This window comes from Schistocerca gregaria, chromosome 5 (genome assembly GCF_023897955.1).
Source record: "Schistocerca gregaria isolate iqSchGreg1 chromosome 5, iqSchGreg1.2, whole genome shotgun sequence".
Taxonomy (NCBI): Eukaryota; Metazoa; Arthropoda; class Insecta; order Orthoptera; family Acrididae; genus Schistocerca; species Schistocerca gregaria.
In genome coordinates, this window is record NC_064924.1 from 445102128 (window position 1) to 445246306 (window position 144179).

General features: G+C 43.3%; 1 protein-coding gene across 1 annotated transcript; it reads left to right on the plus strand.

Moving 5' to 3' along the window:
- Positions 1 to 11554: 11554 nt before the first annotated feature.
- Positions 11555 to 106346, plus strand: LOC126273377 (sterile alpha motif domain-containing protein 1-like). Its single transcript, XM_049976929.1, has 3 exons — positions 11555 to 11794; positions 32976 to 33186; positions 106225 to 106346. The coding sequence occupies exons 1-3, from the start codon at positions 11555 to 11557 to the stop codon at positions 106344 to 106346; spliced, it is 573 nt and encodes a 190-aa protein (XP_049832886.1).
- Positions 106347 to 144179: the final 37833 nt, after the last annotated feature.

A 144179-nucleotide genomic window follows, 5' to 3' on the forward strand; every position in this document is an offset into this window, starting at 1 on the left:
TTTATAGGATTTTCAGAGGGTGAGAGCGGCCATGCAGACGACAGCACATTACAGCTAAAAGGTAAATGCTGCTGGCAGAAGCATAAACTTCTTAATTCACCACTGTGAGCTCGAGCAACCTTGAGTAATCTTTTGGATATTTTGTCACAAAAACTAACCATCCTCCGTAGACGTGATTGTCATCCTAAATAGTACCGAACTTAGAATCGGAATCAGATGATTTGTCGTAATATTGGCCAACTTCACAGTGTATAAGTAACAAAAATCTTGTAGAGAACCTTCTAAACCGGCCGGAGTGGCCGCGCGGTTCTAGGTGCTACAGTCTGGAACCACGCGACCGCAACGATCGCAGGTTCGAATCCTGCCTCGGGCACGGATGTTTGTGATGTCCTTAGGTTAGTTAGGTATAAGTAGTTCTAAGTTCTAGAGGACTGACGACCTCAGAAGTTAAGTCCCACAGTGCTCAGAGCCATTTGAACCAAGACTCTTCTACTTAAATTTGTTACTCTTGTGTTCAGTGTTATTTCTGCTAAACAGGACGTAATGCAATATCTTGACAACTGTCCTGACATTGTCATGTCACCATCTATGTAAATTCGTGTACTTCTTTGACAATAATTCTGAAATCAAATAAATTGTGTACAGCTAATCACTGACGTCCTATGACATAGAATAAGGATGCACTCATAACCCTAGTCATTTATTCTAGTGATGCTAACGCAGTCACAGGGTGTTTTTACTGATGTCTGACAAACGTGAAAATGGGTGGAGTATCAGAAATTTGCAATTTTACGCCTTTAACTTAGAGGATTTTACTTTCCATTTCAGGCTTTCCTAGGTCCATATTTGACGATTTCGGTTTTCACTTTAGTGCCATCATATCAAATGGCTGTTTAACATGACTAATACTATCTCCACTGTTCACGGAAGTGGATCACTTTACTTCTAACCTTTAGCTGAGCTGTCCTATCAAATAGCTCTGAGCACTATGAGACTTAACTTCTGTGGTCATCAGTCTCCTAGAACTTAGAACTACTTAAACCTAACTAACCTAAGGACATCACACACATCCATGCCCGAGGCAGGATTCGAACCTGCGACCGTAGCGGTCACGCTGTTCCAAACTGTAGCGCCTAGAACCGCTCGGCCACTCCGGCCGGCAGTTGTCCTATCGATCTGTGGTACTTAAGTTCACGAATAAAAGTGTTATGTAGCAAGAACATCGTCACTAATTACAGATAATCTGAAGATGAGCTAGCTGCAAGAAGCTTGGCAGTAATTTTTTTTTTTAAACTGAATGAATGTTGCTGCGTCAGGTCAAAATTGTGCTGAATAATGCGTAAAAAGGTTTTATTTATATTGTTACTGAGTTATTTAAGCATCTCAGACATTTGTCACAGGAAGATTTTAGTGTGGGTAATAACCTATGCACAAAAAATTCAGGTGACTGAACTTCATCAGGATATTATTATGAGGATTTTAAATTTTGAGGGTAAATAAGTTATTTTTATTTTTATAAACCGCCCATATTCTCTTCTTCTTACAAATGTAATTCAACCAAAAAACTATAAACAGTGGCTCTATAGCAGCTGATGTCTCATTCTGTGAGAGACACTATTTCAAATTGTATTCAGTTTATTTGTGTTTTGTTCTAGTCTTCGGATGAAAATAATATTATTAAAATGCCATTAGACAGATGACTGGCGACGTAGGTGTTGGTGTTTCCACACATTCGTTTGAGACAGGACAACTGGTGGTGAGCTGTCTTACGAAACCCACTTGTCTGTTGCTGCCACCTCCTTGATGTTGGAATTTTAGGTCAGTATCTTATTAACAGTGTTCAGTTGTAAACAGATGTTTGTTACTTTTCTTTATGAAATAAACCCTTAGTAAATGTTTCTTAGAATTAAGAACGTAAACATCAGCAATTTTCAGTTAATGGCTCAGTGGATTTTCAACTCTGGACTGTGCTGGTGAGCACATTTCCACACTTATGGCGTTTAGCAATGATTTTTAAGGAGATGTGTTTAACAACCTATCAGTGCAGATACAGAATATCGTAAACTGTAGTTCACGGACCAACGCCCGAGAGGTTGGAGGTCCACATACGGTGCCATTATGACAAAACTGCACTGACATAGATTTACGGAACATCCTCAAATAGTGCCATTTCGCAATACGACGAGCATAAAAGGAGATCAGAGGTACTGTTGATGATGCCCTGTAATAAGATTCGAACTAAAATAACCTTGAGTTTACCTGCCGAAGCAGCTGATAATCTTGTTTCTTGCTCAAGGTTGGCATGACTTTACTTGTGAATGTGATGTCGGTCTTAAAATGGTATGGACTAACATAGGTCTACTCGCGTAACAACTCGTGCTAAGGTCTTTCCGCCGGTGACTGTGTTTAAACTTCTAACAGCAACCCGTGTCGCGGCGACAGCCGTCATCCGATAGGACCGGCGGCAGACGCCTGTTGTGAAAACAAGCGCTTTACGGCCTCTCTCGGCACCAAGTTGTAAATAATGTCATTCGCGCGTGGGAAGCACTTAAACTGTACTTAGTCCGCACCTTGCTTTTTACGACTTAATGCCTCAAATGTGACCATCTTACCCAGGTTTCACTTTAGGTAATAACGACGTAAATTTCGCCGACATTCCATCAGAGGTGCTTGTCTGTTTTAAAAGGCCCGGTTGCGAGGTGAAAGCGACGCTGCAGGAGGAGTATGAGGTACGTTCATGTGACACATGCAATTTTTCACGTGTATGTGGCCATTTTATTGTCACTGTCATGGTTCCATTCTGACTGACATTTCAATTCGCTACTCGGATTTCACTTACACAGATTCGAAGTCATCATATAGTTTTATAGTCGTCGTGTTGGAGGTAAAATCTGTTTTTGTTTTCTTTTCTATATTACGGTTTTTCTGTCTTTACTCCAGAAATCATCATCATCATCATAATCATCCTTTACACGATTAGGGTCCTCGGCCTGTTCTGGCGTCAGTCCATATTAATCTCGGTCTTCCTGGGTCTGTATGACAGTACCACTTTTAGAATCCGTACCGTTCATTCTTTCTAAATGCTCTTCCAAATTACCTCTATATTCCATCTATTTTATCCCATATTGCAAATATTTGAAACTGATTACGTATGACTTGGTTTCTTATTTTATCAAAGTTTGTGTGTCCCAGTAATGCTCTAATAAATTTCATTGATGTGTGTTGCTTAAATATAGCTTGGTCTTTCTGTCTTAATGTCCACGTTTCACTGCCGTATGGAATAATTGGCATTGCAGTCATCTTGTATAGCTTCGGCTGTGTTTCTGTCCGTGTCGATTTCAGTTTTCTTCGAATAGTTCCGCACGTTGCACATCACCTCTGTCGTAACAATGCGTGACATCGCTGCCTAAATAATTAAACGTTGGACTTGTTCTAAAATTTTGCCATCCAAAATACACTTTGCTCTTATTGGGTGTTTGCCCTGGAATGCCATGGCTACTGATTTCCAGGTAGAAATTTTAAAATTATATTGTTTGCAAATGTTATGTAGTAAATATATAGTTCCGCCATAAAGCTGTAGCTAAATGCTGGAAGATATTCTGCTGTCTTTAAGGTTTCTTTCTAAATTACATTTCTTTCGGAACCTAAACCTGACGTTATGTTATTATTCCGCTCCAAAGTAACTTACACACCGTTCTTGATCTCGTATCGTTTGAATGTTTTGTTGTAACTGATCTTCATTTGTAAATTGATTTTCAAATCTCCTCCTGGCCATCCGGATTCAGGCTTTCCATGATTCCCCTAAATCTCTTAAGCCAAATGCCGGGATGGATCCTTTGGAAGGGCGTTGCCAATATCCTTCCCCAAGCTCCACTACTGTTTGCCTGTGTTCCGTCTCTAACGACTTCGATGTCGACGGGACGTTAAACTCTAATCTTCCTTCCTTCCTTCCTTTAGTTTAATAACACCCTGAGACTGGGTGGTTAGTTGAAGAGAGGGGATATAGGGAGGGGAGAGGAGAGTGGAGGAGAGAGGAAATGAGAGAGCACTTATCAGACGGTGATGATGATGGTGTTAAAGTGAAAGGGGGGGCGAGTCTTCGTGGCAAATACAAACAAAGAAGACGAGAACGTTCAACGTAAACACAGTGGACTGGATAGTAAGAGTAGATATGCAGTCTGTTGCAGTGTGGACAGTGAACGGTTGCTTCCCATATGTCGTTAAAACATGCCGTGAGTGGTTAACAAACTGTGTTGTGCTCTGTTGGAGTTTTTTGGATACATAAATGCTCCACACATTTTGTTTTGTAATTCGTCACGTACACGTGACACGGTCAAATAACATAATGAAACCAATACCTATATACCGATAAAGTATTAGAAGCGGTTTTGACAATGTTGACTGGAACTGCAGTTATAAAAATCGATGGAATGGAAGGGAGTTAGGAATTGAGAAAAGGATATTCAATGTGACAGCCTGTCTCAGATGTTATTCAGTCTGTACATGTAGCAAGCATTAAAGAAAACCTAGTATAAATAAAATTTGAGGAAGAAGAAACAGAAACTTTACTTACTTGCGGTGGCATTTCAGTTCTGTGAGTCGGCAAAGCACTTGTAAGAAAGGTTCAACAGAATGGACAGTACCTTGAAACAAGTTTATAAGATGAACAGTAACGAAAGTACAAGATTAATGGGGAGTATTAGAATTAAATGAGGTGGTGCTAAGAGAATTCGGTTAGTAAATGGTACATTAAAAGTAACAAACCAGTTCAGTTATGACTGTGAGAAGAAGTAAAGAAGCTGTAAGATGTAGACTGGCGATAGTAAGAAAATTTTTCCCGAAAATGAGAAATATGTTAACATCAAAAATAAATTTACGTGATAGAAAATAAATTCTGTGGGGATCTGTGTGGAGTGAAAGCTTATACGTAAAAGAAACGTAGATGATAAGACACGAAGAAACCAGAAGCTCTTCAAATATAGTATGATGGGGTAGAAAAGGGCTTTATGGGACAACATGAGTAAACGAAGTAGATAGGTTGATATCCTGAATGATTATCAAGGAATAATTAATTTGGTAATGGAGGGATATTTTTGTTTGTGAGTGGGGGGGGGGGGGGGGACCAAATCTAGAACACGGTAAGCTGTTTCGAATAGATTAAAGTGCTGTCGTTGGGAAGATATGAAAGGTCTGCCAGGAGGTAGATTAGCTTGGAGTGGTGCATCAAACCAACAACAGCAAAATACATGCACTTATGAGACAGAAGAGAATTACCGTTGTCAACCCCGAGATTAAATGCCGCTGGGTGAACCTTCGGGCATGTGGCACGGTAAATAATTTATATAGGCAGACCACAGACGAATGGAGAATCTAGCTATAAGATGAACTGCGGAAGGGGGACACCCACGGACGCAGCAAACATTGACCGCAGGCAGGTTTTATGTCCTGGCCCCTGGGAACGAGCACCTCGGAAACACTGAAAATGGTCGACGATTTACGTACTACTGTTGTATCAGTGAAAAGTGATCCGTGAAATCAAAAGAGCAGGTGACAAGACTTTGCAGGTCCACAGAGCGTGGATGTCGGAGGTTGCTCGCTCAGTACAGCAGGATAGGCATATCTGACGACAGAGTGCAATTCTGGTTCAGAGACGTTTCGGGGCTCACCGTTTAGTTTACACTGTTGAACATGGGCAGCACAGATGGTGACCCCTAGTTATTCTCGTGTGGGCCCACGACATCGTCAGTTGCGGTTGGAGTGGACACAGGATCATCAAAACTGGACTGTGGATCAATGGAAACGGGTCGCCTGATCGGATGGAACTTTTTCTTGGTAAATTAGGTCAACTGTCGTCTCCGGGTACCCTGTCGTTTTGACGAATGGCTGTTCGAAACAAGCACTGAGCTACCAATGCAAGACAGTGGGGAAATGTTATGCTATGGAGAACATTCACTAGGGACATGTGTTGGTAATGGAGAGCAGTGTGGAAAAGGCGGACCACCTGCGTCTTCCTGCGGGATAACTATTAATGTCCCAAGACCTTGATAGAGTGGGTCCAGGAGCATAATAGTTAGTTGACGTGTACGTCCTAGCCACTGATTAGCAAGGTCTGAACAGTATGGAACACATGTGGGACACTGGTGAGTGTCAGATCGGCGTCCACAAACCACAGGCTGTGCTTTGACATCTGCTGCCTTATACCTCCGGAAATCTACAAAGAACCTATCTCAATTAGTACTGAACTATCAGCATACCAGTAACGGGCCTACTTAAACCTTGTCAATTGAGAACGAAACACATTTTCATGTTTCCACCTACCCGGCATTGTCAAGTGATGTGGTCGCTCCTGCACAAAGGCAGCGCGTAAATCTTGTGTCAGCTGCTGTTGCTGTGAGACTTTAATGGAATTGCAGAGAAACAGACTAAGGCACTTTCTCACCGAAATAATGTGCTGCGTAGTTTATCGAGATAACAACTATTTTTTAATGCGAACCCTTTTTCGGATAGCAAACTGAGCAACAATGTTACGTAATCATGCTTACCCCTACAAGAGTCACTCGCAAACTACAAATTATTTTTGTTGTTTTCAATACATTTATATACCGATTTTCAACTACATAACAATGTTTTTAAGACATCACAACTCAGAGACACTTTTCTAAACTCTATAATAATTTAAACAGCTCTCAGATAATCGACCTTACAAAACACTCTTTTCCATCAGACTTCGCGCTCTGCACTGTTTCCTCTTGTACTTAGCACGGAATTGTCTGATGTGAAACACCTCGCTAGTCGGCTGCTTGAAACCGATGACACATGTGATTCACCTCCTTCTAGTACTTCTGTTGTCTACTTAAAGTTCATCACAGAATAATGATCGTCTTCATCATCCTCCTCATCATGATCATCAGCTTCACTTCATGAAGAACGCACAGCCATAACCGGAAACCAATCTCTCCTCGGACATCTGAGACTTTGCTTTCCAGTGGACTTGTTGCTCATTGCGTTTCTGGGAAAACGAACTTTCTACATTGTTTCTAAATAGTTACACCATTGATTTTGTTGAGTCTTGTACCATAAGGAAGCAAGGGAGGGGATATTATGGGTGGCCGGTATCCTCTTGCTACGACACAAATGCACACGTGGGTTAATACGCTTCCTTATTTACATTAACTGGCAATTTTGCTTAAATGGAAAAAGAGTCCATGTGCTGTGGTACAAGCTCATTCGTGATAGTCCTCTTGCAGACAATGTTGTTGGGCTTGCTATTACAAACTTTACTCTCGCTGCTAGTCTCGATCTGGTCGCTGTGCACTGTCGTAGCCTGAGTGAGTCAGTGACTCCCTCCAGTCAGCGGCTTCGCCCTATATATTTGTTGTCGAGAGGGCGTTGGCAGCGTGTTGCTTGTCGGTGTGTCTCTGACACCTCTCTTGATAGGAACGCTTGATCCAGAGCCTACTATCGATTTTCGCGCCACATCTTTGTCGACCGGTATGCTGGTGACAGCTTACACCAGCACAGATTTTATGTTTTCGTGAGACATATTTCCATACTGAAAAGACGAATTAAAATTTGTAACAGCGCCAGGATTCGGACCCAAGTCTCCTGCTCACTAAGCTGCAGCACTAACTACTACACTACTGATACTGCGGCTTTGCAGAACTGGATGGACTACCCCTACACACCTCCCTCCTCAATCCAAATTCCCATTCACGCCTCAGCCCACTCGGTATTCCCTCTAATACTGTGTCTTCGCTCGACTGAGATGTGGTATGCGGGAGTAAAGCTATGGCTTCGTGAGTCGGAAGTCTTTGTCATATGTGTTTGTGTACAAAGAACATGATGTTCGAGTTTCGATCTACTAACGACATTTGTATTTACTCTGTGTAAACATCTGTACGGCACAGGTTTCAGACCTATAAGTGAAGACTGAGGACTTAGAGACACTCGCACGGCCGTTCCCCATACGATTTACAAGGCGCCGCCACCGAGTGCCTGTCAACCAAGCTGCGTCGGCTTTCTCGCCTCGCAACAAACGTGCGCACCGACCACCTTTTCGTGGAAGAAACGCTCCCGAGAAACGGGCTCGTAAAGACCCAGTGTGTACGAGCTATTGTTTTCCCATCGAGTAAATTATTCTAATTCCGGAGAGCAGGGCCGTTACGGGGCTCGTTGGGCGAGCGGCGCCGGGCGGTTCAGACGGCCGTCCTCATATATATGTATACGTACGCATAAAACGTGGTCGGCAGAGGCGCCACTGGCCGTGGTTTGCGCTGCTGCTGTCCTAGGAGGTAGGCGTACAGAGTGCGCCGTGCAGATCACTGCCACCGTCAGCAAACGAAAAGCGTCCCACACGCTTCAGTAACCGCCGACCACCTACGTAAGACAGGCTACTGGTGGGTGTTTTTCCTAATTATAGCCGGCCGGAGTGGCCGTGCGGTTCTAGGTGCTACAGTCTGGAGTCGAGCGACCGCTATGGTCGCAGGGTCGAATCCTGCCTCGGGCATGGATGCGTGTGGTGCCCTTAGGTTAGTTACGTTTGAGTAGTTCTAAGTTCAAGGCGACTGATGACCTCTCGCATAATGCTGAGAGCCGTTTGAACCATTCTGAACCTAATTAGACGAAATGACAGACATTATCTGTAACTGCTAGTTTAACAATAATTTTGAGGTTCCGTGTCGGTAATGGCTCAGGAAGACAGTTACTCAGGTCGGCTCTGGGTAGTCATTCTGACGAGCTGAAAAATGGTTCAAATGGCTCTAAGCACTATGGGATGTAACTTCTGAGGTCATCAGTCCCCTAGGCTTAGAACTACTTAAACCTAACTAACCTGAGGACATCACAGACATCCATGCCCGAGGCAGCATTCGAACCTGCAACCATAGGAGCAGCACGGTTCCGGACTGAAGCCCGAGAACCGCTCCGCCACAACGGCCGGATCTGACGAGATGACTTTTATATTCAAGCGAATAGCGGTTCAGCAGTTGCAGTTCTAGCCTGATATGCTAGTGTATTGTATTCGCCAATTGCCGCCGTTATCTTCGTTCCCATAGCTGTAGACTTTCGTCACAACTTCCCTCTTAGAAACAAAAAGTAATGATAATACTGTTTCTGAATAAATCATGTTTTGCATCCATACAATGCTAATAGTTGGATCAATGTCCCATATTTTCAAAGTACGCAAGTACTTGATAAACTTTGTGTCTTGTACTTGAATGCTGCCGGTCTGTATGGCATCCAAACCAAGTCGGACTTACACGGATAACTGAGGATATAGCAAGGAGGACGGTCTGTTGGCAGGTTAGAGAGTGCAACTTAATTGTTGATAACGATATTCCGCGAGAACCACCATCTTTATGACTAGCAAATATTAATACCCTGCAGTTCTTTACTTATCGAACCGTTAGAAACTGTCCAAATAAAGTTTGGGGAACAGCAGCTTGCTCATAGCTCTACAGTCATTTATTAGTTCTAAGCTTTATTCGCGAATCAGAGGGGAGAAACCTTAATAAACTACACAGGTGCTTCGTAGTGTTTCACGGGGTACAGCAGAAGAATTACATGCAGCTTTGGCTAAATAAGCTCGATTCAAGCTACACTATTTCCTGTGAGTTGCGTGATACAACACTTGTGCAAATTTAAGATCTCAGACTTAGTTGCTACTACAGTATACTGGAGCTGTAGTAGCTCTGTTTAAGCAGTTGTTGAAAGCTATTGTTAAATAGTCTTGTAATAGAGATGTGAGAAGTGAAGAAACTGTAAATAAATGGAGATAACTATGGAATTTTGCTTGTGAGAAGCTTACGTACAAACACGGTATCCCTTTTCTGCCACTGTACCACATCTTCATGCTGAGTCGTCTTATTGCGCTGACGCCATACAAGCGACTGGCTGACACGCCCCACTGCCGTGACTTGTTCCAAAGTTGGACAGTCGTATGATCACCTGATACGTTTTAAGTTCCAAGCCGAACAGTGTACACTTTTTAAGGGTGAGACTAGTTTTTTTGCCCAGTGAGCTTATTTCTATAAAAAGAATTCATGAAACCAGCATGGAGAATACAACCTCAAGGGCTGTCACCGCGTTTAACCTGTCCAGAAAAATACACTACTGGCCATTAAAATTGCTACACCACGAAGATGACGTGCTACAGACACGAAATGTAGCCGACAGGAAGAAGAAGCTGTGATATGCATATGATTAGATTTCAGAGAATTCACACAATGTTTCCGCCGGTGGCGACGTCTACAACGTGCTGACATGAGGAAAGTTTCCTACGATTTCTCATACACAAACAGCAGTTGACCGGCGTTTACTGGTGAAACGTTGTTGTAATGTCTCGTGTGAAGAGGAGAAATGCGTACCATCACGTTTCCGACTTTGATAAAGGTCGGATTGTAGCCTATCTCGATTGAGGTTTATCTTATCGCGACATTGCTGCTCGCGTTGGTCGAGATCCAATGACTGTTAGCATAATATGGAATCGGTGGGTTCAGAAGGCTAATACGGAATGCCGTGCTGGATCCCATCAGCCTCGTATCACTAGCAATCGAGATGACAGGCATATTATCTACATGGCTGTAATGGATCGTGCAGCCACGTCTCGATCCATGAGTCAACAGATGGGGACGTTTGCAAGACAACAAGCATCTGCACGAACAGTTCGACGACGTTTGCAGCATCATGGACTATCAGCTCGGAGATCATGACTGCGGTTCCCTTGACGCTGCATCACAGACAGGAGCGCCGGCGATGGTGTAATCAACGACGAACCTGAGTGCCCGAATGGCAAAACGTCATTTTTTCGGATAAATCCAGGTTCTGTTTACTGCATCATGATGGTCGCATCCGTGTTTGGCGACATCGCGGCGAACGCACGTTGGAAGCGTGTATTCGTCATTGTCATACTGGTGTATCACCCGGCGTGATGGTATGGAGTGCCATTGGTTACACGTCTCGGTCACCTCTTGTTCGCAATGACGAAACTTTGAACAGTGGACGCTACATTTCAGATGTGTTACGACCCGTGGCTCTACCCTTCATTTGATCCCTGCGAAACCCTATATTTCAGCATGATAATGCACGACCACATGTTGCAGGTCCTGTGCAGGTCTTTCTGGATACAGAAAATGTTCGACTGCTGCACTGGCCAGCACATTCTCCAGATCTCTCACCATTTGAAAACGTCTGTTCAATGGTGGCCGAGCAACTGGCTCGTCACAATACGCCCATCACTACTGTTGATGAACTATGGTATCGTGCTGCATGGGCAGCTGTACCTGTACACGCCATCCAAGCTCTGTTTGACTCAATGCCCAGGCGCATCAAGGCCGTTATTACGGCTAGAGGTGATTGTACTGGGTACTGATTTCTCAGGATCTACGCACCCAAATTGCGTGAAAATGTATTTACATGTCAGTTTTAGTATAATATATTTGTCCAATGAATACCCGTTTATCATCTTCATATGTTCTTGGTGTAGCAATTTAAAACCCGGTATAGAAATGATACGTTTGGGTGTGGATTAGATGCAGTGGCTGAACTGGAGGGCAATATGATCTTTGGCATTGCAACGCAAGCAACAGGAGCGGCCGCACGCAGCGACGCGAAGCAACAGTGTGGCAGGTGCCGGCTCATCCCGGAGCAGTCTGACAAGTGCGTGGGCGGCGCGGGCGGCGTGCCAGATGGCGCCGGGCGCGGCCCACCTGCCTCCCGGCGGGCGAGGCAAAAAGCGCAGCGCACCGCGTCCAGCCGGCCAGGCGCTCCCGTTCTCGCCTGCCGCGCCGCGCAAACGGTGAAAGCATCACGACCGGACCAGCACTCCCCGGGGATTTCCAAAGCTTTCATCGTGTGCGGATCTTACACGTTCATCCTAAGAACGGCTCTAGTTTCTGACGTCAGGATACCTATGTCATGCTACGCTGACATTGAAAGCAAGACCTTTCGTCTTTTAATCTGGTTAAACAGGATGTTACGGATCTGCTAATCAGGATGTTAGTAAAAGTGTTTTCGATGGTGCTGAGCCACAACCATCTAATATTTTTTGAAAGAGTCAACCATTTTTTGACTGTGTATTACTATATTTATCTTCTGTGATAATTAGATTCCGGTTTTTTATGCAATTATCAAGACATTTGTTAGTCCCAGTTACCTGATATGGACTGTCTTGGCAGATATGACATGTCAGTGGTCTAAGAACTTCGAGCATTGTTCTCGATAATGGGATAAAAGCCAAAAATCTAGATAGCACAGTAGATAAATACAGTACTACACCGTCAAGTGGCGGTTTACGCTTCCAATTGTTAGATGATACCTTTACAATTAGATGCCCCGCGGGACAGGGTTAAACCTCTCACAATTTGTTCAAATGGTTCATATGGCTCTGGGCACTATGGGACGAAACTCCTGAGGTCATCAGTCCCCTAGAAATTAGTACTACTTAAAGCTAACTAACCTAAGGACATCACACACATCCACGCCCGAGGCAGGATTCGAACCTGCGACCATAGCGGTCACGCAGTTCCAAACTGAAGTGCCTAGAACCGCTCAGAAACATCGGCCGGCCTTCTCACAATTCCGAAGACAATAACTGAAAGTGTTTTAGGTATCTCATCAGTTTCAGAAATAAATGAAAAGCACAATACTGTAGATCTCGTACAGGATTAATTTATTTAGTTAACTGGCTTTCGGCCTAAATGGCTATAATCGGATTTTAACTGACTTCCGTCGTCAGAGAAGTTACAGTACTTCCAAACAACATCAGAAATGTTATTATTCATCTAGCTAAGGTACGAACACACGGTAAACGTCATCTTTGACAGTGCACTGGTAGAGCATTGAAAAGGTAAAAGGCTGAACATTAAATAAATATACAGGGAGCAAACCAGGAAAAACATTAACACAAAATGCGAAAAACTGTGTCTACGTAACAATTTACTCGCTTATTAAATTAACTTTTCCAATAACAATAAATTATTACTTGACAAGACTACTACAGAATAGCTGGAAGAGATATAACATTTGGCCTTGCGGTTCTATGCGCTACAGTCTGGAGCCCAGCGACCGCTACTGTCGCAGGTTCGAATCCTGCCTCGGGAATAGATGTGTGATGTCCTTACGTTAGTTAGGTTTAATTAGTTCTAAGTTCTAGGCGACTGATGACCTCAGAAGTTAACTCGCATAGTGCTCAGAGCCATTTGAACCATTTTTTAAGATATTACATTATACAGGACTTGGTTGTGGAAATAGAAAGTACAGCTAATTATCTGGCGACTGTGTCAATAAATTGGTCTATATCATTCAAGAGAATATTTTAAGGCAAGTTTCGGTATCTTTTACACCACCTGTCAAAAGGTTCTGATCACTTATCACAACAAGTGTGTTGTGGTTAAAAGTGGTACAGCAACTGAGTAAAAGATATAACTGACAGCTGTAACAACATAGTATATGGAGTACATAGGTAATCTCAATGAAATAGAAATATATAAAGACAGGAAAATGGAGGAACAGAAAACCACAGTGTGCGAGGTAATGGATAACTGAGAGGGTTTAGTGTGGAGCACTGGGCTGGAATGTGGTCATCGTCAACAGTTCAGTACACGGTCTCCAAGCGGTTACTAGCAAGTCCCGACTTTAATCATCGCAGCAACTACAGTTCCGTGTCAACAGGGCAAGAAACACATCTCTGAAAAAAGTGTACTGGCCTCTATTAAACCCCGCCGAGTGTATCTCGTTCACAAAAACGCTGCCAGCAAACTAGCTACATCTCGACAGTCTGCTGTAAGGATTGTACATACAATGAGTGCTGGTTCCTAGGCAACACACGCCTAGAGCGCGCGACGGTCTAACCTGAAATCGACGCCCCAGAACTGGGACGCACTTTCAGAATCTCTCAGTTCTCCATAAACCAACAAATAGCTCGATTGATTACTCTTTCCCGATTTATGAAATGCACTGCGAAAACATCACCCGCTATCTGGAGGACACACGGTTTCCACACCCCTCAGGGAGTGCCGGCCAACTTCTCCATTTCGAGAGCTCCCAACCTCTGCACGAAATTATAACATTTAGCACTTTAAGTCATTCAGAATGAGGAGTGAAATGTAGGCATTTTCATAGACCTTTACTGTTCCCACTTAAGGTGTTTGTGTAGGATGCAGTCTCCTGAGAGGACTTTAGGAATTTCTCCACAACAGCTGTTGCTAAACACTGGGGATAATGCGGAAATCATTTGACCTTGAGCCAGCCTTTTACACCCAGACCACTACCTATTTGGGATGATTGGAGGAAGACTGGTCCGTCTACTCCAGCGTGAAAGAAGTCTGATCCTTTCGTAAATAGCTACAAGAAGCGCACACACGTTCGTGCAGGAGATATGTTACAACAGAACCAATACTTCAATCAATAAATACTGGCTGATGTGTAAAAAAGAGCCTCACAAAAGAGAAAATCTTTTGCTTCAATGTTACAAAGCTGTATCATACACTCTGCACGTGCAAAGGAAGATAAAAACCACAACAATACCACATCCATCATACGTTCCATGTTGGCACCCGGTGGTTTCAGTCATTTCTCTAAATGAAAGAAGACCTTCGTGGTTATTATTACGCCTCCAATTAAGAAATGGAAGCAGTTGCAGGGGTAAGGATAACGTTAATATCGTTTCCAGTGAAGTGCCTAACACCAGGTGCTAGACGGCGAGCCTTAACTTCAAGAATTTTCTGCAGCCTACCACATTTTCCGGCGGCAGGGCGCTGTTGTGACGACTCTACAATACGAGTTAGTAGCTAGTTCGCGAGAGGAGACTCGATCTAATGAACATATAATGGAAGAGTCAGGAGCCAGAGGTATGTGACGAACTGTAAAACGTTTAACAGCACACCGAGAGAAAAATTTCACTCGAATAGGAATGTGGCATCGCCCGTAACTTTTCTGGAGTGGATTAACTTTAAGATTTGTCAGTATCATCAAAGCAATGAATGTGAAACAAAATGGTTCAAAATGGCTCTGAGCACTATGCGACTTAACTTCTGAGGTCGTATGAAACGCCCTTAGAACAATTATACACAATATTTTTATCGCAACGCAACCTCACTTTCAAAAATCCGTACAAAAGAATGGCCCTGACTAACATTAACCTATACGGTTCACAAATCACTTACCTCACAAAAATCTTGGTTACTCGAACTACTCCAATACAGCGAGCGCCACTACTGCCAGCTAAATAAAAGATTCAAACTAAGGAAGGCACTAAATACTGATAGGGATAGTTAGCAAATGAAAGATTTTAATAGAGAACAAACAATGTATTTACCTTAATATCATCAAAAGTCATAATATATATAGCAGTTCATGACATCCAGCCTTACAAATTTCAAAACTCCGCCATTTCTCTCCCCACATCCACCACTGCTGGCAGCTCACCTGCAACTGCGCAACGCTAAGCGCTGTTAACATCCATCTGCCCAACACTACAATGGCAGACAACAATGCAAACTAGCCACAGACTGCGCACAGCACAGCTAGTGATTTTTCATACAGAGCGCTATGTGGCGTTACCAATAAGAAAACCTAAACAGCCTACTTACACATCAGTCACCTAGAACTTAGAACTACTTATACCTAACCTAAGGACATCACACACATCCATGCCTGAGGCAAAATTCAAACCCGCGACCATAGTGGTCGTGTGATTCCAGACTGTAGCGCCTAGAACCGCTCTGCCACCCTGGGCGGCTGCTGAAGATCAATTGAAAATTTACAGATTTGTTGGACTGTAACATCTAAAAAAAAAAAAAAAAAAAAAAAAAAAAAAAATACTACAAAATATTACGTTCAGAATGCCAAGAGTCTGTTCAACTCTTCTGGATACAGTAGTCTCTAGACAGTTCGAGGCGATCAGAACTGGGACTATTTCAAACTATGAAAACTCGAATTATGGAAATTTATGTGGGAAAATGAATAAACCATACAAACAACGCCTCACTTGTTTTTTTTTTTTTAACTCTAACTTGTTAGCCGTTTAAGAGATTCTGCATAGCATTTGCTTCAAGAAAATGTTTCCATTTTGAATCTGTTTCTTCGTCAGTCACTAACAATTACATCGTCGACATCGTATTGGAGAGCAATTTTTTGTTCTTGTTTCTCCTTTCTCAAACCGTTTCAGTGCTTCTAGCTTAACATTGAAAAACAGAAATTTCCTTTAGTTTGTTATAGCACTCATTTTTGGGTGTACAAACAAAAACAGTCAACAAAGAAAACGAAACACAACACTGTTTTGTACTGCAGTGGACTGAGAATGACAGTTTCAACAAAAGGTTGACGCAACTAAGGGGAGTGAGTGGTTCAACAGGCCTTGTGCTATGGGTAGGTGAGGGAAACGGATCATGGAAGTCTTTTTTTATTTTTTTCGAGGCCCCAGTTTATGGGAAACTTGTAATTTCGATACTCGAAACATCGAGAATGCTGTACTTTGAAAAGGCCAAAACCTAAACCATATCGTATGGTGCTCAATGACACAGAGAGAAAATACCTATTTTGTTGATTTATTTAGTTTGTACAGATTTTTTTACATTAAAATAAAGTGTATAGTTTTTATCAGAGGACACCTGACCGGTACCGTATTTACTAGAATATTCTCAAGTCCTTGGATGGATCCATTGTCACTGAACCGTTGTACTTTTCTGTAGGTGAATTCGTATTAGCATCATTGTTTCCTTTCTCCCGAGAAGAGCACCACCTTTTTTTTCTTGTTGTATCCCTTGGCACCGCAGGCATCCCTTGTTTCAGAAGCGGCAAAATTAAAATCAGAAATTAAATCAATTTTCCGGGAAGAGCCGCAACAGGTAGCAGAGGGTAATTACAGGGTGTCTGGAGTCAGATCTTGGATGAACCGCAAGCGAGATGGGAGGCTCGCGATTCGTGGGGCGACTGGACGGAGATTTTTTTGCCGGCCTAACTGTAAACGAAGCGCCGCGTGCCACATGGCGGCCCGTCGTGGCACCTGTTGTGGGGGACGGACCCCGGCGCCGCGTCGGCACCTGTGGCTGCCGCGGCAGCTGGCAGAGTCCTTCCAGCGGCAGGTCTCGGTCCGATTCTGGTGGCCGCTTGTCTCACGCGCCGGGTGCGTGAGGTTTAAGGAACACAGGTCACGCCCAACCTGTGCGCCCGCACTTGTCTAGAGCCTTTTTATATATATATATATATATATATTTATAAGAAGTGGAGCCCCTCCACGTCCACCCCGGCATCATGGCCAACTCGATGGGTCTACTGCCATCTCTGCATAAAGCTTAGTATTCACTACAGTGAGGTGTCGCAGGATGTGGGTACTGGGATTTATGCGTACGTCTGATTAAGGTTAACCATTAATATGCGGTCATTTGGAGATAGATTGGGTCGAAGTCGAACGAAGGGTAACGGTTTGAAGGGCATAGGAAGAAAAGTGCCAAGGCAAGATCCAAGGGGAAAAAAAGCTCTGCGATAGTTAGGTCGGGTGGTAAGAGCAGTGGCGGATGTCTTGCTGCCTGCGATAGGTCTTGCAAGGGTAGGCTTTCTTAGTAGTGGCTATCATGCACGTCGATACCTTTGACGTTGTGCGGTTGTGTTGCTCGGAGACTGGCGCTGGGTGCTGGTGCAGATCTCTCGTTCAGCGTCAGCATCCTGCGACAGTTGGGTTTATTATCGTTTTTATGTCCGATAGGTCATATATCGGATGCACAGTGTGGGGTGATGGCGAATTGTTTGTGCGTGAGTGGGCGAGCTCGTCGGTATCCCTGCTGTGGCCGTTTTGTCGGCTCTAATAGCAGCTGGTAATTAGCAGTCAGTGTTGCTGACATGCAGGGGCTTGCCGACGTTTGTCGCTTGTTTGTGTATGTTAGTTTACCATAGGTGGCTATGCCCTAGCTACTAGTGTCTTTGGCCGCTTGTGCTTCCACCTATGGTTGAGAGTCTGCATTCACTGGCTTTAAATAGGCCAAATCGAAATTTTTCGGCCCGGTAGTGTCGTATGGCTGTTTGCTATCGACCTCAATCGTTTTATAATCCGTATGCAATGGCACTGTAACGGTTGTTTCACGAGACGTTCTGATCCCTTCAGGACAGAGATTGCGAACTGAAGGCAACATTTCGAGCAGGTAAGTCTTGAATACAACGGTTCGGAGCTGAACAGCTTCTCAGCACCTTAATACAATGTTTATTTAACAACTCTATTTATCTTACATGAATCCAACACAGTTCAATCAGATGCTCTCGAACACTGGGCTTAAACCCCAGTGGAATCTCACAAAATTGCAGCAAAACAATCACGAAAATGTGGGGTTACTGTATTAACACAGTCCTTAACAAACACTAATAATTAAATATTTAAACGAAAAGCCCTGACGATACTTTTATTGATCAAAACCTTTAAAAACATTTGGCAACATCATTACAACATAAAAAACAGCGCTATTAAATTTTTAAATTGGTCCTCGGAGTGAGTGTAGCTCCCTATAAATTTAACCTGGACCTCAGGCACTTCCCCTTCTTGTGAAATTATTATCACAGTTATATTCACATATGGACAAAAATGGTTCAAATGGCTCTGAGCACCATGGGACGTAACAGCTGAGGTCATCAGTCACGTAGAACTTAGAACTACTTAAACCTAACTAACCTAAGCACATCACACACATCCGTGCCCGAGGCAGGATTCGAACCTGCGACCATAGTGGTCTCGCGGTGCCAGATTGAAGCGCCTAGAACCACGCGGCCACAACGGCCGGCCACAGATGGACACAGAGAGGCAAGATTAATATTTGCAAAATAGCATTAACCTCGGGCACTGTCCTTTTGAGTATCTGTTTATACAGTAGACATACAAAACACAGAGAAATACACAGAATTAACCAACCTTGGCATTTATCTCTAAATCATAAAAACATATAACAATTAAAATTTTTAATCTCAAATATAATAAACAGTTAAGACGGCGTCGCCCTTTCTTTAAAATACGTGGTCCATATCAAGCTAGACATCGATTTACTACAAATAAACACAGCAGGTAGAAAGTACAAAATAGGTTAAGCTGCTATCGGTTAGGCTAAATAAGAAACTCATAGTCAAGTGAGCAATGAGGTTCAACGACGGTCGCCCATTGGAAACTCACCAGCTTCCAAACAAATGTAACAAACAGTGCGTTAAGCTCTATGATAAGCAATTCAGGGGTATCAGTACGTGTTGCAGAATAGATTTTACCAACCCGTCACTGAGAACATATATACAATAATTGATTGGAGCTGTTCTGGAGCTAGGCAAGGATTTGAAGCATGCTTAACGTAAATTTCCCTTGCGCCAACGGACTAAAAGCCCCCCTCCCCTAGCACGTAAGACCGCAGGACTTAAAACCTGCCCATTCTCTCACACCAATCAAATTTGAGCAGGCTTCTACAGGTACAGCAGACGAAAGACACCTTCTCTGCGTACAATTCAAACCGGCTGCCTTAGGTGTGCCAATAACTGCCGCTAATAATTTCACCATTCGCACACAGCACTCCCGCTCCTTTTAAAAACCACACAAGCGAGCGCATGCAATCTTGTAGAATCACAAGGACTCCCCCAACTGATATAGTCTTAACATTTTTTGATGTTTCTGAGCAACAGTCATAAATAATTTTTAAACGAACACACCGCCATTGGACTGTACTGTTGTTTATTTAATTACGAACCAGGTTTCGGGCTTTTTTGCCATTTTCAAGTGACTGAGTTTATTTCATTAACATATATTGCAGGAAGTCACGCTCAAAATTGACCATTACTCGGAGAGCGAATATTTTCCTTAATTTCTGGCCAATTTTGATGTCCTGCAATGCATGTTAATGACATAAACTTAATCACTTGAAAATGGCATATAAGGCCGAAACGTGGGTCAAAATTAAATAAACAACAATACAGTCAAATGGCGATGTGTTCATTAAAAAAATAGATATAGCCTGTCAGTCAGTAACTAAGTCAAGGAGACTCGGTCCAGATAGTCGAAACGAGTGGGCTCACCGACATCGGACAGATGTCCAGTGTCCATGTCCCTGGTAGCAGCTTGTCACTTTACTCTCGAGCAGACACATTGCAGGGACCTGCCCATCCACAAGCAACTCGATACACCGCGGGCCCACTCCAGAACTGCTGCCTGCTGGATAAGACCCAGCGATGCTCCTCACTGTCTCAGCGACACCAAAATGCTTGCTGAGAGCTTTGTATGAACGCCCCCTGTGTGCTGCGACCGGCGACCTCGCTCGCTCAATCCATGATGGCTTCAGAACTTGCCCCACCGCTGCCCGCTCATACCAAGCTGCAAGAGGCTAAAATATTTGCATCAAAAATGCGTTATCCCTGCTAGCAAGTTGCTCAAACCTTATTATTAGTTACATGGCTACGCTGACACTTAGTCACTTAACATAGTAAGCCTTGTCGTTTTGTTTGTTGATTCTATTGTTGACATTTCGGTCTTCAGCCCGAAGACAGGTATTGTTCACCGCTCGGCATTAGTCCATCCTTTGCAGGTGCTACGCCTCTACGTAACTTCTGCGACCTACATCGACCTGAACGTAATTACCACAGTGAAGTCTTCGTCTCTTTCCACTGTTATTATTCACCACATCTACATTTGTACTTTGCAAGCTACCTTATGGCGTGTTGCAGAGGCTTTCTTGTATACCACTCTCACTTTCCCCTTATCTCAGCTCGAATCTCTGTAATTTTTACCTTCATTCTCTTCTCGTCTGATATACACAGGAGGAAGCAAGGTATGGATTAACTCATCCAGGAATGTACACGCTCTAATTTCAACAGTAAATGAATCGTTATGTACAATACATTTTTGCCTCTGCATTTGGAGACCGTTTCGGTGGCTGTTTCACGCTTACTAAATGACTCACTTGAGAGATGCGCTGCTGTTCTTTGGACTGCCTCACTCAATCGATCCCATCTGTTACGGATACCAGACTGACCAGCAACATTCAGAGGAACACATGATCTGTGATCAAGTGGCTGTCAAGAGCAATTAGAGATGTGACTGTCTGCAATGTTAAAGAAGACGTGTGTGTCACTGAACTATTATCAAGGTTGTTAATCCTCAAAGTACGTCACTGCAAGACATAGTGTCAATGGAAGTGTGATAGCTAGAGGAATATTGGAAAATTCGGCAAAGAAGCACAATTACAAAAATTCTATAGCTATACCACATTAAGTGGAATTAACAGACGTTAAAAAACAGATGCTTGAAATATTGCAATATTGTCGGCGAGTATTTCCTTTTGCATTTGGACCTAATGCAAGATTTTGATGGGAGTTTTAATAAGCTGGAGACGTGTGACTGCCTAAAATCAAACTACCACTTATGCATGGAAGGACACTGCAGGGAACCAGCAGCGTCTGTGTACAAGATGAGACAGTTTCCATTGGACTGATTAATGTGAATGACCTCAAACTCGGAAGATATATAATAAATTTGAATGTCAGGTCACAAATTCAGGAGCTATCAGAGTTACCGGTAACCTCGTTATTGATTTTACGGTGTTCAGCTATGCAACTATAAGAAACTTGTACACCCTCGTAGTGTAAAGAACCCTTGTATTTACAAATACAAAATGGATCGCATGTCTGACCCTGTACAAGACTTAAAGTGTGGCCGGCCGTTGTAGCCGAGCGGATCTAGGCGCTTTAGTCCGGAACCGCGCTTCTGCTACTGTCGCAGGTTCGAATGTTGCCTCGGGCATGGATGTGTGTGATGTCCTTAGGTTAGTTAGGTTTAAGTAGTTCTAGGTTCTAGGGGACTGATGTGACTGGTGTACGAGTAAGTCTTCCAGACACTCAAGACTGAGAAAAGCTTATAAATTATGTTCTGTCTGCATACAGTGCTAACAATCTACCTGTAAACTACGTGCAGATGCTTAACACAGATTCCAACAAGGCTGATTTAAGTATTTCATAGAGATACTCCTCCCCCCATGAACCATGGACCTTGCCGTTGGTGGGGAGGCTTGCGTGCCTCAGCGATAAAGATGGCCGTACCGTAGGTGCAACCACAACGGAGGGGTATCTGTTGAGAGGCCAGACAAACGTGTGGTTCCTGAAGAGGGGCAGCAGCCTTTTCAGTAGTTGCAGGGGCAACAGTCTGGATGATTGACTGATCTGGCCTTGCAACATTAACCAAAACGGCCTTGCTGTGCTGGTACTGCGAACGGCTGAAAGCAAGGGGAAACTACAGCCGTAATTTTTCCCGAGGACATGCAGCTTTACTGTATGATTAAATGATGATGGCATCCTCTTGGGTAAAATATTCCGGAGGTAAAATAGTCCCCCATTCGGATCTCCGGGCGGGGACTACTCAGGAGGATGTCGTTATCAGGAGAAAGAAAACTGGCGTTCTACGGATCGGAGCGTGGAATGTCAGATCCCTTAATCGGGTAGGTAGGTTAGAAAATTTAAAAAGGGAAATGGATAGGTTAAAGTTAGATATAGTGGGAATTAGTGAAGTTCGGTGGCAGGAGGAACAAGACTTCTGGTCAGGTGACTACAGGGTTATAAACACAAAATCAAATAGGGGTAATGCAGGAGTAGGTTTAATAATGAATAGGAAAATAGGAATGCGGGTAAGCTACTACAAACAGCATAGTGAACGCATTATTGTGGCCAAGATAGATACGAAGCCCACACCTACTACAGTAGTACAAGTTTATATGCCAACTAGCTCTGCAGATGATGAAGAAATTGAAGAAATGTACGATGAAATAAAAGAAATTATTCAGATAGCGAAGGGAGACGAAAATTTAATAGTAATGGATGACTGGAATTCGAGTGTAGGAAAAGGGAGAGAAGGAAACATAGTAGGTGAATATGGATTGGGGCTAAGAAATGAAAGAGGAAGCCGCCTAGTAGAATTTTGCACAGAACACAACTTAATCATAGCTAACACTTGGTTTAAGAATCATGAAAGAAGGTTGTATACGTGGAAGAACCCTGGAGATACTAAAAGGTATCAGATAGATTATATAATGGTAAGACAGAGATTTAGGAACCAGGTTTTAAGTTGTAAGACATTTCCAGGGGCAGATGTGGACTCTGACCAAAATCTATTGGTTATGACCTGTAGATTAAAACTGAAGAAACTGCAAAAATGTGGGAAATTAAGGAGATGGGACCTGGATAAACTGAAAGAACCAGAGGTTGTACAGAGTTTCAGAGAGAGCATAAGGGAACAATTGACAGGAATAGGGGAAAGAAATACAGTAGAAGAAGAATGGGTAGCTCTGAGGGATGTAGTAGTGAAGGCAGCAGAGGATAAAGTAGGTACAAAGACGAGGGCTGCTAGAAATCCTTGGGTAACAGAAGAAATGTTGAATTTAATTGATGAAAGGAGAAAATATAAAAATGCAGTAAATGAAGCAGGCAAAAAGGAATACAAACGTCTCAAAAGTGAGATCGACAGGAAGTGCAAAATGGCTAAACAGGGATGGCTAGAGGACAAATGTAAGGATGTAGAAGCTTATCTCACTAGGGGTAAGATAGATACTGCCTACAGGAAAATTAAAGAGACCTTTGGAGAGAAGAGAACCAAGTGTATGAATATCAAGAGCTCAGATGGCAGCCCAGTTCTAAGCAAAGAAGGGAAGGCAGAAAGGTGGAAGGAGTATATAGAAGGTTTATACAAGGGCGATGTACTTGAGGACAATATTATGGAAATGGAAGAGGATGTAGGTGAAGACGAAATGGGAGATACGATACTGCGTGAAGAGTTTGACAGAGCACTGAAAGACCTGAGTCGAAACAAGGCCCCCGGAGTAGACAACATTCCATTAGAACTACTGACGGCCTTGGGAGAGCCACTCCTGACAAAACTCTACCAGCTGGTGAGCAAGATGTATGAGACAGGCGAAATACCCTCAGACTTCAAGAAGAATATAATAATTCCAATCCCAAAGAAAGCAGGTGCTGACAGATGTGAAAATTACCGAACTATCAGTTTAATAAGCCACGGCTGCAAAATACTAACGCGAATTCTTTACAAACGAATGGAAAAACTGGTAGATGCAGACCTCGGGGAGGATCAGTTTGGATTCCGTCGAAATGTTGGAACACGTGAGGCAATACTGACCTTACGACTTATCCTAGAAGAAAGATTAAGAAAAGGCAAACCTACGTTTCTAGCATTTGTAGACTTAGAGAAAGCTTTTGACAATGTTGACTGGAATACTCTCTTTCGAATTATGAAGGTGGCAGGGGTAAAATACAGGGAGCGAAAGGCTATTTACAATTTGTGCAGAAACCAGATGGCAGTTATTAGAGTCGAGGGGCATGAAAGGGAAGCAGTGGTTGGGAAAGGAGTGAGACAGGGTTGTAGCCTCTCCCCGATGTTATTCAATCTGTATATTGAGCAAGCAGTAAAGGAAACAAAAGAAAAATTTGGAGTAGGTATTAAAATTCATGGAGACGAAGTAAAAACTTTGAGATTCGCCGATGACATTGTAATTCTGTCAGAGACGGCAAAGGACTTGGAAGAGCAGTTGAACGGAATGGACAGTGTCTTGAAAGGAGGATATAAGATGAACATTAACAAAAGCAAAACGAGGATAATGGAATGTAGTCAAATTAAATCGGGTGATGCTGAGGGAATTAGATTAGGAAATGAGACACTTAAAGTAGTAAAGGAGTTTTGCTATTTAGGAAGTAAAATAACTGATGATGGTCGAAGTAGAGAGGACATAAAATGTAGACTGGCAATGGCAAGGAAAGCGTTTCTGAAGAAGAGAAATTTGTTAACATCGAATATAGATTTATGTATCAGGAAGTCGTTTCTGAAAGTATTTGTTTGGAGTGTAGCCATGTATGGAAGTGAAACATGGACGATAACTAGTTTGGCCAAGAAGAGAATAGAAGCTTTCGAAATGTGGTGCTACAGAAGAATACTGAAGATAAGGTGGATAGATCACGTAACTAATGAGGAGGTATTGAATAGGATTGGGGAGAAGAGAAGTTTGTGGCACAACTTGACTAGAAGTAGGGATCGGTTGGTAGGACATGTTTTGAGGCATCAAGGGATCACAAATTTAGCATTGGAGGGCAGCGTGGAGGGTAAAAATCGTAGAGAGAGACCAAGAGATGAATACACTAAGCAGATTCAGAAGGATGTAGGTTGCAGTAGGTACTGGGAGATGAAGCAGCTTGCACAGGATAGAGTAGCATGGAGAGCTGCATCAAACCAGTCTCAGGACTGAAGACAACAACAACAACAACATAGAGATACTATATTAAAACAGGGGAAACATATATATCTCAATCCAGTCATTGTTCTCCACAATATAGATATTGCCGAACTAGATCTGGTGCCAACAAAAAAAGCTGTTCAACAAATCTTAAGAAAATGTAAATTTGTGAATGTTTGAGCTAGGTTCACATATTGCTTTAAACTCAGTGTGTGGTGAAATCTGGCTACAACTAGAGAACATACAATGTGCGTTTACAGTAGACAGCAATGGAAATCGGTCATGTGAAGGCGTACTCGCCGAAATCAACAGAATCAAAATGGTTTACTACATTAAATGCCACACTAAAAATCTGTTCATAAGGCTCCATTCCCAGCTGCATCGGCCTAAAAAGAATCGTTACATTGTACCTAAATGCAACGGACTTGACGTTGTGCACCTAGCAAAAGAATAACTGTTTGCAGTGTTTAAAACCAATGGAATAACGGCATAAAATGGACACTCTTCTGCAAAAGCTGTAAACTTAACGTTCTGTATGAAAATTCCACAAGAATGTGTAGCAGAAGACTTAGTAGCGTTTACTAAGGAAGATGTGGATCATTGTAAGAATATTGTTATGCAGAAATGAGAAGTAAAACTAAACTTCCTGAATGCTCTCATCTAGAAGATTTGCGTGAAGGACTGGAACTAACTGTTTCAGCCATAAAACAGGTGTTTTACAGGGAAGAAATTAAGTATGGTTTAGAATTCGAGAACATATCTTCCTTGTATCTGTCAAATAAGTGGACGGAGAAATAATTTGAAGATTTCAATGTAGACCTGAACTATAAATTAAAAATTAAGCGGTATATCATTAAAACTAGACATAACAAACACAAAGAAAGGGCTCATTCCTGTGTGTAAATGTACATGCAGAAAAAATCTCCGAGAACATTGTACTGTCTTTTTTACTGACGTAAAAAAACCCTAAGGATTATCTTTTTACGACGATCTTCGTGCATGTACTTCGGACATTGAAAAGGAGGTGGTTCAAATTGCTCTGAGCGCTATGGGACTTAAACTTCTGAGGTCATCAGTCCCCTAGAACTGAGAACTACTTAATCCTATCTAACTGAGAACTACTTAATCCTCACTAACCTAAGGACATCACACACATCCATGCCCGAGACAGGACTCAAACCTGCGACCGTAGCGGTCACGCGGTTCCAGACTGTAGCGCCTAGAGCCGCTCGGCCAACACGGCAGCGAAAAGGAGGTGAAAGTAGGTAGCTGAAAACAAGGCTACCCTTGTTGCATACTTAAATGAGCTAGTTATAAAGGATGGTAAGAGCGAGAAGGGGGTTGCCATAGGCTGAAAAAATAATGGCGTGGGAGGCGTTTCCAGCCAGTTTTATATCTCATGATCAGTATCGAACTGAGTATGATTCGTACAGTTGCACTTAGCATGCCGTGATAACATCAAAAGAGCAGCCCTATTTTAAAATATTTCGATAACTTCAACCAATCCTAGCAGTACTCAACAAAATGGACAAGCGTTATGAAGTAGTTTCTGTTGAGGAAATGGTTGCACTTCTTTTAAGTCTTCTAACAATAAAACACAGTTCTTTGCCCATCTTTCTTACAAAATTTTATGAAGATTGTTTGTATTTCCCTTTTTCCGAACAGCAGTTTCTTGACATTTGGTTGAATCAACAGCATCTTAGTTTCTGTTGTTTAGCATGTAATGGAAGTTACAGTTACTACCCTTGTGGAGGACATCAGATTTTTTTTATTTAAGGGACCAAGTCAGACTTTCTACACCATTCATATAGCTAGCCTATAACACTTTATATTTTTCTCGGTTACGTGTTGACTTAATTAGGCGGTAAATAATGGCAAAAAGCAAATAACGGCAAAAATTACAGATTTTCTTCTAAATCATCTATGTGTATCAGAAACAGTAAATAATGGCAAAAAGCAAATAACGGCAAAAATTACAGATTTTCTTCTAAATCATCTATATGTATCAGAAACAGTAAAGGACCTACCACACGTCCCTGAGGAAAATCAGATATAACTTGGGTTTCTTAGTGACCACATACTGTACTAATAGAAAAAGTGGTAGAGGCAGTAGGAGCTGTAGTAGTGCTAGTAGTTTTATTAAACCAGGGATCACTTTTACACGGATATTGTACGTATCATGATATTGCAGTTTAAGAACAGAAAGAAACATGATTTATTTATGCAGGTACTTATGTACTTAGAAGTCTGGTTTGAAAAACATCAGACAGGTACTCGGCAGTGGCCTTATAATAGAACCATGCATACAATTTAGGGAAACCATTAACATCATGATGAACTGATGAAGACTGGAGCCTCCATTCCCATTAGCAGAAGGCCAGTCTCTAGAAAGTGCAGGCTCTTTCGGTTTATCCCTAACTTACAACACTGTTTAGTTTATAGGTTATTTAACAATGCAAACGGCTAGCGTTACGCTATTTATTCATTTCTCAATAGTATAATTTTTCTGACAGGAAATCGCGAATCTAGTCAAGACAGCTGAAACAATATTCCATTGGCACTGCTTGTCAGAAACAACGTTAAATGACATGTGGAAGGTCCTGTCGATGAATGGGACAAGGCAGGATAAGCGGAAGGATGGGAAAGGACAGATAGGACAGACACTTGCTGCATATATTAATGAATGACAACATTATACCTAAGTCTTCATTCGTATTCGTCCAACTCTAATAACAATACTGCAGCTATTCTATATGACACGGATTCGGCATGACCTCGGTATGTTTTCCATAGCTATGTGGCACCTAATACATACACACAGGCCACACAGTTCCGGTGTATAGTGTAACAATGGTTTGTGTGTAGATAGCTCCAGATAGTGTCCCAGATGTGTGCATCCAGTTCAGATCAGGCAAATTTCGTGGCCAAGAAATTAGAGAGAGTTTAATTTCGTACTCCTCAAAGCACAGTTGCACAACGAATGACATGGGCAGTTGTTATGAACCAAGTTGCCATCACTGTCGGAGAAGTCATCAGACATGAGGGGTTATGGGTGATCTGTAATAATGTCCATTTAATCCCCACATGTCATGGTACTTTCCGTTACACCATAGGTTGCATGGAAGTAGAGGCGAGAGTCAGTATTATAGCTAAGTGGGTTTGAGTGCAGGAGCAACACAGACACACAACTCACACTGTAAGCCTAGCGGCAACTGTAGCATAAGGTCCACCAAACAACTTTCACGCTGCTGCTGTTTTAATGATCTGCACCCTCAACCCACCACCCTCAAAACATATCACCAACTTCCTTAAGTATCAATGGTGGGGGATCCAAAGAGTAGTATAGCTAACGGTGTTACGGGACAGTCTACGTTGCTGTGAGATTTCTCCCCTCCACACTCTCACTCACCCCTCCCCCTCCCCCTATGGTGTCTTTGATGATATCATGCAAATTTGCCACATTTGTCCCTCCTGTCTATGACAGGCCAATTGCCCTATGTATAAAATGGTGAGAAATTTAAAAATAGCAGAAAAATCTAAATTATCGGGGTTTTACAGCCACTCCTATGATGTCAGTGACGAATCAAGTTACTTCTCCTAAGTGTAAATTGGTGGGAAATTAAAAAATCCAAGATGGGCACTTACCCCATGTCTTGAAAATCTAAGACGCAAGATAAGGGGATACTGGTACATCCCTATTACGTCAGAATCTCCAGATCTGCCATCTTGTATTCTGACGTCACTAAGCTGAGCTGGTATCCTGTGATTCACCAGCTTAGATTTTCAACTGATAGGATAAGTGCCATACTCGAGCTTTTGAATTTCCAGCCAATTTACACAAACAGATTACTTCCTCAGTGACACCACAGATATGGGGAGACCTTGAAAAGTTTGAAATTACACCCTTTGTTAATTTCCCACCATTTTATACAGAGTACAATTGGCCTAAGTCAGAGGGACTTCGGGACTCTGGAAATGTTGAAGGGCTTCATTGACAACATCACAGGGAAGGAGGGAAATCTGGCCACAATACAGACTGTGCCAAAACTCTCCTAGCTGTACTACTTCTCGAATTTTCACCATTCTGTACGTAGGAAATTGTGAATAAACCTGCTGTGACATCTGAATATTTGCAGCCTCTACGACTGTATGGTTGCTGCTGCAGTACAAATGCCCTTTAACCTATTTTCAGGTTGCCTGTCCAATTTCCCCTGTGCTCGATTCAGCTTAGCTACACTATTAATGCCCCCATAGAGTAAAGCTGGCCCCACCATACTACATCTGCTGTGTGGCGTATGTTTCACGCAGCTGTTCTCCTGCATGACGGCGTATCTGAACATGAACGCCGATGTGTTGTAACAAGAAACTTGATTAACGTGATCAGGTGACAGGTTTATTTTATCCACGGTCCAAGCTAGATGATCACGTGCCCACTGCAATCATGTTTGTCTATGTCTTTGGGTCAACGCAGAGAAACGTAGTAGTAGGCTGGTGCGGTGTCTCACTTTCAACAACGTGCAGTGAACGGTATGCTCTGAAACACTTGTGTCTGCACTAGTATTGTACTCTGGAGATATTTGTGAAAGCAGGGGATGGCATCAGTAGAGAAGGAGGCCTCGGAAATATGCCAAGAAAGACGCAGAATGAGTGGTAGTAACGAACAACGAATGCATAGTGGAAACCACTGTTTCAAATACAAATAGAATCTAACTCAAAACACCTTGTCAGCCAGGCAGAAATACAAAGGAGAATGGACTGGCCAGCCTGTGGCTATGGCGCAAAACACGCACGTCGAAAAGCAAAGTGAAACTTTGGGTGGTACTTCTGGGATACTTACAATTGTCTCTTAGAGCACAATGATAACCGAATCAACTTAAAAGCTCATGCACTCTTTTCTTTCCAGATAGTATTCCTCTGTGTGACGAACATTGTACTGAATTCTGCAAAACCAGACATAATGTCTTATGGGATAACAGCAATCAGTGTTTTTATAATGTTACTTAAAAACCGTCTTGATTGCATTTTTTTATTCATATGACCGGTTTCGGTTCATTCAGAACCATCTTCAGATCTGATATTTCAGTTACAGGAGTAACCCGTCCAAGTCCAGCAATTTTCACATGCTACATCACGTACAGAATGGTGAAAAATTCGAGAAGTAGTACAGCTAGGAGAGTTTTCTCCAATTGAAGAGAAGGCACATTAGAAACATTGCAGCAAGAAAGAGAGTCGAGCTACCACAATGTCAATTAGGATGAGACTCTCTGAAGTGAACACGAACTATGGTGTTGTAGCGACGTGGCTCTGGGTGCAAGTGGGCCATTGACATCCTATATCACGGCAGCAGAGGGCCCTTATAGTCCAGAGCCACTGGAGGCCTGGCTCAGAGGGCGTGGTCCATTGGGTCTGCCACATCAAACATGACCGCTGTTGACGTTGGACGGAAACTTGCAACTCGTTGCCAACTGTGATATGGCTGCAGGCTGGTACCGATATGTGATACCACAATATATACTCTAATATCTGTTTTTCTCTACACTTTTCGTCTATGACGGTTACTTGTAGTAACATATGGCTGTAGGCTGGTACCGATATGTGATACAACAATATATATTTTAATATCTGTTTTCCTTTACACTTTTTGTCTATGAAGGTTACCTGTAGTAACACATGGCTGTAGGCTAGTACCGATACGTGATACCACAATATATGTTCTAATATCTGTTTTCCTTTACACTTTTTGTCTATGACGGTTTCCTGTAGTAACATAGTCTGTAGGCTGGTAACGATACGTGATACCACAATATATATTCTAATATCTTTTTTCATTTACACTTTTTGTCTATTTCGATTACCTGTAGTAACATGAGAGGTGTTACTGTATGCTTTTACGTGTCATATCAGCTTCTTCCTCAAACACTTTTATTCTGTTCTTTTTCGTTTATCCCATGGTCGATGATTCACATCCATATAATGTTGTGCTCCACAACAAAATTTATAGAAATTTCTTTTCGATAGTGGCGGCTATGTTTATTTGTGAGGGATATACTCTTCACCTATACTGTTTGCTTCTCGTTCTCTTTGCTTCATAGTCATGCGTTATTTTGCTTCTGAGACAGCAGATTTTTTTCTCTTCATCTGTTACATGGTCTCCAAATTCCATGTTCATTAATATCCTTTCACTCAATATTTTAATCCCTTTTCTTAAACCTTCTTACTATTGCGACTTTTATTTATTCTAGTGAACTCCTTATCGTTTCCTTAACAAAAGTTATAGTTAAGTGAAAACAATTACAGAAAATCCAATACACACAAGTTGTGATGTAACAAAATAAAAGTGATGTCGTTATTGAGTGGGAAAGTTGGAATTTGAGATTTCGTTTAATGTTTTGTCAGTCATAATTGGCGTAAGAATCATGGATTGACCATTGGCATAAGATATTGCATTATAAAATGTGAATAGTCTTTACTTGCAGTTTCGCGTGGCTTGAAGCAGTTGCCGCTAACGTGCTACTGATTAAGAAATTGCATTATCGTCTTTCTAATTACTTCATTTTCGTAGAAACGGACATACCCGGTTGTGAAGTTATTATTATGACAAAACAATTTCCTAAGAGACCAGAAAGTTCTTAAGGGCGCATAAACAACTGTAACATCACACAAAAAGGGGAATTCAATATTAAAGCTGATGCAAGAAGACGATAAAACAGTTTATTTTTTTAATGTAACACTCGCATTGGACTGCTGATCTTGGTGTCTGTAACCTTAGCAAAATGCACAATTAAAATGAAAACAATACTGAGGAGATGATAGGAATGAGCACTGCTAAATAATTGAATATTTCTCGAACAAATATTTGTTAGAACTATGACATATATCGTACCTTATGCTTAGTACAACAATGCCCGTTTCATGTCCATTGAGCGCTCTTTTATATAGCCATTGTCCTCTTGAGTCGCTCGTGCGTCGTCACTATAAGTTATAAGAGTTCTTCTTTTTATACTTCACTCAAACTTAGACGTACCACGTTTTTATACACTTAGTAAAAGTTAGATAAAACCGCCACAAATCAGGGCCTGTCTTACTTAAGCAGAACAGTATATGTGTTTAGCGCTCAGGGCTTCATTTGTTCTCCAGCGAAATAGTGAAGTATTGCATATCGATCCGTATTCTTCTGTTTATATTGACGACGAATTACATTATTTAGGAAATTCCACCGTCGCTATGCGACGCCTTATACATTAATCATTCTTTATAAGCCTTCTGGCTGAAATTATTAACTATTTGCTGTTTTAATGAAGCCAAAAATAGCGAATATCACAAAGTTTTGAAGAGAATCGCGCATTTTTAAATCGAGCGGAGAGCGAAAGCTAGTGGAAATAGGTCATTACGCCCGAAATTATCTTTTAAGCAACGCTAAATTAGGCGTGACAAAAACACGGTATATTGGTGAACTAAAACTATCGGTTTGTAGAAACACGTGCATAATGAGTTTCAGCTTCGTAAAACAACTCTGCCTGAAAGGTCCGCATTAATAAAGAGCGTATACATCTGACAAGATGTGGCTGATATTTACTGTCGGCCGGCTGCAGGTATGTCGCCGGTCACCGTAAGGACGTCTAATGAAACGTTGTCCGACTGGCTGCGGCCGCGTAATTAAAACGTAGAAAGGCGGCGACCCGCGGCGGAGGGCGCCAAATTATGTCAGCTGTCGCGCGGCGTTTGTCCGGCCGGCAGCCGACGTCGGCGGGTCTGTCGCGAGTCGCCGCAGCTCGGCCGCCGCCTGATCGGGCCCGACAGGCGAACCGCGGCGGCGACGCGAAGTGGAATCTGCGCGCGCGGCGGAAAGGAGACACGCCGCCCGCCGCCTGCCGCCTGCTGGCTCCGGTGTCGCCGCCGAGTCAAAGGCCTTGCAGGACACTCTGCGGACGTCTCCGAACTGACCAAGGTGACTCGCTGCAGAGCCGACAACCTTGCGTCTAGACCAGTGGCGTCAACGGGCGCGGTACCGCACCGCTCACCAGTGCGAACTCAAGAGAACTATGAATTCTTCTATAGTGAGCATGGGCGAGAAATAGGTTACAAAGCTCCAGCTGTAACCAGGTAATGGTTCCAGAAACCTATAAGTTACACAAGGAAAAATGACGCACAACGAACGAATTATATGAAGGGGACGAGATTCGGTAAATAAGAGATACATGATTAAAATTTTTGAAGAATTGGATGTTTTACTAATTTAAGAGAAAGAGCATCACAAACTTTGCAAGTCAATGCATTGGTCCAGCGCCGACCAATGCCTGCTCTGGGAAGTGAACAAATTCCCACAAAATTTTCCTTCCTCTCAACTTCTGCTATTTAGCTCCTCCTAGGCCACCCATCAAGGTTAGCATCTGCATAAAACACCAATTTTTCCGAAATTCTGACTCCCAGGAGAGTACTACAAATTCCTTGGTCCTATGTTCCCATTGGAGGCCGGCGTATTTCATTCTGTTGCTCTGAAGACCGTGAATTCAGCATGAAGTTGCTATAGTCACGAACATGCATATATCGTCCTCTGTTGACTGCTCCACCATAGCTTTGCGCGGCTTTCTCGCATATTTCACTGAAAACAGGACGACGGACATTTATCAACAGGCATACAAATTCTCCACCTGCTTCCCAGTACACCAGCAGGGGCTCAACCATCCCCTCACTGTCACTCATCTTAAGGCAGCTCGAGGCCGCACCCCATTACCCCTTTCTCAGAGTTTGAGCCGCCCTAAGCTGCCTATTGTCGCTTCCCTTCGCTGCTCTCCAGCCGCGCGCTGCCACCTGGCCGCAGTCAACTCTGCATATGTCCCTGGGATAAAGTAGCCTGCAGTATATCGACGCATTTCCACAAAGTTTTCATGTTGCGTGAATTACTTTAAAACTATCACCCTACATTAATTATTCCAATATGTCCATACTATACCCTCTACAAGATGCATTGTGCCTTGTCAGTTATTTTTGATCAGCCCTACTGTTTGCTCAACATGAGTTTGGTGATCTTTAATGACTTCATGTAAGGGGCATAGTTCTCGCCATCTTACAATAGAACTGTTGGTTGTCCACTAGCGGGATGTCGTGCCGAATTCAGTACAACAGGTGCCTTAGATCGTCAAAATCCCCAGCTGCCCAAAACGCTTCAAACATTCTCAGTTAGGGAGAGATCTGGCGACCTTGCTAACCAAAGTTGAGTTTGGCATGCACAAAGAGAAGCAGTAGAAAGTCTAGCCGTGTGCGGGTGGGCATTGCCATGCTGAAATGTAGAACCAGGACGCCTTGCCATGAAGAGTAACAAAACGTGGTGTAGAATATCGTCGAAGTACCGCTGTGCTGTAAGGGTGCTGTTTATGACAACCAAAGGGGTCCTGCTATAAAAACCAACGGAACCCCAGACCAGTCGGGTTGTTTTCCCACCACCGTCTAGGGGGTCTCCAGACACTTCTTCGCTGCCCATCGGAGCTTAACTCGGAGTGGGTGTCATCACTGAAGACAATTCCACTCTAGTCAAAGATATTCCAGGCCGAATACATGTCTGGAGACGCCCTGGACAGTGGTGGAATATCAACCTGACTGTCACACACCATACTTCCAACAGCTGGGAGTGATAATGTGGAGTGCCATTTCTTTTCATAACTATACCCCTTCGGTTATCAACAGCGGCATTCTTACAGCGTTTCAGTATGTCGTCGATATTCTATGCATCGTTCTGTTGCTCTTCATAGCAAGACAATGCCAGCCTGCACACGGTAAAAGATTCTACTGCTTGTCTTTGTGCTAGTCAAACTCTGCCTTAGCCAGCAAGGTCGTTGTATCTCTCTCAAACTGAGAACATTTGGAGCATTTTTATCAGGACCTTCCGACAATTTCGGGATTTTGACGATCTAACGGGTCAGTTAGGCAGAATATGGTACACTATCCAATAGGAGGACATACAGCTCCTCCATCAATGTATGCTACGCCTTGTATCTGCTTGCATTAGTAATGGAGCAATGTGTTATTGATATGCTCAACATATACAGGTTTGACTCTTCAATAAATCAGCTAATTCTTCAGAAATCGTACAGATTAGTTTGTATGCAACTGTGCTTCACGTGTACCCATTTCCGTCTCATTTAGATAATTCCTTCGTGGTGCGTCGTTTTTTATCCTTTCGTCTAAGAGTGCATTTAATAGTCCCACGTAAGCAGTGAGGTACACCGAAACCAGTGAAACACATTGTGACTACCCGTTTAAAAGCGTCTTGATCTACTTTTGAAAACGAATCAGCGATTCTGTGTGACAGGCGTTCGGAAAGTCTTTGGTAAGTTTTCCGAGGTATGTGGCGTCAGATATCTGCACAGGTCACGCATTCCCCCTTAAATTATATGACGAGGGTTTGTGAATGCGAAGCTGGCGCTCAGTAGGGCCCGTATCTCTTCCATCGGGCTTTGATTAGGCGAATTTGACAGCCAATCGCTTTAGCATGGTTTTAGCATAGTGGCACAGACAGCTGTCCCATTGGCAGACGCTACTGCAGTGGGGAAAGGTATCGAGCATGAGGGGATGCAGTTCACATAATCCACAACTGATACGGTACTTCGATTGCTACCGCACGTCCCACGAAAGAACAGCCTGATCTCCCTCATAGTACAATGAAGCCTGCGTCTCTACCACGGTGCAAGTTTGGAGAAGCCGTTTGTGTGCATGATGCCGTACCTAGATGCGATCTAGTATAGCAAGAAACGTGATACGTTTAACCAGACGACACGTTTCCATTGATCCACTGTCCAAACTCTGTGATCCCAAGCCTACTGCTATTGTAACTGACGATGTCACTGAATCAATGCAGGATTACTGCGTCATCACAAGCCGACTCTTTATGCAAGAGACAGTGGTCTTTTGACAGCTCGCAGGTGGTTAGCCGTACGGGCGACGCGAACAAGGCACGCGAGGGATGCTGGTAAAGTTGATGCCTGAGCACTAGATGCAGGTTTTCACGAGGCCAAACGTGAGTGCGTCACTGAAGGGGACACAGTGATGTTAAGATGGATTAAATGAAAGATAAAGATCATATATTTTACATCACAGACCCTACAAACATGAGACAGAAAAATCAAAGTAGACCGGAAAAATAGCGGCAGCGAGACGAGCTCGCTGCAAACTTCGACTTTGAAACTTTCAGGGATGCTTGTATCTGTTGTGAGGTCGGTCATAAGCAACGCGACCAAGCCGAGAGAGTAAGCACTTAGCTTCAAAAGCGCGACGTCTCTGGATCGAATCTCGTTGCCGGTATTTCTTCTTTTTTGTGAGTTATCTGCACCAATATACAGGACTTTCAGGGATGCTTGTATCTGTTGTGAGGTCGGTCATAAGCAACGCGACCAAGCCGAGAGAGTAAGCACTTAGCTTCAAAAGCGCGACGTCTCTGGATCGAATCTCGTTGCCGGTATTTCTTCTTTTTTGTGAGTTATCTGCACCAATATACAGGACTACGGTTCGATATACGTAGTACGCCGCAGTATTTAATGACGACAGAGAACTACTTATGATCGTGAACCAACTGCGTCTTGCAACAGACACACTGAGAAAAAAAAAAAAAAAAAAAAAAAAGAAAGAAAAAACAAAAAAACATGGGTATGCAAAAATTCGGCGTTCTTTTCAACTGCTGTATGTCGTGCTAGTTGCTGTTTTCCATGTCTCTAAGATCAGTATCATTCTGATTACTGCAGTGCTGCGTAGGTTACATATTACACTTGTTACATAATTATGTAGATAGAACAATATAAGTAAAATGACTACAAAATCGAAAGTTCTTGTGTACACTTTTTCGATTTCGAGTGTGCTTAAAAAATTTCTTTTTTCATATTACAGTAAACGAAACACTAAATGATACTTTTCACGGTCATAATAAACCTGTTGTTGGAATTACGTGGAACTGAAACATGAACTACCGTTATTCGATCCAGAGACCTCTTACATATAAGACAAAGTGTCTACTCGCTATTTTTACTCAGTTGGTTTGCAACTGTTATCGGCATTTGGTCTGAGCGGACGTTACATGACACCCGTTCAAGTTCCCCGTTGAATAATACATTCAGTTTTTGTTTATTACAGATGGCAGCTAACTCTGTGCCCTAGCACGCGGCTTTACCTTGTTGGCTACGAGTGATTCTACGAAGCGTACGACATATGCACGCCTATAATTTTAAAACTCGATTTTATCAAACAGGTCGGGTTGACAGAGGAGATAGAGAAGATCCAAGGAAGAGCGGCGCGTTTCGCCACAGTGTTTTTTGGTAGGCGTGATAGCGTTACGGAGATGTTTAGCAAACTCAAGTGGCAGACTCTGCAAGAGAGGCGCTCTGCATCGCGGTGTAGCGTGTTGTCCAGGATTCAAGAGGGTGCGTTTCTCGATGAGGTATCGAATATATTGCTTCCCCCTACTTATACCTCCCTAGCGGATCACGAATATAAAATCAGAGAGATTCGAGCACACAGGGAGGCTTTCCGGCAGTCGTTCTTCCCGCGAACCATACGCGACTGGAACAGGAAAGGGAGGTAATGACAGTGGCACGTAGTGCCCTCCGCCACACATCGTTGGGTGGCTTGCGGAGTATAAATGTAGATGTAGATGTTTGAAAGTCGCGTGTTACCGTTTGCATATGTTAAAATCCTACTCGTGTCTTACACACTCTGTCAATATGAATCAAATCGGTGAGGAGGAGTTCGTATTGTTTCCTTGCGAGTATAGATTACATGTTACGTCATGATCACAACAGACTGGAGTCACGGCGCGGAACACTTCTGGTTTGCCTTTCCTGGCGCACACACAGTCTGGCAGCAGGACTACATGGAGTCTGCGCGCAGTACGGCACCTGCAGCGAGATCGCCACAGACTGGGCTACACCACCGTAGCGGCGGCCGTTTTCCAGGCAGGGCAGAGCAGGGCACCACCACCGCCGCTGCGTCCTATCAGATGCAGGCGTCCGTCCTGCTTGTCATTGTTCGACCGCGACGTCCCGTTACACGCCGCCTGACGCCGATATTGTTACAGCGGCCGGGAAGGCGTCACTGTGGCCCGTGATGAATGATATAATCCGGGAACCGCCGCCTCGCCTCGCCTCGCCACGACGCTCCGTTACCGGAACACGCACACACACACACACACACACACACGCATTGTCTCGGCGCAGCCGCGTGGCGCACTTCGTTAGCGCGGGATTCTTCCGCAGAGGGCTCTGATGTCGCCCTGGGCGGTCCGCTCCTAGACGTCCCGCTACCCAGAGCTGCTCCTAGTTCACCACTTTTAACAAGGCAACCAAAAATTCTTCCAATGTACAAGGTTTGCGCCTGTGACTAGTAATCAAAACATCCTAGGTTTCGGTTAGAACCAAGCTACTCTTAATTTCGAATAAAAATCGTCAACAATAGCTGCTGAAGGCTTCCAATGTAAGGAGACACCCTCGTTTTGCCATCACCCTTGTCAAATGGCTCTGAGCACTATGGGACTTAACTTCTGAGGTCATCAGTCACCTAGTACTTAGTACTAGTTAAACCTAACTAACCTAAGGACATCAGACACATCCATGCCCGAGGCACGATTCGAACCTGCGACCGTAGCGGTCGCGCGGTTCCAGACTGAAGTGCCTAGAACGGCTCGGCCACTCCGGCCGGCACACCCTTGTCAGAGGGGCAGATGAAGAGGAGAAAATTTCAGGACAACCTCTTGACCTTGGGGTGGGAAGAATTAGCAATTATCAACGGCGTGAGGCTATAGAAACAAGCGTAATGTGAATCCATAAATCACGTGGAATGTTACAGAAGGAGTTTCATAATGGTCTCTCCGACGACCAAAAATTCCCCACCAATTACCCATTCAGATCTCCAGGAGGGAACTACGAAGCGGGAAGCAACCATTAGAACAATATTGGTTAGCCAATGTAAATGCACCTTCCTACGAGGTGGAGTGTGGAATGTCAGAAGTTTCTACTTGGTGGAAAAGCTAGGTCTGGAAACTGAAATGCAGAGCCACAAGCTAGATGTAGTAGGACTCAGTGCAGTGAGATGAAGGAAAGGTACGGATATTTGCCCAGACAGGAGCACAAAATAGTATGAAGGATAGCCCATTATTTCTTTGGAAACCTTCGATGTCAACTCAGCTGACGACTAACTAAAATTGTTGTACACGTAAATACATCAACCTTGACTCAATTTCATCGGATACAGATGTTTGATAGCACCTGCAAGAAAAGGAAACTGTCTGGAAGATTACTGTACACAACCTTAAATCATATGATGCAACTCTTGCAGGTCGATGAAAAGCAAAAACAATGTTAACGCGTTTGAGAGGAGACGTCAGAGCAGCGCCAAGAGAGGCCAGAGGGGTGGCTGTGAGAGTGATGTAGAAATATTGAGATAATTAACAGTTTTCGACAGCATGCTGAGGGCACAAGGCGGACATGACTCTTGAATCCGCGAAGTACTGAAAAAAATTTTTTTTAAAAAAAGTGATGATATGAGTGAAATAGAACGGTGTAGTCACAGGCAAGGCTTATGGTAAATGCTGATGGCAGAAGCTAGTTGGAAATAATAAGTGACGACGAATAATTATATGTCTGTTATTTCGTTTAACAACTTATTTACGAATTAGCGTCAGGAAAAGAACAGCACGCTCAAGCTGAGTTCATCACAGTCTTAAATATAACACAGAGCAGATTATATGCATGCATAGTGTACAGTAGTTGGTTAATGATGTCGGGAATTCACAGAGTCACTAAGCACAACACAAGATAGCTGGGGAAATGTGTGGAGAGTACCAAGTGGCACACGCTCTTCCTGAACATGTAGCGTTTGCGGATAATACAGATCAGACAAAAACAGCAGCACATCAGACAGGGTCCTGGTATGGGTGATACTAGAGCAGAAAAGCGTGCTATGAAGACTACCTCTGAGCACAATTAACGGGAAATGAATCAGTATAGGGAAAAAGAATACGAAGGGTACAAGTGTTGGCAACACGAGAGATTTCTCACATACAGTAGTGATGGACGAGTTCATCCGATAATATCGGCGAATCAATTCACTTGTGTACTTGAATCAAACTGGAGTTAAGACGCAGTTTATTAGCAGTTATGTACAAAACTATACAGTATATACAAGAACCAAAGGGAACAATATGACTGGAAGATAAAGAACGCACTGCTCGGATTCAAAAGGGATGCACTCTGTCACCCTTACTGTTCAAGCAGTGACGAAAATATGTGGTGGATTCAAGTGTGAGATTAAAATTCAGGGTGGAAGGGTATCAGTGATAAGATTCGCTGATGTCATTGCTGTCCTTAGCGAAACTGCTGAATAATTACAGGACCTGTTGAATGAATGGTCTAATGAGTATCGAATATAAATTCAGAGTTAACTGTAGAGAGATGAAAATAGTAGGAAAAAAGATTAGCGACAAACCTAGTGTCGGCCGGAGTAGCCGTGCGGTTCTAGGCGCTACAGTCTGGATCCGAGCGACCGCAACGGTCGCAGGTTCGAATCCTGCCTCGGGCACGGATGTGTGTGATGTCCTTAGGTTAGTTAGGTTTAATTAGTTATAAGTTCTAGGCGACTGATGACCTCAGAAGTTAAGTCGCATAGTGCTCAGAGCCATTTGAGCCAAACCTACTGTGCCGGCCGCGGTGGTCTAGCGGTTCAGGCGCTCAGTCTGGAACCGCGCGACTGCTACGGTCGCAGGTTCGAATCCTGCCTCGGGCATGGATGTGTGTGATATCCTTAGGTTAGTTAGGTTTAAGTAGTTCTAAGTTCTAGGGGACTGATGACCACAGATGTTGAGTCCCATAGTGCTCAGAGCCATTTGAACCATTTGAGCCAAACCTACTGTCAAATTTTGGGGCCAGAAGAAGTCGAAGGAATTGTGGCACCTTGGAAGTAAAATAATATATAACGGATTATTCAAGGATGACATAAAAAGCTGACTAGCATAGGCAAAGAGAGCATTTCTGGCCAAAGAAGTCTACTCCATCAAACATAGGCCTTAAATTGAGGAAGAAATTTCTGAGAATATAGGTTTATATCATAGCACTATATAGCAATTAATCATGGGCAGAGAGAAAGCCAGAACAGAAGAAAGTGGAAGCCTTTCAGATGTGGTGCTGTAGAAGGATGTTGAAAATTGGGTAGACTCATAAGATGAGGAATGAAAAGATTCTTCGCAAAGTTGGTGAAAGGAGAAATATATCGACAACAATGACAGGTAAGGGGCAAAAGAGAGACACAGGTATTAAGACAACAGGGAATAGCTTCCAAAGTAGTAGAGTAAGATGTGGAATGTAAAAAACTCAGGAGAATACAGAGATTGGAAAACATCCAACAAATAGTTGAGGACGTAGGGGTCAAGTGCACAAGAGAGGAATTCGTGGTGGATCAACCAAATAAGTCAGAAGGTTGATGACTATATACAGAAGATGACCCAAAGTTCCGTTAACATGAAACTTCAATATTTCACGGAATACATTACGCAGAGAGGTAAAAACTGACACATATGCTTGAAATGACATGAGATTTCTTTGAAAACGAAAAAAGTGCTCTGGCCGGATTGGCCGTGCGGTTCTAGGCGCTACAGTCTGGAACCGCGCAACCTCTACGGTCGCAGGTTCGAATACTGCCTCGCGCATGGATGTGTGTGACGTCCTTAGTTAGGTTTAACTAGTTCTAAGTTCTAGGGGACTAATGACCACAGAAGTTGAGTCCCATAGTGCTCAGATCTATTTGAAAAAAGTGCGCAAAATCACAGACAGATGGCACTTTATGTGATATAAAAGAAAGAATTAGCGTAACATTTGATTTTTAGCATAGGCAATGTTCTTTATAACAGATGCTCAACATGTCAGTCGTTAGCCATAAATACCTACAGTCGAGGGGCAGGACTGTAGAGCGTATCTGTAGCTATGGCGAGATATGCCGTCGGATGTCGTATTTTAGCATTCCTAAACAGGTAGGAAGATCGCAGTAGACTTGTGACTTCAGCTATCTCCACAACCAATAATCAAACGTTTTGAAATCGGGGATCTGGGAGGTCTAACATGGCGGAAATCACGATCCTCACCAAACGAAGTGCACAAGAGCGCTTTCACGCCTTTAGCAATACGGTCTGGAACACCATTCTGCGTTAAAGACTTACCTTCCAGCTAGTGTTTACCAGTCAGGCTAAGGACGATGCGATTCTGCAACATATTGGCGTACCTCGTACCCGTGACGCTGACAATTTAAGAAGACGTTCATGCCATTTTTTCTAAGAAAAAGGGTCCGATCACGACTAATGTGCTAAATCCACACCACTCCGTGACTTTCATGTCCCCACGACAGTTCTAGCGTTATCGGTAGCCGAAATTCTGCAGTTGTGCGTGTTCTTATGCGGCGTCACTGATCCGTTGCTGTCCGTTTTTTCACTCATCTTTGGTTTCCATAAAACACGTCATTTCAATCATGTGTATCAAGCTCTACCTCTCTACATACATTATTTCGTGAATTAATGCATTTCTAAATCTTCAAAGTCGGGTCATCCGAGAGAGAGAGAGAGAGAGAGAGAGAGAGAGAGAGAGAGAGAGAGAGAGAGAAAGAGAGAGAGTGAGAGAGAGAAATAAAATTCCAAAGAAGGTTTGAAAATCGATTACAATAAGACTGAAATAAAGCACAGTTATCACACTGAAAAAAAAGCTTAATAATGTAGACTTTCCTGGCGTGTGCTGCTGATGAAATGCCTCCAGGTTTTCTTCCGGATGGCAGTAAGTTATTGATTTCCAGATGTCGCTAAAGGTAAATACCAGAGTGATTCATAAGAAAGAACAAGTTCGATGTCCTTCTTCATCATTCCCTAAGTCCTTGTTGTCGACGGAAAGTGAACCTCTAATCTTCATACCCTCAAATGATTATGATTCCGATCCCTTAGCCCCATCTCCGATCTATCTTCGTTAGTAATGAACGGTCACAGTTGAGACCAGATGACCAGAGTATCGTGGATTTCTTTGTTGTCATCAGGACGAAACGGGCTAATACTCGCTCCAAGTAGTTGTTCATGTACGTAGTAGCACGAAGTCCCCCAACAGCGATGGACGTCATGCCCAGTGATGTGGTGTCAATTATATGTCAAAAAGAGACTGTATGTAGATGAAGTTTTAGTATAATAAATTTCTCTGAGACGGAAAAGCAAGCCACTAGCAATAAGTACAACTTCTTTGAATGAAATTAGGTTCCAGATACGGCAAGGTAGTTCTTTGACTGCTGTCACTTTCTAAATATACTGCTGAGGGACTGGAATGTTAATGTGATATGTTGTGACATATAGGACAATGATAAGACTGTCAACTACGATATTAAATGTAATAGTATTTTGAACGTGTGTTCCGATGTGACAAGTTTACGGATATGTTAACCCAATATTCTTTTAAACTTAGAGTCAAGCATTACACGTCTGAAGGAACATCCTCGCCTGCACTGCACGGAGCTGTAAACTGAAACTAAACACATTATTAAATATTTTGGTCATTTTCTTAGTGAATCTACACTCCTGGAAATTGAAATAAGAACACCGTCAATTTATTGTCCCAGGAAGGGGAAACTTTATTGACACATTCCTGGGGTCAGATACATCACATGATCACACTGACACAACCACAGGCACATAGACACAGGCAACAGAGCATGCACAATGTCGGCACTAGTACAGTGTATATCCACCTTTCGCAGCAATGCAGGCTGCTATTCTCCCATGGAGACGATCGTAGAGATGCTGGATGTAGTCTTGTGGAACGGCTTGCCATGCCATTTCCACCTGGCGCCTCAGTTGGACCAGCGTTCGTGCTCGACGTGCAGAACGCTTGAGACGACGCTTCATCCAGTCCCAAACATGCTCAATGGGGGACAGATCCGGAGATCTTGCTGGCCAGGGTAGTTGACTTACACCTTCTAGAGCACGTTCGGTGGCACGGGATACATGCGGACGTGCATTATCCTGTTGGAACAGCAAGTTCCCTTACCGGTATAGGAATGGTAGAACGATGGGTTCGATGACGGTTTGGATGTACCGTGCACTATTCAGTGTCCCCTCGACGATCACCAGAGGTGGACGGCCAGTGTAGGAGATCGCTCCCCACACCATGATGCCGGGTGTTGGCCCTGTGTGCCTCGGTCGTATGCAGTCCTGATTGTGGCGCTCACCTGCACGGCGCCAAACAAGCATACGACCATCATTGGCACCAAGGCAGAAGCGACTCTCATCGCTGAAGACGACACGTCTCCATACGTCCCTCCATTCACGCCTAACGCGACACCACTGGAGGCGGGCTGCACGATGTTGGGGCGTGAGCGGAAGACGGCCTAACGGTGTGCGGGACCGTAGCCCAGCTTCATGGAGACGGTTGCGAATGGTCCTCGCCGATACCCCAGGAGCAACAGTGTCCCTAATTTGCTGGGAAGTGGCGGTGCGGTCCCCTACGGCACTGCGTAGCATCCTACGGTCTTGGCGTGCATCCGTGCGTCGCTGCGGTCCGGTCCCAGGTCGACGGGCACGTGCACCTTCCGCCGACCACTGGCGACAACATCGATGTACTGTGGAGACCTCAGTCCCCACGTGTTGAGCAATTCGGTGGTACGTCCACCCGGCCTCCCGCATGCCCACTATACGCCCTCGCTCAAAGTCCGTCAACTGCACATACGGTTCACGTCCACGCTGTCGCGGCATGCTACCAGTGTTAAAGACTGCGGTGGAGCTCCGTATGCCACGGCAAACTGGCTGACACTGACGGCGGCGGTGCACAAATGCTGCACAGCTAGCGCCATTCGACGGCCAACACCGCGGTTCCTGGTGTGTCCGCTATGCCGTGCGTGTGATCATTGCTTGTACAGCCCTCTCGCAGTGTCCGGAGCAAGTATGGTGGGTCTGACACACCGGTGTCAATGTGTTCTTTTTTCCATTTCCAGGAGTGTATATTGTTCAGCGTTCGACAGAAACAAGCCTATGTGTCTGTTACTATTTTATTACGTGTTCATGATCAGATTGCGTTTTTAGTTGTTTTCTGGGTGATACACGTTCATACTTACTGCTTTACTTTCACTGCTCATGAGATAAGTTCGTCGCGCGGGGTAGCCGCGCGGTCTTGGGTGTCTTGTCACGGTTGACGCAGTTCCCCCCGTGGGAGGTTCGAGTTCTTCCTCGGGCATGGGTGTGTGTGTCGTCCTCAGCGTAAGTTAGTTTAAGTTAGATTAAATAGTTTGTAAGCGTAGGGAGCGAGACCTCAGCAGCTTGGTCCCATAAGACCTTACCACAAATTTCCAATTTCCATGGGAGTTTTAATTTCGATTATTGCTCCACCAATAACGAAGAACAGAAAAAGCCGAAGAAATATGTGCATATAAGGCGACTCTCATATTCTCCTCGTAGTATTTCACTACACCTAATTGTCTATACATGTAGAGGAAAGTCAAGTGCCCTCATCTTTTTCAATTCTGCAAGAGACGGTATTGGCAATATTTCTTCCTACGCCCGGTACAATTATTAATTTTTCGTCTTGGAATGCCACTGAAGAGAACGGCGTATGTCCTTCAATCACTTCGAGTCAGATACGTAATAGGAATTACTGAATTCGAGTGTTGTGATCAGGAATCAATTACGCTACAGACCGGAATTATTGAGAGATTGGCTTTCAATTACGGATAGAAGCGCAGCGTACGTTGATTTGCGGTCGTAATTAAGAGGAAAGGTCGGCGACAGGAACCTACTCGCAACAAAGGGCAACTACTTGTGTCGTTGTTCACAGCGGAAACACTGAAGACAAAGTTTCAAGGGAAGGCCATTTGTTTGGCACTAATTCCGCTTCGCCACTGTACTGTACATTTACTGCCCCGTGTGAACCTTAACGGTGCTTTTCATTTCGTCATGAAGCTCTTTGCTATGAGAGTTTCTGCAGACGTATCGGTTTTAAAGGTTTTTAGAGGATATAGGTATTTAGAAAATCTTCTGTGCTCTTCCATCAATTACTCTTTCCGTTCACAGCGAACAAACCGTTGCTGTTCGTGCAACCTCAGGAGTTATACCACAAAACACGTCTACTAATGAAAAACACTGTAGTGAACGTGTTAAGAGGCGTAGAATATGGATGGCAATAAGTTCCAATTGTCGTAGGTCACATATGTATTGGCGTTTCAATCAGAACAACCCCGTCATGATACGTAACGCATAAGCTGTGCTCTCGCCAACAAAAACACAAACGAAACACTAAACCCTAAAAGGCATTCGTTTCTATCACTGGGATACTAATCAAGCTGATTTGTAGGTTGCACACTTATTTTGGTTTCCGTTACTCACATTATCAGAACATGAACTGCCCATCTTCAGGATCGAGTCCTGGTAACGGATCGCAGCAACAATCATGTTCAGCGCCTTCTTTGTCATAATCCTCAGGCTTTGGATATCGTTGTCAGATGACAAAAATTTGCGCTGAATCCCGTAAAATGCTGAGCATATAATTCAGGACAGTCTTCGCAAAGGACGAGTTAATTGAGTTGCCAACGGGTAACGAAAATTTGTGAAAATAGTGTCTATGATATTTTAGGGAAAAGACTACGACAATGCAAGTGATATAAAGTATATTCATTTACGTTTATCATAGACAGAATGTCGTTTTTCGAAAATGTACAATTAGTCCAAGACATTTAGAGCATCAAATTCTCTCTTCGCAGCTTTGGCAAGTGACAGATCACATGAAAATCGTCATCTGCAACTCATAAGCAAAAATCTCAATGCAACAGAAATAATATTCTATTAAAAATATCTATGTCTCCTTAGAACCTCTCGGATCATTGTTTATTCGAGTTCACTTAAACGTGTTACTATTGCCTTCATGAATTTGAATACCTCCGCGCTCGACCACTCTACCCGTCTGAGCCTGTTTCATGAACTGATGCACAGGTTCACCAGGCCAAATACTCTGACAAATCTTCTAAATTACTCCTTTGTCTCATATTTACTGATAATTTCTTGAGCTGCTTATAGCCTCAGAATAATAAAGCCCACTTTAATGTGCACTCATGTATGTGAAACAAAGTTCACTCTCATCACACAAGAAGTACTGCATAAATTGAGTTGGTGCGTAAGTTCTTAGCGTTTCTCCATTAAGCTTAATAAACACAACAGATACATAAGAATATGTCGGGAATGTTCCGCTTTCTCCAATTGACACTCCATTTTCTGGCGTCCACAGCTCCACTCACTATCACCCAACGACAACGTGATAGTATGTAAACTAAAATAGCATCTGTGAACTATAAACAAATAATGCCATTCAATAAATAAACCCTCAGCAACAGGAAGACAACATGCAAAACAAACACGGTACGAAATTATACACCAACCTAAGAGTACATGCAACCTAAAGGCTGTATTTTCATAGCACTTTCTATGTAGGCTATCTCACACTGTTGACTTAATAATCAAGATGCAAGTACGCGGAATGTCTTTACAAACAAGTAACTGGAAGGAAGAACTTTTGACCAGTAGAAGCCAGTACATCATGCTGTATTGTGGATATCCAACAGCAGCGAAAATGAGATTGAGTGTGCGTTAAGGAAACGTAAAAAAACTTCGAATTGTTCACTGGAAAGGATGATCACTCCATTACTATAATTCAGAAAGCTTTAGCTCTCCTGCTTTGAATGAAGCACCTCTCTGCAAATAATTCTCGTCGTAGAGAGGAAGGATCCGATTGTATGTATAGAATTAGAAGTAAATTGCTGGAGTTTGTCAAAACGGAGTTTCCTTGAAGTAAGCAATCACAAAGTTGAAAGAAAGACTTGGATTTGTTTGTAGCATTGTAAAATTGATGTCAATTTGAAGAGGAAACCGAATACAAGGCGCTAGTGCTACCGATTTTGAAATAATACTCCACTGTTTGAACTGTTTTACAAAGTAGGCAGACAACATCCATCAAATAAATTCAGAAACGTACTGGCGGGATCGTAGCGGGTCAGTACTGCCCATTTCATTGAATTGTTCAGGGTACGTCAATAGAAATCTCTGGAAGGAAGGGAATGATGTCTTCCTGGAACACTGTTGCATTAATTTTGCATCTTTGAAGACTAATAACTATCTGCCTGTATCATACATTTTGTGTAGGGTCATGAAAATAAGGTAAGGTGGACAGTTCAATCGATAAATACCCCGGGAGAAACTGAGGAATTGCAAGGTAAGGTAGATTAGGACACGAACTGAGGCACACGGATGGTTCCTTCGCACCATTTATGTCACTCAGATTAAGACAGATAGCAACTTATATAGATACAAAGTACACTTCGCTATACACTGTACAGTGTATTATGGAGTATATAGGTCTCTGCGGATACAGATGCAAAGTCTGACTCCTTACATTCCAAACTGCGCAGAGGTTATCTTGCTAGCCTTGAAGGAGTAGGAGGTAAAGGATACGGCAGTGATTTTACTACTGCCTCGTGGTTGTTAAAGGCGTAAAATATTTTACTGCCAGCAGGGTAATAATGACAAGTGGCCATTTCGAGCCCAGCACATACAATTATCAGAACGGTCAATCAGACATAATTAAAATGAAATTTATCTACCAAGCAAAATCCGTAGTTTGTTTCCGTCAATGTATAGACCTACAGGACAGTGCATACCTGACGGAGTGCATGCATATTTTAACCTCTGCACTACTCATGCAGCACTGGACAGATTGTTGGAATAGGCTGATGACATGTACATTAGTGAAAAGCGTTTACACATTGCTTTACTAAGATAAAGATACAGACATACGTAAAAGCAGTTTTGCAAAAAGAATCAAATATTTCTTATGCACAGATTTGTAACAATCTCTGCTAGAAGAAGACGCGCAATCCTCTAAAGCTCTATAAATCAGAAGATGTACAGTTTCTCTAATCTGTTTGTCAGTCTACAGCTTGTAAACAGTTAGTCGATGAACAATTCAAGTGCTGGACATTCATGAAAAATATGAAACGCAGATGTAAAGAAGCGGTATTTACGTAACATCAGTTTAGAAAGATGCTTACTATGTTAATCCACTGAATACAATTATTATCACGTAAGTGGATAGTTTGGGGGCTTAGGGAGTAATTTGATGGTCCCAGTCCATGTATGTCTTATCCGTAATTTTTGCGTTTTTGCAAGATCCTGTCTATCATCAGGCCGTAATCCATCATCCCTGTCATTATGGTGTCTTAATCGAGTTGACTGCTTTCCGAGGCTCTTATGTGTCTTGAAAGTAACTACAAATAAGATCTTTTACTGGTTTGCTAGGTCTAACGTAATTGAGGATTTTCTTTCAGGGTTAACTTCCTCAGCCTTTGATAAGCCAATATCATGCTACGAGACATAATTTGTAAAAGACACGATGGTCTACATCTACATCTACATCTACATTTATACTTCACAAGCCACCCAACGGTGTGTGGCGGAGGGCACTTTACGTGCCACTGTCATTACCTCCCTTACCTGTTCCAGTAGCGTATGGTTCGCGGGAAGAATGACTGCCGGAAAGCCTCCATGTGCGCTCGAATCTCTCTAATTTTACATTCGTGATCTCCTCGGGAGGTATATGTAGGGGGAAGCAATTTATTCGATACCTCATCCAGAAACGCACCCTCACGAAACCTGGACAGCAACCTACACCGCGATGCAGAGCGCCTCTCTTGCAGTGTCTTCCACTTGAGCTTCCTAAACATCTCCGAAACTCTGTCAAGCTTACCATACAACCCCTGTGACGAAACGCGCCGCTCTTCTTTGGATCTTCTCTATCTCCTCTGTCAACCCGACCTGGTACGGATCCCACACTGATGAGCAATACTCAGGTATAGGTTGAACGAGTGTTTTGTAAGTCACCTCCTTTGTTGATGGAATACATTTTCTAAGGACTCTCCCAATGAATCTCAACCTGGTACCCGCCTTACCAGCAATTAATTATATATGATCATTCCACTTCAAATCGTTCCACATGCACACTCCCAGATATTTTACAGAAGTAACTGCTACCAGTGTTTGTTCCACTATCATATAATCATACAATAAAGAATCCTTTTATCTATGTATTCGCAATATATTACATTTGTCAATGTTAAGGGTCAGTTGCCACTCCCTGCACCAAGTGCCTACCCGCTGCAGATCTTCCTGCATTTCGCTGCAATTTTCTAATGCTGTAACTTCTCTGTGTACCACAGCATCATCGGCGAAAAGCCGCATGGAACTTCCGACACTATCTACTAGGTCTTTTATACATATTGTGAAAAGCAATGGTCCCATAACACTCCCCTGTAGCACGCCAGAGGTTACTTTAACGTCTGTAGACGTCTCTCCATTGAGAACAACATTCTGTGCTCTGTTTGCTAAAAACTCTTTAATCCAGCCACACATCTGGTCTGATATTCCGTAAGCTCTTACTTTGTTTATCACGGCGGAACTGTATCGAACGCCCTCAGAAAGTCAAGGAAAATGGCATCTACCTGGAAGCCTGTATCTAATATTTTCTGAGTCTCATGAACAAATAAAGCGAGTTGGGTCTCACACGATCGCTGTTTCCGGAATCCATGTTGATTCCTACAGAGTAGATTCCGGGTTTCCAGAAATGACATGATACGGGAGCAAAAAACATGTTCTAAAGTTGTACAACAGATCGATGTCAGAGATATAGGCCTATAGTTTTGCGCATCTGCTCGACGACCCTTCTTGAAAACTGGAACTACCTGTGCTCTTTTCCAATCATTAGTAACCTTTCGTTCCTCTAGAGACTTGCGGTATCCGGCTGTTAGAAAGGGGGCAAGTTCTTTCGAGTACTCTGTGTAGAATCGAATTCATATCCCGTCAGGTCCAATGGACTTTCCTCTGTTGAGTGATTTCAGTTGGTTTTCTATTCCTTGGACACTTATTTCGATGTCAGCTATTATTTCGTTCGTGAGAGGATTTAGAGAAGGAACTGCAGTGCGGTCTTCCTCTGTGAAACAGCTTTGGAAAAAGGTGTTTAGTATTTCAGCTTGACGCGTGTCATCCTCTGTGTCATCCTCTGTTTCAACGCCATTATCGTCCCAGAATGTCTGGATATGCTGTTTCGATCCACTTACTGATTTAACGTAAGACCAGAACTTCCTAGGAGTTTCTGCCAAGTCGGTCCATAGGATTTTACTTTCTAATTCACTGAACGCTTCACGCTAACCTTGACATCATTCAGCTTATGTTTGCCTGAGAGGTTTTGGCTGCGTTTAAATTTGCAGTGAAGCTCTCTTTGCTTTCGCAGTAGTTTCCTAACGTTGTTGTTGAACCACGGTGGTTTTTTCCCGTCCCAACATCTTCATTGAAGAAATTTATAAATCTCAGATTATTCATATATGACATTAAGCCTTATTTAGACAAAAAAATTTAAACTATTTCCCCTTACAAGAACTACCATCCACATTTATGAACACATTTAATAAAATTTATAATAACTTATTCTCAAACTGAACTGTGAATAACGGCAGCAACCGATAAGGTCGAAGCCAGCACAGTCATAAACCTAAGACAGGCAACTTGCTTTCGTTCAGCCATGCCAGTGGTGTCCTCAGTCACAATCACGGCGTTTCTGGACAGCAAAGAGGCTCACCCAGCACTTCTACGCATGCAGCGAGGTACACCATGGTTGACAGCCCCGAGCAGGGAACCGTTAGCACACCCAATCACCCGATGGTAAGTGGCGCCACTTAAAATACTGAGCCCACAAAATCAAACTACTGCTCCAACGTGGAGGACTTCGACGATGGTCGCCGCAGGTTTCCAACTGGTGGCGGTGGAGAACTCGTGATGTCACTCGGCGGCAGACGCGACGCCACAGTTGCACAGCCACCACCGCCGTCCGACAGCGCCAGCGGCAGGAGTTCAAGTTAGGGTTGGCCGTTATCGCTGAAATATTCGGTTTTCGGTTATATCGTTTTTTTACGCCAGTTTATTGTCAGTGTTGAAACAGCTCAAAATAACCGGTTTTGTGAATAACCTGTTTCCTGATTTCATGTCAATCATTTCCTACAAAAAAAAGTAGAAATCGAACAAAGGTTGAAAAATTTTGACTCTCTTAGTTTGAAGATACATAGAAGCAAAATACTAAATTAAATAGACAAATAAAGGAAAACTGTGCCCATCCACCACCAACAGCTTTTCTCTAAAAGTGATAAGTGGTTGAATGCTAAAAAGAAAAAATTACTAGTATTCCCGTAATGGTCCTCACTTTATGAAACATTGCTCAAAATCATGGTATAATCGGGTATGATACCATTATTTTGAGAATAAGAAAAGTCAGTGCTAAAGGGAGAAAAGTAAGGCTGAACAGATCTGTTTTTCGTGTTGGTTTGTCCACTTTTAGTGGCTACATGGAAATAAAGGCGTATTATGTAGACAGAGGTCAGCTAAATTCTATTTTTATTGTGTGCTATGGTGCAATCGTTGTTAAATTTTTAATTTATTACTGTTACGATAGTTTCCTTCCTGTTTTATTATTTATAGAAATGTCAGATAAATCATTAATCTTTTGAAGTAAATGAAGCCTTACATTTCATTGTCACTATTTTCTGTCACTTCGTAGAAATATTTCCGGAGTAGGGTTGGCGCCTTTCTGTAACACAATGGATGTTAGGTGAGGACAGAAACGTCAAGTTTTACACACTGCACGTTCACGATACACGACAACCAACATGGATCTACGATATTTCCAAAGCCTCCCGTTTGGGACAGGACGTCAAAAATTGAAAAAAATGAAGTTTGAAAAATATATTAATATTGTAGAGTACATCTTTCTGAAGAGTTTGATATATAAAACATATATGTTCGAGGAAGTGAAAGACACGTTATTTGGTCTAAATTGTGCCAAAGTGCAGGGCCACGTCTCTTCACGCAGCAGTCTTCTACCGCACGTCACTGTATTTTGCTCTGTGACATTTTATAATGGAAGCCATCAAACCTATATTCACTACAGTGGAAATTAAAATGTCCTGTGTGCCTCACTTGCTCCTAGTCGGCCAATTGACATCCTAAACCCCATAAAAAGAACTCACGATTTATACTGGGTGCCATTATTTGTAACTGGAGAATAATAGCTCTACAGAAAATTTGCACGCTTTATTGCCTATCAGCTGACAGCTTTCTCTTTTGTGTGACATAAAATTAAGAACAAGAAACATAAAACCATTAAAGACAAGAGACAAGCAAGAGTACATGTTTCTTCTGTGCTTAGTTCCTAGAATTTTTCTCTCTAATCTTCCTACAGCTTTACACGGCGTGATTTCCTTTCTGCTAAAGAATCTACTACGTCATCAGAGTTTGTCAAACGTTTCGCTACATGAAATATTAAATCGTCTTTGACTAGTAATGAAAAGATTTGCTAATGCGAATAGTTCCCATGGCTGGTATTGTTTCTTGACTTTTTTATTTAACCCTATTTTGTCTCTGCCTGTAGATTAAACGAAATAGACCTTTCTAATATTGCAGCAATTTAACACACGCCGAATAAGCGAGATTGTTTTGGGACAAATGTTCATTTTACCTACCTCACTGATGTAAATAACACGACAGAATATAATTCACGAAGTGCCAGTATCAAATGCCTGTTAGGCCTAATATAAACGGACAGTTTTGTGTTAGGAAATAGTTTCACATTTCATTCATACGCTCGTTTCTCAAGTATAAAATCGAAAAGTTGTAGTACGAAATTCTTATACAAATTTGGAATCGTCACTAATTTGTGTGATCTCCCCGTATCTTCCCCTTCCTCGTTCTAACAAACAGTTTTTCCATCACTAATTCGGTAACTGTTCCTGTCGTTGTCAAAACTTATCCTCCTGTTAACGTTGCTAACCCTACCAGAATCATCAATTTAGTTATCCCGCAATTATTCTCCGGTTAGGCGTTATACGTGTTGGTACAACACGTTTTCCGCGCTATTCCGAGAATAGCGCGGAAACCAGGCACTGTACAACTGGCCCTTAGTACTGTACCTATTTTCTGTCAAAATTTTATTTTCCTGGATACACAGGGAAGATAATACGTAATCTTTCTTACCTGTTATTCCTTTAAGTTGTATAATTCCAGTCTGGTAGTCTGAATCTACGGATTTAGCTAATATTTATTTCAACTCTGATCATTCGGACATCCAGTCAGCCACATAAACAAACAGCGATTGGCATTCACCCGTTCGGGTTTATTTTGCTCAGCTCGTACAGCCCCGTCACCTTTTGTCTGCGGGAAAGTTTTTTATTTCTAGATATCACGACAATTACCCGGGCAGACAGATCACGTACGCTATGCTCTCATTCAAAAACCAATTTATGTTTCGTTCAAAAATCAACTTAGAATGTGTTCAAAAATGTTCAAAAACCAACACAGATGCATTTTAAAATCATATGAATAATCGATAGACTAACGTGTGCTGGATGCTTGGGGCTTTGTGAAACAAAGTTTTGTTCTTCTTCAGGAGTATGAATTTGGCGCCGCTTGAAATAGTGCCCTGTTTTGCCCCCTCTCCCCTCCCCCCCCTCTCCCCCAGCTTTCGGAGATCCGGAACTGACGGCAATTGGGACAATATTGTTTCAGCAGTGCTGTACCAGTTCTTATGCCACGTGTTAGTTGTTGGTTTTCTGTCGGCGTTGTTGATATCACGAAAATAAATTACAGCTTTTTAGGAAAGAGTTTATTAAAAACGAAAAATGTTAGCACTGCTACTATGGCTAATTGATGTTTCAGTATTTTATTCGGTTATTAGTAAAAATAAAAAAAACACGTTTTATAACCGATAAGAATCAAATACCGAAAATACCAGTTATTCAGAACTAAAACATCGGTATTGGTTTTAACCCTCTAGTTTTTCCTATCCCATCCATTCAAATACATCTACTTTGGTGTCGGTGCAGCATTATTCCACTGCTCGGGTTCATAACTTCCATGAATTATTTTATCGGTTCGTTCAAAAGCCATCCTTGTTACTTCTTCTTTCAACGCTCCTGCTCTTCCTTAATCTAATGTTGCATTTGGCTGACACAAGGTACACATGGGGGGCGTCAGACAAAATATCGATCTCACCATTAGAAACACTGGAAAAATCTCGTTGTAATGAAAACGCTCGTACTGCACTAACTAGGATGGGAGCCTCGAAATTTGAATTTAGGTATGCCCATACATTAGAGCAAGCGATAAAAAATCTTTCGGTCCAGCATTTTCCAGGAAAATAATTTGTACAGGAGATGAAGTAGTTGATGCCTCTGGAATTCTGAAAAGAAGTATGACGTATCGTGTGTATCTGCTGGAGGTAGCTCCCCTTACGAGAGTGCTTCAAAAAGTCTCAGATAACCTGGGCCAGAGGAATGCTCATGCTCCAGACGATTTAGTGTAACGGGTTAATGAGGACTGGAGCTCCAAGCCGGCAACGAGTTCTGGTGTAGAGGAATGAGCCTACCACAGCCAAAAACTCACGGCCGACAGGGCTTAAACAGGGGAATTGCCAGGTCGTGACCGAAGGCTTGTGTTTCAAAGGTTTTCAGACCAGGAGAAGAGGCATCAATCGCCATTACACTGTTATTAACAATTTCGAAGCAGGCAGTCCAATATTCATATGTAGTAGGAGTCACTTGATTCTGTGAAGAGGAGGAGAACAGGTCAGAAGACAGAAGAGAGATTTAGACGAGAGATATTATTGCAGTAATCCAGTGAACCCACGGGTGTTGAGAAAACCGAGGTGGTATGGGTCAATGGTGAAGGAGAACAGGCTTGAGCAGCGAGAATCCATCGGACTCATATAATGGAAAGTCACTTAACTATTTCATCTGTCTTTGACGAGAGTGAGTGGGTGGAAAATTCTGAGCAATTCTAATGTAAATGTAGTAAAAGAGAAACGAATAGAATTAAGGGAAGGTGGCTTGCTGTACAGTAGTAAGAGACGAGTTACCCTTAACTTCTCGTATATTTCCATTAATTGTTCCCACTGCAAAAGTTGAGTGCGCAGCAGCGTTCCTAATTAACAATGTTTTTCTGGACGCGAATAAATAGCATTTCACAGGTATGTTTATAATCATGACATTCCTTTTCAGCGGTTACTTTATCCACGTTCTTGCTTTCTGAGTTTGCATATGTTTTTCTTGTCGCTGCTGATGTCAAATTTTTTGCAATGTCTTTGTGTTCTAGTGATACAAGGAAAGAACTGTAGATACTCTACAGTGAAGTAGTCCGCATCCCTAAAAAGTTCTTGGAGTTCGACAATCCTCGTCTTAGGGGGTTTCGAATGTAAAAAGAGGCTGCTGTCTAATATACACTGAAGAACAGAAGAAACTGGTAAACCTGCCTAATATCGTGTAGGGTCCCAGCGAGCAAACAGAAGTGCTGCAACACGACGTGGAATGGACTCGATTAATGTCTGAAGTTGTGCTGGAGGGAACTGACACCGTGAATCGTGCAGAGCTGTCCATATATCCGTGAGAGCACGAGGGGTTGGAGATCTCTTCTGAACAGCGCATTGCAAGGCATCCCAGATATGCTCAATAATGTTCACGTCTGAGGAGTTTGTGGCCAGCGGAAGTGTTTAAACTCAGAAGAGTGTTCCCGGAACCACTCTGCAGCAATTCTGGACGTGTGGGGTGTCGCACTGTCCTGCTGGAACTGGCCAAGTCCGCCGGAAGGTACAATGGACATGAATAGGTGCAGCTGGTATGACAGGATGCTTACGTACATGTCACCAGTCAGACTCCTATCTAGAGATATAACTGCACACGCTCCTCAGCAGTACAGAGCCCCCACCAGCTTGAACAGTCCCCTGCTGACACGCAGGGTTATGGATTCATGAGGTTGTCTCCATACCCGTACAAATCATCCGCTCGGTACAATTTGAAACGGGACTCGTCCGACCTGGCAACATGTTTCCAGTCATCAACAGTTCAGTGACGGTGTTGACGGACCCAGGCGAGGCGTAAAGCTTTGTGTCGTGCAGTCATCAAGGTTACATGAGTTGGCCTTCAGCTCCAAAAGCCCATATCAATAGTGTTTCATTGAATGGTTCGCACGCTGACACTAGTTGATATCCTAGCACTGAAATCTGCGACAATTTGCGGAAGGGTTGCACTTCTGTCACAGCGATGTCAGAGATGTGATGCTTTACCTTATTCCCGATATTCACAGTATACTCGTGAAATGGTCGTACAGGAAAAGCCCCATTTCATCGCTACCTCAGAGATGCTATGTCTCATCGCTCGTGCACCACGTTGAAACTCATTTTAATCTTGGTAACCTGCCACTGTAGCAGCATGACCAAGCTAACAACTGCACCAGATACTTGTCTTATATAGACGTTACCGATAGCATCGCCGTATTCTGCTTGTTTACATACCTCTGTATTTGAATACGCATATCTATGGTAGTTTCTGGGATGCTTCGTGTAGACTGCGTGGAGAGAGGCCAACAACTGTCTGATCTAATATATTCTCGTGTTTCAAGATTGGTGAGTTCGTCGATAAAGCGCTATGTTTCGAAGAACCCGTTGTCTTCGCTAGGAGTCGGTGTCCTAAGAAGCAGAAAGTCCGTTTTTGAACAAATAATATCTGCAATGTACCATTGTTCAGAATCTCAGTGTTATGGACCAGGTATGAGAGATTCTCAGAAATTCTTGAGACTGGTTGAAGTAATTCTCGGATGAGTAACACAGCTGTTCACTTTCCAACTCTCAGTAGACATTTGAAGATGGGCGTGTGTCTTTCCAGATCCAAAGACATGAAGCGTGCAGAAGAAACATGCACGTAATGAACAAAATTGTGTTTGCCTCTCCATGCCACGTTTGCTTGACACGCACATACAGTACTTTTACCGATACTTGTTGCAAGCGAGCCCTGTCTCAAGGTACATGATGATCCTGCAGAACGTAGCGAACAATATGTCTGTCCTCTCGGGCGCTAGCTTTGGAGGGTGCTGGGGATCCTTCACGACACTGACTACAGCTCTCATAGACATACCAGTTCCGTACTCGGTTGACAGTCGTTGGGTCCTGACCAACCCTAGAAATATCGCAGGACGATAAAAGGCAATGTTGACAGACGCAGGCAACACAAATACGCTGATGGTAAAAAATTGCAGCACCAAGAAGAAATTTTGCGACATAAACGAAAATTGGTAGGGGTGTTCCTGCATATGAAATATGATGTCTAGTCAGATTTCGCATCTGTCGCAAAACAGTAGCGCTACTATGAGGATTGAAATCAGGTTTGCTTTAAATATACGCTGTAACGTCGTGAGCTTTAATTACCCTTCAGACTGATGTACTAAGTCAAGAATGTATTTAAGGCGTCAAAGACGCCATTGTCATCACCTTAGTGTGTTTGAAGGAGGTCGAGTAATTGTTCTACGAGAGATTGCATTTTCCTTCTGCAGTATTGCAGAAAGTCTTCGCAGGAATGCAGCCACTGTACGTGACTGCTGGTAGCGGCGATCATTAGAAAGTAAGGTCGCAGGAAGACAGGGCTCCGGGCGGCTACGTGTCACTAGCGACGGGGAAGACCATTGTATTCGGCATGTGGCTTTGGCGCATCGTACTGGATCTGCTGTAATATGAGTAGCAGTTGGTACCACAATGACGCAACGAACTGTTACAAATCGTTAACTCAAGGTTGGCCCCGAGACAGACTCACTGTGACGTGCGTTCGGCTGACCACATACCACCGCCCTTTACGACTTCAATAGTGTCAAACTAGACCTCTTTGGAAGGCAGGGTGGAAGTCTGTTGGCCGGCCGGAGTGGCCAAGCGGTTCTAGGCGCTACTGTCTGGAACTGCGCGACCGCTACGGTCGCAGGTTCGAATCCTGCCTCGGACATGGATATGTGCGGTGTCCTTAGGTTGGTTAGGTTTAAGTAGTTCGAAGTTGTAGGGGACTGATGACCTCAGAAGTTAAGTCCCACAGTGCTCAGAGCCATTTGAACCATTTTGGAAGTCTGTTGTGTTTTCTGACGAAAGCTGGCTCTGCCATGTTGGCAGTGATGGCAGTGTGTTGGTTAGAGGGACGCTACTTGAGGGACTGCAACCAACCTATGTATGTGCCAAATACACTGGACCTACACCTTGAGTACTATTTCGTATGACAGAAGGAGCACTCTCATGGTTATCCCACACACCCTGACTGAAAATCTGTGCGTCAATCTAAAGATTCAACTTGTTGTGCTGTCATTCATGAACAGCACTCCAGGGAATGTTTTCCAAAAGAATAATGATCGGTCACATGCTGCTGTTGTAACTAAACGCGCTGTACAGTCTCGACATATTGCTTTGGCTGGCATTTCACATTTACAATGGCTTATCTCACGCGTACATTAACCTGTGATCTTTCAATGATAATTTCTTAAACATGTTGCCGAGACATAACTATTGTCGAAATTTCGTTTCCCTATTTTAATTATTTTTTGACACTGCGATTTTCTTGGGCAGTGTAGTTAGTTACTTATTTAGTTAGTTACAAATTCCGTAAATCATCCTTTATCGAAATACACTCCTGGAAATTGAAATAAGAACACCGTGAATTCATTGTCCCAGGAAGGGGAAACTTTATTGACACATTCCTAGGGTCAGATACATCACATGATCACACTGACACAACCACAGGCACATAGACACAGGCAACAGAGCATGCACAATGTCGGCACTAGTACAGTGTATATCCACCTTTCGCAGCAATGCAGGCTGCTATTCTCCCATGGAGATGATCGTAGAGATGCTGGATGTAGTCCTGTGGAACGGCTTGCCATGCCATTTCCACCTGCCGCCTCCGTTGGACCAGCGTTCGTGCTGGACGTGCAGACCGCGTGAGACGACGCTTCATCCAGTCCCAAACATGCTCAATGGGGGACAGATCCGGAGATCTTGCTGGCCAGGGTAGTTGACTTACATCTTCTAGAGCACGTTCGGTGGCACGGGATACAAGCGGACGTGCATTGTCCTGTTGGAACAGCAAGTTCCCTTGCCGGTCTAGGAATGGTAGAACGATGGGTTCGATGACGGTTTGGATGTACCGGTCACTATTCAGTGTCCCCTCGACGATCACCAGAGGTGTACGGCCAGTGTAGGAGAACGCTCCCCACACCATGATGCCGGGTGTTGGCCCTGTGTGCCTCGGTCGTATGCAGTCCTGATTGTGGCGCTCACCTGCATGGCGCCAAACACGCATACGACCATCATTGGCACCAAGGCAGAAGCGACTCTTATCGCTGAAGACGAGACGTCTCCATTCGTCCCTCCATTCACGCCTGTCGCGACACCACTGGAGGTGGTCTGCACGATGTTGGGGCGTGAGCGGAAGACGGCCTAACGGTGTGCGGGACCGTAGCCCAGCTTCATGGAGACGGTTGCGAATGGTCCTCGCCGATACCCCAGGAGCAACAGTGTCCCTAATTGGCTGGGAAGTGGCGGTGCGGTCCCCTACGGCACTGTGTAGGATCCTACGGTCTTGGCGTGCATCCGTGCGTCGCTGCGGTCCGGTCCCAGGTAGACGGGCACGTGCACCTTCCGCCGACCACTGGCGACAACATCGATGTACTGTTGAGACCTCACGCCCCACGTGTTGAGCAATTCGGCGGTACGTCCACCCGGCCTCCCGCATGCCCACTATACGCCCTCGCTCAAAGTCCGTCAACTGCACATACGGTTCACGTCCACGCTGTCGCGGCATGCTACCAGTGTTAAAGACTGCGGCGGAGCTCCGTATGCCACGGCAAACTGGCTGACACTGACGGCGGCGGTGCACAAATGCTGCGCAGCTAGCGCCATTTGACGGCCAACACCGCGGTTCCTGGTGTGTCCGCTATGCCGTGCGTGTGATCATTGCTTGTACAGCCTTCTCGCAGTGTCCGGAGCAAGTATGGTGGGTCTGAAACACCGGTGTCAATGTGTTCTTTTTTCCATTTCCAGGAGTGTAATATGGAATGAGTCAGTGTACAAGAAATGTATACAGGATTATTGTGAAATTTATAAAATACCTTGTCAGTGTGACATGTCATATACAGGGTGAGTCACCTAACGTTACCGCTGGATATATTCCGTAAACCACATCAAATACTGACGAATCTATTCTACAGACCGAATGTGAGGAGAGGGGCTAGTGTAACTGGTTAATACAAACCATAAAATAATACACGAAAGTATGTGTTTTTAACACAAACCTACGTTTTTTTAAATGGAACCCCGTTAGTTTTGTTAGCACATCTGAACATATAAACAAATACGTAATCAGTGCCGTTTGTTGCATTGTAAAATGTCCGTTCTGCAGATAATCGGCGGTAACTTGTTTTTCCAAAACATCGTCAATGTTATTAAATTGGGCAGACGTAGCCTTGCAGAGATAGCAGCGTTGCGCAGATTTCATTTTGGTGATAGCATTGCACACTTTATCATCTACCATGGTCATGCTTAACTTGTATTTAATGGAAATGTCTTTCCCATGAATAACTGTTTCGAATGACTGGAGTTGTTCGATCTGTTTGTCGTAATACGCTTTCTCATTTAAAGACGTTTGCTCTGTTTCCTTTGTAAATTCTAACTTCAATGGTCTGCAAAAGAGGGTTGAAGACGGCTTCGGATTAATCCATAAGATCTTTCCTTCTATAGTTTCTTCATTTACACCTGCAAGTTTCAGTGGAACAAGCGAAGTTAAAAATAAAGTTGCATCTGAAATACTCGAATCTGAAAACTTCATTTTATACATGCTTTGCCCGGAGGTTCCGTCAAAGCCCCACTTACAAATAAGGGCCATATTAGACATTTCCGAATCACTCATATGTAAAATATCGTCTCGTTTCAGCAGTAGAACACGTTGAACAGTGTGCTCTAACAAAGCTTGCAACCGTACCTCAGCTTTTGATTCGGTAAAAGTGAGGGTTACGTCTGGAGGGTAGCAATCTTTTTTTGCTACCAAAACAGCTGAATACGGTGGATATAGTGTGTTTAAGTCTTTTCCTTTAGCCCAATTTCTCAAATGCTGGTAAGATTCTTTTGACAATTTCAAATCGAAAAGGAGTGCTAGACCTTCATTTGCATCATATGAGGATGGCGATAATGTTGAAAATCGCAAGCCTGCCTTGTATTTTTTCACCTTGGATGGACTTTAGAGTGTGACGTCTTTCACAATCTTCGCAGCATCTGGGCGCCCCAAAGATCGAAGACTCATTTTCGCGGCGAACGATAATTCGACAGGTCTGAACTTCGTACGAATCTCCTCAGTTCTTTTTTTTTAGACCTATCATATAATGTTTCAAATTTTGTGGCAGGTCGGCCTGTTGATTTAGTCACACTTGCAGCTTTCGAATCAATCGGAATATATACTGTTGTTTTTAACAAGGTTTCGTTCTTCTTGAAAAAATATCCTTGTCGCCGAGTTGCTACCTGATACTCGCTTCTTAACTTTGTTAACAGCATCGAAATGGTAGGCCTCATATCATAGGGAATTTTAATTGTATGTCCACTTTTTTCTGTCAACGACCTTTCCAAATGTTCTATGACCCCTTCTAAATCATTTGACAAATACTCTTTTGTTATTAGAAAAATATCTTTCCTCGAAGTTCCGATTCTGGAATACGCTGGATCAGATGAACTTGAATTTTTTTTTAAAAAAAATCTGTGTTACACTTTCCATCATTTTTCTAATTATTTTATTCTTTACAATGCTTCTACATGTCGATTGTAATTTAAATTATACAAATAAAACTCATAATTAATTGGTTCTACTGTCATTTTTGAAGATGTCTGAACAATGAAATTTTGCAAGTGTCGCTTAAAACGTGGCTCAAAGCCAGAGTCGCAACTAGTCGCAGGATTTGAAGCTGAATTTACAAAGGTAATAATGTATATTTGCGTACGCAGCGCAAAAGAAAGCGGAATGTCGTGGAATTCGTAACTTGTCTCTATTTTTTAAGCGCATTTTACGATTTTGTCATTCATTTCCCTGAAGTACGTTAATTGAAATGTAAACGTGCATAATTGATGATTTGAGAGTGATATAAGTGGTTTTTTCACTAGTACATACCTCATGGATTACATTCCATATTGAAGGTATTGGTTTCACTTGCACAAAACATAAATAACTTCCTTCAACAACACGACTGGCCAGCTGCGCGTACGCTAACAATGAACTGCCGCATTTGACCTGAGATATTACCGAACAAATGGACATCTGGTCGTCCGCACAGCCGGCATTCAGTTGTCCCAGCATTGCTGCTGCCAACCTGATAGTCCAAAATCCCCATCTTTAAACTTTTTTTTCCCTTTTCGGCCACGTTTTCAAGATTCTGGCCCACTGTGCGCCGCCAGTGCTCGCCGCCGCCCCGTGCTCGTCGCTGCCCCCCGTTTTAGTTCCTTTTGTACTTCGGCGACTCCTGGCGCCCTTGTGCACTGCCTGCAACCATGGACATCCCCACTACTACCATCATCTCCACCTCCCCTTCACCTGCTCCCACGGTAACATCATGGAGTGCTTCCTCTGGGATTAACCCGTCTCATCCACCTCCGCTACTCATGGTCTCCTCCCCTTCCTCATCCATGTCACTCATTCCCCTGCCCCTGCCCCTGCTGCCCCCATCCCACTACTGTCACCCACCGAGACGACTTTCCCCCCACCCCACCCTTCCCCCTGCAACTACCCCTGTTTCCCCCACGTGAGTCACCACCTGCCACACCACAGTTGCCACCACAGAGCACCCTAACCTCTTACCTGGTGCCACTGCTTCACAGGATGGCCCTGCCTCACACCACCTCCCCATCCATCCAGTCCCTCATCCCTCCTCCCAGACAACACCCACCAAAAAATCTTCCAAATGCTCCAGTGGTGACCTCTCCTTTACCCCCTCATCCAAGAAACCATTGCCCACCCCACCTCCCTCTGACCCCACAATGGATACCACCCCACCTCCCCTCTCTCCAACCCCCTCCCTGTATATCATTGTCCTACCCAACCCCGATCCAAAATTGCTGGATGCCCGCACCCTCACCCTTGAAATCCGGAAGTACATCACCAGTGCACCCATCACCCAACTCATCCCTCGCAAAGACTCTGTTTTCATCAAGTTCCACTGTCCCTTATTCCATACTGATCTCCTCCGGCGTCTTTCCTGCATCAGCTTTGGCCCCATGTATCCCTCACCCCTTCCCTCACATCCTCCTCTCCTCGTCAGCCCCACCGCTGTTATCACAAAACTCAGCCCTGTGGTCACGGAGGCTGAGGTGTTGGCAGAACTGAACGCCCACCCCGCCCTGGACATCCACTCAGCCCGCTGTACTTACAACTCCTCTGTCCCTACTTTTCTCATGCATATATTTACAGAGTCTGCCTTCTCCATCAATCACCTCCTCAAGCAGGGAGCCCTGATTTTCAACTGCTGCCTCCCTGTTGACCTGTCCTATTGCCCTCTTCAACCCTACCACTGCCAGCGCTGTCTCCTGTACAACAACCACCTCACCCAAAACTGCAAGACCCACCCCCCCCTACCTGCCCCTATAGTGAAGTCTCCAACTTCCTTAAACAGTGTCCCAACCTCGCCTCCCCCCCTTCCTGCAACACCTGGAACGAACCTCACCCCACATATTCCTCCAAATGGAAAGCCAAACCCCCTCCGACCAAACCTGAGCTCACTGTCTCTGATTGCTCCATCGACCTGCCCATCCACCCTAACAATTCCCTCTGCCTTCCCCCTACAGCAGAAGACATCATCTGGTTCCTCACCATCATCCTGCAGAACATCCACCCCTTCCAAATGCCCCCACACACTCCAGCAGGTTTCCCTAGCCACATGCTCTGTTTTCCACTTAAACACCTATGCCATCTACTCCCACAACCAGGTCCACTTTACCTTCACCCACCTCGACACCCTCGTTTTAGCCCCTCTCCCCTTCCCGCAACCTTCCCACCTCCGACCTCATGGCACGTCAACAGTATCATCTCCTCTACCTCGACATTCGCTCCCTCCCTGCTAACAAATACCTCTACATGCACACCCTATTCCAGCACCAGGTTGACTCCATCATTCTTAATGAAACCTTCCTCCAACTCCACCATGTTGTCTGCGCCTCCCCCTATCTCTTTCACTGCACTGACAATCCCCTTCCCCTAACCTGAGATGGGGTCGCTATAGGCCACCTCAAGTATCTCCCTGTGTGGCCACAACTCCTCCTCAATGACCTGACTGAACACCTTCACCTCAGCCTATTTTTTCCTTCCCTCGCCATCACCTATGCCACTATCTACATCCGCCCCGCAGCTCCTCTCCCCTTTGACTTCATTTCGCATGTTGACCATACCTTGTCCAGCTATGTGATCGCCGCTGACCTCAACATCCACAGCTGTGACCCTGCCGCTGTTCAGCAGTGGCATCAGTTCCTTGCCACCTTCCACAGCGACCTTGTTCCCCTCCCACAGCACACCCGTCCTGAAAGTAACTCCACCCTCGATGTTATTCTCGCTTCCCCCAACCTCCTTGGTCGCATCGCAGTTGACATCCATGATCCCATTGGTAGTGACCATCTCCCTGTTCTTCTCACCATCTGCTCTGCCTGTCCCATCCCTGTAGCTACCCACCCAGCTGCCCCTTCAAAGTCTGTCCATGACTACTGCCGTGCTGATTGGGATGCCTACCATGACTCCATTGCCTTACAGGTCGAAAGCCACCCCCTCACTTTTCATTACCTTGCTGACGTCAGAAATGCCTTTTCCTTCCTTCAGAAGACCATCACTGATGCTGTGGAGGCTCATGTCCCTACTAAACTCATCCACCCTAACCGCCCTACGCTTCCTCCACAGGCCATCCTTCTTCTGCGCGAATCCCACAGCTCTACCACTCCTTCCTCCGCACCCGTGACCGAGCTACACTCACCCGCCACTGACGATTACAGTGACACATTCGAAACCTCCTTACAGCAAAGAAATGCCGAGACTGGCGCCAGATATGTACATGCCTCAACTCCACCCTCCCTGTCAACTCCTCCAAGTACTGGTCAGCCTTCCACCACCTTACTGGTAGCCATCCTACCCCGCATTACCCAATCCTCCATTACGATTGACCCTTTCCTGACAACCTTAGTAAGGCTAACCATTTTGCTTCCCACCTCTCCGAGGTCTTCTCCATTCCAGACGATCCCCATTTTGTGATTACTCCATCTTCCCCACTGTCCTTGACCACACTGTCCCCTGTTTGCCCCTAGCTTCCAGTACTTGGATCAGTTACTTCCCCTCAGACATCAACACTCCCATCACTGCACAAGACATCACACTCATCCTCCACTCGAAATGTAACACCGCCCCTGGTCATGATGGTGTCACCTACCGCCACCTCAAGGAATCTTCCTATCGTCCCATCTGCCTCATGTCTTCATTCAGAAACGTCTTTGAGGCCATCCTTTCTCGCCGTCTTCACCGCCACCTTAACCGGCATCACCTCCTACCCCTTACCCAATGTGCCTTCCAGCCTTCCTTCTCCACTGAAGACCAGCTCCTTAACCTTACAAATCTTCTTTCCCACCAACTGAACTCTCATTGCTGTGCTGTTTTTGTTTCCCTTGATCTCCAGAACGCCTATGACCGTGTCTGGCATCCGGGTCTCCTCTTCAAACTCCAGACCTATGCTCTTCCCACCAACTTCGTCCATCTTGTTGCTTCCTTCCTCTCCCATCATCCCTCCTATGTGACTATCCACAATTCCAACTCCCATCTTCCTATCCCTCGGCCAGTGTGCCCTAAGGCTCTGCCCTTTCCCCTGTCCTCTATATCCTGTACACTGCTGATATGCCCAAACCTCCCCAGCCCCCCCCCAATTGACCTTCTCCAATTTGCTGATGGCACCGCCTTCCTAGCCCTTTATCCTACCCTTCAAAGGTCCCAACATACCCTCCAAACCCACTTTGACCAAATTGCAGCATGGTACAACCAGTGGTCCCTCCGTATCAACCCATCCAAGGCCCAGGCGAGCATCATAGGCCGCACCACCCGATCCTTCCATCTCCTTGATTTCTACCTCACCATTTATGGCTGTCCTATCCACCACACTCCTACCCTCAAATACCTTGGCCTCACCCTCGACTGCCACCTCACCTGGACTCCTCATTTCCTTACCATCCAAAACAAAGCTCACAACAGACTCTGCCTCCTGAAATTCTTGTCCAGCCCGATGTGGGGTCTGCGTCCTTCCACCATGCTTGACTCCTACAAATCCTTGATCCACCCTATCCTCTGTTATGCCAGCATAGCTTCAATTTCCGTCCCTCCCTGGTTCTATAAAGCCCTCAAAATCCTTGGACGCCATGTGCTCCACCTCGCCTTCCCCTTCCGCCTTCCATCCTCCACGCGCATCCTCTACAACCTCATCCCCTTGCCCCACCTTCTCCATTTCCTTGAACACATCCACACTCTATATATTGTCCGCAACCTTGATCCCCATCACCCCATGGTGTCTCCCTTCCTCTCCACCCACAACCTCTTGCCGCTCCTTTACCGCTGTGTCACCCTCTCTCCATCTCCACGCCCTCTGCCTCCTTTCCCAATGCAACTTCCACCATTTACCCCTCCCGGATGATGAGCTTCGCCCTTCCTATCAACTCTAACCCCATCTTCCTGCCTCCTCCTCAGGGTTCCCTCTCCTCCCTCTCCCTTCTCCTGAGTGGCTTCTCCCTCCTACTCCTCCCCCTCTCTTGTGGTCCCCTTTTTTAATTGTCCCCCCTTAAACGTCTCCCTGTCAGTGTATTTTCACCTCCATTCTCTCTCCTTACTCTGTTTTATGATCCCCTTTTTTATCACCTTATATATGTAGCATTTTATTCTTGTTTTAGTTGTCATGTCACTCAGCTGAAGAGCGGCGGATTGTACTAGCGACAAATGGACCGTCTTTCGATAGACCTGCTGAAAATAAACATCATTTTGCTTCCATATCTCGCCCATCGTTCCCTGCCACACTTCAGAGGCATCAATTGCTTCATCTTGTATAGCACTACATATAGTAATTCATGCCTCTCGAGCCGTGAGTCGACTCCTGTCGATACCCGAGGACAACGGTCGAAGATAGTCTTCGCCGGGGTCCGATAGAAGTGAGGCGAAGAGGAAAAGGGAGGATTTAACGCTGCACAGCGGAGGGAGAGAGGTAAGTCTTGTTCTCCGGTAATGCGCTAGAGCTCTTGTTTGGTACGTCACCTGCTGTGAAAGATCGCAATGGCACCACACATTGCACTTGAAGGGTTGCACCTGCTGTTTATCCGGGTGAGGTGCACAGTGGGGAATGGAGCTATTAAATGGTGTCTTCCGCAGCGTATTGCGTCTTTTGCTTTGAAGATTTCTGCCACACAAGGTTTAAAACTTGGCTGCAGGTGGCTGAGACCTATTCGCTGGTAATTTTCTAACATTCTGGGTGGTTTCTGTTTGCTCTATATCGTGTCTCCCTACAACTTTCGCGCAACGACGCTCTGAGCGTGTTTTTTAGGGAATTGACTAGTTTGAACCTGGGACCTGGTGCTGATAAGGAGACGCCAGACCACACATGACATGTAGAATTCAGAAGAGTTCAGTGAGACTAGCGATGATATAACCAAATACTAAATGATCTCAGCGTCAGCTCCACTGCACTCCCTGTAAAAGAACCTTAATACTAACTAAATTTAGTGGAAAGGGTTCAAGGCTTTCCTATTTTTAGTTAGCTGGTAAAATAACGTCGAAAAATCAGTTAAGTTTACCATTGGAAATTTTATTCTACTCACAAAACATTGTTAATAAATTCCACTATTGATAAAAGGAAATGTTTTAATACAGGATGCTAAAAACCAACTGCGTTCAACAAAAATGTGAACGAATATTTCCTGTGTGGGTTTCCAAGTTCTACAATGGATCGAAGGATGACCTATGCCATTTCACATCTATCATCTTGGTTTAAGTTACGTATCACAAGAGAGAAAACTATCAAAATGGTCTACGGTGACCCTCAATTATCTTTAATTACTTATCTAACTTGTCGTAAATTACAGTGGCTGATGTGGCTTCTCAATAACTATATAACAGAAGAATCATCGTGTTTCAGATTTTTACTTCAAGTGGCAAATGTTAACACCATGAGCTTTAATTGACGATCGACACTAGTATTACGCAAAAAGGGGTTGTGACAGATGAGACTTCTGCAGTTCTGAGTGAAGCTTTATGCTCTGTTATGTAGCATCGCGTGCGTTCGTTCATTACCTTGTCGGTATTCGCCAGGGTTCGGCAGGCAGCACGGCTCCGCTCACCTCGTGGTCTCGGAAGCAACTCTCCCCTAATTTCTCCTTACTACAACTTACAGAAGTTGGTTTAAAAAAAACTATCTGGCTGTGTTTTCATCTGACCAATCAGGGTCTCTGTGTTAACCTTAAGCTCCGCCTGCAAAAATTCTGTCTATCCAATGAGAAACGTTATACTTTTCATGGTGGGGAAATGTTTTCAAAGTTTGCAACGTAACAGAGATGCGAAAAAGTCTCACGCAAAAACTTGCAGCTGTAGTGCCCCTTTTTGTGTTATCGTAAGATCTATGCTGTTCTTCTGGAGGGCTGTAGTAGCTTTCAACATGGGATGGGGGGGGGGGGGGGTGGTGGTCCAGACGTAACAGAGACGCGAAAAAGTCTCATGCTAAAACTCGCGGGTGGTGTGGTCCTAGCGGTTAGCTGAACATGTGGGTGTCTGTCCGCCCCTTATCGTAGGGCCTTCGAGCTTAACACGGTTTTGCTCTCGGCTTCTGTTCTCGTTTCTCCCCTCGGAACTGCGTTTGTCTCATGGTGGGGAGTTATGACATGCATTTAGGCATTCTTGTGTTAGTCTGTGGTATTCCATTTGCTCACTCGTTACTTGTATTACTTTGGTTAATTTAATGTCACGATTTATTCGGAGCTATGTGACATAGTAATGGATTTGCTTATGTCAGGGTTTTCATGGAAGGTGTTGGATTTGCCTGAGACCTTACAATTTCTGGCCATCTCATCTGCACATCCCGATTGTGCTGGATCTGGTCAGCTTTCATTTATTTGTTAATGTGAGCCAGTGGGTCTTGTTCTGTGGGAGATTGATTTGATTGTACTGTCGCTGGCCCCGATCTGGCGATTTTGGAAGTATTTCCTTAGAACATTGTTTTAATTGGATTTACTTGTACTGAGACAAGTTTGTATTCTGGTTAGTTCCACGAAGCCTATTAACGTAAAGTACGAGCCCACTAGGCAGTGATGTTAAATAAACTCGTGATATAAGCCTTGAGATTATTAAGTCTGGTGTATGCCAAGCTCAAGCTTAACTAGTAATTCTTCTTGGCATGCAATTCGTATTATAATGTCCTTTGAGTGGTTATATTTCTTAAGTATATGGCATGTGTGTAACTTCCGTTTCTGCATGTTGTAGGCAAGTCAAAGGCAGTAGTGCTATTCGTAGCTTGTAAAAACACACACACGCGCGCGCGCAAGCGCGCGCACACACACACACACACACACACACACACACACACAAATCTCTCCTACGGAGCCTAGGTTATTTGGTGTGTTGATTGCTACAGAGGAGCTGATTATGAATTGTTATTGCTTTTGAAACCTGTTTGTCTGCCAATCTTGTAACCTATCAAATATTTTAAGAGATAATTAAAGTGTGTTACTTATCCTGTTACTGATTTTAAAATTGCTTTGGTGATTTAAATGCCTGGTACAAGCTATAACATTGTCAATGTTTTTAAATAATGTTTTATTTAATTTCAATTGATAATTGATTCAGAGTGCTGTGTTAAGCACTCTTTTAAAAGATGGCACTAGATTTCCTTTGTGAAGACCCCTGGGAAATAAAAAGCATTTAATGTATTAAAACCTTACGCTAGCGAAATCACGTACTACCTCTTTCCTTCTTCATGCAGTTGCTACCGTGGTAACTATAGTTCACGATATCAACCTTTTCGTGTCAAAATTGATGTGAAAAGTATCCAGAGTAAGCGAATGCTACATACGTCCTTTCTATCGATCTTCAGTTACCTCTAAAATAAAAGAATCGTGCAACTCTTCCCATCTGTGCTCTTGGGTAGGGCAATGCAGATAATTGATCCAAACGCAGACGATAGTTAGCTGAGATCGTCAATATCATGAAACAGTGAACAGTTGGATAAGGTGATGGCAACAGATATGAATGAAATGACAACGAATGTGAAATTTTTTAGAAGATAATTTTTTCTCTAATTTGTATGTAATTTATTTTAAAATCAAACAAAGTTTCCGAAAAAAAGGAGAGATGTCAATTGTGAGATCTGAATCCTTCTTTTCTCGAACTGTTCTTTGGTCGTTACTGTGATATCAACTAGATGTGCAGTTCTATATTTTCAACTCCTTCGAATTAAATTTCGGAATTTGATTTCGGAGAACAAACTGAGGCAAAAAGAGTTCGCTTGCAGAAAATAGAACAAGTTCTCTGTGCGACAAAACAAACCAATTTCGTCTAGAAATGGCGTAGCCGTAAGTAGTTGCGAAACAGCATCCCAGACGAGACGAGAAAGCCAGTAGCCATCCTCCGCTGTTTGTTTCCGGCATTCCGAACACCAGTCGAGAATTGCTAGTAATACCGCCGACTACTTTATGGCCCTCCACTTCTGAATGGAGCAACAAATTCAATTTGGGCCGCCGTTCCACTCACTAGCCCTTTTTTTACTGCTGAATAAAACCGCCCTGCGCAGCACGGTCTCGCTCTGTTACGGCTGCTCTGGCGTCACGGATGGGATTCTAAACGCGGCTCCCGACCGGCTTCGCGGCGAGTCCGTCCGCCTTCAGTGCGATAGCGATCAGCACTCTGCCGCTAGGAGCGCCCCGGTCGCTCATACTGCGCGGCGGCTGAAATCCGTGGGCGGCGGGAGTCCACTGCAACCGGTCGCTTCTGCCGGCATTACTGTCACGAGGCTCTCAGCGTGAACTGTAATGCGAATAAAGTTTCCACCGGTCCGGGCAATCGCGCGGCCGCATCTGATCTCATTTCGGCGGCCTGATATGATGATACGTTCCCCTGGAGTATCGCGCATCGTGAAGATGGTATAGTTAAGATTTCGTGCCTTTGCCTAAGCTCGTCCTAGATACACTGATATGAAATTGCCACGGATGATGTTAGCGTGACAACAGACCACACTTCTTTTTTTATATTTCTTCTGCAAGTTGTCTGCTTTGTGCTATTATGACTATTTCACAACATGGAGGATGTGGTTGGGAAACTTTTCACAACAGTGACCGAATTTTATCCGGCAGGACCCGTGTTCCAACTGCAACGTTGCTTTTCGTCTGTCCACGAAGTTTCTGTAGCGTGAGGCGAAGACCACTCTTTGCCGCAGACAGAACCCATTCATTCGTAGCGTTGTGCGAGACAAATCCAAAAAAAAAAAATTGGAAATTTGTGGTAAGTTCTATGTGACCAAACTGCTGAGGTCATCGGTCCCTAGGCTTACACGCTACTTAATGTAGCTTAAACTAACTTACACTTTTAGGCGCTTCAGTCTGGAACCGCGCGACGGCTACGGTCGCAGGTTCGAATCCTACCTCGGGCATGGATGTGTGTGATGTCCTTAGATTGGTTAGGTTTAAGTAATTCTAAGTTCTAGGAGACTGATGACCTCAGAGATTAAGTCCCATAGTGCTCAGAGCCATTTGAACCACTTTTTTTTAATTATTGATATCTATGCTGATATCGTCCTATCTAACTTCTGTACAGGGCTATACACGATATAAATACTTTCATAGAAGATTTCCTTACGCTTAAATTTACATATTTTCATTTTCAGGAACGCTTTTTCTGCTGTTCTCACTTTTCATTTTATACCCATCCCACTTCGGCCATCGTCAGTTACTTTGATGCTAAAATAGCAAAACTCACCTACTGCCTTTAGTGCCTTATTTCCTAATCTAGTTCCCTAATCAATACGTTATTTTATTCGAGTACATTCCATTGCCCTTCTTTTACGTTAGTTGATATCTACCTTGATACCTTTAATCAAGACTCTATCAGTTCCGTTCGACTAACTCCCACTAAACCTTAATGCAAAACTTGCCCATCTTATTCACGATGTTGCGCCATCACCTCTCTACCCACGCTTCACAACCAGTGGCAAGACAGTAACTGCGAACACAATTATGCTGCCGAGACTGGAATATTGTTGACGTAGTGTAGTGCAAGGGCCATTCCACTGCACTGATGGCCTGGGTTACTGCATGCCGAGGCGGAGCACTACGCCATCTTGGTCGATTGCAAGACCAAAAGCGGTGCCCTATCATAATAAACCTGGCCCAGTGACTACAAGTACTGGTTGCTCAGGCCTAGCAGTATCTTGGCTGTTGCCTATACTGAAATCTACTCTGCGCCGGCCGATAATTCCACGTGGCCCACTTGTATTTGTCTACATCTAGCTGCATCGTCCACTAGCTGATTTTTGCTTCCAGGGCTCAAGTGGCAAACAATACAAAAGGTCCCACCTTCAGGGTGACTTCGACCACTCTCTGGGTACCTTCAAAGGATTGAGGGTTAGTGGCCAATGCGCTAGCCATAAGCCTCCCCCAACACTGTTACGGCATGAATATTCTACATGTGTTCCTACTGCCTCTACCAACTTGACATCTGCACGTCTGAAGTCTGGAATGAAGCCCTAGCCGTTTCTGCTTTCCCGAGCCAGTGCTGTGCCGCCCTTGTAGTCTTCATTTGGTACGAGCCAGCGCATGGCCGGATGCATTGCCGAGCAATCCATCGCTGGCTGGGGGTCAATGCCCGTTGTCGTGTCACCACCTTTAGATAATATATGATGACAACAGAGTAATTCTGAATGTATAACTGGCGATCGTCTTAAGCGCCATCGGGGCATATAGCTGCATCCGCAGTCGTGCCACTATTAGGATGCAACGTAGTGCTGGTAGTGGTAGATGGCATTTAAAGTTGTTAGTGAAGGATTACTTTTGAATAAATTGTGGGAGTAAACAGTGATCAATGTTATTACAAATATTTACTATCAAAAACAGTGTTGATCACAAATTATATATTCCGGTGACCGGTTTCGACGGCAACTGTGGTCATCTTCAGACCAATGAGTAAGAACCTTCTGATTTACCACCAGAAGGATGTTCTTACTCACTGGTCACCGGAATAAATAATTTGTCATGAAGTCTGTTTTTGATAGTAAATATTTGTTAGTGGGGACTTCTAGTGGCTTAAATGATCGAGTGGAGACGATTGCATATGGCTACAATGTGGATCGAAACAGCCCATTTTTAAAGGCATTTAAACATGAATCCTGCAGTTATGTTGCAATCTCCCTGGGATATCTATGAACCATAGTTTGTAACTTGCGGTGGTAATTTCCGCCTGCGATCACGATGAGGTGTAATGTCAAGGTTTTGTGTCTCATGATAGCTGTTTGACATTATTTTTGGTGTACGCCACTGTGGCAGACACCTGTCTATGCCAACCGTTCGTCTTGCCGTGAAATGTCAGTGGATGCATGGTCTCAGCCTAAAATGCCACTTCTTTCACACAGTGAATAGTATGTATAAGGCACATTGTCATGTTCACGAGTGGTTATTACAGCACGAGTTACCGAATTACAGTGAGAATACAAGTTTACTTTTACTTTTGCTGCCCAGGTGGCTGCACGTATTTTCTGTGATCAAAAGAGTACTGAGAAATCGGTTTACGAAGAAAACTTGTGCAAATCATGAGAGTGGAGCAAAATGTTTTTGGAGCATTTTACTTGACTTGCTATTCTGACGTCGTCTTCTTTACTGAAATTGTCGGGGTCATTGCATGCAAGTAGTGGAAGCCCAAATTGAAATACACTATGAGATCAAAAGTGTCCGGACACCTGGCTGAAAATGACTTACTAGCTTGTGGCGCCCTCCATCGGTAATGCTGGAATTCAATATGGTGTTGGCTCACCCTTAGCCTTGATGACAACTTCCACTCTGATTGCCTTCATTCAATTGGTTAAAGGTTTCTCGGGGAATGGCAGCCCATTCTTCACAGAGTGCAGCACTGAGGAGATGTATCGATGTCGGTCGGTGAAACCTGGCACGAAGTCGGCGTTCCACAACATCCCAACGATGTTCTTATAGGATTCAGGTAAGAACTCTGTGCAGGCCAGTCCATTACAGGGATGTTATTGTCGTGTAGCCCTGCCATCGGATCGCCACACTGTGTACCGCGATTCGTCACTTCACACAACGTGTTTCCACTGTTCAATCTACCAATGTTTACGCTCCTTACACTAAGCGATGCATCGTTTGGCATTTACCGGCCTAATGTGTGGCTTATGAGCAGCCGCTCAGCCATGAATTCCAAGTTTTTTCACGTCCCATCTAACTGTCATAGTACTTGCTGTGGATCCTGATGCAGTTTGGAATTCCTGTGTGATAGTGTCGATAGATATCTGCCTATTACCCATTACGAACCTCTTCAACTGTCGGCGGTCTCTGTCAGTCAACAGACGACGTCGGCCTGTACACTTTCGTGCTTTACTCTGTTAGTAATCTCTGTCCAGTTAGTAATCTCTAGCCAATTTCAATTTCTGTGGACAGAGATTACTAACAGAGTTAGGATTAATGTCGAGAAAATTTCAGAGAGGCATAACAAAAAATTAGCTAAATTGATCAAACCTAAGAACGCACATTTTGTAAGAAGTAAGGATGGCATTGGGCAACATCGTTTCAATCACAGGGGAGCTAATTTAACAAGTATTGTACTGAAACTTCCTGGCAGATTAAAACTGCCGAGACTCGAACTCGGGACCTTTGCCTTTCGCGGGCAAGTGCTCTTCCAACTGAGCTACCGAAGCACGACTCAGGCCCGGTACTCACAGCTTTACTTCTCCCAGTATCTCGTCTCCTACCTTGGAGAGTTTGGAAGGTAGGAGACGAGGTACTGGCAGAAGTGAAGCTGTGAGTACCGGGCGTGAGTCGTGCTTCGGTAGTTCAGTTGGTCAGTCTGCGTTCGGCAGGGCAGCAGTGCGCACCGCGCTCGGCCGTCCACGCCGCTGCGCGCGCGGAGTGTTTTGTTTACATCGTCGTCACAGCGTTTCTCAGTCGAACACGCTCTAATGGCCAACTCTTACAGGAAGAACACTCGTAAGTTCACCTTCTCAAATGAATACGCACGACCCAAAGCACTGGCCGTCGAACGCTTCCTACGCGAAGACGTGAAGATCCCCCGTGACGAACTCATCGGCATACACCTATCGATCATTAGCAGCGTCGTTTATGTTAAGATGACTTCCGACGCTGCCTGCAATGAAATTATTCAAAGGACGCGACGTGGACTAAAATTTCGGCACTCCGACGGAAACGTCGGTCCTGTGGATGTCGACCATGCAGGACTTGGCCTTTCGAGGTGAATGAAGATGAAGTCATCACGGCGCTAAGCCCGTTCGGAAAAGTCCAGAGCCACGTAGCCGAGACATGGGCACAGTTTTTTTCTTAATTCTTTCGTATACTTGTCTGTCTGTCTGTATCCTACTTATTTTATATTTTATATTAGTTTTAAGATTTTAATATGCTGCTCAATAACAAAAAAAAAGATAAGAACCATACAAAGCCCGCCTCCACGTGGCGGGACACGGGCAACGGTGTTGGTGGGGACGGGAGCCGGGGTGATGGCACAATCAGCCACTCCGGACCCCGGACCCAGCCACAGCGGCCAAGAGGCTATATAAGACCCACCATAAGAAATTAGGCGGTGGGTCATTAAATATAAAGCAGCAAGTGAAAAAAAAAAGTTTACGACGTATCCGGTCCTTAATGGTGTGAGACAAGTCCGAATCGATCTCAAACGGCACGTTCCATGGTACATTTCTGTCGGCGGCTGCCATGCGGTGGTCATTTACGACGGTCAACCTCGAACATGTTCCGGTTGTGGCAAAGAAGTCCACGTCCGTAATGAATGCCTGCAACGCCGCATCACACAACTAAGGCCCGACGATACGAACACCGACAGAACCACGACCACCCTTCCAGTCACCTATGCGGCGACACTTCACGTCCAGCCCACACAAGACGCCGTTCATGAGCGTCTCTCTGGTCCGATACACCCGGAGGCTTCCCAGCACCTTGACACCGACGATGCCGCCCGTGAACATGTCCAACAGCCGGACACACCCATCATAGAAGATCACAAGGATACCAATGAGAATGTTCTGGAGAATGACGACCGCATCGTAGCACCCGCGGCTTTTGTACCGGAACGACGTGAATCTCTTCCTTCCTCAGACACCGAAACTCATTGCCGAAAGCAGAAGTCGCCCAAACGACGAAAAAAACGCCGCAAGACATGAGAATCGACCATTGAGCCCCCTCCGCAGGACGAAGAGATGGCACATCACTCTGACGGAGAACACGATAACACTTTCTCCTCTGTCACGGAGACGCGTCATCCACAAGACGGTGAACCGTCCAACAGAGAGCGTGCGCAAGCCCCGCGCCCAGAAGCCGTGGAACATAGCACGCCTGTTGTCACCGACGCAAATGAGCCGACTCGGCCGGCGCTGCCACCTCTCGCCAATGTCAAACCTGTCGGACATTTTTCATGGGCGGATGACACGGATTTCCCACCTCCATCTGATGCGGAAATGAGATCTGTTCCTCCACTAGACCAACACTAAAATGGGGGAAGTTTCTACGGCGACTCCTGCGACTTCTATAGACTTCCGGCACCTACCACAACAATCTTCACCAGCTACGACCCTATCGGCAGCACGAACCTCCCATCAGGGGTACCGAATAGCTACTATCAATACTAATAATATCGACTCCCACGCTAAACTTCAACTGCTCCGTGACACGCTAAGAGCAGCGGACATCGACATCGCCCTGTTACAAGAACTGAGGACAGCAACTTGGGCTGGGTGTTATGGATATGAGACGTACGCCGCCCCTGCAGCTATGGAACACACAGGCGCAGCCATCCTCCTCCGATAAGGGATTGCAGTTTCCGTGTCGCATACCTCCCAACAGCGCGAGGGGTGGCCATAACAGTTGACGGACTCAAAATCATTAATCTCTACGCCCCATCGGGCACTGATAAACGGAGGGATCGCTCCCAGTTCTACGCAGAAGATATCACACTTTTATTCCTCGGCCGATACGATCATCTCATTGTAGGTGGAGATTTCAACTGTGTTCTCGAGCGCACAGACCAATACCTCCATTTCGCCATATGTCCGGAACTTCGCTTCCTCGTACGCCGCCTTCGTCTCCTCGACACTTGGCGAGTGGTACACGGCGACCGCCCGGGGTATACACACATTACGAGCCACTCCGCCAGCCGACTTGACAGAATATACATCTCTAACGGTCTAAAATCAGTTCTCCTCGACGCGGAACGTTGGCCGTCTGCCTTCTCGGATCATGACATCTACATCTGTACCATGAACCTACGTCGACAATCTATTTGGCGCAGTGCAGGACCTTGGAAACTCAATGTAGCACTACTGCGGGACCCTGAATGTCGACAACAGGTCACCGACACGTGGCACACCTGTGTTCAACGAATTACGCGTTACGAGACAACACTGCAGTGGTGGTTGCTGTGCGCCAAACCGGCCATCCTACGCACATTCACACACTATGGCAGAGCCAAAGCCAGGTGGAATCACAATACAACTGATTTCTACTCTAGCGCTCTACGTGAACTCATGGATCAACCTCCATCCCCGGATCGTCTAAAAGAAGCTCAACGCATTAAGGCAAAGATTTTAACCTTGACCAGATGCCGTCTAGAGGGAGCTATTGTACGAGCACGCAGCCAAGATAGGATTAACGGCGAAGAACCTTCTATGCATCATATTATTCAAAATGTTCGTCGACGCCGACAGGCTTTAATGACAACTTTAGACTTACCTGATGGACGCCGGCTGACTTCGCAAGCTACCCTTGCGGATGCATTCACAACTCACTATAGACTTTTATATCAAGAGGTACCTGCCGGTGCAGAAGCCATTGCTGAGGTGGCCCAGGAGACACTTGGTACTCTAAACGCAGCAGCTGCAACCCTCCTGACTTCTGAAGTGACCAACGACGACGTCCAAGGCGCTGTGGCTAAAGGGTCTCTGAATCGATCTCCCGGCCCGGATGGTTTACCTCTCGAATTTTACACAACCTTCCAAGATTTGATGATGTCACGATGGAGGGACATGTACTGGGAACTTTTGTCCGGTGCGGCGAACCCGCCACCAATGTTCATGGAAGGCTTACTTGTACCCGTTCCGAAACCCGCAGGAGGAACACGACTCGGCAGTTATCGGCCGATCACGTTACTCAATTCCGACTTCAAGATTTTCACACGCCTTCTAGCAGTGCGACTCAAACATGTCTTACGAGACATTGTTTCCCACGAACAAACATCTTTGGGCGCCGATCGTAATATACAGACAGTCCTCAGTGAATATCGAGATGTGATCGCTGTGGCAACACACTCGAGACTGCCAGGCGCTTTAATCTCCATCGACTTCAAACAAGCGTTTGACCGCGTCAATCATGCATTCCTGAACACAGTGTTGAACCGAATGGCAATTCCCCCGACGTTCACCCAAGTGATTATGCGGCTCCTTCGTGAAGCAACGTCCAGACTTCTCGTCAACGGCAGACTTACAGAACCTATACGGATTGAACGCTCAGTATGGCAGGGTTGCCTCTTGTCGACGGTGCTTTATGCCATTGCGATGGAACCACTCATTTGCGGATTACGGCGACGTTTGACAGGTATTCCACTCCGGGATCATATGTTCCGCTGCCGAGCTTACGCGGACGACTTGGCCCTCGTCGTACGTTCAGCGGCCGACGTACAAGCTGCGGTGCAGTGGATTACCCGTTACAGTGAAGGGGCAGGGAGCGCTATGAACGTGGCAAAATCATGCGCCATGAAGATCGGCCGCGGCCTTCCCGCAGACAGCATCGTCCCATTTCAACTGGTGGACACTCTTCGCTGTCTCGGGTTGGTGTACACACGAGATATTCGCCGCACCTCGGCGATCAATTATCGGGCGCTGCTGCAACGCATCCGGGCCAACATACAAAATCACATTCTACGCCCGCTGAATATGTGCCAGAGAGTCACCTTCGTCAATACCCATCTGGCAGCCCGGATACCCCATATAGCGTAGATTCTGCCCATCACTGCGACAATGGCGGCCGGATTACAGGCGGCTTTCGGCTATTTCATTTGTTCTGGACACATATTCAAAGTCCAGTAAGAAGCTCTCACCTTAACGAAGCGGGATGGTGGCCTCGATCTGGTTAATGTGAGAGCCAGGACTACGGCACTTTACACCAATACTATGCTCCGGTTATGGAAAGGCCAAAATGCTAGTTTTACTGGAATGTTGACCACCGAGCTCGCACCTGTTTCGAGACGCCCACCGACGTCTTTGGCACACATCCCACCTCCGATGTCACATATCGGCCGTTTCTTTTTGAAGTACAGCTACATATGCACCGAGTTCCCCAGGACCAGGAAGACGACCACCCACGACATCTACCGCCTTCTCCGAAAGTCTCCACCACGCAACCCCGTCGAAACACGTCACCCCCAGGTTTCATGGCCTACAGTTTGGAAAACGATCCACCAACCATATCACACCACTGACACCACCTCTATGTGGTACCTTCTCGTCAACGTCAAGTATACTACAAGACAGAAACTGCATCGTATTGCACTGGTGGACTCACCCCTGTGCCTCAAATGCAATGTCGAAGATACAGATTTACATCGTTTTGAGTGTGGGCCAGCAGCAGCTGTCTGGACCCTCGTACAGAAGATTGTGGCTTTCTACCTCCGAGTACCACCACATCATGTTTCTCCTACTATAATGATATATCCTGACACGACCTACTTTCCACCGGCTAAGTGGCACGCCGTCACATGGATCAGTGGCATGGCTGTCAACTACCTCTTCCGGGACGACATCGTCGATCCGGCGGACTTTTGGACACGCCTCCAAGTACATCAGCACACCCTTCGCCGACATTGACACTATCGGGCCACTTTCGCGAACTATTTACAGAGTATTTTCACCCACCCGCCTCAAAGCTGGAATCTCAACGAACAGTGCCAGCCAAGACTGGACGATCCCACGTTCCCCTTCAATGGTCAATGATAGACTGCATTTTGTTCTGATGGCGCGCCAAAGTGGAACCTGGCGCGGAAAGTAATCCTACTTTATTTCACTTATCTTTTCTCCTCCTCTTCTAAGTTTTTTTCTCCTTATACATGTTTATCCCTTTCACACATAGCTCTCTAACTGCAGCGTATTTGTTTTTCTTTCTCCTGTGCTCCCACAAAATAAAAACAAAAAAAAAACAAAAAAAGAGTTTGCTGCTGATGTTGAGACTGTATACTCCTTTATGTTAACAAAAAAATAAAAAGAATAAAAATAGAAGGCCTTTGCGGAAATATAGCTACCTTTTATGTTTCTCCATTTTCAAAGGGTATTGTGTTATTTTATGAAGAACGTCGTCTTTTGTTTTCATGCACTAGAGGATTTTATATGTTTTCTTATTAAAAATAAAAAAAATAAAAAAAGAAGATGGTAGAGCGCGAAAGGCAAAGGTCCCGAGTAAAAAACAAAAGAGCTGGAGACCCGGAAAAAATATGTAAAAAAAACGTTGGTAGAGCACTTGCCCGCGAAAGGCAAAGGTTCCCAGTTCGAGTCTCAGTCGGGCACACAGTTTTAATCAGCCAGGAAGTTTCATATCAGCGCACACTCCGCTGCAGAGTGAATATTTCATTCGGGAAGTATTGTACTGAGTAGTGATGAAAATATATTGCTGAATAAAGGCCTACAACATAACATCACTCCACATGTGAGTCAGGCAAATATTAAGCGAGTAATAGTTGAAACTAGAATGGCTTGCGAAGCGGCTGGGATAACGAAATTACAAATTGCAGACACAGCTGTTAAGGTCAATAAGGCGTTATCTGTTCAGAATAGTTGTAATGGTATATTTAATCACGAGAGCCGTATTTTAAACGGTCTTAATACCAAGTTAGACAAGGAGAAAACAATGGTCATTCGTGCTGACAAGGGGAACACGGCAGTTCTTATATATGAAGATGATTACATTAAGAAAACAGAAGAATTATTTGCAGAAAACGATATTATAGAAATTCACAAAGACCCAGCTGATGAGTTTCAGACGAATTTGCAGCGAAAGATTGACAGCTCCCAGTTTCTTCTTAATGGTTATGAAAAGAAATCTCTCAAAATGATGAATGTCAGACTTCCCCAACTCAGGTCTCAAGTAAAGATTCACAAAGATGGAAATCCGGTTCGTCCGATTGTTAATAATACGACATCACCACGCTATAAATTAAACAAGTTACTTAATAATAAACTTAAATCGGTTTACACGTTCAAGAATTATTTTGGGGTCAAAAACAGTGCTGACCTAGCGAATATAATTAAAGATATACATATACCAATTAATGCAACATTAGCGTCCCTAGATATAAAAAATGTCCCAATTAAAGAAACTATTGACATTATTAGACGCAATCACCTCTCCCACAACAAGATCAGCACTGCCGAGTGTACAGAACTAGTTGACCTTCTAGATTTTGTTTTAGCTTACAATTTTGTTACCTTTAATGAAAAAATTTATTGTCAAAAGGACGGGCTTGGGGTGGGTAATAGCCTGGCTGGCACTTTAGCAGACATTTTTATCAATGATTTAGAATGTAAATTTATTGCCAAGTATCCACAACTAACAACAAAACAATTTATTACAAACGGTATGTCGATAACATTTTATTACTGATAGAAGGTGACACTAGTGAGGTCAACACTTTCACTCAAGCATTAGGTAGCATGCACCCTAAAATAACTTTTACCACTGAAATAGAAGAAGATCGCGCTATAAACTACCTTGATCTCACTACTAAGAAAGTTAATAATAAACATGAGTTTTCGATTTTTAGGAAACCAACTTGCACAGACAGTATCATCAATGCCAGTTCATGCCATACTCCCAGATACAAAAAAGGTTTCTTCTCTTCTATGGTTCACCGGCTCCTTCGTCTACCTTTAGACGAAAACGAAACACGTAAAGAACTTAGCATTTTAAAGCAGATCGCATTAGCTAACGGCTTTTCTACAAACGACGTCACGCGCCCCTACAATAGACTAAAGATACGTTTAACAAACAGCAGGCACACACACACAAAAGAGAACCGGCAAAGATAGAATAAAAACTGTTCCCATGAAATTTAACGGCAAAATGTCCTTGTAATAGAAAAATGTTTTAAAAAGTCTGACGTCAGATGTGGCTTTCAGGTCAATAACACTATAAAACTACGAATAAAACATAAATTGAAAGGGAACTATGATAAATTTGATGGATCTGGAGTGTATAGAATCGACTGCAGTAACTATGACAAATATTATATAGGTCAAACAGGTCGCTCTTTTAAATTAAGGTTCAAATAACACTCACAGCGACGGAACAAAAGGACTTTGGGTCAGCATTTTTCTGATACTAGTCATTCCATAAGAAGCATTGAGAAACTTATGCGTATTCTTCATAGGCTGGGAAAGCGCCGTGCTCTTAATTTGCTGGAGGAACTCGAAATTTATAAATAAAAAATCGAAAAACAGATAAACTGCTTAACTGGCAGAACGATTTTGTATCCAATGCTTACTGTGCTTTATTTCACGATGTTTTACCCTAGTCGCTCCACGCCTCTGTTATTTATAGTGTGTTCGTAAGTTCTCCTAGTATTGAGTATATCACATATTTACTTTGCTTTCATACGTTTTAGGCATGACTCTAGCAGGTTCTTCTTACTTCTCTATTCATTTCATTGACTGCACTAATCAGATAATGTAAATCATCCACTGTTATGGTATTTTATCATTCTTTGCTTGCAATGAAGTACCGCAGGGTACGAGGGGCCCTCTACCGGTCACGTTCCTCCGACTACTTCCCGCCTGTGCGGAATTCTAGAGTTAACGCTAACAGAGGGCGCTGATTATGTGCAGAACTATATTTCCTTTCATTCATGACTCCTTTAGCGATTTGTTTTATGTTGTTTATATTACCCGGTGCAATATCAACGGTGTTTAATATTTATGTTATTGCCCAGAATCTTGGCCCTAGAGCACATGTCAACCACTGTTTTTAACTCTTCGTCTTCTTAACGATATTACTTTTGTCGTGTTCTTTTTATTGCTTTTTACTACTGTAACACTTTTTATACTTTATTAACTTATTACAGAGTTCTAACTATTGTATCCTCCCCTTTTATTTTTGCTGCTTCAATTAATTATTGAAAAATAGTGTGTGCTGACATTAGCGACATCTGGTCAACTTATTACACAAACATGTGGAGGCTACTGTACGGCAGCTAGTTTTAAACAGTAGTCTTACTGACAACATGACTTGTGCATGTGATGTGATTTATATATATTTGACGATGCTGGTGCTGATTCCGCATTTAATAGTTGACTATGCCACTATGGGTGCAGTGCATTAGGACTTTGATTTTACAAGACAGGTATGCCTCTTTACATTTAAAGCGCACAAATGTAAATTTTGTCAACACTACTTTTCAATATGCTCTATGTATTGTTCTTAAGTTGTATACAGTTTACGAGTGTATTTATATGTGTCCCATTTTTGCTGCAGATCTGATGATGGTCATTACAGACCGAAACCGGTAATCTGTTAAACAGAAAAAAATTGTGACCATAGACGGAAATTGAAGGAAACTAATTTAAAAATTGTATTTGTGGTACGTTATTTAGACTACTGCGCCTATATTCAACCTAACGTTGTTTAATCTGATTCATACAGCAGGAAAAATTAACTATTGTATTTAAGAAAACGCTACGGTCGCAGGTTCGAATCCTGCCTCGGGTATGGATGTGTGTGATGTCCTTAGTTTAGTTAGGTTTAAGTAGTTCTAAGTTCTAGGGCGCTGATGACCTTAGAAGTTAAGTCCCATAGTGCTCAGAGCCATTTGAACTATTTGAATTTCAGAAAAAGGCACAAAAAATGGCTCTGAGCACTATGGGAGTTAACATCTATGGTCATCAATCCCCTAGAACTTAGAACTACTTAAACCTAACTGACCTAAGGACATCACACAACACCCAGCCATCACGAGGCAGCGAAAATCCCTGACTCCGCCGGGAATCGAACCCGGGAACCCGGGCGTGGGAAGCAATAACGCTACCGCACGACCACGAGAAAAAGTGCACAGATGCGATTGATAGCACCTCTTGAGACAGAGCTTAACAACTTTTATTTGTAAAATATTTAGCACTACAAGTCACAGTTGCTCCAGGAAAATTATCACTGATGCCGGTGTTACGATTTTTAAACGTCCCGCTGATCGATGCGACCCTGACAGCCCTTAGCAAAATGTATTTAAATGATAAGAGGAGTGCCGCGACTTTTTTGGGTCCGCCGATTGACAGTAAATTCCTTCTCTGACTGGCGCAGTTCAGGGGTGTAGCGGGTGCAGTCTGCCTCGCTGAGAGTCACGGCTCGTGGGTTTGCTTCCGTGACGTCTTTCGTGACATTGGGTTCTTACGAGGAGGAGATTAAATTGTTACGCAAATATGTGACAGAAGTAACAGCGTCTCCCAGGGAATAATGAGAAATTAACCTTTCAGAAGAAAAATAGTCTCGGTTGCGAAATTGTTTAAAGTCAATACGCGTTTCACCATTTTAGGGCATCAACAGATTGTGTAAAAGTAGCTGGATACGTGACCCTTTAATCATAAAACCACATATAATGTAGAAGACACCAAGGTAACCGGATATATAATTCGTTCGTCTCGTAACATCCAAACCATGAAGTGGACCTTGGGCACATCAGCCGGCTCCGCCGTGGCAGTGCATGATAGGGCCACACTTACAAAACTGCGATACGAGCCGCTCACGGAACAGTTGTGGAATGGGGACATGTTTAGCAATTAGTCTTATTACGTCAATACAACTATAAAAGAGTACCGTCGTTGGTGTTGAACTAAACTGATAAAGAGAAACGGGAGCTTTTGTTCGCTCCCACATTTGTAATGGGCTGAGACATTAATCTCCTCACATCGAAACCCGTGACTCGGATGCTGGGCAGTCACGTTGACTCGATGTGGCACGAGCGATCGGATTCCGTGACCCACTTGCTTTCACTGACTGTGTTTTTGCGCTTGCAATGGACTGCAGCGGCGGCCTGAAGTAACGGACACATGATGGATAAAAATATTGCCGTTTCACGCCAGTTTCCGCCGACTACTCTCTGTTGTTGGGGTGTCACGGAGAGCGGTTCAATGAACCGCCTCGGAAGCCTCACACAAAGGGCCTCGGGAGTCGAGACTCAGTACGTGAGCACATGAAAGCAGACACGGCGGGCCGTTAATGGGAGCGCACTGACTCCGCCACCTGTTTAGCGAGCTCTGCAATTTCCTTCGAGAAGGTGGCAGTTACAGTGTCTTGTAATACAGAGTAGGTAGAAGAGGCAAGCCGCGCTTTTGTATCGTTCCTCGTTGTCCTACTGTAGCATTCCTACTGCAACTCACAACTCAGTGCCAGCTCTGAAGCAGTTTTATGCATTTAAAAGTATCACGTAAAGTCACCATTTGTGTCAGTCTCAAGGAAAACATTTTCTGTTACATTAATAACAGTTACAGTACACAATTTCTTCTATTTCAGTAAAAAAAAGACACACACAACTCGCTTTCGATTGTCCGACAGCACGTTAATTTTGAAGGTCGCGAGCTCTATCTTCTTATCTCGTGTTTTCTACTGAAAATCTCGTGTTTGTACTCTTGTTAGCTTTACTATTACAGAGATCGCCTAAACTTAATTTTTTTATTGGTGCTGTGCGAAACAAATAACTTACTTGCTCTTTCTGCTGCCACTGCTTGATCAGCTGCATTCCATTATTTAACAAAAACATTAAAAACCTATTATTCATACTGAGTGCAATGCATGTTTTGTATGGCGGCTCCTGCTGTTGCGGCTGCTGCTGCTGCTTACTATAACAACATATAATTCAAGAGAAAGGGTATAGTTAAATCTAAACTCGATAAATGATAACCCAAATAAGTAATTCCTTTTTTCAAAAACTATATTCTGAAAGCGATCCTTTCTCATTCAATTAACAAAACGCTAGAAGCTCTTTGAACAATCGCTTCGTATGTAAATCTGCCTCCAGTGGAATTAAAGCAATATTACAAATTAATGAAACTCTCGAGCAGACTGAAATACTTCTCAATTAAATACATACTGAAATAATTCCCTGACAATTACAAAAGAAATCAGTGACAAAAATCAATACTTAATCTATTCGCCTAACAATGGTTTCCCTTAAGAAATCATCTCCTATCAGTATCAAAATTATCGTCTGCTGCTAAGCACATACACAAACCCTTTTCTTTAAATTAATAAGCACGCTGAAAATTATAAAAAATATCAACTCAATTCCAAATCCTGTGTCGCTGCTGGCGGACACGGCAGTACGGCAGCTCGGCGACGACCCCTCGCCCAACACACGTGCGCACCACAGCAGGCAGGCTCCTACACTGGCTTCCAAACTGCCACTAGTTAATCCGTGCGCTGCGAAGCACGACAACAATATCTTAGATTCCAGAGCTTGTGTATGCGCGCTGTAGCCAACCTTTAAATCCTAAGATAGTATTGCCAACTCTCCATTTCTTTTCGGACCATCGTCTGGTGACTAATAAGGAGATATATCCCTAAATGATGTTGCCATATATTCCACAAGATGATGCTAAAGGGTCTGAATTTATAATTCCAGAATGATATTTTCACTCTGTAGCGGAGTGTGCGCTGATGTGAAACTTCCTGGCAGATTAAAACTGTGTGTCGAGCCGATACTCGAACTCGGGACCTTTGCCGTCCCCAGGGAAAATGCTCTTCCACCTCAGCTACCTTATAACCCCTCGTATAGCTACCGGGTGGAGCCCAAATTTCTAATAGTGGGCGCTGCACATTACTCATACTTCGTAACTGGAAAATGTGTAATGTTTATTCGTTCGCTAAGCCAAAAATTCGATAAGAAACACATTCCGCTGTAGATACGAAAGAATAACATTATTTAAATATGTTTTGAAATCAAATTATCCAAAAGCCTGGCACAGGAATCCCGTACTTCTGTGATACGTGAATACAGGGATCAAAAGTGAATACATAAATTTTCGATTCAGTTATTCTAATACACAACCATTAAAAAAACTGATTTAGTGAAGGTTTAAAAAAACTGAATTAAAAAAATAATGAAATTGTTCACAAATTTCGCTGAGAGATAGCTTTACGGCTGTTCGAATTTTAATAATAGCACTTTTCTTTGTGTGTTGGAAGATGTCTTCCAGTGTTATTTGCACTTGGTAGTTGTGGCGACGGCGTAGTATGCCCCAAATACAACGAAAACTAGAACACTTACATTCTTCGTGATGTGAGTGAAATCGATGAGGCGATTGTAATATTTCTAGCTCCGCTTCCGCTGGGTACATTGACGACTGGAAACTAATCCTACTGGCCGGCCGGGTGGCCGAGCGGTTCTAGGCGCTACAGTCTGGAACCGCAAGACCACTACGGTCGCAGGTTCGAATCCTGCCTCGGGCATGAATGTGTGTGATGTCCTTAGGTTAGTTAGGTTCAAGTAGTTCTAAGTTCTAGGGGACTGATGACCGCAGAAGTTAAGTCCCACAGTGCTCAGAGCCATTTGAACCATTTGAACTAATCCTATCGTCGCACGTTAACGTCCACACATGCAAAATGCTACGTTGCCTCCAAATGAAATTGTTTCTTTACTCACTCTGACACTTTCAGTGTATGCAGTCTCATCACGCTGCAGACTACTCTACAGAATTCACCAGTATTTTTTGTTTTGTTTTTTGTTTTTTCTTTCGTGCGTGCCATACCAGCGAGCTGAGTCTTCCAACAACCATTACAGCTATGCCCACAGTCAATGTCGCGGTTCCCTCTGTCCGACAGTTGACTGTCGAGTTTTTTCGACACTCTATTCCTCGCATGGGATTTTCACCTGATTTTATTGTAAGTGCCCTGAAGGTTTAAATGAGAGAATGAACATGGTAATAATAAAAGGTATGTACCGTAGCATATATAATGGAATCCCCGAGAAACTGGTAGAGGCATGCGTATTCAAATACAGATATACGTAAACAGGCGTTTCACGGTGCTGCGGTCGGTAACACCTATATAAGACAACGAGTGTCTGGCGAAGTTGTTAGCTCGCTTACTGCTGCTAAAATGACCAGTTATCAAGAGCGATGGGCCTCAGCATTTTCGAGGTAGCGATGAAGCGGCGATTTTCCCTTACGACCATTACACAAGTGCACCATGAATATCAGGAATCTGACAAGACATCAAATTTCCGACATTGCTGCGGCCCGGAAAGGATCCTGCAAGAACGGGACCACCGACAACTGAAGAGAATCGTTCACCGTCAAGGAAGTGGGACCCTTCCGCAAATTGCTACAGATCTCAATGCTGGGCCATCAACAAGTGTCAGCGTGCGAACTATTCAACGAAACATCATCGATACGGGCTTTAGGAGCCAAAGACCCACTCGCGTACCCTTAATGACTGCACGCCAGAAAGCTTGAAGCCTCGCCTGGGCCCATCAACACTGACATTGGGCTGTTGATGTCTGGAAACTTGTTGTTTGGTAGGACGAGTATTGTTTCAAATTTTATCGAGCAGATGGACTCGTACGGTTATGGAGACAACGTCATCAATACATGGACCCTGCGTGTCAGCTGGTGGAGCTCTGTAACGGTGGGGGGCATGTGCAGTTGGAGTCATATGGGGGCCTTGATACGTCTGGATACGACTCTGACAGGTGACACGTACGTAATCATCCTGCCTGGTAACAAGCATCCAATCATGTCCACTATGCATTCCGACGGATTTGGGGAATTCCAGAAGGACAATGCGACACCCCACACGTCCTGAATTGCTGCAAGGTAGCTCTAGGAACACTCTTCTGAGTTTAATCACTTCTGCCGGGCCCAGACTCAACAGACATGAACATTATCTGGTGGGATGCCTTGCAACGTGCTGTTCAGAAGAGATCTCCACCCCCTCGTAATCTTATGGGTTTATGGACAGCCGTGCAGGATTCATGGTGTCAGTTTTCTCCAGCACTGCTTCAGACGTTAATCGAGTCCATGCTACGTTGTGTTGCGGTACTTTTGTGTGCTCGTGGTGGCCCTACGCGACATTAGGCAGGTGTACCAGTTTCTTTGGCTCCTCAGTGTACAAAGCTGTTGCATAATAACACGTCTTACTAATAAACAACACATAAACGGTCAAAGATATATACCGTGTGACATTAATGCAGTAACACAAAAACAGAAAAAAATACTACTTAGTATCAGAAATGTGTTCGTAGAACAATTTGTTTAAGAGTCTTTTTTTGGAAGTAGGTACTATCATTTATCTACATAACTTCCACATAGGCCTAATTGGGTACATTTTATCGATTATAAACGAGTTCCGTGAGACGAATTCCAGCATTATTTTCCAGATCCAGATCCTCAATCACTATCTGGATTTCGGCATTTGAGCCAGAATGATATCCACCGAAACTTTCCTTGAGTTTATGGAACATGTGGAAATCGAGGGCTGGATTATATGGTGGTTGTGGAGCTGTCGTGAATTTGAAGTGATGGCCAGGCTGGCGTTGTTACAAGAGAACGTTTTCCTGCTCGTCACGAATTTTCCTGAAGCGCCCTTTTACGACTCAGAGGTGACGTGTCGTCTTGAGGTAATGCTTGTGCTTTGGTCAATGAAACTGACCCTTCGCCTTTACGCTCGTCGGTGGCCGAGGAACATCTTCCGACTGTCACTCAGTTACATCGGTCCAGGCCCCGAAGCCTTGTACGTGCTTACCACGTGCTGCATGGTGGTAACAGCATACTGACATCAACACAGCCATTATTACAAATTGCTTTCATTCTTCGATAAATTTCAGCTGATGCATCACCTACTCCTGTTAGAACTGGATATTTCAGCAGCAGTGACTTTCTCCGTTCACGAGGTTTCTCTGCGGCTACGATAACTACGTAATTAATTACCGCAATAGCTCGCTGATGACCGAGGTCGTAGCCGAGACTAAGGTTACTGGCAATATGAAGTATGCTGTATAGAGAATAGCGGAAGCAGCCCAGGTCGGATGTAGTGTATGATGCACTGGTAGGAATAGTAGAATCAGGTTAGTTATATTGCGGAACTTTAATGATTACACAACGAAAAGATAATTCGTACGTATTTCGCAGTCCCTCTCAGGGCTATTTACAAAGTATACTAAATAACTTTGTTAGAAATACGCTAAATGGTGATTTCACGTTGTAAATATGTTACTGAACTGTGGGAGGTCCTATGCATGTTTGTCTCTAGTACGTACTGACTTCTGTTACTTAGACAACAATTAAAAGTTAAAGGTTGTCTTATAATAATTGAGGCGTAATATGAAGTTTAAATTTTATCTTTTGTACTCATTATTTCTTTGTGTCAGCTGAATTACTTCCTTTTCAAATTGTTCTTGCCTTCTCTCAGTAACCAACCAAATATTCACAGGAAATATTTATTTGATTTTTAGTAAATTCATTAAAACATGTCACTGCAGATCCTGACAACAGCGAAGGAAATAATTTCCATTAAAATCATTAAATTATCTTTTCACTTGATTTGTGTGCTTCCTCTATAAATATATCTTCTGGTGCCAACAAATAATTCGACTCTGTTGCTATTTACAGAATTTACTTCAAAAATTAATGAAATAAAGGTAGATTTACAGAGTTACAATAACCATGAACAGAACGTCCAACCTTGTCAGTCTGCATGCATTTCGCAAACATCAATCACTCTAGAGCCAACATTTTTCAAGTGACATCCGGAAACCCATGGATCGAGGCAACCAGGTGGGTGCAGTATTTCTTCGTTTGACTCTGCACCACACCAACAATTTGTAAAGAAACTGCGTCATATGGAATATCAAACGAAATTTATTTGGACAGTTTATTCGTAGGGAGGACAAAGCACGTTATTTTATATGTAACAAAAGTAACCTCAAGAGTACCGCAAGGAACAGTAAAGGGAGTTTTGCTGCTCATCTTGCATATTAATGACACGGCAGACAACATTAATAGCAACATAAGACATACTAATGGCGCAGCTGTTTATAATGAAATATAATCTGTAAGAAATTGCAAAAATATTGTGAAATATTGACAAGATTTCAAACTAGTCGAAAAGATGGCAACGTGCTTGAAGTGTTCAGAAGTGTAAAAGAGTGCAGTTCACAAAAAGTACAATCCGTCATTACAATATCAATGAGTCGCAATTGGAATCAGTCAACTCATAGAAATACCGCAGTACAACAATTTGTGTGGGTATGGAATGGTGGTCTCGCGGTATCGTTCTCGCTTCCCGTGCACGGGATCCCGGCTTCGTTTCCCGGCGGGGTCAGAGATTTTTCACATGCCCCGGGATGACTGGTTGTTCTTGTGTCATCTTCATCGTCATCATTCATCCCCATTATGGTCGGAGGAAGGCAACGGTAAACCACCTCCATTGGGACCTTGCCCAATGCGGCTGTGTGGATCTCCCGCATCGTTCGCCTACGCTCTGTCAAGAAGCATGGGACTTCATTTCTATTTCCATGGAGTGGAATGATCATAGAGGCTGAGTCGTAGGTAATACAGGTAGCAACCTCTGGTTCACTGACAGGATTCTAGACAAAAGCAGTTACAGAGAAGTCTGATTAGCAGGGCGTGCCGAAACTATACAAAGAAGGACAACACGAAAGGTTTCAAATTTCATTGTCGGAGAGCTTCGCGGAAATGCTGACGAACATAAATTGTCTGATATTTGAAGATAGACATCAACTAAGAATGAAAGCCTACTTACCAAGTTTCAGTAATCAGCAGTGAGGAGACTAGGAACATACTACTGTCTCTCCTACATATTAGACCCGTAGAGTAAAGCAATCAGAGGGCATGCACAAGCGTTTAACCAGTCTTCGCTCCTCCATTCTACACAAACTGGAACAGCATGAGGCCACTGTACATATAGGGTGATTCAGCCGCCACTACTGCAGTCTTATATGTATCCTGCAGCGCCTTTAAAACCATGCACAAGGTTCTCATATTCTCTCTGTCGTTAAATAAAAACAATCAGTCCTATAGAAAAATAATGGACAGGATCTTTTAGATGAATTTTAATGCAAAATTTTGTACTGGGATAAGTTTTTGCTGGAGGCCACGGTTTTCGTGTTATTCACTTTGTACGCTTTTACCCCCATGAACCATGGACTTTGCTGTTGCTGGGGAGGCTTGCGTGCCTCAGCGATACAGATAGCCGTAACGTCGGTGCAACCATAACGGAGGGTATTTGTTGAGAGGCCACACAAACCTGTGGTTCATGAAGAGGGCAGCAATTGCAGGGGCAACAGTCTGGATGATTGACTAATCTGGCCTTGTAACATCAACCAAAACGGCCTTGCTGTGCTGGTACTTTGAACGGCTGAAAGCAAGGGGAAACTACAGCTGTAATTTTTCCCGAGGGCATGCAGTTTTACTGTATGATTAAATGATGATAGCGTCCAATAGGGTAAAACATTCCGAAGCTAAAATAGTCACCCATTCGGATCTCCGGGCGGGGATTACTGAGGAGGATGTCGTTATCAGGAGAAAAAAGTTATACAGGGTTATGAATACAAAATCAAATAACGTTAATGCAGGAGTGACTTTAATAATGAATAAAAAAATAGGAACACGGATAAGCTACTACGAACAGCATAGGCTATTTACAAGTTGTACAGAAAGCAGATGGCAGATATAAGAGTCGAGGGACATGAAAGGGAAACAGTGGTTGGGAGGGAGTGAGACAGGGTTGTAGCCTCTCCCCGATGCTATTCAATCTGTATATTGAGCAAGCAGTAAAGGAAACAAAAGAAAAGTTCGGAGTAGGTATTAAAATCCATGGAGAAGAAATAAAAACTTTGAGGTTCGCCGATGACATTGTAATTCTGTCATAGACAGCAAAGGACTTGCAACAGCAGTTGAGCGGAATGGACAGTGTCTTGCAAGGAGGATATAAGATTAACATCAACCAAAGCAAAACGGGTATAACGGAATGTAGTTGAATTAAGTCGGGTGATGCTGAGGGAATTAGATTAGGAAATGAGGCACTTAAAGTAGTAAAAGGAGTTTTGCTATTTGGGGAGCAAAATAACTGATGATGGTCGAAGTAGAGATGGGCAGATCACATAACTAATGAGGAGGTACTGAATAGAATTGGGGAGAAGACGAATTTGTGGCACAACTTGACTAGAAGAAGGGATCGATTGGTAGGACATTTTCTGATGCATCAAGGGATCACCAATTTAGTATTGGAGGGCAGCGTAGAGGGTAAAACTCGTAGAGGGAGACCAAGAGATGAATACACTAAGCAGATTCAGAAGGATGTAGGTCATGGTAGGTACTGGGAGATGAAGAAGCTTACACAGGATAGAGTAGCATGGAGAGCTGCATCAAACCAGTCTCGGGACTGAAGACCACAACAACAACAACAGCATAGTGATCGCATTATTGTGGCCAAGATAGACACGACGCCCACGCCTACCATAATAGTACAAGTTTATGTGCCAACTGGTTTTGATGATGATGAAGAGCTTGAAGAAATGTATGATCCGATAAAAGAAATTATTCAGACAGTTAAGAGAGACGAAAATAGGGGACTGGAACGCGATTATAGGACAAGGGAGAGAAGGAAAGGTAGCAGGTGATTATCGACTAAGGGGAAGGAATGAAAGGGGAAGCCGCCTGGTAGAATTTTGCACAGAACATAATTTAATCATGCCTAACATTTATTTTAAAATTCATGAAAGAAGGTGATATTCATAGGAGAGTTCTAGAGACACTGGAAGGTTTCAGATAGATTATATAATGGTAAGAAAGAGATTTAGGAACCAGATTTTTAAATTGTAAGACATTTCCAGGGGCAGATGTGGACTCTGACCACAATTTATTGGTAATGAACGGTAGAGTAATAATGAAGAAACTGCAGAAAGGTAGGAATTTAAAGAGGTGGGACCTGAATAAACTAAAAGAACCACAGGTTATAGAGTGCTTCAGAGAGAGTATTAGGGTACGATAGACAAGAACAGGGGAAAGAAATACAGTAGAAGAAGACTGGGTATCTTTGAGAGATGGAATAGTAAAGACAGCTGAGGATCATTTAGGTAAAAAGACGAGGGCTGGTAGAAATCCATGGCTAACAGAAGAGATCTTGAATTTAATTGATGAAATTAGAAAATATAAAAGAAATTAGTAAATGAAGAGGGCAAAAAGGAATACAAACGTCCCAAAAATGAGATCGACAGGAAGTGCAAAATGGCTAAGCATGGATGGCTACACGACAAATGTAAGGATGTAGAAGCATGTGTCACTAGGGGTAAGATAAAAACTGCCTACAGGATGATTAAAGAGCTCTTTGGAGGAAAGAGAACGACCTGTATGAATATCAAGAGCTGAGATAAAACCTGTCCTAAGCAAAGAAAGGAAAGCAGAAAGATGGAAGGAATATATAGAGGGTCCATACAAGGGCGATGTACTTGAAGGAAATATTATGGAAATCGAAGAGTACGTAGATGAAGATCAAATGGAAAATATGATACTGCGTGAAGAATTTGACAGAGCACTAAAATACCTAAACCGAAACAAGGCCCCGGGAGTAGACAACATTCCATTAGAACTACCGATAGCCTTGGGAGAGCCAGCCATGGCAAAACTCATCCATCTATACATCTGGTGAACAAGATGTATGAGACATTCGAAATACCCTCAGACTTCAAGAAACATGTAATAATTCCAATCCCAAAGAAAGTAGGTGTTGACAGGTGTGATAATTATCGAACTATCAGTTTAATAAGTCGCGGTTTGCAAGATATTGAAACGAATTCTGTACAGATGAGTGGAAAAAATAGTAGAGGCCGACCTCGGGGAAAATCAGTTTGGATTCCGTAGTAATTTTAGAACACGCGAGGGAATACTGATCCTGCAATTTAGAAGACAGGATAAGGAAAGGCTAAGTACGTTTCTAGCGTTTGTAGACTTAGAAAAAGAATGTTGATGGGAATACTCTCTTTTAAATTCTGAAGACGCCAGGTCATAAGAGTCGAAGGGCATGAAAGGAAAGCAGTAGTTGAGAAAGGAGTGAGACAGAGTTGTAGCCTATGCTTGATATTATTCAATCTGTATATTGAGCAAGCAGTAAAGGAAGCAAAAGAAAAATTTGGAGTAGGAATTCAAATCCACGGAGAAGAAATAAAAACTCTGAGATTTATCGACGACATTGTAATTCTGTCAGAGACAGCAAAGGACCTGGAAGAGCAGCTGAACGGAATATACAGTGTCTTGAAAGGAGGATATAAAATGAACGTTAACAGAAACAAAACGAGGATAATGGAATGTAGCCGAATTAAATCAGGTGATGCTGCGAGAATTAGATTAGGAAATGAGAGGCTTAAAGTAGTATATGGGTTTTGCTATTTGGGGAGCAAAATAAATGATGGTTGGAGTAGAGAGAACATAAAAGATAGGCTAGCTACGGCAAGGAAATCGTTTCCGAAGAAGTGAAGTTTGTTAACATCGGGTATAGATTTAATTGTCAGGAAGTCGTTTCTGAAAGTATTTATAGGGAGTGTAGTGACGTATGGAAGTGAAACATGGACGACAAATAGTTTAGAGAAGAAGAGAATAGCTTGCGAAATGGAGTGCTACCGAAGAATTCTGAAGATTGGTTGGGTAGATCATGTAACTAATAAGGAAGTACTGAATAGAGTTAGAGAGAAGAGAAATTTGTGGCACAGCTTGACTAGAAGAAAGGAGCGATTGAGAGGACACGTTCTGAGGCATCAAGGGATCACCAATTTCGTACTAGAGGGAACCGTGGAAGGTAAGACTCGTTGAGTTGGACTAAGCAGAGTCAGAAGAATGTAGGTTACAGTAGTTATTCGGAGACGAAGAGGCTTGCACAGGATAGAATAGGATGGAGAGCTGCGTCAAACCAGTCTCTGGACTGTAGACCACAACAACAACAACAATAGCAACAACGTTTTTCTTGAAGAATTCGAAAACTACGGCACTACATATATTCTTGATCTCTCTCAGAAACAGCAACCTGATATATTTGAAGATAAGTAAGCAAAATAAAATGTGTCGCCCGGATATGCATTTTCCACCATTCCAGTAGACCTCCCTTGATTCAAAAGCAGTTGTGTCCTCTTTTACGCAACACTTCTTTGCAGATGGTTCTATGTCAAGTAATATACTCGTATAAACGTGTACAATTTTGCCTCCGGCGTTTATTCCCCAACATTTGACGCTTTGATGAAACAAACTGGCTACACATGTATCATTCAAAGTATTTTCCATCGTTGGCCACTACTCTCCCCCATATTTCGGGCATTGTACGAATACCGCGTCGAAAAAATTGTTCAACTGTTGAAGCGATCCACGAATCGATCCAGCCGGTCGGAGTGGCCAAGCGGTTCTAGGCGCTACAGCCTGGATGCAAATTTTTTTTTTGCTGCTAGATGCAAGAAAACCATTCACTGGGAAACACTGAGGACAGCTTAAAAATTTTGCATCTAGCAGAAAAAGGAGCCACTATGAAAGTATTAGAAGAATTATAAATACACACACAAAAACAGCACCCCAGACTTTATCCTTAACGAACAAACAGAGTTAGCTAACACTCCTTTCCCGAAAAATTTCCAAAAATTGCTTTCCAGCCTCCAAAGCAAATAATATTAGTACACTTATCTGCAGATCAAGTAACAAATTTATATGTTACTATAATTCTCATGATTCTAAATGTAGTTAAACAATATACTGTTTTACCTATACAGTTATATATATATATATATATATATATATATATATATATATATATATATATATATATATATATATATAAGTAATTTAACAATATCAACTCAAAAATTCAATGCCTTCGTACTAGTGTAAAAGGCATTACAGTTGCGTAAATGAATATATGATCCTTTCCAAACATAGGACATCATCGTCAAATGTTACGATATGTCATAGCATCTGTGATATATGTTTGTAAGCTCTTTGTATGCATCAAAACATGTGGCGCGTGGTAGAAATCTTCTCAGTGACAAATCTAAAGTGTTCAGTGAGAACAATTTACATGTGCAAGAATAAGAATGCAGTGGGAATGCATTTATATCTGTTGGACGAATGCTATGAAAACAAACACGCCAATACGACGTTTCGAGTAAGTCACATGCAACGAAAATCTGTAACGCAACCATCTGTGTGTGGCATGTTTATAGTTATGTATTATTTATATTTTAGGACAATTAATCTGTAAAAAACACACTACATGTCATAAAGAGAGCGTGTAAACCGTCTGAGGATGAATCACAACGATTCGAAACCAGTAACGGTACCCTTTGAATAAAGGAACTGAAAGTAAATTTGTGGCTGGTTGCTGTCCTAACACCATCAACTCTCTCCTGAGGTTAAACACTTCCGTTGGCCACCAAACTTCCCAGACATGAAGATTATTGATCATATCTGGGATGCTTTGCAAAGTGCTGTTCAGAAGAGATCTCCACCCTCTCGTACTCAGCCCTGCAGGATTCATTGCGTCAGTTCCATCCAACACTATTTCAGTCAAGACCATGCCACGTGGTGGTGCGATACTTCTGCGTGCTCGCAGGAGCCTTACACCATATTAGGCAGGTGTTTGGTTCTTCAGTGTACAAGGATCAACTACTGGGCATTCTGCACGCAGTAAAACAAATCTGATGTTGGCATCAGGTTTCCTTGCAATGTAGTAAGGTGCTGGCTGCATAACTTTTACTGTAAATGGCAGTAAAACAAAAAAATGTTGCAATCCTTTAATTAGGTGGAGCTGTCGCATTTCTGTAGTCTAGTATATGACATTTCATACCCAGTAGCTAATGTATCTCCAACGTTTCACAACATTTGCAATCTACTTTTCCCATGTTGCAGTTCTGACAAAGCCGACTACAATTATTAAAGAGTTCTGCCACGCAACAGATTACATCTGAGCCACAAGCTCCTACCCTGGACTGCGGTAGCGTTGCGTAGTTTATACACTGGCTCCCGTGGTCTCATCAGTCAACTTGTGTTCACTCCTTGCAGGGCAACAGCGGTCCGGTTTGGTTAGTGGAATTGATTGCATCCCCTTTGATGGCAGCGACAGTATAACTGCTGGTGTAATTCACATTCAGTTTCCTCAGGCAAGCAAATGTGTTCCCGAAGAACACGCCGATTGAAACATTTGTTGCAGTCTGCACTGGAATGAATTTATTTGCTTGCCGGCCGGAGTGGCCGAGCGGTTCTAAGCGCTACAGTCTAGAACCATGCGACCGCTACGGCCGCAGGTTCAAATCCTGCCTAGGGCATGGATGTGTGTGATGTCCTTAGTTTAGTTAGGTTTAAGTAGTTCTAAGTTCTAGGGGACTGATGACCTCAGAAGTTAAGTCCCATAGTGCTCAGAGCCATTTATTTGCTTATTCGCGACAGAATATTTCAATACAGAATCATTAAATATCAGTTCTATCGAAGACGATGCATTCGTCATATTTATTATTTCACACTTTATACACGTGTACTCTCATTGTCCGTGGTATTTGCAACATCAAGATTTCGGTTAAGCTCGTCAGCCACGTCTGCTTCGCCCATTTCCGGAACACTTGTCACACCCTATTCTTCGACTGTTATTTGAACTATCATTGATGTTCGTATTGAGATGTGTAATCTAAGCTCAGATACATGTGTTTGCTGACAAATCCGTCAACAGTACGTTCCTGTCTTCACTAAAGAAGTGAAAGAACGTTTTTAGGGTATATTCTCAGCGGAACTTTTTTTTAAAATAATTTCGTCGTCTAAGTTCCGAGTTCCGTCTTGCTTTCCACAACATTTTTTTCTTCTTCTTTTTTTTTTCTTTTTTTTTTTCTTTTTTTTTTTTTGTCATCAGTCTACTGACTGGTTTGATGCGGCCCGCCAAGAATTCCTTTCCTGTGCTAACCTCTTCATCTCAGAGTACGTCCTGAATTATTTGCCTGACGTATTCCAATCTCTGTCTTCCTCTACAGTTTTTGCCCTCTACAGCTCCCTCTAGTACCATGGAAGTCATTCCCTCATGTCTTAGCAGATGTCCTATCATCCTGTCCCTTCTCCTTATCAGTGTTTTCCACATATTGCTTTTCTCTCCGATTCTGCGTAGAACCTCCTCATTCCTTACGTTATCAGTCCACTTAATTTTCAACATTTGTCTATAGCACCACATCTCAAATGCTTCGATTCTCTTCTGTTCCGATTTTCCCACAGTCCATGTTTCACTACCATACAATGCTGTACTCCAGACGTACATCCTCAGAAATTTCTTCCTCAAATTAAGTCCGGTATTTGATATTAGTAGACTTCTCTTGGCCAGAAATGCCTTTTTTGCCACAGCGAGTCTGCTTTTGATGTCCTCCTTGCTCCGTCCGTCATTGGTTACTTTACTGCCTAGGTAGCAGAATTCCTTAACTTCATTGACTTCGTGACCATCAATCCTGATGTTAAGTTTCTCGCTGTTCTCATTTCTACTACTTCTCATTACCTTCGTCTTTCTCCGATTTACTCTCAAACCATACTGTGTACACATTAGACTGTTCATTCCGTTCAGCAGATCATTTAATTCTTGTTCACTTTCACTCAGGATAGCAATGTCATCAGCGAATCGTATCATTGATATCCTTTCACCTTGTATTTTAATTCCACTCCTGAACCTTTCTTTTATTTCCATCATTGCTTCCTCGATGTACAGATTGAAGAGTAGGGGCGAAAGGCTACATACAGCCTTGTCTTACTCCCTTCTTCTTCACTTTCACTCAGGATAGCAATGTCATCAGCGAATCGTATCATTGGTATCCTTTCACCTTGTATTTTAATTCCACTCCTGAACCTTTCTTTTATTTCCATCATTGCTTCCTCGATGTACAGATTGAAGAGTAGGGGCGAAAGGCTACATACAGCCTTGTCTTACTCCCTTCTTAATACGAGCACTTCGTTCTTGATCGTCCACTCTTATTATTCCCTCTTGGTTGTTGTACATATTGTATATGACCCGTCTCTCCCTATAGCTTACCCTTACTTTCTTCAGAATCTTGAAGAGCTTACACCATTTTATATAGTCGAACGCTTTTTCCAGGTCGAAAAATCCTATGAACGTGTCTTGATTTTTCTTTAGCCTTGCTTCCATTATTATATCCCGCTTATTTAACTTCTTGAATAGTGTAGCTCTAATGGGAATTACATAATTTAATCCCAGTGCACAAAGCCTCTGTTGTTGCTTAGCTTAAATCTGACAAAGAGGACAAAGTTACAGAAATAAAGTTGATTACTGACAGCTACTTTAAATATTAGTTTTTATATTACTTCGTATCACAAAGATAATATTATGAATGAAAACACCACTGATAGCTGGTAAAACTTTATTTTAATGAACCACACTAATGGTTTTAATTCTAATAGCCGCATCTTCAGCTGCAGAGTACTTATTGAAAAACTGATATCTACTTATAAACTGTATTGCAAGTTTGTGCTGTTATGTAAAGATTATTAGAATACTTATACTAACAAAAATTATTACATTAATCCATCACATGTGAACCCAGCGTTCTTAGTCAACGTATTGTCTTTCTATGAATAATGTCAGAATTCAAAAAACTAGATGAACGAAGAATAATTGAGAAGGTGATCAAAGTTACATTTTCTTAGAATGTTTCCGGTTACATCGGACCGATATACTGGCCATTTACTGCCCGTGCTAGTATCTACACTCCTGGAAATTAAAATAAGAACACCGTGAATTCATTGTCCCAGGAAGGGGAAACTTTATTGACACATTCCTGGGGTCAGACACATCACATGATCACACTGACAGAACCACAGGCACATAGACACAGGCAACAGAGCATGCACAATGTCGGCACTAATACAGTGTATATCCACCTTTCGCAGCAATGCACGCTGCTATTCTCCCATGGAGACGATCGTAGAGATGCTGGATGTAGTCCTGTGGAACGGCTTGCCATGCCATTTCCACCTGTCGCCTCAGTTGGACCAGCGTTCGTGCTGGACGTGCAGACCGCGTGAGACGACGCTTCATCCAGTCCCAAACATGCTCAATGGGGGACAGATCCGGAGATCTTGCTGGCAAGGGTAGTTGAATTACACCTTCTAGAGCAAGTTGGGTGGCACGGGATACATGCGGACGTGCATTGTCCTGTTGGAACAGCAAGTTCCCTTGCCGGTCTAGGAATGGTAGAACGATGGGTTCGATGACGGTTTGGATGTACCGTGCACTACTCAGTGTCCCCTCGACGATCACCAGAGGTGTACGGCCAGTGTAGGAGATCGCTCCCCACACCATGATTCCGGGTGTTGGCCCTGTGTGCCTCGGTCGTATGCAGTCCTGATTGTGGCGCTAACCTGCACGGCGCCAAACACGCATACGACCATCATTGGCACCAAGGCAGAAGCGACTCTCATCGCTGAAGACGACACGTCTCCATTCGTCCCTCCATTCACGCCTGTCGCGACACCTCTGGAGGCGGGCTGCACGATGTTGGGGCGTGAGCGGAAGACGGCCTAACGGTGTGCGGGACGGTAGCCCAGCTTCATGGAGACGGTTGCGAATGGTCCTCGCCGATACCCCAGGAGCAACAGTGTTCTTAATTTGCTGGGAAGTGGCGGTGCGGTCCCCTACGTTACTGCGTAGGATCCTACGGTCTTGGCGTGCATCCGTGCGTCGCTGCGGTCCGGTCCCTGGTCGACGGGCACGTGCACCTTCCGCCGACCACTGGCGACAACATCGATGTACTGTGGAGACCTCACGCCCCACGTGTTGAGCAATTCGGCGGTACGTCCACCCGGCCTCCCGCATGCCCACTATATGCCCTCGCTCAAAGTCCGTCAACTGCACATACGGTTCACGTCCACGCTGTCGCGGCATGCTACCAGTGTTAAAGACTGCGATGGAGCTCCGTATGCCACGGCAAACTGGCTGACACTGACGGCGGCGGTGCACAAATGCTGCGCAGCTAGCGCCATTCGACGGCCAACACCGCTGTTCCTGGTGTGTCCGCTGTGCCGTGCGTGTGATCATTGCTTGTACAGCCCTCTCGCAGTGTCCGGAGCAAGTATGGTGGGTCTGACACACCGGTGTCAATGTGTTCTTTTTTCCATTTCCAGGAGTGTATAAGAAAATGAAACAGTGTTGAAGGTTTAAATTGATTTCGGAGAGATGGCTCATAGTGTAGTTAACGATGGAAACAGTGCAAGACCATAGCTTGCAAGAGTAGGTCTTGTCTCCACCGGCCCTCATGAAACACACACTACCCGACTAAGCAGCGCTTATCACGTGGGCGCTATGTCACAGTATAAAAGTAACTAAGAGCGCTAGGTCGCTCCTTTACAGTGTAGTTCACCAAACAAACAATCGAAGTTTGTCAGACTATTGTGAGGCTTTAAGTACAACTGAGTATACAACGTGTTCTGCATACTATCTTTCTTATCTCTAAAATTTCCACGTCCTCCACTATATTAAAAATCAGGCCTTATTCTTTTATATTGTGAGGAGTGTGCCAGAATTCTTCATTACATTGAAAACAATATAGCCAACTTAACGCTATTGTTTGCATTGTGTAAACACTCAGATATCGATAGTAACACGTCGGTGATAGCAGATCTTACCACACTCAAGGCCTGATTTCATTTACATAGCCAGGAGAGATCTAGATGGCGTAACTACGTTTGAAGCTGGAATTCAAGATAAAATTCGCAAGCATAGCGCAAAAGCAATTGCAGGATTAGGCTCGTGATTGTTAGTCCGAGTTCGCAGTAATCTCAGGTTTTGCCTGTCAGTTAAAGGAGCCTCCTTATTCTTCAAATAATAATTATTATTCTCGACATCTAGTTAATAAATATGCTGTGGTTATTAAATGTTAATGTAACTTTGAAATTGAAGTAATTTGTTAATCTAGCATTCAACCATGATTGATACTTTTGTGACTGTCAACGTCGTTGTCTGAAGTTTTAAATAGACATAACTTATGAAAGCCCTTCTCACAAGTTATTTAACAGTTAACAGGACCCAAACAAACTCCTTTTCATTAAATTCATTCTTAGTAACGATAAGCTTTAGCCGCTGCTGCTGCATGCTGCTACGAATTGCTGTAAACCACATGGAAAAATGCAGTCATCTAAAGAGGTGAGTGCAAAACTTACGGCCAAAACAGAGACATTGACACACCACGATATGTTATGTACTCTAATCCAGTAAATTCCGTTGCACAAGTCAGATTCTGTATCACTTGTAAATTCTTATTCAGAAACTCAGAAGCTTAGGTATTCATTGTTACAGGTTAGAATGTTCCTGTAGCTTTTCATATTCAAATACGATGTCAGATAGCTTATCCAAATGTTAGTTTTAAGTATTTCATTTAAGGATCTGTTGAGGATTTAAAGGACAGTGAGACTGACACTTACACAATACGCATACAGTGTTATGAATGTTAGATTCCTTTTACTGATAGCTCAGGTTGTTTATCGAGTCCATTTTCACATATGAACATAGGCAATAACTGGCTGTAGCTACGTTAAACTATGGAAGAGTAAAAGATTTTCAACAAGACCTGTGATACTACGCTCCTCATGCAATAGGTGGGAGGTTAATGGAGATCATCTTGGAATTTGTTGAATTAATATGTTTCTGGAACCTTTTACTGAAGGACCTTCCAGTTTGCGCTGTGTATTTTTTGGGTCAGTTATTACGTTTAATACAGAGGACACGCTGAGTTGTATATGATGATTTCAGCTGCACAATACTCACCGATACATGACGTATACCTCTATCAACTGCCTAAGTGATGCTGATGTTCTACCGCGTCAAGCAAGATCCCCCGATTTGCTCTTGATTGAACAAGTGTACAAACATCTCGCACGTCAGCTCTGCCCTGGTGGCAGTATACAGTATATCAAGGACCAGTAGTGTGGCTACCTGCGTCAGGAGTGTGGCTTTATGACATCCTTCCCTCTAAATCAGTGCATCCATCCAGGCTAGAGTGGGAGGAACGCCACACTGCTGCGTTGGCCCTTCTGCCGAGCTCTTTGTAAATTTTTCTCGAATTTTTGTTACTAAATTACATCACAAACCCTCCTGAATCCTTGAAGTTTTGTTTATCCTCCCCTCCTGAGTGCTTCTCGTTCTTTGTCACCCAGTGTACCTCAAAGAGTAATGCACCACATAAAACAGTCTGCCGTAACCCGTTAACAGTGGTAAACTCTACCTTGGGCACATCACACACGATTATGTGTTATTTTTATGATAGAACCACCAAAATCGATGTATCAGGCAGTTGTTTGTTATGAAACTTAGACAGTTTATCAACAGGTGCATTATTAGAATATCTCTTTCAAAACGTCATACCTACTCGTATTCAATATAGGATGAGCTGCTGAGCTGGCCAGGGTGGCCGAGCGGTTCTAGGTGCAGGTTCGAATCCTGCCTCGGGCATGGATGTGTGTGATGTCCTTAGGTTAGTTAGGTTTAAGTAGTTCTAAGTTCTAGGGGACTGATGACCTCAGAAGTCCCATAGTGCTCAGAGCCATTTGAACCATTTTGAGCGGCCAAACGTACTATTTGGACATGCCGTATGGCCTTGAGTAGCAAAACACAAATCGTGATGTGTGTGGAGAGCTACGGCCACGCACAGTAATTTGGCGTTTGCTCTGGTCACCGTCAGTGGGTCTGTGTCGCCGGCGGACTTCGATAGGTGTATCCCGGGAGCCGCCGGCTCCTCTCAGTGGCGGCGGCGACGGAGACACGACACGGCCCCTGGGAGTTGCGACCGGGCCGTGACCCGCCTTCGTCCAGGCCCCCCGCCCCCGACATCGCCCCGCCCCCGCAGCAGCCGCCGGCTGTTTAATCGGGTCAGCCGGCCGCGATCCGGGTCGCCCGCCCGGCGATCAGCGCTCAGCTCTCAGTTCCCTGCTCACGACCGTTTCGACACGCACCCGCTGATCCTACTGTGCGGAGCCAGTAGCTCGCGACATACATGTACAAGAACCGAGAGTGAACAATAAGGAAGACCAACAGTGAAGTGTTAGGATTAAAAAGGGTGTACGCCAGGGATGCAGTCTTTCGCCCCTACTGTTCATCGAAAAAGCGGTGACAGAACTAAAAGACAGCTGAAGAGCGGCATTAAAATTGAAGGAGAAAGGATATCAATTATAAGATTCACTGCTGACTCTTTGAGAGTGAAGAGGCACTATAGGATCTGTTGAATGGAAAGAAGAGCTTAATGAGTACAAAATAAGGATAGAGTAAATCAGAAAAAAAAGTAATTAGAAATAAAGTAGATGAGAATAGCAGGGAACTAAACATCAAAACTGGTGGTCTAGAAGTGTCGAAGCTAAGAAATTCTGCTACCTTGGCAGCAAAATAACCCATGTCGAACGAAGCAAAGAGGACATGTAATGTAGACTAGCTCTCGCAAAGCAGGCCTTCCTGGCCAGGAGTGGTCTACTGGTATCGAACATAGGCCTCAATATGAAGAAGAAACATCTGAGAAGGTATCTCTAGAGCACAGCATTTTATAGTAGTGAATCAATATCGTGGGAAAATAAGAAACTTGAAGAATTTGTGTTGCAGTGTTTCAGAACAATGTTAAAAATTAGGTGGACTGGGAAAGTAAGGAATGAGAAGGTTCGCCACAGAATAGACGAGAAACGGAATGTATGGAAAACACTGACGAGAAGAAAGGTCAGGATGACAGAACAAATGTTAAGACATCAGGGTGTTATTTTTACTGTGTTAGAGAGAGTTGCATAGGGTAAAAACTGTAGAGGACATAGGTTGCAACCGATACTCTGAGCCGGCCGGAGTGGCCGTGCGGTTCTAGGCGCTACAGTCAGGAGCCAAGCAACCGGTACGGTCGCAGGTCCGAATCCTGCCTCGGGCATGGATATGTGTGATGTCCTTAGGTTAGTTAGGTTTAATTAACTCTAAGTTCTAGGCGACTGATGACCTCAGAAGTTAAGTCGCATAGTGCTCAGAGCCATTTTTTTTTAATACTCTGAGATGAAGAGGTTGACAGAGGACAGGATTTCGTTGTGGACCACATCAAACTAGTCATAAGATTGATGAAACTAAAAAAAAGTGAATCTAGTGACTCGTTCATTCTATGGTAGAAGAAGAATACCACACTTCTACATATTGTCAACTGCACAACGATAATGTACACAAAGTGTGGTTCTGTGCTGCGTAGGTAGCAATAGCACCATCTTCAAGGAAACACTCTTTCATTTAAAAAAAATTGTCAACTGTGGTAGTCTGGAAAGATTGAGTAGTGGAACGTTGAATTCGTTTTGCTCCAGTCATGATGCAGCATCTTAACCACATCAGAAATGGTAACAGACATTGAGGAGACCAACTCGAAATATTGAAATCTTAATGTCATTTTATGAAACAGACAGTGGAGTCTTTACAGTAGTCTTGTACATAATTTATTTGGGTTGTGCGACAGTCTTTGTAATATTTAAATACGCTGCAGTCACAATGAACAAAAGAAGATCAGGCTTTAACACCCCATGACGACGTCATTAGAAACAGAGCACCAGCTCTGAATGGTGACTTATGTGAGAGGAAAACTACAGTAAATTAATTCCAGGTACGTCGAAATAATCACGTCAAACATACGTTGGGAAAACATGAGTCTAGATTCCGGACGGGGATTTGAACCCTGAACCTTCCAGATTCGGGTCCAGTGCGTTAGCTACTGCGTCACTTTTTTCAGTTTCACTTCCACAGTTGTTCCCTTTTTTCAGTTGGGTTAAGCGTACTGAATCTTGAGGACAAATGTCCTTGAGAGAAAGCTAGAAATGAGGAGAACGCTCAAAAGAGAAACTACGATAATGGTACTGAACAAGTGAAACAGTTGGAATAATTTTTGGAATTCTTATTTCTAGCCCTGAGTCTCTGTCTGTGTTAACTGTTATGGAACCATAAAGCGCTAAGTAGGTGTAGAACTTGTATTTAGAACGTTTGTAAAGAGAACTGTCAGAAGAAACCTAAACCAAAGCTTGTATATCAATTTTATTACTAAATCATTTGCCCCAGTCAATAAATTCATTGCCATGAAACTTAAGCTTGGCCATCAACTTGAAAGCTGCTTAAGATACCTTTACTTGCTCCGTCCACGTTCTTTCGAACTAAATTTCAAATAGTTTTTCAATACAAATTCGTCTACATGAGTTTTTAAGCATGTTAAAAATGTTTTAAGTGCTTCCAGAAAATATAAAATAATCCTCAGAGAATTAAACTGACATAATAACAGATCAATTATATGGTCATATCACAAGACTCCCTCTCTGAAGACCATCAGGGAAATGAGTACACGTCTGTCCTGTTCTGAAAACCTCTACTCAGCGGAAACAACCTACTTATCGACACATGTAAACGTCCACCACAAAGCGAATAGTTTGGATATATAAAAATGTACAATATATACTATGTTTTGAGAAGCGAATGTTTCAGTGTTGTCCCCACTAAAAGTTTTTTTCAGAGGTTAACAACACCATCTACGACAAAAGAAATCCACTCTGTGGGAAGCTATATATTATCAAGGCTATTTCTCGCATGGATTACTTTAAAATATTTTGTTAATATATATTGCGATGTAATAACATAATTTACTTTTGGCTGGAATCTATAAAAGAAATAAAGTTTTTCTCATTTTTAATAGCAACAAATTTTCCACAGCTTCAAACTTTTGCTCTTAGGCTCTTTTTTTAATTTTGTTTTATTTGAACTCATACTGCTAGATTACATATGACTGACACTGAGCCAGAATGTTAGGAAGATCTCAAAAAAGTGTTTATGTCACTAAACTGCCAATGCTTTTTCAGTTTAGAAAAACACCTTACTCTTTTACGTTCGTATTATTATAGGTTTACTTTAATTAACCAGCCCTGTAGATTTCCCTTATTTTAAAAATAATGTCGGAGTTAATTCTTTTAAAAATATTAAACAAACTCTTGGAAAACTTGTGAGTAAATAAACAGTCACAGATTTCTCATACAACAAATGTGTACAACACATTCCTGTATCAAAACTAAAAATAAGACTCTGTTTTGGTATATCAAAAAGTTTGCGTATCGGAGATATCTGTATTTTACTTTGATGTATTTTTAACAACCACCTAAGACATGATTTATTGACTAGTCAGTATATGGTTACTTCAGAAAAACCTACCATGTTAGATATGATGCTACTATCCACGCTAGTCACAACGTGCAAGTCTTATTTTAAATTCAATAGACGCCAGTAGCCGAAGAAAACTGTTCTTTTGTTGTGTCATGATTTAGTACAGAACAAAAAATTTGTGCAAGTGAAATTAATCTGATTTCTCCGAGCAACTGAACTCTTTTCGCATTATACGATTTCCGAAGTCCTGGAACCACGTGCACGCATGTGTTACATCTCTTTCATGTTTATGTGCGGGAAATAGAGAAAAAATAATACTTCATGGAGATAAAACTATCCGAAACCAACTCTTTCTCCTTTTGCCACTCAGCGCTTCGGCTTACTTAATGAAACAGTGCAGTACCGAACGCATGAAAAGTAGTACAAATCTTAGTGTGTCTCTTGGAAGATTTGAAGTGTAGGTAATTCAAGAATGAAGAAACCACGTACCATCTCCTTCATGAAAAGATGGGAAGTGTCGAAAGCAGCTATTGGACTCTCACCCTCTCGGATTTTACGTTTTTAAGAATACATCCTCCAAAGACAGGAGTGTCGCAGGAAGGAAGTAATGGAGACAGAATCAGTAGAAACTTCCGGCTGAACAACAGGAAAGAGAGCTTTTGATTCATTTTCGAATCATAACATTGAATGGTAATGAAATAAATAAATAAATCATTATAATTCAACTCGAAAGATAAGCAGTGTACCCCATGACTATTTTGTCACGCCTTTCTATCAGCAAGTGCTTGTTGTTGCGATCTCCAGTTCGAAGACTGGCCTGATGCAACTCTACATACTTGTTTATACTGCGCAGGCGTCTTCATCTCTGCATAAATTCGGCAACCTACATCCTTTTGAACCTGCTTATTGCATTCAAACCTTGGTCTCCCTCTACAATTTTACTCTCCGTTCCCTCCATTATGAAACTGACTAGTCCTTGATGCCTCAAGAAGTGTCATAACGATCGATTTATTCTTTTTGTCAAGTTCTCTCATACATTTCTTCTTCCCCAATTCGATTCTCTGCCTCGTCATTAGATATTCGGTCTACTCGGCCAGTTTTTGAGATTCTTGTGTAGCATCCATATTTCAAAAGCTTCTGTTCTGATCCTGTCTGAATGGCTTATCGTCCCCGTTTCTCTCACATCCGAGGCTATACTGCGGACACCTTCAGAAAGAATTTCTAATGCTGAAATTGGCATTGGATTTTAATGACTTCTTTTTTTACAGACATTTTTTTTTGCTTTTGTAAGCCTGCCTTTTATATAATTTTTCTACTTCGGCCATCATGAGATATTCTGCTTCTCTAAAAAGTAAAACTCATCTACTACTTTACGTGCCTCATCTCTTTATCTAATTCCCGCAGCATCCACTGATTTAATTCGCCTACATTCCATTAGCCCAGTTTTCCTTCAGTTGAAGCTCATCTTATAATCTGTCTTCAAGACACTATCTGTTCTGAAACTTTCTGGAAGATTAAAACTGTGTGCCCGACCTAGTCGTGTCGTGCTTCGGTAGCTCAGTTGGTAGAGCACTTGCCCGCGAAAGGAAAGGTCCCGAGTTCGAGTCTCGGTCGGGCACACAGTTTTAATCTGTCAGAAAGTTTCGTATCAGCGTACACTCCACTGCAGAGTGAAAATCTCATTCTGGAACTATCTATTCTGTTCAGCTATTCTCCCAAGTCTTTACTTGTCGCTGACAGAACTAAAATTCCGTTGGCATACCTTAAGGGAAGTGTCAGTATCGTATCCTGAATGACTTTAAATTTAAAATATATATATACCGTTTTTCCAAATACTAACCAAAGTAATAAAAAATACTTTAGCAGGACTTAGAGGTGTATATTCATTGATTCATTATCAAGCAACTATTTTCGCTGGAATCAAGATATGAATTTTTTAATGAAGGTCTTAAAAAACCACTCAAATTAAAAAAAATATGTTTAATGATCAAACTATGAGTGCTGTCTCTGACATTATATATCTACATAAATATAATACCTCTGTCAAAAAGAGGTAACAAATTCAGAGCTTTAGCTTGTGTAGTCTCTGAGATAACGGGAAACATTTGCAAAAACAAGTTGTTTTTCTTTGGAACTGGAATTATTACATATTACCTGAAGCCCGGGGGAATATCGTCTACCTCGAGTATCTTAGCCATCAAGTGAATTAATTTTTATTTAGTTGGCTCTCCCATGGGTCTTACTAATTCTCAGGCAATCTTGACCGGCCGCTGTGACCGAGAGCTTCTGGGCGCTTCCGTCTGGAACCTTGCGACCGCTACGGTCGCAGGTTCGAATCCTGCCTCAGTCATGGATGTGTGTGATGTCCTTAGATTAATTAGGTTTAAGTAGTTCTAAGTCTAGTGGACTGATGACCACAGATGTTACGTCCCATAGTGCTCCGAGTCATTTGAGCCATTTTGAGGCAATGTTGCCTACTCAAGAGGCCTTGTTTCCGCTTAGGTTTTCGATCGCCCTGACAAATTCTCACTGTGCTGTTGTATCTTCCGTTTCACTTTCACCTACTTTCTCATTTTGTAGTATTGACTTCCACTTTACTTCTTTTACAACATGTCCCATTTGGTGGACAGGTATGTGAGCACATCTAATGAACTTCTTCCTCTCAATATTTCTACGACACAGAACACCCCTCAGTTACACTACCGTAAAACTGAACACAACATAACACAAACACAAAAGATAAAAATATTTGGCCCTGTGAAACTGAAGTTGTATTCTACTACAAGATTACTCCTACTCCCCACAAATACTAACGTAATTAAGAAAAGTGACGAAACGAATGCTGTCTAACTGAATAACAGATGACGTTCCAGATGATATTCATTTCCAAAAGATATGAATGACTTAGGACATGGGTCAACATAGCACATCGTTTACATTTATGTTCTAGTTTAATAACATGAAGTGCATACTGGTGTACGGTGATAAAGTGGGAAAGAGGTAGGAAAGTTGACCCTAATTCTGCTCTAAATTATGGACAATTCATTCTGACTGTCACTAATTAGTTTGATAATGACCGTGGACTTGTAATCGGAAAGCATCCACAATACGCTTAAATAGGGAAGTAAGTGCTGCTACAGCAAGTACATGCTTCAGCTGATGAAATCCACCTTGGAGATTCCTAACATCAATGCTCACTTGTATGCGTGCAGCTGTCTAGAAAGTGGTAACAATCTACTTCTGCGTCGGTTCGTACGGTGAACCTTCTCCTGCTGTCAGAATACTCCTTAACGTCTTGAGTCTGAATAACACTCGGGGCATCATTGATCACTGAGCGTTCCTAACATAATGAAAATGCCCTAATTATATGTGTCTACCTAAATAAATAAAGATGAACAAAAATCGAGTCCAAACAAATTGCAGTCTTTAATTCTTATATAAGGTCTCCTTATCTTTCTTCCCCCTTTCAGCATTCCCTTCTCTGCTTAGTACTTGTTATCTGAGATCTCGTATTGAAGCAGCTGCTTCCCTTTTCTCCTATGACCTCTTCAGTTTTTCTGCTAGCAGTGTCTATTTTTCTCCTAGTAACGTATTCGCCTACAACTTTGCATTTCTCAAGCACAGACATTAGCACTTTCTGTTGATCTCCTTTATTAACGCCTGTATTCCATTTATCTGATTCCTGTGCTGCACTTTTATACTTTCTTATTTCATTAATTAAATTAAATAACTTCAGTATTATCCAGGGCAGCGATTTCTGTCACACTTGATTTTTTACCTATGTGATCCTTGTGATCCTGTGTTGCCTTTCCTATCTCATCTCTCAAAGTTATCCATCCGTCTTTTACTGTATTCTTTTCACCTATTTCAGTCCAACAATGCCTAACACGCCCTCTGAAACTTTCAAGGTGCCATGACCTTAATGTTCTACCTTTTTGTGGTTGTTTTCAGCTTCATTCTACAATTCGTAACGAATAAATTATGGTCAGATCTTCTCCTGCAGTTGCCTTACAGTTTAAAATCTGGTTTCCAACTCTCAATTATGTAATCAGTCTGAAACCACAGAATGTCCCCAGATTCCTTCTATGTAGGTAGCCTACTTTAACAACGATTGAATTAAGTGTTGGTGATGATTAAATTATGCTGCAAAATTCAGTCACGAGACTCATTTAATTCTTTTAACCCATGTTCTCCTACAATTTTTTCTTCTCTTCCTTCTCCTGCTATCGAGTTGCAATTACCCATTAAAATTAAATTTTCGCTCTTCTTGACTATCTGCATAATTTCTTATGTCACAAAATACGCTCTTTCAGTCTTTTCATTGTCTGTGGTGCTAGTTGACACATAAACTTGTAGTACTGTAGTAGGTGCTGGGTTCATGTTTATCTTGGATATGATAATGTGTTGCTAAGCTATTCTGTTTCTATTTTCTTATTTATTGTTAAGACTAGTCCTGCACTGCCCGTATTTGATTTTGTGTTGATAACCCTGTACTGTCCTGATCAGAAATTCGGTCGTCCTATCACTACACTGCACTAATTTTCACTATATTTAGCTTCATCTCATCAATTTCTCTTTAAGTTATCTGTTCTGTCTACCTAATTAAGGCATCTACCATTCCACACTTTGAGTTGTAAATTGACGCTTTATTTTTTCTGATGACAACATCCTTCTGAATAATCATCCCCAACCGTAGGTCCAAATGGGAGCAAATTTACTTGAATAACGTTTTACCTAGGAGAAAGGGATCAACTGCTGTTTCTCCTCGCTTTCAGCCATTCGCTGATCCATCATAGCAAAAAAATGTTGCCTAACGTTACGAAGCCAGGTCAGTCGTCCAAATTGTCATCCTTTCAACTACTGAGAAGACTGCTTCTACTCCTCAGTAACCACAGATTAGTCTCCCCATATATACTGTGCCGTTGGGGTTGTACCTATGGTGCAGCTAAATGTATCATCGATGTATGCAAGCAAACTCACCTCAGCTAGATCGATTGTTAATGAGGAATTAAGCAGTACACTTTTCTAATATGAAGCTATTTAAAGATCAATAAGATTACATTCCAGTTGTTATTTATTGGAGTGTGTGGTTATAAAATATTAAGGAGTGATATAATAACAAGATAACAGGAAGATGTTTAATTACGTTATTTGTGATAGCATTACAGACTTTCTGCAAACTATGTTTCTTGAATTAGTTTTAGTTTCTATCAAAGGTTTGAAACTAAAACTTATTTTTTATTCACTTTATTGCTTTTAATTTTTTGTGTTTACTCATACAATTAATTATGCAATAAAATGAGAATATATCTTCTACCATATAGGACATAGAAAGAGTCAAAGCAGATATAAATAAAAAACTTATAAATTCATCATTGGTTCTCTATATATAAACGATTTCCGCGTTACGTAAATTTGAGAATTTCATCATCTATCATTTTCAGAGTTGGGTGGTAATATTTATATTACTTTTAAGTAGAGAAATTACAAAATGCCGATGAAGTGCTTAATAAAGGGTTTATTGACATAGCCTGAACATGGGAGGAACAGGGATTACAATAGAGCTGCTGTATGGCTAGTTAGCCACTGGCATTATTACTGCATGAATCATGTGAGTAATTAACTGGCAATAGTAATTTGGTTTACTCATATGCACCGTTTTTGAATATTTGTTCTGTCGTATGAAACTGTCTACTTAGTGTCAATTTAATTTATTTGCACAACAATTTTCATTTTTATATGATCTAATTTGAGTGCAGACGTTAATGTGGTGGAGGTGTTTGTGATATACGGTACTTACACTTGAGCAATGCTTCCCATAGTCTTTATGTTAAATATGCATCCTGATCCATCGTCTACACTAGAAAATATGGTCTCCGGATCATGCCAGTAACGTGCTCTGGTTTACCTTCAAGATGGCGGCGAGCAGTGGTTGAGTGCTTCGCTCATTGCATGGTTTTGTGTGAAATTTATAAAATGAAGAAAACCCCACAATTATTCCTTCTGAGATGTAAATTGTTACTTTTCACTTTGCTCGTCGACATCTACTGTTGATAAGCAAAAATAGTACCGCTTGCAGCGAATTAATTGTACATATTAGACACTTTGTCAAAGATTATTGTTCCATTATTTTGCAAGTAGTTTAAATAATGGCATTTTTCTTGCAACCTCGATATTTTATTCTTCTTTCTATTAATATTTTTGAGCACGTGCCTACGTCATCCGTCGTCGATCCTTTCACTGATTGTGTCCTACCCACAATGAGTTGGCATCGCTTCCCTCGGGGGGGGCGTCCACCTGAATCGCATGTGAACATTCCGTACCGGTTGACAGGAACAGAGCAGAGAAACATCGTTAGAGGAACCTAATACTCTTATAAACAATTTTTTCTGCTTCCTGCACTTTTACAATCAAACATCTGCATCAAAGAGGCACTGAGATGAGTGATAAAATTTGATATTGATTTACGAAGAATATTAATCACCTGTGCATTAACAAAAATGAGAAGTGACATTTGAGATTTCCAAAGAAATTGAAAGGTTTCTGTTGGATTCCTTTCATGTTAATTTCTTAAATATGTTGTCATTACGGCATACATTCCACTTCTAAATTTACTGTCGTGTTTCTGACTATCTGGGAGGAAACTGAACAGTGGAACGTGTTACTTTTACACATAAGCAAGAACGATCTGTCAGACTACCAAACTTTAAAACACATCTTATATGTAATTCATGTCACACAGTCTCATGCGGAACCTACATTCGCTTTCTTTTATATACTGTATAAGATACTGTCATCCGACTTCCCTTCTGTATGAAAGGATGAATGAGCAAATGTATTTCTAGTTGCATGCATGATTGTGGCAGACAAGTCTGTCTGCTAGAGAACAGTAGGACCAACGTCGGAACAGATAGCTACGTTTTCTAAAACAAAGAGGTTTCTATTTTTGGTATGGTCCTGTCCGTCCCTTGTTATGTTGTTATAGGAAGCTGCCTCTCTGGTCACTTCCGTTTGTATCTGTGAGGTACCCTCGGTAGGGGCCCAGGCAATCTGTCCACGACGAGCGTCTGAAGTGGTAAGATCTCCGGCTAAGCGCGTCTCTGCTAAGTCCGTAGGACAATGAATTTCTTAAATTCAGCCTAACTGAAAATTTAATCACCTTCATTTCAGGTTTAGATCTAAAATAAATAATGTTATCTTAAATTGCAATACAGTGTAATTTGAGTGTGAAGTTTAGAATATCTTCCAGTAGTTGCTTTGTCACTACTTTGTGAGCGAAGTGGAACGAAATGTTGATGATCCTTAACTAACTAAGATCATCAATCATAAATGTGAATGTGCGTGAGATTATAACTTCTCGTCTTGACAATATTTTTCAATGTAGCAACATTTCTTTATGTTCAACCCATGTCGGGTGTACTTTGTGATACCAGTACCACGTGCTTATACAATTGTTTGACCCATCAGGGTAGTAGTAAGACGATAGTAACCAGTTCGAGGTTTTTCTTTTGTAATTTATGTTTCGATGTAATTTATTTTAATCATCAAAATTATTGTGGAGTTACACTCTTTGTGTAAATCAAGTTGACCACGTGAAGCATGTGGTGTAATCATCAGAGTAGCCCTCAGCTATTCTTTTCGGAAAGGTTTCACAGAGAGTTAGTATGACAGTATCCTAGTGTGTGGTAATTTCATGACGGACAGGATTGCGCTACGAACGTAACTTCTTTGGGTGAAAATTGAATCAGTTGGTTGTGGTTAATTTCCTCTTGCATATGTTTCAACGTTCTTCGTGTATTATTTTATGAATGCAATGTTGAATGCAGTCTCCCAATCTAGGCTCCCTGTTTGATATGTTGCGTAAGATTACAAACTCACATCCCAAATAAGGCAGCAGTTTAGCTATGAATGAAGTTTAATATGCTGAGATTTTAACGGAATTATGATCAATGTTAAAATAAATGTCCAAATACAAACTGATTTATTTCTTTTTATTTAAATTCTCTTTATATATATATCACTGGTTGTCGTAAGATGACTATTAAAAGATTATAATTAATGTTAGTTTGGTCGAGAATTTCGTAAGCTAGACTGGATACCTGGTGAAACAGTTGCTCAGTAATGCAAGGTTAACTTCCCCAGGTTGCTCACAGCTTTTAACCCGCTTTTATTGTCTTGAATATCAGCACCGCTTTCAGAACAACTTAATGCATCAACATTACAAAATGTTCTCCTTATACAGTAACGTCAGTATCCACTTTTATAAATCCGGCATATCCGGCCCTGCGCAATCACTATGAGCTCGCACGTTGAATCCTCGCAAAATTTTGTTTCACACAAAATGCAGAATGCATCTTCTGATTGTTCGTATCCATCACTGACGCAGTCTGACTTATAGAGGGAGCAATTGAGTCACTGGATAAAGTATCTGTTTCAATCCTAATGTGTTCGTTTTTCTTTATCTGATGAATATTGCTGTTGGTCAGCTACGAGTATTGCGAAACAAGTCTTCCTCAAATGGGGATAATATAATCACTGCAGAATATCTTCCTTTACGATCCCGATCTGTCTCCCCATCGTATGTGTCATGTAGACTTCACAGTTGTTTCCTGAAGTGCTCGTTGTTGTATTACAGAAAGGGCTCTGTGGCGTTGTATCAGCCGCAGGCGACGATGGGTCAAACATGACATCATTATTTGCAAATGCAGAGGAGAATGGAACGTAGAAGGGGCCTTTTAAAAAACTAAACAAATAAAATTAAATAAAAAAGTAAGGAAGGAAGATTAGTGCTTAACGTCCCATCGACATCGAGATCGTTAGATATGGAGCGCCATTTTCTCTTGAGGTTTTCGTCTGGGCAACTGGCGGCTGGTTTCAGTTGTTTCTGAAAACTGTACAATAATGAGGACGTCATGTTTTCGAGACCCACTTCCATGATGAGTTTGTGTGGTTTCATCATGTAGACAGCAAACATCGGACAGAATGCCCTTTATCACGTCAAGTTTTAGTTTCCGGACTTTTACCTCTTCGAACTTTTTTATAGCTTTAAACAACAGTATATCTAGTAAGAAGATGCAACACTTTTTTAACAATGAATGTCTCCATAATTTTCGCAGACAACAAATGATAGACAGACGGCAATGGAACAGCCTTTGGGGAAGTAGAGAGGACTTGGTTCAAATGGCTCTCAGCAGTATGGGACTTAACAGCTGAAGTCATCAGTCCCCTAGACTTAGAACTACTTAAACGCAACTAGTCTAAGGACATCACACACATCCACGCCCAATGCAGGATTCGAACCTGCGACCGTAGCAGCAGCGCGGTTGCGGAATGAAGCGCCTAGAACCGCTCGGCCACAGCGGCCGCCTAGACAGGACTGTCGCCAGCTAAATCCATTCAATGTTCATTACAGACAGAGGCTGAATTTTCATCTTGAGGTTTAGGCCTTGGTTTACGACTGTTTTCAGAGACATTAAGTTGTATATTGTAACACAGTCTGTCTCAGGAAGTAAGTTATAATATGGCGATCAGTCGAAATCGATTTACTGCTATTTCAGCTCTTGAACGAGCGTTTCTCAGCAGTTCTGAAACCTCGTTAATCTTGACGCAGGAACTTCACTGTAGTGGCACATCGGTAGTTCCGTGAAGGCTCTCTCAATAGATAGTAGTTTGTTTGTCGAAAATGGTAGCTGAGCCACAATCGTCTTTTGGCCATTTCAATCGTCACCACATTTCTTAAGTCCCTGCAATGGACGTTTAACGCTACCAGTGACAAAGGAAATCCTTCTGATGGTTTAAGAACTATTTAAACCACTGCCTAAATTTCGAAGCCTTGGTTCAGTCATAGTATGGGTGATATAATACGCAATAATAGTTACATTAAATGTCTTGCCTACTTCCAGATAAATGAAATCCTTCGATTGGACAAGTTTCCATAGCTTTCATCAAATCCTCTTGAATAAAAGTCGTATTCTACTGAGAAGATGCACAAGAGAAAGGCGTGAAGGGCGGAAATAATGTTAGGGATTAACATGCCGTCCATGATGGGGTGACTAAGGACGATTAAGTCTTGAATAGTGAAGGAAAACGGGTGTGGCCTTCTCAAAGGAACCATCATAGCATTTGCCTTAAGTGACTTAGGAAAACTGGCGAAAATGTAAATCTGGATGGCCAGATGGTCATTTGAACCTCTGTGTTCCAGAATGTGACAACAGAGGTCGATGACGAACTCTTCCACACACCGCTAGTGACAAATATTAGTTAACTGAGGTTCCACCTTCCCCTCTTGGTGAGATTCGGTAAGGTCTGATGCTACACCCTCCTACCTCAAGTGAGTTTTACCCTACAGTCGAGTAAAAATAATTATAAATGAAAACTGATAAAAACACTTTAATAAAAATGTGCTTTATTTAGAAAGTGTAGTAAATAACGTTTTTAATACGTGATTAAAAGCACTATTTAGAACATCCCAACCCTCAGTGGGTTTGGACGGACTGGCAGACAGAGACGAACAAGACGACTTCACAAAAACACACTCAAAAGGCAAAGAAACTGCTATAGGCGTGCCTATTGCAACACAGATATGTAAACAGGCAGAATACGGCGCTGCGGTCGGCGACACCTATATGAGACAACAACTGCCTGACGCAGTTGTTACATAGGTTACTGAGGCTACAGTAGCAGATAATCAAGATTTAAGTCTGAAAGTAGTGTTGTAGACGGCTCACGAGCAATGGGACACAGCATCTCCGAGGTAGCGATGATGTGGGGATTTTCCAGTACGACCATTTTACGAGTGTGCCGTGAATAATAGGAATCTGGTGAAACGTCAAAACTCCGACATCACTGTGGCAGGAAAAAGATCCGAAAATTGCTGCAGATTTCAATGTTGGGCCATCAACCAGTGTCAGCGTGTGAACCATTCAACGAAACATGATCGATATGAGCTTTCGCCGGCCGCGGTGGACTCGCGGTTCTAGGCGCGCAGTCCGGAGCCGCGCGACTGCTACGGTCGCAGGTTCGAATCCTGCCTCGGGCATGGGTGTGTGTGATGTCCTTAGGTTAGTTATGTTTAAGTAGTTCTAAGTTCTAGGGGACTTATGACCTCAGCAGTTGAGTCCCATAGTGCTCAGAGCCATTTGAACCATTTTTGATATGAGCTTTCGGATATGAAGGATCACTCGTGTACCCTTGGTGACTCCACGACACAAAGCTTTACGCCTCGCCGGGGTGCGTCAACACCGACATTAGACTGTTGATGACTGGAAACAAGTTGCCTGGTAGAACGACTCTCGTTTGAGATTGTATTGAGTGGATGGACGTGTACGGGTGTGATGACAACCTCATGATTCCATGGGTCCTGCCTGTCAGCAGGGAACTGTTCAAGCTGGTGGAGGCTCTGTAACGGTGTGGGGCGTGTGCAGTTGAAGTGATAGAGACCTCTTATACGTCTAGATATGAGTCTGACAGTTGACACGACGTAAGCACCCTGTCTGATCACCTGCATCCATTCATGTCCTTTGTGCATTCCGACGGACTGGGGCAGTTCCCGCAAGACAGTACTAGACCCCACACGTGCAGAATTGCCACAGAGTGGTTCCAGGAACACTTCTCTGAGTTTAAACATTTCCGCTGGCCACCAAACTCCCCATACATGAATATTATTGAGTATATGTGGGATCCCTTGCAACGTGCTGTTCAGAAGAGATCTCCAAGCCCTCGAACTCTTACAGGTTTATGGACAGTCCTGCACGATTCACGGCGTCAGTTCACTCGAGCTGTACTTCAGACGTTAGTCGAGTCCATGCGACGTCGTGTTCCGTCACTTATGTGTACCTGTACTAGCTTCTTGGCTCTTCAGTTAAGTATAAACCGTTTGAACTTCCTTCGCAAAAATTGACATTTTATTAATGTATTATATTCATTAAATGTCACTGAACCTGTAATCACTTTTCAAATGAAAGACAACATTGTTTGTACCTTCGTTAGAACCGATTGGCTACCTTTCTTTTCGGTGTCTTGAAGCATGTGATCACTACGAGAATTCTTGCCGGTGAATTGCAGTTTAGCTTCCTTTCACAAACGGTTAACTGTTTACTATGTTCTGAGTTACCTGCAAGCTGGTTAACACAAGCTTTCTAAAAATTTTGATATTATTTCATATTGACACAATAACATCGGGTTTATGTGCGTTGCAGAATATCACGACTGACTCGCTGACTGATATGCAGTGATTTAGATCGGTGCGGCAGGGAACTTCCCGGATGAAGTCTGGAACTTTTACGGCACTTGTTTCAAATTGGGGGATCCCAAGCATGCACAAGTGTAAAGCATTCAATTCAGTTCAGAATGGTCACAAAGGTTGGTGGGTGTTTTAATATTTCTATTCTCCGGCAGATTAAAACTGTATGCCGGACAGAGACTCGAACTCGGGACCTTTGCCTTTCGCGGCAAAGGCAAAGGTCCCGAGTTCGAGTCTCGGTCCGGCACACAGTTTTAATCTGCCAGGAAGTTTCATATCAGCGCACACCCCGCTGCAGAGTGAAAATCTCATTCTGAAAATATTATCAGTTATAATAATGTATATTCTCTGGATTAAAAAGTTAACATGAAATTTTCATCGCGCCCCTGGCCTCCCTTCAAATGAGATTTGGTTAGATTTTGCTGGACCCCTCTGCCCCTATTTTGAGGTCTACGTAATTAATGGATATCCCCTTACCGGAAGGATAAGGTCGGGGCCATAATGATAATCGCGAATGCAACACTAGACAACCTTCGACACAAAGGGTTAGTTTGCTTTCGGTGTGTAGCTGTATATACAAGCACCCTAACGAATTTGTAGATGTAGAATCATTTGTCTATATTAATTAATTTTGTGGTCGCTTTTCGTTGTAGGTTGTGTGCGTCGCGAATGTAGCAGGGTCGTTTATTAGGCCTGTAGGAAGTCTCAGAGGAAAGAAAAGTAGGTCCAAGTGCAAGGTTTGGGGGCGAGGGGGGAAGGGGGGGGGGCGATCTAGCTGACCCAATGGTCACATAACCTACTCCGCCAACCAGATACTCTGCAGCTCTCGGAATGATGTAGTCCAGAGTACATGTTTTGAAGAACGCTCATAAAAATAAGAGAAATAATTACACGGTACAGAACAGTGTAAAATAATGTTTCTCCGGCGAGCAAGTCCACAAACTCGCGGGAAGAAATGGCAGCGGAGTAGAGGAACGGAAGAGAAGTTACGCGGTGTCCCCGTAAGAGTCGCGATGGCATTAAAATGAAGACAGCTGCCGTGCCGTTTAGTGTCGAGGCTGCTCGCCGCTGGGAAGAGGAAGCTCGGTTTCAGCAGCGCGCCATTAACTGTCGAGAAATACGGCTCCGGCGCTCGGCGGGAGCCCTCGGCCGTGTTGTCGCGCGGGCGCAGCCGCCACCGCGCAACATCTCTGCGGCGCGCAGCTGCACTTCCGAGGGACCCCGGCGGAGGCAGCGTGACCTTGATCCGCTGAGGCCACCGGCTCGGAGCGCCTCGCCGCGAGGGCCAATAATCGCGGCTGAGTTATGCCCGGCCGGGCGGGTGACTTATGGCAGCCGCGTACGCTGACCAGGAAGTGTCGGGGTGCCAACTGTTGAGCAGCTAATTGTCCGTTGCGGGTCATTGCTCCACTTGCGTCAGGCTGCGCGCTGCCCTGGAATTCGCCCCTCCCTCCCAGCCACCCTCCCCCTCCACTGCCGCCCCCCCCCCCCCCCCCAACCAGCTGGCCGGCGTTGTTCGTAGCTTATGGCACGCGCCGCGGCCCGGCCGCCTGTTGTCTGAGCTCACTCCTGCGACGGGCAATCGATCAAAGTCAGATGCAGCGCCAGATTGCCTGCTGAGCCGGGGCGGTCGCGGGCTCGGGATGACAGGACAGAGCGGGCCGGCAGCCCACTGGCACTCACGGCACCCTCATAATCCTCAAAAGGTCTACCAGCTGTTCGCCGGGGCAGCGGCCTGTCTCCTAAAAGGAAACTTACACCGCTTCCTACTGTTTGCCGCTGGCCTCATTGTTTCCGGTCAAACGGAGCTGCTCTCGGCTACCGGCGCACACGGGGAGCGCAGCTACGGCAGTTGTTAAACACTTGCTTGGTCAGGTGCCACCGTCGTCGAAGAAGGAAGGAAAGGCGGTTAACAATGAAGTACCATATTGGTTGTTTCTACAGCGAAGTAGATCGTGGTTAAATGTTGAAATGTCCCCTTAGAAAAATTTATGAATTACTGTGCTGATAAACCTCTTACATTATTTGATTTTCAAACAGCTGAGCAGAACTGAACGTACTCAGACATTTCGCTCTTTACCTATTCTGACCAACACTAAACTGACACACAATATTTTTAGCGCCACGCAATCTTTCAATAATCCCTACAAAAGAAGGGCCTTGACTAACATTAACCTATACCTTTCACAAATCACTTACCTCACAAAAAATCTTCGTTACTCGAACTACTGCAATACAGCGAGCGCCACTACTGCCAGCTAAATAAAAGATTCTAACTACTGAAGGCACTAACTACAGATAGGCAAAGTTAGCAAATGGAAGATTTTGATAGAGAACAAACGATGTATTTACCTTAATAGTGTTCAGAAGTCATATAATCAGTTTATGACATCCAGTCTTAAAACCCGCTCTCAAAACTCCGCCATCTCACTCCCCACATCCACCTATGCTAGCGGCTCACCTCCAACTGCGCAACGCTATGCGCTGTTAACCAACACTACAGTAGCGTATACTCCAACAATGCAAAATAAACAACAGCCTTCACACATCACAGCCAGTGATTTTCATATAGAGCGCTACATCGCGTTACCAACATAAAAACCTAAACAGCATACTTACAATGTTTCACCGTAAATGTCCTTCGCAAATTAATCAACAGTGGTTAACAAGATCCGAGGCAACGGAGGTAACTGAACGCACCAGAAGAAGACAACCATTCTTATGGACAAAATGAGTGATTTGAGAATGGAATCATGGTCTTTGTAGGGTGTATTCTTTTTCTACCCTCTATGCGATTGGAAAATTCTCGTCATTTTTAATCTCCTATAATACATTCAAAGATGGTGATATTGGTTTGTACATCAGTTTTCTTCAAGGTTCGAATCCTACCTCGGGCATGGATGTTTCTGATGTCCTTAGGTTAGTTAGGTTTAAGTAGTTCTAATTTCTAGGGGACTGATGACCTCAGAAGCTAACTCCCCTAATGCTCAGAGCCATTTTTGAAGAAACGTAGTAGAAGTAATCCACTAAATTATAATACAAATTACTTATCTATCTGATCTAAGACTTTAAACCAAGTAGGTTCCTTTCGGAGTATGCTGATGCATTAGATCCATACTTAACAATCATATACAACCGGTCGCTCAACGGAAGATCCGTACTCAGAGACAAGTTGCACAGGTCACACCAATATTCAAGAAAGGTAGGCCGGCCTGAGTTGCCGAGCGGTTCTAGGCGCTACTGTCTGGAACCGCGCGACCGCTACGGTCGCAGGTTCGAATCCTACCTCGGGCGTGGATGTTTCTGATGTCCTTAGGTTAGTTAGGTTTAAGTAGTTCTAATTTCTAGGGGACTGATGACCTCAGAAGCTAACTCCCCTAATGCTCAGAGCCATTTTTGAAGAAACGTAGTAGAAGTAATCCACTAAATTACAGGCCCATTTCGTTAACGTCGATATGCAGCAGATTTTTAGAACATATATTGTGTTCGAACATTATGTATTACCTCGAACCAAACGGTCTATTGATACACAGTCAACATGGGTTTTGAAAACATCGTTCCTGTGAAACACAACTAACTCTTTATTCACATGAAGTGTTGAGTGCTATTGACAAGGGATTTGAGATTGATTCCTTATTTCTGGATTCCCGGAAGGCTTTTGACGCTGTACTACACAAGCGGCTCGTAGTAAAATTGCGTGCTTATGGAATATCGTTTCAGTTAGGTGACTGTATTTGTGATTTCCTTTCAGAGAGGTCACAGTTCGTAGTGATTGACGGGAAGTCATCGAGTAAAAAGAAGTATCTTCTGGCGCTCCCGAAGGTAGTGTTATAGGCCCTTTGCTGTTCGTTATCTATATAAACGATTTGGAGAAAACCTGAGCAGCCGTCTTCGGCTGTTTTCAGATGACGCTGTCGTTTATCGACTAATGAAGTAATCAGAAGATCAAAACAAACTGCCAAACGATTTAGAAAAGATATCTGAATGGTGCGAAAAGTGGCAGTTGACCTTAAATAACGAAACGTGTGAGGTCATCCACATGAGTACTGAAAGGAACTTGTTAAACTTCGGTTACAGTCTAATCTAAAAGCCGTAAATTCAACTAAATACCTAGGTATTATAATTACGAACAACTTAAATTGGAAGGAACACATAGAATGTTGTGCGGAAGGCTAACCAAAGACTGCGTTTTATTGGCAGGACACTTAGAAAAAGTAACAGAACTACTAAGGAAACTGCCTAGACTACGCTTGTCCGTCCGTCCTCTGTTAGAATACTGTTGCGTGGTGTGGGATCCTTACCAGATGGGATTGACGGTGTACATCGAAAAAGTTCAAAGAAAGGCAGCACGTTTTGTATTATCGCGAAGTATGGGAGAGAGTGTCACGGAAATGATACAGGATTTGGGCTGGAAATCATTAAAAGAAAGGCGTTTGTAGTTGCGACGGAATCTTCTCACGAAATTCCAATCACCAACTTTCTGCTCCGGATTGCGAAAATATTATCCAACACAAACAGAAACATGTAATCTTATAGCATAATCTCAGCTGCTGTGATATAACCGAAATTGTTTAGGAATCTATCTTTGGATGGTCGATAACATTAGGTAAACTATTGACGAAATATACGGTGTCATATGACGTTCATTATTCTCCCATATGTTATCTTATGAGAAAGACTCTCATAATTTCTCTAGTCGAACTGTGTATTGTAATTTGTAATATTTAATGTGGTGTGACATTTTTATGTATGAGTTTCACTCCACTACTATTACTGCAGGGTGACAATTATTGAACTATATGGAAAAAAACATTAATTAGTCATAAACTGCGGCGTGCACACACTTTATTCAACATTTAAACGTCACTACAGGTATTCACAGGTAGGTTATAACATATTACATGCGCCTGCCACCATTGGCGATAGTGGGGCACAGGCGAATAGGGAAATTCTGCACGACCCACAGAAGAGTCGGAACATCGATGCTGTCGTTGACCTTCTGAATTGCTGTTTTCACCTTAGAAATGGTTTTGGGGCTATTGCTGTACACCTTGTCATTGACATAGTCCCACAAAAAGAAATCGCATGACTTCAGATCTAGAGAAAATGGCGGTGACTCGAGGCCCACGCCAGTGGCCTCAGGGTATCCCAGAGTCAGAATGCGGCCCTCAGAGTGATCCTCCAAGACATCAAATATTCTCCTGCTTCGATGGGATAGAGTTTTGTCTTTCATAAAACACATCTTGTCGAAATCAAGGTCACTTTGGATAATGGGAATGAAATCATCTTCCAAAACCTTCATGTACCGTTCGACAGTCACAGTGCCATCAACGCATATTGCACCGATAATTCCTTGACTGGACATTGTACACCACACACTCACCGGTTGAGGATGAAGAGAGTTCTGGATGGCAAAATGCGGATTTTTAGTCCCCTAAATGCGCCAGTTTTGCTTATTGCATCCAATTTTGTTTAATTGCATACATATAAAAATAGCGTCGTCGCTAAACCAAACTATGCATGCGCATACTAATTCTCATCATATCCTGCGGCCAGCCGTGCAGTTTGGACGTCCTAACACAAACCTTTCAGAAGTTATGACAATTTTACTTCATATTGTTCAATAATTGTCACCCTGTAAGATCACACATGTGAAAATAATGAAGATAATATTCTAATGAATAAGATTCCAGTATTTTACCTAATGTTGTCCACCATTCATATACAGGTGTCTACCCAGATTTCGCTACGTGATAACAGCTGTGACTATACTACGAGATGACATCTTTTTTGTGTCAGCTAATAGACCTAAACATCTACAATAGTGTATTATTTGTGTGCCACATTCACACAAAAGTAAAAAGTATTACTGCACACATATAGCAGACACATACACTGTATGATCAAAAGTATCCGGACACCCAAAAAACATACATTTTTCATATCAGGTGCATTGTGCTGCCACCTACCGCCAGGTACTCCATTTCAGCGACCTCAGTAGTCATTATACATCGTGAGAGAGCAGAATGGGGCGCTGCGCTGAACTCACGGACTTCGAACGTGGTCAGGTGATTGGGTATCACTCGTGTCATACGCCTGTACGCGAGATTTCCACACTCCTGAACACCCGTAGGTTCGCTGTTCCCGATGTGACAGTGAAATGGAAATGTGAAGGGACACGTACAGCACAAAAGCGTACAGGCCGCAAGAGGCTCGTAATGCGTAATAAGTAGACATCTATCCATACCTTCACAGGAATTCCAAACTGCATCATGATCCACTTCAAATACTATGACAGGCGGGAGGTGAGAAAACTTGTATTTCATAGTGGAGGAGCTGCTCGTAAGCCGCATAGCATGCCGGTAAATGCCAAGTGACGCCTCCCTTGGTGTAAGTAACGTAAACAGTGGACAATGGAACAGTGGAAAAACGTTGTGTGGAGTGACGAATCACGGCACACAGTATGGAGATCCGATGGCAGAGTGTAGATATGGCGAATGCCATCGTGCGTCATGCCAACAGTAAAATTTGAAGATTGTGGTGTTAGGCTGTGGTCGTGTTTTTCATGGAGGGGGCTTGCACCCCTTGTTGTTTCGCATGGCACTATCACAGCATAGGCCTACATTGATGTTTTAAGCACCTATTTGCTTCCCACTGTTGAAGAGAAATTCGGGAATGGCGATTGCATCTTTCAACACGATCAGGCACTTGTTCATAAAGCACAGCTTGTGGCGGAGGAATTACACGATAATCACATCCCTGTAATGGACTGGCCTGCACGGATTCCTGAACTGAATCCTACATAACACCTTTGGGAGGTTTTGGAACGCCGACTTCGTGCCAGGTCTCACCGACCGACATCAGTACCTCTTCCCAGCACCGCACTGCACTGCTGTCACTCCCCAAGAAACCTTCCAGCCCCGCGCTCAAAACATGTTGATGTTGCACACACCGATAAAAGTAGAACTTCAATAAGGGAGATTGTTTAAAAAAATACAAGAACAGCATGCCAACATACGAAGTAAATGTTCCCTTCTACCAGTATTATGTTATCCTCTTTCTCCTCAATCCGTAGCTCAAGGTCTCGCGGTAGTGTTCTCGCTTCGTGAGCACGGGGTCCAGGGTTCGATTCCTGGCGGGGTCATGGATTTTCACCTGCCTAGAGATGACTGAGTATTGTTCGTCGTCTTCATCATCATCATTCATCCCCATTACGGTCGGAGGAAGGCAGCGGTAAACCACCTTCACTAGGACCTTGCCTAGTACGGCGATGTGTGTCTCCCGCCTCGTTGCCCTACGCTCTGTTACGAAGTATGGGGCTTCATCATTTTTCTCCTCAAGATGACTACAGTATATGTAAAGAGTGTATAGAACAACTTCAGTATGTATGTATACTCTTAATTTATTTCGTCTCGCCATTGTAATCTGAAATGAGGTCACGTGACCTCATTTCAGATTACAATGGCGAGACGAATTAAATTAAATAATTTAAGTAAGTAAACGAATATCGTGTCTAATAGCGGTCTCCAAAAAGCCTTTCAATAGAAAAAGATTAGGGTTTAACGCCTGTCGAAGACAGGGTAGTGAGAGATGGAACACAAGCCTGGATTGAGGGTGTTGTGTACCACGGCATGCACAATGATAAGCAGAGGTGGGCTACAGTACTGCAGAACCTGTCATCATAGGGAAACAGGATAGTAGCAGAAATGATTAGCCAACACATAAATACAGTAAACAGAAGTTTTACTTAACTTATAGCTGTCTCCAGATGTTGTGAATAAACTTTACAAAAGAACAAGCAGCAATTAAGTACAGCTATTACAAGAAGTGGGGATGTCGTGTAGTGTGAAGCTCCCAGTATTAAAGCACAAGTGAACTGTCAAAGGCTGATCAAATATCGAAGACTCTCGAAGACTGAGACTTGGCCATGTAGCTACCACCGGCCATCATGTAGCGTGGCTGACTGACTTTGATATCAGACAAGTTTTTGACATTATAGTAACGTAAGAGTCGAGGGGCATGAAAGGGAAGCAGTAGTTCAGAAGGAAGTGGGACTCAGTCTGTACGTTGAGCAAACAGTAAAGGAAAGCAAAGGGAAATTTGGATTAGGGAGTAAAAGCTTCGAGGTTTGTCGATGACATTCTAATTCTGTGAGAGACAGAACTGTGTCTTGAATGGAGGACGTAAGATGAAGATCAACAAAAGCATAAAGGCATAATGTAACATAGTCAGGTGGTGCTAAGCACAATTAGATTAGGAAATAAGACACTTAAAGTAGTAAAGGAGTTTTGCTATTATGGCAGCAAAGTAAATGATGATGGCTGTAGCAGAGAGATATAGAATGTGGACTGACAATGATAGAAGAGTTTCTCCGGAGAAGAGAAATTTTTTAACATCGAATATAACTATTCTAAAAAGGTATTAAGAGTGATTAACATCTGATTGAAGAAACAAATGGGAACTAACCTATTTTAAAATCTTGATATTTCATTCAATTCTGGTAAGTCGTTAGAAACATAAACTCTGAAAAAAACATTCAAATCCAAAGAGAAAAACAGTTAATAGTATGTTTATGTGTACTGTGCGCTCTACAATGTGCCTTATGCACAATTCTTTGCGGCACCCTCCTTATCTTGTCTCTCCTATTTTATTTATGCTTACTCTTCCCTATTTTCTTTCAAACAACCTCCATACAGTTACCTTTTTATTTATATAACATCAAGATTTTGCCGAGTTGCAGTGCATCAAAACACTTATTCCACATGCATTTTCTGCAGGATTAATTTGGGATATATTAAACAGTATCTGAAAGCGAAAATAGCATCCAACAAAATAATCTAAACGGAAATTTTAGAAAATAATTTTGATTCAGGACATTTATTACATATCCGTATTGAGGGATTCATTTGTGTTCTGTGTTTTGCCAGTCAGCCAACGTTTTATCAAAAACTATCTCTCCCTTTAGTTAAGCTGTGTCATATTTTTTTTATCTTTTCAATCTCTTAACTAAACGTTATTCACCCTTTGACTTCAGAGATCGACCATCCACGTCTACAATACCGTCAAAATTCCACAGGTCTTACCGAAAACAACAATTTGAAACAACTTATCCTGCCAACTACAACCTCTACTTTACCCAAAATTACAAGAAACACGGTATTAGCAATAAAAAAAAAGTTGAGACTATGCTAATGTACCCTGAAAACCATCAGATCATGTTTCATAAATTTTTCTTCTATACCTAATTTCGCTTCAACTATTGTCTTTACTGAGTAAACTGGTTTGATGTACCTCTTCAAGCTATTCTATCCTATGCAAGCCTCTTAATTCTGTTTATCTATTGAAACCTACGCCAGTATGATCCTGCTTCCTATAGTCAAACGTTGGTCTCCCTCTACAATTTTTACTAACTACACTTAACATCCATTATCTAAGTGTTGATTCTTATTAAGGAAAGTTGTGTCACATTTCTTTCTCCCCATCTCTATCCACTTCTTTCCATTCGTGATTCAATTTACTCATAGAGTCTTCACCATTATTCTGTCACAGCATACTACTTTTAGCGTGTGCTTCCGGTATATGTAAAAGGCATGTGCTTTAAAACCATCATACACTCCTGGAAATGGAAAAAAGAACACATTGACACCGGTGTGTCAGACCCACCATACTTGCTCCGGACACTGCGAGAGGGCTGTACAAGCAATGATCACACGCACGGCACAGCGGACACAATCTTTAACACTGGTAGCATGCCGCGACAGCGTGGTCGTGAACCGTATGTGCAGTTGACGGACTTTGAGCGAGGGCGTATAGTGGGCATGCGGGAGGCCGGGTGGACGTACCGCCGAATTGCTCAACACGTGGGGCGTGAGGTCTCCACAGTACATCGATGTTGTCGCCAGTGGTCGGCGGAAGGTGCACGTGCCCGTCGACCTGGGACCGGACCGCAGCGACGCACGGATGCACGCCAAGACCGTAGGATCCTACGCAGTGCCGTAGGGGACCGCACCGCCACTTCCCAGCAAATTAGGGACACTGTTGCTCCTGGAGTATCGGCGAGGACCATTCGCAACCGTCTCCATGAAGCTGGGCTACGGTCCCGCACACCGTTAGGCCGTCTTCCGCTCACGCCCCAACATCGTGCAGCCCGCCTCCAGTGGTGTCGCGACAGGCGTGAATGAAGGGACGAATGGAGGCGTGTCGTCTTCAGCGATGAGAGTCGCTTCTGCCTTGGTGCCAAAGATGGTCGTATGCGTGTCTGGCGCCGTGCAGGTGAGCACCACAATCAGGACTGCATACGACCGAGGCACACAGGGCCAACACCCGGCATCATGGTGTGCGAAGCGATCTCCTACACTGGCCGTACACCTCTGGTGATCGTCGAGGGGACACTGAATAGTGCACGGTACATCCAAACCGTCATCGAACCCATCGTTCTACCATTCCTAGACCGGCAAGGGAACTTGCTGTTCCAACAGGACAATGCACGTCCGCATGTATCCCGTGCCACCCAACGTGCTCTAGAAGGTGTGAGTCAACTACCCTGGCCAGCAAAATCTCCGGATCTGTCCCCCATTGAGCATGTTTGGGACTGGATGAAGCGTCGTCTCACGCGGTCTGCACGTCCAGCAGGAACGCTGGTCCAAACTGAGGCGCCAGGTGGAAATGGCATGGCAAGCCATTCCACAGGACTACATCCAGCATCTCTACGATCGTCTCCATGGGAGAATAGGAGCCTGCATTGCTGCGAAAGGTGGATATACACTGTACTAGTGCCGACATTGTGCATGCTCTGTTGCCTGTGTCTATGTGCCTGTGGTTCTGTCAGTGTGATCATGTGATGTATCTGACCCCAGGAATGTGTCAATAAAGTTTCCACTTCCTGGGACAATGAATTCACGGTGTTCTTATTTCAATTTCCAGGAGTGTATATTCTTCTCCAGGCTTGTAACATGGGAAGCAAGTAGAGAATGTTATTTGGTGGCCCGTACCCTCTTTCTGCAACACAACAGTACGCATATTTTTTCAGGGTTCTTTATTCACAAGAATAAGAAATTACTTACCTTTAAGCTACTTGTTGCAGTACAAGCTCTTTCGTAATAGTCCAAGCTCCACTGCTGGTGAAGTTCAAGTCCTGCTATGGACACTACTGAGGCTGTTAGGTTCTGGCTGGGGCTGCGACCGGCTCGGCTCGGTGACTCAAGGATGACTGACTGGCTGGGCCCTCGGTTCGCAGCGGCGACCTAATACTGGTGGTCGCGAGGGTGTTGGCGGAACGTTTCTTGCGAATTTGTCTTTGGCCTCTCTCGTAATAGGCAGGATGCTGGATGTTGAGATGAGTCGGAAGCCGTAGGTGTGGAGGACGGCGTACTCCCGACCGTACTCCACCATCTGGCTTGCGAGGCAACAGAACAGGAACATCATGCGGAAAACTGCTGCTAGGGCACACGTCCAGGCCTGAGGGCGTGTCCTGGGGTAGTGACTGCGACGGCAATGGCGATGGCGGGTCCAGGTTGTAACGGTACTTGAATTACGTAGCCATTACGGAACCTCACCTCAACCTCTCGATACCAGCAATATTCTACTGTGTTTCTGTAAAATAGTTAACATATTTCTGTGACAACATTCAGATTACATTTCATTAATGTAGAGGTACTTCGATAAATCGATTTGGATATATTGCAATGATATCATTCTTATGTGTATCCTTTCTTTTGTCACTATGATCTTTGACATACTTGTAACTCTGATTTTTGGGCGCGTAAGAGGTTATTAGAGAGTCAAGTCTTGGTCGTCATTTTGAAAAGACGCAAATTGTAGTCAGTTTACGAAATGTGAACTTTAACAGTGAGGAAGATATTTTCAAGTATGTTTTATATTGTGAAGTGATGTTGCAAAAAAACAATAAAAAAGAAGTGTAACTTAAATTTGGAGTGCTGATTACCTTTTTACATCATCATTGTCTTAACTTGTAAAAGTTTAATCTCCAAGAAAAGTTTATGAAACACATCTATAAAACTTTTGAATATCGCAGAATAACACCTAAGCCTTTTTGCATCCGAGCTTGGAATCATCACTACCTAGATTTTCGACGATTGAGCCATGAGTTCACAACGAGACCAGCGTGGGGATCACGAAAAGATGAGTGCCTAGTTTATCCATTATTTCAAGAAATGACTTTATTAACTGTGCTCCATTGATACCTGCCACATAATATAACTTTGTTGATGCCCGAAAATGCAATATTTAGCAGCGTGAGCAACACTACAATCATAATTAATATTTGACCTTTGTTGTGGTAGGGTTGTTAGAAGGTCCATGGGTTCGGCGGAAGGGGACGGTGGGGTTTGATGGCATATCGTCCGTCCGCCCCTCTGGGGTGCCCTGGTGGCACCAGCGGTGGCTGCGAAGGCCGAGCGGTACCGTAAGGCCGCGAATCTGGGGGAAGAGAAGCGGCAGAATCACGGGGCAAACGACATGCACGATTTTGGTTCTGGTGGCCTCGCTGCAAACCGCTACATTAAGTACGTAATAGAGCCACTTCATCCCTGGATCACGCCTCTTCCCCAGCGGCCACGGTTGCCATAACCCCCGAGATGGCGCGGCGCAAAGCGATGCTTGTGGACCACTGGCGGCGCCAAATGCTGCAGTGGAAGTAGCAAGCGTAGCAGGGTCCGACGGCGGTGGCCATGCAGAAGCTTCGCCGGTGATGGTCCGTGCCGGCCGCGGTGGTCTCGCGGTTCTAGGCGCGCAGTCCGGAACCGTGCTACTGCTACGGTCGCAGGTTCGAATCCTGCCTCGGGCATGGATGTGTGTGATGTCCTTAGGTTAGTTAGGTTTAAGTAGTTCTAAGTTCTAGGGGACTGATGACCACAGCAGTTGAGTCCCATAGTGCTCAGAGCCATTTGAACCATTTTTTTGATGGTCCGTCTCGTGGATCGGAGCTATAAGAGGCGAGAAAGAGTTGCAGCACTAGTTCCCATTTATGGGTGATGCGACGCTTGGTCATCTGTTGCTTGAAAGTGCGTGCGAAACGTTCTGCTTCTCCACTGGACTGCCGGTGAAACGGAGCGCTTGTGTGATGATAAATACCATTACATTCACAAAAATGTTCAAAATCAAGTAAGTGAACTGTGTTCATTGTCCGACACAAGTACTTCTGACCACAAATGGAAATTTGTTAAAACAGTGTACCTCTATGAGCCAACGAGTGTTCCAAAATTGGTTCTGCAATGTCAGTGTGCATTCATTGCCATGGCGATTGAGTCTTAGCCCAAGCTGAGAATGTCTGTGGCGGGGCGAACTGGTTCTCTGCGCATGCGCGACACTGACGTCAGCTGTTCAATGTTAGCGTCGGTGCCCTGCCAAGTTCAGTGCCGGCGCGGTAACTGTTTAGTGTGAACAGTTACCCACTGTCCTAGGTGGAGCAATCGCAACGCGTCCTTTTCCAACACGTTGAGAATAAGCACACGCTATTGATCATTGTATTTTGAACTGTAATCACACGCAGTTGAACTGAAAGGCTATGCTGACGTGCAAAATATCGGCGCACAACTGAGTTCTGGATACTGTACAATGAACGAGGCGAAGACGTGCGAATGTAATGCAACAAAATCCTGAAATTTAGGTATGCTTCCGTGGCATGTTCTATTTTTCTGTAACGCAAGGGAAAAGATTCCAGCAATTCATAGTCCTGCGCATCTGTTTGGCAACAAGATGCGGTAGATGCATCAACATCAGAGTCTTCCTATCGGAAGGTGAGATAGGGCGTCTGCATTGCCAGGCTTTGCAGGTTTTGCCGTAAGTCTGTACACTGTTTCATACTGATACTGCGAAAGCAACAAAGCCCATCGTTGCAATTTTTGAGCAATTCGTGTACCAACCAGCTTTGACGGATGAAATAAGGACTGCAAAGGCTTGTGATCTGTCACTAAATAGAAGTTGTGACCACACAGATAGTGATGCAATTTGGTCACACTGTACACATAGCGAGAACTTCTTTTTCTGTTTGAGAATAGCTGCACTGAGTTTAAGTTAACAACTCTGAGGCAAAAGTAATAGGTCTTTTTTGTGCGCCATTTCTGTGCGGAAGCACAGCGCCGAGTCCGTAAGAAGAAGCGTCGACTTGCAAAACCACTAGCTTGGCAGGATGTACTAAACATCTGCCGCTCGGGGTAGCCGTGCGGTCTGTGGCGTTTTGTCACGGTCCGCGAGGCTTCCCCCGTCGGATGTTCGAGTCCTACCTTGGGCATGGGTGTGTGTGTCGTCTTGAGCGTAAGTTAGTTTAAGTTGGATTAAGTAGTGTGTAAGCTTAAGGACCGACGACCTCAGCAGTTTAGTCCCATTAGGCCTTACCACAAATTTCCAAATTTACTAAACATCTGTCACTGAGCAAGGTATTTTCGAGTTTGTGAAATGGGTCTTGTAAACCTTTAGTCCACACAAAATATGGTTTTTTGTGATGCAAGCGATGCAATGAAACCGCGATCTGAGCGGCGTTCGGTATCAACCGAATGCAGTATGTCATTCTGCCTAATATTTGCTGCAGTTCAGACACATTGCGAGGAACAAGCAGGTAACGAACTGCAACCAAATGAGGCTGGAGTGGGTGCACATCCAGACTTTTTATCGCGTGACCTAAGTACTGTAGTTCAGCTTGAAAAAAAATCACACTTTTTGAGACGACTCCTGAGTTCTGCTTCTAACAACACTCGAAAAAGGGTACACAAACTGGTAATGTGTTCCTCTGGTGTATGGCCTGAGATGACAATGTCGTCAAGGTAGTTTAAACAGAATGGCACTTTTGCAGTCGGTTGTTCCAAGTAACGTTGAAAAATAGAGGGTGCGGAAGCACTGCAGAAAGGCAAACGCAAATACTGCAACAGTCAGTGTGTATTTACAAGAAACACTTTCTACGATTCTTTGCCCAATGGAATTTGCAACTAGACATCACACAAATGAATCTTGGAGAAGTAACGTCCTGCAAGAAGCCTGTCCATGAGATCCTCAGGGCGAGATAACGGGTAAGTGTCAGCTACTGGCTGTGGGTTGAGTGAAGGCTTGAAGTCAACACAAATGCGACCAGAAAGTTTAGGCAACAAAGCGAGAGGACCTGCCCACTGACTAGCTTCAACGGAGCAATTACACCATTATCTTGCAGTTCTTTCAGTTCACTGGCTACTTTGTCTCTTAAAGCAATTAGAACGGGACGGGCCCGAAAACACTTCGGCTGTGCCTTGTCTTTCAATGTAACATGCGCTACAAAGTTACTAGCTTTTCCCGTGCCTTCTGAAAATAACTCAGGAAATTCGTTAAGCAAGCTAGAGACACTTTCTTTTGATGCAAATGCAGAGACTGACAGTCCGTCAAAGGCATCTAAATCGAAGATGTTCTTACTGTCTTTTGATTTCAATACAGTAAAATTCACTGTCCTAGTCTGAGATTTCTAAGTGTCAGGAAACTACATTGTCCGAGCACTTGAATTTCCTGCCCGTTGTAAACAGTTAGGTGCTTCCTAGATTTAAAAAAGCGTCGTGAGCCTATCTGTTCGTACTTGGCATGATTAAGCAAAGCTGCTTAGGCACCTGTGTCTAAGTGAAAGCTATTCCTAATGAGACAAATAGTTTTTTAGAACGTCGTTGTACAGCATTAGGGCGAGACGAAGGCACCACCTTAACCTTACTTTTGTCAGAACCTATTGTAGGTTTGGAAAAAGCAGCGTTCACTGCATGTGTTCGAGCCTGCTTTTCTGGGAGCGGTCAAAACGTGGGTTTTAGTACCGTTTTGTAAACAACCTGCTTGGACATGGCCTTTTTTGCACACTTGTAACACAATGCAATACGTGATGGGCAGTTCTGTCTTTTATGGCGAGAAAAACATCTACGGCAGGACTTCACTAAGTTCACAGGTCTGTTTACCTGTCTACGTGGCTGTCCGCAGGGCTGCGTGTGCGCTCGTTGCGGCTGTTTGGGGCGATGCGGGCAAGAGGCGACTCGATCCGACAAATCGGGGCCTGGTAAAACGTATCGGCCGCTATGGCAACCGAATTTGCAATACTTGGGGAAGTGATGGGATTGATTACTTTAAGATCTGCTCTCGTATTCTACTTTCTGGGAATTTGAATGTTATTGTATCCCTAATCATTAGATCACTGTAAAAGTTGCCACAACTACACTGAAATTTATACTTCCTAGTCACGACCGTTGGTTCTCTGTACCACTGACGTTACGTCTGTTTCGGCTTTTTCTGCAAATGAAAGAAGTGATATGTGACTGTCTATACTTGGACTTGCTGATCACAGTTCTTGCTTAATGCAGCGATTACTTCATTTCAGCTGAGTTTGTCTGGGAATGTTGTTGGAAATAGTTTTTGTATTAACCTGAACACTGGGGACCCCGCAATCGAAAAAAAGTATTGTAGCCTCACAGTACCTTGAACTTGATGAACTTCACGATGTGCTTGGGACTATGTCAGGTATTCGAGCCATTCCTCTTCGGTGTCATTAAATTGCCGGAACAGTGGTATGCAGGTCGGCGGCACTTGTTGGGCTTCCCGGTTTGTCTGTTGGGCGGCCGACGCAGCTTGTGCATCCAGAAGCTCTTATACTGTCATCAGCCAAGTAGCAATTTGTTGGTTCTGAAACTGAACAATTTGTATTAGATCCATCACATTGGCCGTCTGAGGTGCGTGGGTGGGGGGTGGAGGGGGCGGGGTACCCATGGTTTACACAAATATGTTATAGAAAAAAGCAAGAAAAGCCTCAGACAAGGAAAATGTGATTAGTTCTGCGGCTCCCCTCCTGGAACACATGCAAGAACACAACAACACATTAGCAAACAGAAACCTCTGCAAGCTAAAACACAAGAGAAGCAAGCAAAATCTGAACTGAATTATACTCATTGCCAGTTTTTGTGTCGTCTCGATGTCACTGTAGGCTTGTACCATTGGAGGCTAGAAGAGTATGTTGTTTGGTGGCCAGTATTCTCTTTGTATAACACAACAGTATGCATGTATTAATAGGGTTCTTTATTCATAAAAATAAGATATTACTTGTCTTCAAGTTACTTGTTGTGGTAGAAGGTCTTCTGTAGTCATCCGCGTTAGCCTTGCTGCTGGTGAACTACAAGTCCCACGATGCACGCTACTCTGGTCACTAGGTGCGACTGGGGTTGCGACGGATTCGACATGGCGATTCAATGGATGACTGACTCGCTGGGCCCTCTGGTCCTCTGCGGTGGTCGAGGGGGCGTTGGCGGCATGTTTCTTGCGAGTTTGTCTTTGGCCTCTGTCCTGATAGGCTCGCCTGCTCCGGCGTCTATTATCGATCTTCTCACAATCTCTTTGCCGCCTGGAGTGGTGGCGCCAGCTTACGCTAGCACAATGGATGCTCTTTTTGTCAGTGCTAATCTGCTTTTCATGCCCTCCTTATATTGTCCTCATTGGTTATTTTGCTGCCTAGGTAGCTGGATCCCTTAACTTCGTCTACATCGTGAGCATCAATCATGATGTTAAGTTCTCGTTGATGTCATTCGCTACTTCTCATTAGTTTCGTCTTTCTTCAATTTACTCTAAGTCCCTATTCTGTACTCATTAGACTGCTCGTTCCATTCAGCATATCATGTAATTCTTCTTCTATTTCATTCAGAGTAGTAATGCCATCAAATGGTTCAAATGGATCTAAGCACTATGGGACTCAACATCTGATGTCATCAGTCCCCTGGACTTAGATCTACTTAAACCTAACTAACTTAAAGACATCACACACATCCATGCCCGAAGCAGGATTCGAACCTGCGACCGTGGCAGCAGCGTGGTTCCGGACTGAAGTGCCTAGAACCACTCGGTCACAGCGGCCGGCTGCAATGTCATCATCGAATTGTATCATTGATATACTTTCACCTTAAATTTTAATCCCTCTCCTGAATCTTTGTTTCATATACATCATTGCTTCTTCGAGGTATGTATTGAACAGTAGGGGTACAGGACTACATTGCTGTCTTACACTCTTTTTAATCCGAGCACTTCGTTCTTGATCGTCCACTCTTATAATGCTATCTTAGTTCTTGAACATACTGTATGCTACCTGTCTTTCCCTATAGCTTAATCCTGTTTTTCTCAGAATTTCCAACATCTTGCGCTATTGGACATTGTCGAACACTTTTTCCAGATCGAAAAATCTTATGAACTTGTCCTGACCTTTCTTTAGTCTGATCAGCAGAAATCTTTAAAGAGGGGCAATATGGTGAAGGCAGCTGAAGAAAAAGGTTACATATATACTGATTCGCTGGCAGAATGACTTCTGTGGAGTCCGCGTGACCCTGCGTCAGCTCATTATGCGCCGTCAGAGGCGGTGACCTTTGAGGGGGCGGCAGGTGCCCGCTAGGCCCGCGTTAATCCCGACTCGTTCTACATGCTGAGTTAGTCCGCCCTTAATGACATTAGTCTCGAGCGGAGCTGTAGCGAATCGGAAACACGGAACGCGCGGCGTCGGCTGCGACTGTGACTGCTGACGTCACTCGGCACTTGTTCTGTGCCCTCGCGGGAAGCGACAAGCGGCGCTGCCTCAAGGATAACGACGCGTTATTTCTGTTTGTTGACACGGTGGCGCATGCGCTGTTTCTATCCACTGCATTTTAAAAATTATGTTATTCAACTTTCACCTTCCGCTGTTCCTTACCAACTCTGATGCCTAACGCTCCGACTCGTCCCCCGGAACTTGGTGGGCTGCATATCATATTAGCTCAAGACAAGTTAGTAGCGGTAGTGGAAATATGTAAGAGGGAATCGTTACATAATTTGGACCTCTACACGTGGCAGTAGCTCCTGCTCATAGTACTGTCCGCAAACTCAGCCGAAACGCTACAATGTGACCATATCGCATCGACTCATTAATTGACATACTGTTGATCGACTACAGTATTGGAGCAGGCTGTAGCAGTCTGTTCATGATACAGACGGTGATACTGATAGTCTCTTCTTTTCTGCGGAAGCGTGATTTCATACACTGGGGCACGCAAACCTCCAGAAAAATCTACGTTGTACTTCTGAAACTCCTCGACACGCAAATCAAGGGCCATTGCGCGATGTGCTAACAGGTGCTTGATGGGAAATTAGTACAACATCAGTAACTGCCCCAATATTTATTCTTGTGATAACGACTGAAACTATGTGAAAAATATCCTAGTATCATTCTCAGAGAACTAAGAACTAGTGAAAGAGTTAAGGTTATTTAACGCAGAACAATGCAGGAGCGCACACAGCCTATGCGTCCATGACAGTATTAGGAAATGTTTTTCACAGTAGCACCTCTCAGTCTCTGTGCAGCCATACAGGCACATTACTTGGTCAATGAATTTGCTTCTCATTTTTATTCCTTATCTCCTTTGTAGGCAAGAAAATGCAGTAAATAGATGTTACAGATACAACAATTCGCTGCAGAGTTCAGTGGAGGCAGATGTGACGTAACGAAAAATGTTTTCCACTTTCACGATGTTGGTGCGTCATCTACATCTATATCTACATCTACATCTACATGTACAAGGTTACTCTGCAAACCATATTTAAGTGCCTGGCAGAGGGTTCATCGAACCACCTTCATAATTATCTGTTATTCCAATCTCGTATAGCGCGCGGGAAGAATGAACACCTGTACCTTTCCGTACGAGCTCTGAATACCCTGATCTTATCGTGGTGATCGTTCCTCCCTATGTAGGTCGGTGTCAACAAAATGTTTTCGCATTCGGAGGAGAAAGTTGGTGATCGGAATTTCGTGAGAAGATTCCATCGCAACTACAAACGCCTTTCTTTTAATGATTTCCAGCCCAAATCCCGTATCATTTCTGTGACACTCTCTCCCATATTTCACCATAATACGAAACGTGCTGCCTTTCTTTGAAATTTTTCGATGCACTCCGTCAGTCCTACCTGGTAAGGATCAAATACCGCGCAGCAGTATTCTAAAAGAGGACGGACAAGCGTAGTGTAGGCAGTCTCTTTAGTAGGTCTGTTACATTTTCTAAGTGTCCTGCCAATAAAATGCAGCCTTTGGTTAGCCTTTCCCACAACATTTTCTATGTGTTCTTTCCAATTTAAGTTGTTCGTAATAATAACACCTAGGTATTTAGTTGAATTTACGGCTTTTAGATTAGACTGATTTATCGCGTAACCGAAGTTTAATGAGTTCCCTTTAGTAATAATGTGGATGACCTCACACTTTTCGTTATTGAGGGTGAACTGCCACTTTTTGCACCATTCAGATATCTTTTCTAAATCGTTTTGCAGTGTGTTTTGGTCTTCCGATGACTTTATTAGTCGATAAACGACAGCGTCTTCTGCAAATAACCGAAGACGGTTGCTCAGATTGTCTCCAAATCGTTTATATAGATAAGGAACAGCAAAGGGCCTGTAACACTACCTTGGGGAACGCCTGAAATCGCTTATGTTCTATTCGATGACTTTCCGTCAATCACTATGTACTGTGACCTCTCTGACAGGAAATCGCAAATCCAGTCACATAACTGAGACGATATTCTATAAGTACGCAATTTTACTATGAGCCGCTTGTGTGATACAGTGTCAAAAGCCTTCCCGAAATCCAGGAATACGGAATCGATCTGAAATTCCTTGTCAGTAGCACTCAGCACTTCATGTGAATAAAGAGCTAGTTGTGTTTCAAAGGAACGATGTTTTCTAAACCCATGTTGACTGTGTGTCAATAGACCGTCATTGCAAGCATCACATGAGACAGAGCTTAGTATTTGTGCGTGACTCTCTAGATTTAAGACATGTGTTTCGCTTTGCAAACCAGTTTTATTCTCCTTGTGCATAGCAGCTACGGTCGCAAGAATGGGTACAATTCAGAGACCTTTCGAGAGGTTTTTCTCCCCGCATGTGACTCACTAATGTGGAGGTGTATGGAGGTGTACATGCATCACGAGAAATAGGATACTACCGTCAGCATCTTACTTAGAAAATTAGGTCTTCAGACGTATTTCGATTTTTGAATAAATTCCGTTCTCTCCCCTTTGCTACCCCCTCTACGGAAGCACTTAGGGTGATACTTATAAACTGATATCGTTTAACGTGCATCAGTCATTGTCTCAGCGCCAGATGTTCAGACAATATACCAATATTTTATCATTTAGGCTGTAAATGTTGTGAAGTAGTTGTATCTCAACATCTACATCTTAAAATCAAAATAATGTAACATCATAAGGTCACCTCATGTTGACAGGATGACCGATGGACGTTCACCAAGATCATTTCGATGGAATCGGTCTAGTTGCTACAGTAGAGTGGTCACCCCGAGGAGAATATTGAATTAAATAAAAAAATAAAAATGCGGCAGTCGATAACTAACGTCAATAATAAGGATGCGTTGCTGTGACAGTTTATCCAGTCTCCTCCATAGGAATAGCGTGAAAGATTCGTCAACTTTTTCGTGTGAGTCATCATCAAAAGGCGTTTTAAATCACATGTAATTGGCACGTGAGTGGTTTGGTTGTCAGTAAAAAACATTGTGCAACACACTAAGGATACCGTAATACGAATTTCCTGCTAATATCATCACTACCCACGCATCAAAAAATACAAAAATGCTTAAAATTTTTAAGAGAATGTAGGGTACAAATGTAATCTTCGGCTACTATGCGTTATTTAGGTTCTGACAGTAATTTGTTTTAATCATTGTATGTCCTATTATAAAATTATGTATTGGACGCGCAAAGGTCAATAAAATTAAATTAATAAGTTACTCCGGTCTTGCCTTAGAAGAAAAACGAAAAAGAAACAAAAAAAACAACCTTGCTTGGTATCTACAACTGGATGATTATTCTGCTATTCTAATAAGCTTCAAGCTATATTTTTCTACCGTTCCCCTGCCGAAAGGCGCCCGCGAATATTGAACACTAATATTTCCGTGTCAGATCTCAAATAGTTAATTTTATTATGATGTTGATATCTTCTTATGTAGGAAGGCGCCACAATATTTTCACAGTCGGAGGAGAGAGTTGATGATTGAAATTTCATGTGAAGTTCCTGCCGCAACAAGGATGCCTTCGTTTTGATGATTGTTCTCAATTCGCATACCATATCCGAGGCACTCTCTACCTCACTTCTAGACAGTACAAAATGATCAGCCCCTCATTGCACTTTCGCGATATCCTCCGTCAATTCTAATTGATACATATCCCGCACCGCACAGCAATAATCCAGAACAGGGCGGATAAGCGTAGTGAAACCATTCTATTTAGTAGCCCTGTTGCACTTTCAGTGTTCTGTCAATAAATCTCAGTCTTTGCCTAGCTTTCCCCACAA

Excerpts from the sequence above, each read along its gene's own strand:
- LOC126273377 (XM_049976929.1), top strand. The coding sequence starts at position 11,555 with ATGATCTTTGGCATTGCAACGCAAGCAACAGGAGCGGCCGCACGCAGC. Across the intron at positions 11,795-32,975 it reads CCTGCCGCGCCGCGCAAACG|CCGACGTCGGCGGGTCTGTC; the intron begins GTGAAAGCATCA and ends TCCGGCCGGCAG. Across the intron at positions 33,187-106,224 it reads ACGTCTCCGAACTGACCAAG|TGGCGGCGGCGACGGAGACA; the intron begins GTGACTCGCTGC and ends GGCTCCTCTCAG.